We start from the raw sequence: 144,179 nt of genomic DNA on the forward strand, positions 1-144,179 counted from the left end.
TTTCTGGGTGAATTGATAGGGTTTATACAGTACAAGAATTACATACAATGTAAGTCAAATTCAGACCAAAAATGACAAAAAAATTCCTTAAAAATACACCTTTGCATATTTCATCACAATTTGAACAAATCTAAGTTGGGTTATCCTAGGGACCTGTATACCAAATAACAAAGCTGTCTGACCGGCGGTTATGAAGAAGAAGATTTTTTACCAAAAACGCCTTTTTTGGCATTAATTTGCCTATTTTCAACAATATCAAAAAATTAAAAAAAAACAGTTTCTCAAAATTCTATTTTTCATCTACACAACAAATATCAATCAGTAAGTACTGCGGTTCTCAAGATATTTGAGTGGACGGACGCCTCACAAACGGACATACATACATACATACATACATACATACATACAGACTGACGACGGACGCCGGACGGATACCCATCCCAATAGCTTCTATAGACTATAGTCTATAGTAGCTAAAAATGAAAGTATAAATGAAAATGACTTCACAATTAAAGGCTGAAATACGCGCTACTCAATGAAGTATGATGTTTGTGAAATGAAATGAAAATTGACAACACAAGTGTTTTTCTCGGGTAGTACTATTTGAACTATATTCTACAGACTTTTTTTTCCGTACAGTGCAGTATTTGTAAGTGACAAATCTTTGAAATACATTTTTTGCAATGAGCTGGAAATTTGATTTATATCAAGTTAATGTACATAAATATTCCGCTATTTACTGGGAAACATTTATTTTCTCAATCCGCAATCTGCGGACTACGTGCTGAAGTACATTGACTGCTCATGTCAACAATCATTTCTCCCTCTGCAGAGTTTCTGAATACCGTTCAAAACGCTGTACCTCGATCACGCGATAGTGACGCTATGTGGCTTTGCAGTACTGAAAACTTATCATTGAAATGGCCACCTAACCATAACACAAATTGTCAAGATTATCATATGGAAGAAATGACTGCAAAACTAAGACTTATGAATCTCCATCGGAATTGAAACCATTATTATTGTACATGAGTACCAATCGAGAATGCAGGTTGAGTTCTGCAGTAATACACATGCATGGTACTCTACATGCACTGCCAATCGTACGCATTATTATAACCAAAGCCTATCCCGGAATTTGTTTCCCGAACAACACCTTGCCTTTTTAATCTGACACAGAACTAAAAAAATGCTTACAAACAGCGAGCACGTTTCTTGGCGAAGCAAAGTCAAAACACGGCAGAAGTACATGAATTAGGTCACGGCCTTGGACTCTGCGCACGAATCTGATTGGACACTTCAATACATTTGACCCAAAATTATTATTCATGAGAACTTCCATATTAAGGGATCAGGGCGAGTGATAATGCAATGAGGCTAGTATATGGCGATCAAGCAGCGAGAGAAACAATCAATCACCAAGGGTAAAGCTAATTTGCTAAACAATATTTTATCTTGAATAGTGAGTTGAATGACTCATAAAATATCATATTTTTAATGTTCAAAACGAAGTTGAAACCAGAGCTATCCAGCTGTAGCCAACCTGGAATAGCGCATTTAACAGCACCCTCAAACAGTTGATCTCGTCAATCAATCGTTTTCACTTGTCATATGCGGCATTAGCGAAAGCTCTCTCATAGACAACCATGTAATAGAAAAATTAAAACTTTCATAACTCCATTAATATCCAAGCCACACCCACCAAAACCTTTTCAGTTCTTGCCATTTAGATACTAAATCTGTGTACCAAATGTAGTTGACATCACTTCAGCAGTTCTTGAGATATCGGGTATACAGACAGACAGACAGACAGACACACACACGGTTGAGATGTGCCTGACTTATGGCTCTGTACATGAACAAATCGTAACAAAATGGCTGCCATGCAGCCATATTGGATTGTATCACAAAACAAGTCGATGCTGATATGCATGACATAGGTCAATGTCCTTGTACCAACTTTGAATAAAATCGGTTGAGACGTGCCTGATTTATGGCTCTGTACATGAAAAAATTGAAACAAAATTGGCGCCATGCGGCCATATTGGATTACCGTATATCATGAAACAAATTGAAGTGCACATGTATGATATAGGTAAATGTCCTTGTACAAACTTAGAATAAAATCGGTTGAGACGTGCCTGAGTTATGGCTCCGTTCATGAAAAAATACCGTCAATGACAGTGTGCTCACATTCGGTTTGAATTGGTAAATTCTAGAAATATTTAAACCAGAAAAACAAGAATGACAAAAGCAAATAAGGTCTGCAACTTAGGTACTGGAGGTCATCTTTAGGAACATGCATATCAACTTCTATAGCAATGGGACAAGCAGATCCTACATACATAAGCAAATGTCAACAAAAAAATTAGCTAGAGAAGCTTCTCAAAAAGAAAAGGTGGGAGAGTGGGGAAAAAATAAAGAGTGGGGAAAAAATGTACAAGGGATCTGGTAAAAAGTAACGCTACCTCATCAATCTTCTATCCCCTACCCCCTCCTGAATATCAAATGTTCCACCCCTTACATAAGACCAGCTGGCATGGCTGGAAATGTATTTACAACCTTGGGGATGTTTTAATTAATGCTATGAGTGCTATCATTTGAATGTAAACAGCACTTAAATCAGTTACAGATAGTGAAATGCCTTCCACTGTGGGGGGATTACGACATTTGGAATTATCCTGGATCCAAACTTCTCATCAGTTCTTGTGTGTCTTACATGCAAAAGTTGCAAAAGTTGGTTTGCAATGAAAAAATTTACCTCAGCCTTGTTTTCTGGATCAAATTTTACTACAAATTGATATTAAATATGACAAAATTATGTTCACAGCCTTCAATACTCTCTCACAACATATCCTGGGTTGGTGTAGGTCATTTAAGGTCACAAAAGAAAATTACATAAAATATAAAAATTTGGGGGTTTCCCAACACTTTGAGCAGAAAATTTATCTCATAACATCCCTCGGGACTTTTGTACCAAATTACAAAGCTATCAGACAAGTAATTTTGAGAACAAGTTTTCTTGACCAAAAATAACAAAATTGTCTTAAAAATACAAATTTGTATATTTCAGGACAATTTCCACATATCTAACTATTGTCATCTCTGGACATCTGTACACCAAATATAAAAGTTGTCTGTCCAGGGGCTTTAAAAAGAATATATCTTTTAAGATTTTTTGACCAAAAATGACAAAAATTGCCCCAAAACAGTAATATTTCCAATTTTGTCGTAATTTCAACAATTAGAAGGGTAACACCCTTGCAAACATCCAATTCAAATTTGAGAGCAACTGGGCTAGAGGTTTCAGAGAAGAAGAAATTTTACTTAAAATGAGAAAAGTAACCAACAAATTCAGCAAAAATACAAAATTCAAGATATCTTTACGATATTCGTTAAACTGATTTTGATCAACCTTAGGAACCTGAATACCAAATATCAAAGCTTTGAGATTAGGAATTTTTCAATAAAAAAAGTTTTGACCAAAAATTTGGAAAATTGCCCCAAAATTACAAATATTAAAATTTCAATTCAATTTGTATACACTTGACTGAGGTCATGTATACCAACTTTCAAAGCAATTAGATGAGTTGTTTCAGAGAAAAACATATTTTGACTAAAAACTGAAAAAAAATTACCCTAAAAATAGAAACATGCAAATTTCATCCCCAATTTTTAACACCTACTTTAGAATGCCTAAAGGAACCTGCATACCAAGTTTCAACCAAATCTGACCAACGGTTACAGAATTTTAGCAATTTGCAGGGTTTTTCCTTTTTTCCCCTCATTTGCATATTTTTGGCACCGACATGTTCATTTGAACAAATTCACATCTCCACCCCTACAGTAGGTGCACCTGTACACCAAATACTAAGACAGTAGGTGCTACGGTTTAGGAGTTTTTGATGTGGACGGACTAACAGACATACATACATACAGACATGCAAATGGCATGCAAATGAACTGATTAAGCTTATACGATTACCTCACATTGGTATACCAAATGTGAGCTAAAAATCATAACAAAATGGCTGCACGGAGGCCATATTGGTTTGTATCAAAAAAACAAATCAATGCGGATATGCATTACATAGGTCAATGTCCTTGTACCAACTTTGAATAAAATTGGTTGAGACGTGCCTGAGTTATGGCTTTGTACATGAAAAAATCGTGACAAAATGGCCGCCATGCGGCCATATTGGATCGTATCACAAAACAAATCAATGTTGATATGCATGACATAGGTCAATGTCCTTGTACAACTTTGAATAAAATCAGTTGAGATGTGCCTAAGTTATGGTCTGTACTTGAAAAAATCGTAACTATTGGATTGTATGACAAAAACAAATCGACGTGCATATGTAGGACTTATGAAGTAATCCTTGTATCAAGTTTGAATGAAATCGCTCAAGGCATCTTTGAGATATCTGTGTGAACAGACAGACAGACTCACGGATGTACAGACGGAGGCACGGATGGACAGATGGATGCATGGACATGACCAAACCTATAAGTCCCTGGTGTCCGTGACACAGGCATATCTCAGATATCTGCATTCATGAGCCCCTATGCATGGACACAGCATTAATATTAACCCTTTCCTGCCGAGCGCCCTTGTCCGTTATTCTCCCAAGTCAGTAGAAAACCGCCCCATAATATGTGCCTGCAAAAGATTGGCTCTCCTGCATGTTATCCTGCCAGGCATTTTGGCAGAAATCGCCCATTTTCAGGGTAGTTTTAGCCGTACTTATACGTGTTAGACTTCGATAATTTCTACATGCCCGTAGACAGGGGAAGGAGCTCAAGGGTTGCTGCAGAAAAAAATTGAGGTCACCGGCTTTGTTTGCCCCTGGGAGTGCGTCATTTTATTGCCGTTTCATGTTTATTTTTTCGGAAATAAACTCCTTCAGTATTACGTACGTCCGCTAGGCACAAACATCACCTCACTCGTCTGTTAGTCAGAGACCCTGAGGGTCGTGCTAGGGGTGCAGCAGCACCATCAAACCTGTCCTGTTTCCCCAGGGTAGGGTCAATTGAATACGTACCTCCAACGACTTGGCAGTGTAGCACAAAAACTACGTTTTTGCCGTTGTATTAACGACATGGCTGAGCCATTGAAGCACAGCTTTACGTAGTTTTGCCAGCTCAGTTGGGAGTTGGCTTACGAGTGTTACCGTTCATTACTGACTTAATCGAGTGGTCCTCAGTCAGGTACGGGTTTGTACCGACATGGCTTGGGCTGCAGCTAACCAGTGATAACCAGTCACTACCCCCAAGTCTTCAGTTCACTTTTGCGATGCACGGGTGCAACGCAATATGCTTCCATTGTTCTAGCCATCGACGTGTCCACATGTCTGGCAGCCATATTGTACTGCTAGCTGGTTTGCATAACAAAAGCAGTCCCTGCTAAATGCAGGCGGTATCCCCGTACATGTAGCATATTGACCTCATGTCACCTTTTGAATTCTCTGTACGCAAACAGCGTACGTAGTTACCAATGCGTCGGCAAGAGGATACGTTTGCCTGCAAACCAGAGCCAATACTTCGGACGATGGAATAAATAAAAAATCCAAAGCTACGTCCATTGAATGGCACGGCCAAGGCGGTGAAGGACGTTGCCTGGCTTGAACTTGCAGAGCTGAAGCCCAGCTTAGTCGTCCTTTACGTCGGACACCAGTTTGTAATGGTATTTCCGAGTCGTTCATATCCGTTCCATCGGAGGAACAAGTCGAGCCGTCCCGTCAAAAATACGTTCTCATTTTCAGTCACGCACAACTGAATAAGTGACTTTCGTCTCGCACCATCGGCATATCTGCCAAGTCGTTTGCAAGAGGTAGCCTTCTAGATTAGCATTGCCGAGTTGGTCAAGTTCGGCAGCAATCTCTATAGTGCCAGGCAGCCAAGTACGTCCAACTCCGCCAGAAAACGTCACATGCTATCCTGCCAAGTCCGCTAAAAAGCGGTAAAAAAAAACCAGCCCCCTCGGGTGTGGGGGACTGGCGGACAGGTTTCTGCACCTTTCCCTGTCTATCGACTCCCTGCGAACCCTTTCGAGGGAAAAGGCGTTCCTTGTCAGAAAACCTGTCCTCGGATGACCCCTAAACGCACAGGGGATAGCAAAACGTAGTGCCGTCGACTTGGCAGGAAAGGGGGTACCCAAAAAGGGCCGATTTCCACCGGGTTGGGAGAATAACGGTCACCAGTGCTTAGATTCTGGCTACACCGAATTTCAAGCGGATTTTCACCGACTTGGCAGGAAAAGGGTTAATATTAATACCATCCTTGAACCCCTGTGGATCATACCTGGGGACCCTGTGGATGGATATCAAATACAGGAAAGAAAACGGCCGTAACCGAGCCATTTTTGATCGCATCATTACAAAAATCTGCGTGCATATGTGATAGGGATTAATATATGTACCAACTTTCAATGCAAGCGCACCCAGCATCACTTAGAAATTTACGTGAACAAATTCAGAGTCGTGAAATATAGGAAACAAAATGGCCGCCACGCAGCCATTTTTGACCAGATCAAAACAAAATCAATGTGCATATGTATGACATATAGAGTAATCTATGTACCAAGTTTGAATGGAATCGCTCCCAGCATCACTGAGAAATTTGCGTGAACACACGCACAGACATCAAATACAGGAAACAAAATGGCCGCCAGACAGCCATATTGGATCCGATCGTAGAAAAATCGACGTACATATGTATGGTATAGGTAATAATCCTTGTACCAAGTTTGAACGAAATCGCTCCAGGTGTCTCTGAGATATCTGCATGAACGGACAGACATCACCGCATAGACATCACCAAACCTATGCCCGGACGGTGTCCGTGGGGACTAATAACAAACAGAAAGGTTGGTTGTCACTAACAGTTAACTTAAAGGTTTATTTGCCACCAAAATAAGTGTCTGTTCACTAAATTCAAAAACCGGACCTATTGATACCACAGCTTGCTTGTGACTTTCATTGCATGCAGTCTGAACTGAACACGTTTCAGTAACAGTAAAGTCCAATTTTTCATGTCAATTTTTGCTATCAGATTTATGTTCTTAGTGTTATGGACATTCATACGATGCACAAAAACTTCAGTTTGTCTTGTTTTCTCAATCGTACAGAGATTATGTGACACAAAAACCTTATCAGGCTTGGGTAATGAACTTTTGTGAACGTAACTCGATCTCAACTGGCTGACACGCTGTCATATGCAAAATCAGCGTATGGAAGTTAACATGTGATATTGTTTCAACAGCATTTTATTGAAGCAGTTCAAAAAGTATAAAAATTGAACTAAAAAAAATCCCTTCCATGTAAATGTTCTTGCTACACTATACAATGTCTGTTGCCACACCATTAACAGGTGCCGATAACGGGTCAGATGCATTGAAGTACGTGTGACATCCATGATATTTGATATGCCATTCCAGCCAGCTCAGTGCAGTGCATGATAGGTTGCCCCTTCTACGTACAATTGGCAGTGCACAGCACACCAAAGAGGGGGAATTGCACAATCATGCAGCCTAGATGAAATACTGAAAGTACGTTGAAATATTGTAGTATAAATTTCAAAGAAACTGTTAAATACTACAAATGTCACAGTTTTGGGAAGCAAGTTATGACCAACTGAAGGGGTCATTCTCTGACAAGAAAGCATGTAGCTTCTTTTTCTTTCATCATTTCTAATTGGTAAAAATCAACATCCTTTTGTTTTCATAATACAGGTGCAACTTGTCTCCCTACTTTCCATCACTGTATGGCTGAGGACACAATCAGTGGAAAATTTACAATTAATGCTATCTCCTCTATCAATCAAGCACAGTTCTCTTATCCTTTAAAATGGGAATAAAGAAGAAAGGCATACTTAAAAGTACATTTTCAGAATTTTTACAACTAGTCCAGGAATTTGTCTACACATGGTTGACATGGTAGACTTCATAGGGGAATTTATGTTGGTACAAATCATGTATTATGGAAATATGTAGTACTGTGCCTTCCACATACAATTGGTCGTGCATAGCCCACCAAAGAGGGTGAATCACGCAATTGTGCAACCTGGATGAAACACTGCTTTTCATTTAAGGTTTCTTCATTTTCATCAAAATTATCTCAATTGCTTTGTAGTACAGGCAGCAGGAACTACCTCTTCAATGTCTGTCATTCATTGAGTTCTTACTTTTCAATAATAATTCAGCATATATTTTCTGTTTATCCTCATCGTTATCTGTTACTGATTCACTAAGGTCTTTCAATGTTTCTAATGTGGCTTAATTTCAATGAGCTTAAAGATTATTGCTCAGCAGTCTTTCTACTTCAACATTCATTAAGTACTGCAGATTTAACAATTCGTGTAGAGCTCTCAATAGATGCAATATGGGCTAGAAGATCATAATACACTTGCCCTACTTTGTCAGTATACCTCCAATTATGAAAGTAATAATATTAGCATAATTTGTCATCTGAGCTATTTTTAGCTCATCTATTCACACACGTGAGCTTATGTTACAGCGATGTCTGTCTGTGTATCTGTCTGTGTGTCTGTCTGCCTGTCTGTCTGTTGGGCCAATATCTCAAACATGGCTGATCAGATCAGAATCAAATCTAGTACATAGATTAAGTTAGCAAATGGCAAGAACTGATTAGTTTTTGGTGGGTGTGTCTTGCATACTTTTTGCTCATTTGCATAATTAATGATTTTAGAAAAAATGGATATACTTTGAGAATGACTGCACACAATTTGATGAGATTTGCTACAAATGTTGATCATATCAACATATATACCAGCTGTGAAAGGTATTAACGGATGACATTAAATATTATTCCTAATTTGCATATTTCATGAACTTTCCTCATTAGGGATATATATCTCAATTAACTTGACGAAAGTTTACAAAACTTGCTATGTACATTGAAGATACTATGATATAACATTATTGGAAGTTAAAAAGCATTTTTACCTCAGGCAATTCCTAATTTGCATATTTAATGAACTTTTCTAATTAGGGATATATATCTTGATTGACTTAATCATTTCCGTGACAGGTAATTTATAATTTGCCTATCTGATGATGATGTGGTCAACACTGTTCATGATGTTGATAATGAACACTTTCAATGAAATTGCAAATATGTGGCAAAAGTTTTAATGTACACAAAACAGCAAAATATAATGAAACACATGAGCATTTTCAGTTCATATCTGGTTTCTTCTAGTTCTAAGTTTTTGTTCTCTAGTTGACTTATTTGCTCTTCATTTGTTGTGTTTGATTGACTGTTGTTTACATTATAGTACTGACTTTCTTTTCCAATAGCTTTATTCTTCTGTAGATTTTTCTTGTCTTTTAATCCTCTCTGGCTAAAGTTTGAGTCTCTGTCTCTCATTTCTCAAATCATCTATTTCCTTGGCATTATTTTGCAAAGTCTGACTTTGTTCTTCAAGCTCATTCTTCATCTTCTCAATTTTCTCCCTTCTCCTTTTCAGTTTCATATTTATGTTTTTTGGAGTAAGTGTTGACAGCTTTGCCTTGAGACTATTGATTTCATCTAATTTCTGTTTATACTGTGATTTTAACTTATTCCATTGCTTGACCTTCTAGCTCCTAGCTCGCATTTTTCCTCAGTCTATTCCTCCAAGGCCTGTGTAACCCTTTCCCTGCCAGACAGTATCACTTCCCCATCAGCAAAGTCAGTAAAAAGCAGTATTGAGCCAAAATATGATGTATTTTTGCCCACTTGGCTTGGTCTGTTATAGCTTCTTTACTCCAAAAAAAATTTACAGCATCTGTTTTCAACAGCCTTCAAATGTTCAACAGTCCTGTTCTAATCTCTATTCTCTTCGGAGGTGTCCATGCTACTTGACTTGGGTACATGTGTTACAGATTTTGCTAACTTATATCATCATTCTGCTTACAAACTTTCAGTTTATTACTCTTGCAATACAGCCGGGCCTATTCCACTGAATGGAAATCACATCAACAATTTGTTCTGTCCAAAGATTTGATAAATTAGGCCTTTGATCCATGCTACAGTGTATCGCCAAGGTAACCTGTTTCTAGCAAAGAAAGCTCTCAATTCAAGGATGTGTATTATCTCTAAATTTACAGGGACATCTTTACACTCTTGAAAATTACGTGATTTCAAGTCTCCCAAGTTATCTTTCTTGAGCTAAATACTCCTGACTATGTTGACCTGTCCATAGAAGTTTTCTTTCAAAGCTTTATTTTCTTTGCCACATAGCTTTCTGTAAGTATCTTCTATTTTTTGGTGAAATTACTAATCTTTGGTTGATTTCTGGTTCAAATAGCAAAATAATCTCTGGCAAAGTCTGTTGAACATTGATACCTGTCTCCTGCAAACATTGGTGCAAACTTAAGTAAAGATCATTGGTCAGAGAAATGTTATGAACAGTTGTATGTACAAGACTTTTCTTTCTTGCTAACAGCTCTGACAGATTGTCTACTATTTTAAGTGCTATGTCCATTTTTGGACTCTGTACAAATAAAATATCAGAAAATTCATTAATATTGAAGAAATTATCAAAAATTATGATTAATATACATTTTTTGGTCACCATATTGGGATACAATCTTGGCAAAACTCAATTAATTTCATTGTCAGTTCTATTGTGTGTATATTATACATAATAAATATTTAATCTACTGATTGGTTCTCAAACCTCTAGTGGGGAAAAGTCAACATATGAACAAGGAGGAAAACTTTGGTTAAAACTCATACAAACTGATATACTATAGGTAGAATCAGTGCTTGGCACAAATAAAAAAAAATTGAGTAAACAGCAGAAACACACTCATGCAATAGGTCAGTGTCCTCAGCAATGGCAGATCACTAAGGGTAAACAATCCCATTGACAGCTGTCAAAACACCAACTGGATTGACGGATCTGTTTAAACCACCCTATTTTATTCTCAAAGCTGACAAAGCATTCCTTAATTCCTTTAAAGGAACTAGTGTTTTCTGTGAAAAGTGTTGACAGTGCCAGCATAACTGAAGAGAAAACCATCAACAACATACTGCCTATGTGTATGCAAGGGAAAATCAATACGGCACCCATTGTACCAGGTCTTGCCCAGTTACCTTGGATCGTAATTTGAAAAGCCAAACTGGAACTTGTCAATCAAAACTTAATCCAATACCCTAGAAATATTCCTGAAAATGATTGCTTCATGAAACCTACCATTTTCACTAAGAAAATCAGCCTAGGAAAAGTTTGACCTCAATTCATTGGCAATTTATCAATAACCTAATGTACAAAAGACATATAACAGCTTATGTCATTTTCTATTGTTTAAAACTGATTTCAAAGCATATACACTATTGGCTATATGGCTCACATCGAGGCATGTAATAAAAAATACGCGCATCCCACTGGACTAGGCGCGTTGATGTGAAATGCTACATATTTACTGCATTTGGTCGTACCGATTTATCACTACTGAAGACTAAACACTACACTACACTAACCTTGTCGTTTATGGGGTTTGGAATTTGTTCAAACAAGTCGATCGCTTTCCGAAAACATTTCTGGGAGCAGCCATCAACAACTTCCGGTAACGGCGTCTCCCAGAACACGGATGCCCCACGCTTAATGTTTATGGAACGCGATCGACGTGTTTGAACAAATTCCAAACCCTATAAACGACAAGGTTAAGTGTAGTATAGTGCATAGTGTTTTAGTCTTCAGTAGTGATAAATCGGTACAACCAAATGTAGTAAATATGTAGCATTTCACATCACCACGCCTAGTCCAGTGGGATGCGCTTATTTTATTCTCTCCAGGGCCATCGGCATTGTAGCGCTACTGGTGAGCGAAGTCGCAAAAACCAAAAATCACCGATCGCCTAACCGTAGCGCTACGATTTTGCAGCTAATAGGTTCCTACACTTTCTTGTAAGCACGCCCGGGATTTGGAGGAATTTCGGCTATCATAGTACTATAGGTTTGTGTGAAACACGTACCTTTTCTACATCGTCTGGTCCACACGCTTGGTTAGGTCAACGCTGTGATAAGAGGGGTCGTTGTCTGAATAAAGTGCCGTGTGATGCCAGCAAATTTTGGTTCTTCTCTTGCGTCATATCACAGTAATGCTTACGCATGTCGATGATCACACAACAAACGCGTACATGAAGTCACATTTCCCTCGTAAGTTCTATGAGACAACTATTGCTGGTTGGTTGGGAATTAACTCTTCTGCTCACAAACAACGGCTAAACTTAGTTTCCGTAGACATTTTGGGGATAATTTTCCACTCCAAGCGTGAGATACACGTATCGATTGAAGTCCCTATCTCGAAGCGCCACGGTGAAAGCATTTGAAAGGTACGAGGGCTTCACCAGGTGTGAGAATTTGTGTATTAGCATGTCTAAGAAAGTATGCAGGAAATTGTCCGCTCCCTTTTATCACCTCACGGTTCAACTTGATGACGTATCGCGCATTGAATGTTGATAGCAGTCACGTCGTGGCAGCGGCAGGTGTGCTCACGTATATCGGTGCGTATTGACAGCTATGCCAAAAGTCGGGTGGTATAAGGATGTCCCGAGGAATTGCCGTTCCTTCTCGGTGCATTGATGTGAAGAACTTTGTGATGACAGTACAGCGCGCGCGGCGATATGTATTGTTGTCGCTAGAGGGCGCTCCTCCCGGGGGTGCAACACCCCTCTTAAACACTCCGGGGATGTTTTCACGGTGATACCATGAGACAGACAATGATCTGAATGAGTTTGTAGTGGAACGATAGCATAAAAACAAGTAAGATAAGAAGACGACAGATCTTCTCATGAGTTTTCGTGCTCTCTCACAGCCCCTCGCTGGCTACACACTATGGCTAGTGTAGCCTGACTCACAGAGCTGGTGCCCCACAGTAGCGTGTGGTTCCGTCGATACACGGCGTTGGTGACTTAGTCGCTGTGGTACGCATGATAATTCATACCACAGCGGCCATTGCCGTATCGAATCATAAGTGACTGTAGCTTGTGCAGCCTGAGAGGGACTGACTGTTAATTTAAAACTTGCTTTTCTTTTAATTTTTCTCTATTTTTCAATTGACTGTTAGGTCTCACCAAATCCCTGTTTAGTTTTGTTTTGCTCGATCACATTGAAGCAATAAATTGATAGCTTGTAGAAAAACGCTCACCAGAGTTCACCCATACATTCAAATTAGCTTCCTTTGTATTAATCGCTCATATGCTTACCTTTTTCAACTACACCCGATGGAGATTTTCAATAACATGAAAAATCGTCAATTGTACGAATACATCATTAATATTCTTTGGTTAATTACTAATACGCAGTTATTTCTATCGGTGACGTATCCAATATGTGTGCGAAATTTGCAATGTTGGCTGTCGGTGATTGCGGCATTGCAATTGGTCTGTTAGAGCCAGAAAACAGTCACGAAGGAAAACAGGACTTTCGTTTTGTAGCTGATAGAATGATATCATCACGTTGTTAAAAAACAACAAAAGTTTTCGTGATAATCACATTTATATGCAAAGCAAAGTATTCCCACTACTCGCCTGTATAACTTTTGTTTCAGTACGAACGACTAACTTGATCTAAATGTTGATACAACTACTGGAATTGGTTTGGAATTTTTTTTCTAATCTTGCTATATATAAACCATCATCATACTTTATGTCTGCATTGTAGCTGTGTAAACCAACAGCTGCTGATTGTCCTGCCTTTGTTTTATCAGTACTTATACTATCCCTTTAAATTTTACCCAAATACAACTAAATAGTATAATAGCTACTATAAGCTTATTAATATCAAAACTAGAAACAACTTCCAAAACTAATTCCAGAAGTTAGACAACATTTAAATTAACATAATCGTTCGTACTACCATGAAACAGTCGAAACACGATTGATTTACTGCAGAAATTTGTAGAATTTACGCTAAACGGAAACAAATAAATAGAAGAAGAAGAAGAAGAAGTACGAGACAATGCGATTCCGGATCCATCTATCGATCTATCTATCTATCTATCTATCGACCAATTTATCAAATCCATATATATAGATTGATCAATCTATCGATCGATCTATAGATAGATTGATCCATCATTCTGTCGAATTGATACCATCGTTCTTTCTATCGATCTACCCATCAATTTATCAATCGATATATTGATGGATCGATAGATGTATTCGATCTATCGACCATCTATCGAACATCGATCGATCTATCGATGAGTGAGTGATCGATCTACCTATCGATAAATCAATCTATCTATCTATCTATCTATCTATCTATCTATCTATCTATCTATCTATCACTCCCTATGACTCGCTTGATCGGATACCTTATCAGTTGATTGGTACGTTATCGGTTATTTTGATGCGGTATTGTTGACTTTTCTACGTTGTCAGTGATTTTAATCCGTTATCGGTTAGTTACTACGTTATCGGTTGTAATACGGCCGTCACCCTGTAATTCATACAGTGTAGTGTTTTCTGCATTCTCATAAACTCGACAGAAAATGGACTGGCGGCAATTCATTCCACCACCTCCTTAAAGTTTTATGTTAAATTATAAGTGCGGTCGTTGAAACTTTGGTTAAAAAGTCTGCGTCGTTAAAACGCCATTTCCTCGGTCAGTCACGAGCGTATCTTATAACGAAAGAGAGCAAAATACGCAGTGGTTGTAAAAGTGAGTACAAGTTACTTATAGTCCCTTGTGATCTGTAGACATCCCCGAGTGTTGTTTTGTGGTATATCTGCAGATGTTAAATGTGAGTGTCGACTTCAGTACCTGGTACATATTAATGTTAATGGTCAATGAACAGAAGGTGAACTGTCTTATCCTTACAATCCAGCTAATTCTCGATCGGATTCGAACTCATTACCTGTGGCGCAAAGTCACCAGGCAAAGACATGACAGTGAAAACCGTTTCAGCTTTACAGTAACGGCACCAATGATTTTGACGATGACATACAGCTGGATATTGATACACTACCTAATTAGGTTTGTCAGTTTGCTTTCAAATTTACCCTTTTAGTGGTCAACTTTTACAACTTTGCGCCAACATCAGACAGACTAAAACAGCAGGTGACGCAGCAAGATGTCTGTAAACTAATTTACTATGTAGTATGTTTATATCTTTACAGCAGCTATCAGTTTCAATGGTGACACACACACAAACTGGTTGCCAAGTTTTACAAGCTGTTCAAATTCACGGAGAGGTGGTAAAAGAACTACGTTACTGCAAATTTAGACTCGGAGGACAGTGTTCTTTGTAGTTGAATATCAATAAAGTTCATGACTTCAAACAAAATCTAAAACTAACAACACAAATCGATCTGAAAGAATCAGAATGTTTGAGTAGCGATAGCAATGTCTGGAAGTCAGGGCTTTGAGTCAGCAACTTTCTAGTCTAATAAAACTCAGACAACGAGATGTTCTGGTATTGCCAGCCATGGTGGGGCTTTGTATACATACGCTGACATGTAATAAGCAGCTATCAGTTTCACTGGCGTAATGATCTGTACATTTGTACAAACAGACGTTGAACCAGACAAAAAAACGCAACATGGATGGCTCCCGGAAGACACCAGCTGAAGTGAGAGAGAAGATTGTTCAGTTGTATTTAAACGGTCTGTCATTTTCAGAAATGGTAAACGTTGTGGTGGTATTTCAAAGCAAACGGCCAACAACATTGTTTTGCGGTACTTGAAAACTGGCAGTTTCCTGCCAGGCAAATCATCTGGAACATCGGTAAAAAAACTGACTGCAAATGTTCTGGAGCATATTGAATACTACAAAAGTGTAAAACCAAGCATTTATGGGCGTGAGATACGGCAGAATTTACTGGTTCATGGGGTATGTACCGAAGAAACCCTTCCCTCCCTCTCCTCAATTTCAAAGGCGCTTAACAAACACCTCCTGACTTCGTACTGAAGTAGGCCCCGATGTCAGCTCATTGAGAAATGTGGTGTCATTCATTGTTGATAACCAAAGTAAAGTTTGTTCATTTTACACATCACTCTATTATTTTTGAAGTCATGAACTTTATTGATATTCAACTACAAAGAACACTGTCCTCTGAGTCTAAATTTGCAGTAAGGTCATTCTTTTACCACCTCTTCAACTGCTTGTAAAACTTGGCAACCAGTCTGTGTGTGTGTCACCATTGAAACTGATAGCTGGTGTAAAGATATAAACATACTACATAGTAAATTAGTTTACAGACATCTTGCTGCGTCACCTGCTGTTTTAGTCTGTCTGATGTTGGCGCAAAGTTGTGAAAGTTGACCACTAAAAGGGTAAATTGAGAGCAAACTGACAAACCTAATTAGGTAGTGTATCAATATCCAGCTGTATCTCATCGTCAAAATCATTGGTGCCGTTACTGTAACACGTAATCTCCGGTAACACCCTGATGTATTTGTACTGTATTTATATCAGTATATGTCTGTAACTATATCTAAATGTGGATCTCTCTACGTTCTCAGTCTGACTGTCTGACTGTCTGACTGTCTGAATGTATGTATGTATGTATGTATGTATGTATGTATGTATGTATGTATGTATGTATGTATGTATGTATGTATGTCAACCATGTCACCAAATCAGAAGTTGCGAAATGTATATGTACTGAATCCTAGTCGTTCTTCTTTGCATCGCCACGTAACACTAAAGAGCGGTCTGTTTGAGTTGAAAACGCGCCTCGCGGACTTTTTTAAAATGGACTGGACTAGTGCTTCAAGCTCTCGATCAAGCTTGGTAACTTTAGTATATTAATGAAAATTGTTAGTGAGCATTCAAATTTCCATTAAATTATTTCTGTTACAAATGAACTCTATAGTGCGCGTCAAGTCTTTACTGTCTGTGTCTGGTAATTTCTACTAAAACACATTCTCTCTCTCTCTCTCTCTCTCTCTCTCTCTCTCTCTCTCTCTCTCTCTCTCTCTCTCTCTCTCTCTCTCTCTCTCTCTCTCTCCATGTTTGTTGTGTTTAACAGGCTTCGCAACTACGTTTTGCTAATTTAAAATTGTATTCGTTCACGAATACTTCTACAAAATACCACGGAGGTTTTGTGAATGCAGCCTTAGACTAGTTGCCTTCATTTGAACACTGTCAGCTGTCGCATGTCAGATCTGATGTCACAGAGAGAAAGTCCGAAGAAACGACGTGTCCAGCAGTCTATTTTGAAATTTTTCAGGAAACAGGAAGGGTAAGGCCAAAAACAATGGTGCTGTTCCGACAACCCGACCTGCCCTATTTTTTACCTACCGACCCGAGACTTTTTAGAGCTACGTAAATGCGGAAGTAAAAGAAAGAAAGGAAAAACCGTAAAATCACGCGTTCGTTCCCTGGCATTTGATTTTTGCTTGAACGAGGATGTCTTGTATGTTTTTCTTCGTTTTATATGTATGATACGTTTTTTACTGAAAATGTTGTGGTCAGTGTTTGGTCGCCCTGAACCCCTGAATATGTGTACTTGAAAATAAAAATATTTTGGAAAAACATTAGGCAGACATAATGATCCCGACGACAACAACAATAGCAACTGTGCAACAACAACGACAACAACAACAACAACAACAACAACAACAATAATAATAATGATAATAATAATTGATTTTTTTGTTTTGTTTGAAATGTGTCTTTGTTGTGTATCATTAGTTGGGTATACACATACTTTAGATACCAATAGGGCTGAGGGAGAAGTCTCAGAAAAAAAGTGCATTGGCAAGTTAAGCTATGGCAAAGGAAAAAGTCGTCAACTGGTCGTCAGGTCGCATGCATGCGTCGCAGTGACTACGAACGCGTTCCATCTAATATGTTATGGAAGGCTGACCTCTTTTTGGAACATTTGGTGGCCCTTGGGCTGTTTGGTTTGTGTTCGATCAAAATGATCACTCTCAGCTTGGAAGATTTTCGAAGTAGGCCTCTACTTATGCAGCAACATTACCCGAAACATTTTCAAATACGTCCCAAAACTCGGTGTTTAACCGGAGGCGAAATAGCTGATCATGAAGCTCACTCAGAATTCTGGTGTGCCTATAGGAAACGAAGAAATCTGCTTGTTGTTGTTGTTGTTGTTGTTGTTGTTGTTGTTGTTGTTATTGTTTATGTCGATATTAGTCATGTTGTTGTTATTGATCAATGAAACTCAACGAGCATAAATATTGTGTTCACAGTTTCAAACGTAATGTAGAAGTCCTAATCAATACCAGGACACTATCCGGCCCAAAGCAACTCTCTCCCAACGTACACTCTCTACCTGTACTTATAGGTAGAGAGGGTACGTCGGGAGAGAAATTTGAAATTTACTTATTACTAAGTCCTAATCAGAATTGAACAGAACGAAACAAAAAATTCATAATGAACATGTATATAATCATGATAGCCGTAGACGAAAGATGTCAGATTAAAGTCATTGGAATGTGATTATTATAAACTTTGGCCGAAAATACTGAACTCAAAATGTTCTCTTTTCATCACATACCACACATAGACTATATCATTGTTACAGTTTACCTTTGCAATGCGAGCGGATGCGTAGACATAATAATCGCTATATTCAGTGTTTGTTGCTAATTAAATGCAAATCGTAAGCAAATATGTAAATTTACGCAAATTACTGTGAACCCCTCCGCCCCAGTATGTGCGAGATACTATACCAAAAATAGAAAAAAGGCACAAAGGACTGTCGACACTCTATACGTACCCATTTAGCGATTTTCCAAATAATGCAGGCCAGACAGGAAGCTCGACCCCCGACGAATACAAACCAATTTTATTCATACTTGATAAATAGACTAGAGTTGTTGTGATATACAAACAAAGAACGATCTCTATCATCTAAATGTGTTTGGTAAGTTAACCCTATACCAACCAGCCAGACAGTGTAACTTCCCCATTAGCCATGTCAGTGAAAAGCGGTGTTGAGCCAAAACCATAGGTATTTCCACCCATTTGGCTTGGTCTGTTCCACAGCTTTAGTAAATCATGTTTGCAGTGTCTGTGATTGCAGGGGGCCTTCAAATGTTCAATTTTTATTAAAATGCATCTAACGCTAATGGATCTTTACTCCACACTGTTCACAAAATGATAGGTCAAAGTGTATAATTACTCAGGGTTAAAAGTTGTAAAAGCCAGGGGTCAAAAGTCTATATTTTGTCCATAATTTCTTCATCGAAAGTCTACATGAGGTGAAGGAAGGAGGCTAAAATTATTAAAGAGATATACTGAACAGTGTAACGTAATTTCAAATATAATTATAATTTCAAATTAATTATCCCTATCTGCACAAGCGTTTTTTGTTGTCATGGCAATTTACATTCCACAAATTTCACTTATTATGGGAACATCGGTGAATGTTTCCTTGCGTTTAGGTGTCGAATCACGTGACTTGACAGAAATCTTATTTTGTTGTGTACCTCTGAACGAAAGTAACAAAACGTAGTATTCAGTGTGAAATAAGGTTCAACAACCTGCAGAGCGAATGGTGTAAAGTGAGTGCCTTGGATGTTGATTGTTCATACTATGGCGACAATCTTGCATGTTTCCTTTTGTTTTCTATCTCTGTTCTTGCGACCGAAGTCCCTCCATTGGAACTATGCTGAAGTTTTGATCTACCAGTGCCCTAGCAACAAATATTTCCTACAGATCTTTGCGTTTACATTTCATAATGGAAAACGGAATTCGAATACGTCATGGAAAGTCCGAACTTCCCCTGTTGCCTGATAACAACTTGGGACAGGAGCGTCACCATGATAGGTAGACTGCAAGTTGCTAGCGCAACATCATTTTGACTCGGTTATACTGTGTTGATGGTCGTACTATGTATTAAAATTCCCCCGAACGCAGAACGTGTAAAAGTTGCCTACTAAGTTTGACTAGCAATTCAGATTCTTGATACTTCGAAAAAGGAACGAATAGAAAGATAGAATATTATATTTTTTATTTTCGCAATTTACAATTATGATTCATGTCGACAGTCATTTAAGACCAAGGGCGAAAACTGGCAAATGGTCACAGAGAAATTTCATTGTGACATACAGTGACTTCTGACCTCCAACGTGACCGCATCGCACAGTCTTGACAACGTTTTGACTGGAAATGCTTCAGATATAAATGAGAAATGGGCTCGTCTTGAGTAAGATGTGTTGTATGACTTGGATCTGAACAGGTTCGATAACAATCTCTGGACCCTAAATATACCGCAAGTGTTCAAGCCAAGCCTTATTCCTCGTTGATGGTCTCAGCCAATTACAAATGAGTATTCCTGATTACTTTCATCTGATATCAAACTTCGTTAAGCTCTCTCTGATTCGCTGAATTACGATATGTGATCGATCTCACTCCAATCAAGATGCACGTTCCTCGATATGGCGATCGAATATAGCAAGTAATTTTGTGATCTGTTGTCTACAATTATATTACCATGCCCTGTCCATTGCGTTTTAATTGGTCGAGCTGAACCACGTGACTGCCCACAAATACACAGTAATGGTTTGTTTTCATGCCCGTGAATATTAATAATATCGTAAACACAGTAACTTTACAGCTAAAACGTAAATTGTGATTTGTACAAAGATCATAATCAACCAGAACATAAAATGGAGCATTTGTGGGCCAAGTTTAGACGCTTTTTTTCAAAAAAATCTCCGGATTTGCAAAATTTTTGCAGCGCGCGCTCTACTCACTGACAGGTTCTGGGGCCCTGTTGTCGTTCGCACGGGAAATTTTCTTAAATTGTGACGGTTTTTCGGGGTTCGTTGATAATATAATTGAAATAACAGACTCGAGAGAGGAAAGCCAAATGAACGGGGCTCGGCATGCCTCGCCCGTTAATTCTTGGTTTTCCTCTCGCCCTTGCCCACAAATAAACGTTAATGGTCAGCGCGTCGCCCGTTATTTCTCTAATTGTTCACTGTGACTTGAAGCCGATCCTCAATCATGGGGCGTAAAGTACGAATGGAAAACATCTTTAAGGAAATCTCTGTGACAAAGAATGTACTTGGAGGTCTTTTTTTGCCACCCATCCCTTAAACTCTGACAGCCCTCCTGTCATCCGTTGTCTGCACTTTACTAGATGCCCTCGGAAATTGGGTCTATAGTGGTAGCATTGCACTGTTACAGTCGACATCTCTCTAATACTAGACGCTGAAAAAGCATGGTAGGGCGTAGTTATGTAAGTATGCATGTAAGATAATGACAGAAATATATTTTTATCAACGATGTTCATAATTATGAATTTGCTGTGGTTACAATATTGAATAGCGACCATGTGCTGCGGCATTTTGTAATACTGACATGTTTTGTAATAAATTATGCAAAATGTAATAACGGGTATCAGCATTTTGTAATAACTGACGCATTTTGTAATACCGTCTGCAGTATATTTTAATAAACCAGTCTACGCGTTTTGTAACAAGGGTGTCAGCATTTTGTAATAAAAAATTGTCTACGCATAATGTAACAAGGGTATCAGCATTTTGTAATAAATCGCACTTTGTAATAACAGTTAACGCATTTTGTAATAATTTTTAAAACCTTTCCCAGTTTTAAAGCATGAACAGATATTTTATTGACTTTGGAATGGTATTACAAAGTGTGTGTTTACTCGATAAGTACAAAAATTGATCGCTCCCTGACTTCCATTTCAAATTAGAAAGACTTAATTTTAGATAGCTGTCAATCAATATTTTTACTAACTGATCATCTGAGGCAGGCAACTACTAGATTTTGACTGGTTTATTATCATATATTTGAGAGAATCATTGGTTTACACACTCAGTGGATTTATTAAATAGAAGATAACGACATTGTTCCTGATGTATACTGCAGACAACCAGCAATCAACAGGTATAGATACTCAGATAAAATAAAATATAATAACATAAGATAAATTATTATAATCTGCCTTCGCAAACAATAGAATCGAGCTTCCGTAAAAACGGACACGTAACGGGCATGCGATAACCCCTTTACTTTCATATTTGATGATAAACATTGCGTCATTGAATGGCTGACATGGAGGAAACCCCTAGCGCGACGTCTGTCACCGGCAGGCGCCTCCATGTTGTGAGCGAAACTCCATACTGTACTTTGAAAATAACTTCTGATAAAAGAAACAGAATGTATTACGACCGTTTGAAGGTGAAAAATATTATGAGGTAATAACGAAAGTGTTCACCAAGACGGCACTGTACAAATATGGCACGACATCGCTGCTCGGCTCGTACATCGAATGTTGGATGAACGCGCGCTGTAAACCCGCTCACAGTTAAAAAAGCGATGCATAACATGCCTCTAAAGTGCATCGGAAACGATGGGTGCATATATTCTTGATAAAAAAAGGAGATGTATAGTAATAATTATTACAAAAATACCGCAAAGTAAGCACTCAGACATTAATGCATTAATGCAATGACTACATGCATGTGTCTTTATACATTCTTTCCGTTATTTTCGTAATAACCTTAACTATACTGAAGTAATCTAAAGTAAACTAAACTAAACTACACTAAAATAGTCAGAATAGTTTGATGTTTTAGTGATTTGACATGTTTAGCTACTAAAGCGGAAGTATATCTGACCTGTTGAGTATATGTATGTATGTATGTATGTATGTATGTATGTATGTATGTATGTATGTATGTATGTATGTATGTATGTATGTATGTATGTATGTATGTATGTATGTATGTATGTATGTATGTCTGCATCCATGTGGGTAGGGATGGAGGGAGGGAGGGAGGGAGGGAGGAAAGAGTGCCTGAGTATGCCTGTCTATCTATCCATTGGCAGGTATAACCAGTAGCGAGTCAAATTTAGCTTAATCATAGTATTGCAGGGCAGCTTTTCCTAGCTCATTAGCTAGACAAATTTTACCATTGGGCAATAGAGTAGATTCAAAGGAGGAACACAATTGGAAAAGAAACAGATCTGAGAAAACAAAACCATGTCTCAGTAGATATGAATTGTCACCTTTTACATACAAGGAAAAGTGGCAGGTCTGTCGATAGAGCTTTATTTTGTCCTTGTTTATGGGATGATTAAAAAAAGTATCATTCAGTGTTTTAATTGACTGCTTCACGTAAGTGTTTATTTCAGTATATTTTGATAAATATAAGCTGCCAGCATTGACATAATAATTTACGGTAATAAGGCACATTAATATTATTAATGTGCCCCTCCCCTCTTATTACCGTAAATTATCGACAATCAACTTTAGAGAAACACATATCATACGTATAGAAGTTGCATAGAATACTGCAACCTTTCGTACGTTTATTTTCCACTTCAATCGGCCGTTTGATGTCAAATTCACTTTTTCTAACAAAATGTCATGACATCGCGCTTCATATATGTGAAAATGTTACTGGTGAGAACATTTCTTCAGTTAGCGGCAGTCCGATTATGAAGAGTATGATCAATGAGAAAGCAGTTTTCCGTCACAAAAGTGCATCTCGGCCTCAATTTTGACGTGCAATATAAATTTAAAGAACATACTCGGCTGTGCGTGGTAATTTTGTCTGAAATATTCAGTTGCTCTTTATAGAAAATGTGTACGAAACGGCTTGTGATAAACTGCGCAGAGTTAGAACAGTGCTATGAGCAATCACGTATACTTGATCAGTTTTGTAAACATAAATCTGTAGAGAGTTGGCAATCATGATCGACAACTTATATGGGAAAACAGTTTGACCTTGTTTTCCCACGTAAGCTGATGTCTTGAATGAAATATAGAGTCTGAAAAAGTAAATATGACTGATGTACCTAAATCAATTTGAACGTCATACTGACATATGGATTTATGTGCCCAGAAGCGATCCATTTCTGGTTTACAAGTAAAGATACATACAGGAATAACTTTCATGTACACGTATTTGAAAATAAAAATACATTTAGGGGTGACCCTGTTGTCTTGACTGGGCATTATGTGTTGAAAAAAAATTTCAGGGAAAGAGCAGAGTCGTTACCTTAATGTAGTTCCAGCTGCCTGACATTTGGTTTCACAAAAAGTTAAACTGACTTAATATTTGTCCGAACAACGCCCGCTGAGATTGATTTGGTAGAAGTAAGTGGTCACTTGTTCTGAACCGTTCGTAACAGTGTTGAAAGTTGAATTGACTCTTGAAATAAGGAAACCAACGCCAGTGGACGATTATTTTACTAACATTTACACTCATAATTGTTGGACTAATACTGGGAATCAGTTGAACTCAGACCCCCTGATCTGGCGTTATTATGATAACCTAGCACTGGTAGTGAGATATAATATCGACGTCATTATATGCTATTACATTTTTACGTATTCAGAAACCACAAAGCATTTTGAAATACATACAATATCAGCGGATGTTCATAATTATTATAAAATGCGTTAACTAATGTTACAAAACGCTTTTTATTACAAAACGCTGATACTCTTATTACAAATCGCGTAAACAATATTTTATTACAAAAAGCTGATACCCTTATTACAAAATGCGTAGACCATTTTATTACAAAATGCTGATACCCTTATTACATTTTGCGTAAGTTGTTACAAAATGCGTCATATTACAAAATGCTACAGTACAGACCACCTTTAAAGGTTATGATAGAAGAAATACTTTCATGGAAAATGTAATTTTCGGGTCAGTGTACGAAATTAATGTCAGTCCTACAGTCTGAGACCTAACTACTTTCTTCAAGCAATTGCATTACCAACTCATGTACTGGATTAATCCCACCATGCTCACAACCGCTGAGTTTATGGCCCATGTCAATATCTTTGTTCTTTCCAAGACACTAGTATTTGCTCGAATATTATCGCGGAAACCAATTTTCGGTTCAGGGAAAGTGATGACAAGGCTTATTACAGGAAATAAAATTGCTACACATTTAAACGAACACGTACCGTGGCCATCTCTCGCCAATCTCTCGCAAGTGTTTATTCGTGATCTGATTTCACTTTTAGCAAGAATATTATAACTTGAGATGGCTTTAAGTATTCTTGGAAGGCGGGAATATAAAACTGACTGCTGTACGATAATCAGAAGGCACTTTGTGACCGCAAAATTTTCGCGACGAGAAATTTCCGAGGTTTTGACAGGTACAATCTTAAATTTCGCGTCGATTCCTCTCAGTTTAAAACCGATTTTGTAAGTTCTATCTTCTATTCTTCTATGTCTTCAGTTGAGGATGTGTCCTAAATATATTAAAGTTAAAAAAGTTCCTTTATCATCCGTTAATATGTGTTATCCTCGAGTTGAAAGTTGAAGTGAAAAAAAGAAGTTTTTGAACATATTAATATAATATAATATAATATAATATAATATAATATAATATAATATAATATAATATAATATAATATAATATAATATAATATAATATAATATAATATAATATAATATAATATAATATAATATAATATAATATAATATAATATAACAGTGATATATAACAGTGATATATGCATAATATAACAGTGACATATGTGTACAGTTCTGAATGGAATGTAAGCGTCAATTATTTTGTTTACGGTTCTGTTTTATACACCACTGTGTTATGCACTATCGTCGCGTATTTTTGCGTTTTTTTTTTTTATTTTCTCATGAGCAGGAAAAAAGGTTGACGGGGCGGGTCTGAATTGACGCGCGCGAGGACGAGAAATAAACTTTTGTGGATCGTGTTTGATACGTTATACGGTATAGGTTGTAACAGGCCGTCGCCAACTTATTTTCGAGATCAAAATATGTTAGTACAGGGGTGGCAGACATAGAATCTATTCAAGCAAAACAGCTGTTAATTAAACAGCAGGACATTTATTTTCCTCTATTTCCACTTCTATTTTCAAGTGAAATGACATGTGTTGAGAAATATTTCGTCCCCCGAATTCAAACAAAAATCAGGAGACAAAGGGAAAAACACTGTGTATTAAAATAGGACTTTTACGCACAGTTTTCTGCCTACAAATCTCCAATTACAGATATATTTTGTTACATATTTAAATCACCTGCATGCTTGCAGAATGTTATGTTATTGTGTAACTTATTAATTCCGAAGTGAGAAGAAGTTTCTGTTTTAATTTTTAAATGGGCAGTTATATTCCATGGAAACAATCACGTAAATATAAAAGGTCCGCATGTAAAATAATCTATGTATGTCTTGAACCGCTACCTTTAAAAAGTTTGAGTGGAGACAAAACTAAGAATTTTAAACGACTTTTGTCCTACTGACATGACAATAACCTACTTAGTTCGCTGCCGTTTAAATACATAAAAGTGAGCGTCCTCTGAAGAATTAATAACGTAAAGCTCAGAGATGATAGAAAAATCCACAGTTCCAAAAAGTCATACACGGTAGAGACGTGGATAAGTAAACGCAGAAGTCATTTATTTATGTCCTATCTGAACATTAGGCTGCTTTACAACTATCAGACTTTAAATAATAAGTTCTAATATTCTTTTGATTCATACTGTTTGTCAGTTTAACAATTAATGATGCAATCGTCGTCATTTGTCACTAATTACGAGACTCGTGTGCTTTTAATCAAACGCAGTGTATTTATTTTTAGGTGTCTGTGATTTCATTATTGTAGAGACGTACAAAAACTAAAACATATGCACATGAACGTAGTTCACGGTAGTCATTCCTCACAGCATAAGATTATGTCAAACTCCCAGCATAAGATTATGTCAAACTCCCAGCATAAAATTATGTCAAAATCCTGACGAGACTCGTCAAAAGAATCATGTTTCAAATCATTAATAAAGAGGGTAAGGGGCTTATTCATGCTTCAACGGCTTTTAGGAGACTTTGTGTACTGCATCAAAATAGTCTTAGGTGTCGTCCCATTTTTAGAGCTGGCAGGATTCCAACGAAAATAACGTTTTATTCCGACGTTAAATGAGTCCTTCCCACTGCATGGAATATTTAACAATAATGTGACACCCTCTACAGTGATTTGCAATAAAGGGCAATGAACCAGTGGTGTGGCGAGATTGATGAGACTTTGAAAACAACAAATGATTACATAATGGAAGAATGCGCCCCAGGGACAGATTTCGGGCCCTCGACTTTTGAAAAAAATACTATTCTGGTCTACTGTTTGTAGGGGCTCTTGCTGTGAGAATGAGTTACATTTTTCGAAAATTACAGTTTTCCTTCTGGAGTTATCGCAAGGATGGCGGCCATTTTGAATTTCAAACTACACGTAAGTATTAGATAATAAAATTTACCTGGTGACCCCTGATTATAATTCTTGATTTGGAAAGAGAATTGTTGAAGGTTTCTTTTCGGAATATTTGAACGAAAGTTTAAGTATTTCAATTTCGAGGTGCGTACTACCTTAACGGAGGATTAGGCCCGATATGATTGAAAAGTCGATCTGCTTCTATTTGTTGCAAAGGGTTCGTGGCGGAAAGGCTTAGAAAGCGGACTTCTGTGTGCGGAAAACTATGCATGATCTACTCACTCAAAAAATCTCGGAAGGATATTATCAACTCAAATGAAGATCGACCGGTCTATCACATACCCTGGCTGGATAATATGTTTAGTTTCATCTGTTGAGGTTTTTCACAGTTTTAATAAGTGTACAAGTGTGATATTTTCAATGGGACAATAAATCTTAGGGAAAGGCCGTGATGCCCTGGGAGTTAACTTAAATGAACTGACCATTTAATCAAACCTTCGAGTCTTTTGATTTTTACACACAATATCCACATGAAGGGAGGATAGAAAAGGGTGGAATTCTGGAAAATAACGGAGACTCTAACGGACTCAACCAAGCGAAGTCTATAAAATCTGCGACGGTGAAAAATGCGTATCCTTGCTGTTATCACTCTACAGGATCTAATGTTGCCTCTGTTACATTACATGTAATATTGTTCTGATAGCTTTTCAACCATATCACTTGAATAACGTTTGGACAAATGGGCTCTACGCATCTAGCTACTTGCGACTTCTCGATTATAAGCCTCAACCAAGTTGAAATATGTCATTAGAATAAGAATTAATTGTCGAAGCTACAATTTGAAATACAATGGTCTGCTACGAAATGTCATCTCATACGTCCATGTGCCTGTACCTAGCTGTACCGTAAATCGTATACTGCGCAGCCTTGACCTTTGCCCTCTCGATTCCTTGAATCCTCATTTCATTTTCAATGCTTTTATGGTAATAGAAATTCGTAATGCAAACGTATCGGGTAGTCAAAACATATTAACCGACGTCATGTGTTTGTCAGCATCACAAGACCAACGTCCATCACTCGAAACTGTCGTTAATCATCACAAACGATATAAAAAGCCTTGGTAGTTCGCCTATCATACCAGTCACATTTGTATCAGACCACAGCAGTATTGCGATAGCTGTTCACTTGTCCCTGGAGCAGCAACTTTATAGCCGTTGCAGGTAGGCAAAGAGTCTCTAAGTTTATTTGTTTTGCCTTTATAGTGTGAGTGGGCATTTTCAATGTCATAGCAAAGCATAAGATTGCTTAATGATTTTTAACCCAAGTACAGAAATAAAAGCAAGGAAATCAGTCAATGGCGAAACGTAAAAGCTTTACTGTTCGTTATATTCAGGTCTCCATTATGCACACTAAGGTCACAAAGAACTGATTGTTCGAGTCACCAGCGCCATATTCCGTCCGTCCACACACACTGCTGGTCACGTGATCTGTCTGCATTCAATTCTACACTTTCGGTTTTGAATGAATTCAAATACACTCGAACATGTTTGGGTAAAACAGAATGGAAAAATAGAGTTTACATACTGGTGATAGCTTAACAGTGTCGCACCCCCTCACCTTAAAGCGCAGTGGTCGTCGCGCTGCGCGTGCGTGATTTTTTTGTTGATAAACATAAATTTTTGTAAACATAAGTCTTCTCAACTTCAATAGGAGTGAGATGGGAGCAGTCCCCCACTTTGTTAAGGCCATTGTAAGACTCAACATCATGCAATAGTAAATATTAAGATCGAAACGAACTTAAGTGGTGTATTTCTATCTATAAACTCGTGTAGAGCTACGAACATTGGGACACTACACTCGGCACATTATGTCGCTGAGTTTACTGCACGCAGACACAGTGAACAAAAAGGTTTGATCGCGCGCGATCACGCTGGTTATACACAATGCTATGGTACAGTACAGTGAAAATACATGACTAAAATTGTAACACATTGCCTATATATGTAGACCAGCAACAAGCACAATGCCTAACACAAAAACTACACTCAATACCTTGCTGCGAAAACGAGCCCTGCCACTCCTTGACGTGTTCTGCTGGGAGTGGGGGCTGCGATGTGAAGAACTGAAATATCGCACAGGATAGTATTACACATGCACTATGCCGATGCGCACGGAATTTCGAACGGCGCGAATTTGAACGCCAATTTTCGATCTTTACAGAAATAATTTCCATAGACTTGGTCCAAAGTCCATTTAGCATCTATCCATCGGAAGAGGTCTAGGTATTCCTCAAGTTTACCTACTTTTAACGGGTTTTTCCAACTGTAACCGGCGATCGCCTTGAAGTCAGCGCCATCTTGAATTTTAGCTGCATGACCCATGACGTCATGCAAGTCTCGCACGTTCCCGTTCTAGTTTATTTGCATTCAGACGTAAACAGACAACACGTGCGCTCGACCATCGTCTTTCACACTTCGCATTGTCGGCAACGTTGTGCGTATTTTCGCAAAAAAAACCCCGGAAATGTAAATATTGTAAATAAAAGGAAGTATTATAAAAAGAAAAGAAATTGGGAATGAGTTGTGTTTTTGCACTTTTTATATTTCATTTTTTTTAATTTGGAAGGGGGGGGGCTTGACATGCATATTATGAAAGAGTCTTTTGTTTTATAAATAAACATAATTGTATAAAAATAGTTGTATAAAAATAATTGTATAATGCAGGCGCACATTACGACATCTTAAGTCGTTAATCCTCCTAAAATATTTGGTTTCTCAAACATTACCGTACCAAGACCCACTGCAATTTGCTTACCGCCAACACAGGAGTACGGAAGACGCAGTTCTCTGTCTTCTACATACCCTCACCAACACCTTGATACTTCCAATGCATCTGTTCGAATTTTATTTGTTGACTCAAATGCATTTAATACTATTTCACCAAACTTATTAATCAGAAAATTGAAAAATATGTCAGTAAACAGGCAGTTAATTTATTGGGTTGCAGATTTTTTGGTTGGGAGACCACAGTTTGTCAAGGTAATTCAATACGATCGCATGTGCGATTGACAAATACCGGCTCGCCTCAAGGCTTGGTTATATCACCGTCATTATTTACCATATTTACATCTGATTGTTCCACCATACATGCGGACAGTAATGATAAGCTTTACAAATTTACTGACGACAAGTCTTTAATTGGCCTCATTACAGCAGATCAGGACACAATCTATAAGCAAGAAGTGACAGATTGGTTACATGGTGTGATGATAATAACTAAAGCTTGTTTTTGAATGTAAAGAAAACAAAAGAAATGATAATTGATTTCAGGAAAAACAAAATCAGTCCACCTCCGTTAAAATCAAAGGTGAGGAGGTTGGAAGGGTAAATAGTTATAGATATCTTGGGATCCTTCTAACAAACATGGTTTCTTGGGATGACCACGTGAATATGTTAAACCGTAAATGTCAGCAAAGATTGTATTTTCTGCGTAAGTTGCATAGATTTGGTGTATCCGGGAACATTTTGCATATGTTTTACAGATCAACGGTTGAGTCAATCATCTGTTATTGTATTTCTTGCTGGGGCGGTAGTATTTCCTCTTCTAATAAAGTTCAGATAAATCGTATCATCAAAGCTGCTAGGAATATTCTAGGCGTACAATTGTATAGTTTTGATGACTTGTATATGAAATCAGTGAAAAACAAATCTACAACTATATTGTCTGACAAAACGCATCAACTGAATAGTAATTTCACTAAAATGAGGTCTGGTACCAGATACTATTCAATAAAGGTGCCACACAAACAGGTTTAGAAATACTTTTGTACCCTCAGCAGTGAGAATTCTAAACCAATTTTCTAACAGGTGAAAAAAAAAAACAAACTCATTAATGGCTACTGTTAGAATTATTTAAATTGTATTGTTGTTGATCGACAAGTGCTTTGTCTGTTATTTGGAACTGTGCTTTTTAATCTGTGTGATCTCTTTGTATTTTATCTATTGTGGAATATTTCTTTTTAGACTGTGTACACCACAACACATTTCAATTTTTTATATTGGATTAATAAAGGATATAATAATAATAAGTGGTCCTTCATTTGAAATTAGTAAGGAGTTAGGGTGTTGGTTCAGTTCAAGTTCAGAAACATTATGGAGGTCAAATGTATGAACTGTGGAGAAGTCTTTGAGGAGAGAGCAAAAGGTTACAGACGAGTCTCCATTGGAAGGCAGATTCATAAAACAGAAAATGTGAAAGATGTAAAGGAAAATAAGGGCAACTCCACACATCAGCTCTACCAAGTTTGTTTAATATTACGATATGGTAAATAAAAGGATCGTTGCATTTATTTTGTGTTACATGTGATGGAGAACATCATGATCTATAATGTAAAATTTCTCTGGGGAATTTAACATAATTTGCATGATGGATAATAGTTGGACAAGTTTAGTGTCATTCAACAATTTATTTTATTTATTAACTTATTACATATTTTATTCACAATTTTTGAAGTTAAAAGTAATTTGCTTTCTATTCATTCACTTTTTACCACGCGAAAATTCGCATAACGTAGCCGACAGTGCTGAGACAGCAATACTAGTCAGCGCACGTGTTGTTTGTTGATATCTGAATGCAAATGAAGTAGGAACGGGAACTTGCGAGACTTGCATGACGTCATGGGTCAAGCAGCTTTAAATTCAAGATGGCGGTTATTTCAAGGCGATCGTCAGTCTTGCTGCGAAAAATCCATTAGGAAGAGAAAAACTACAATACCGAGTAATTATTGAGCGGGTAGGTTATATGAACACCGGACAAGGTCCTTTTTGAAAATTATGTCACATTTGTGTCTTTGAAAATTTCTGGCGAAGGCCGTATTCTGTGCGATATTTGCGTATTACACATCGTAGCCCTACCACTCCAATGACCAACCTACCCGAGTGGCAGAGGCTACGGATTCGCAGCAACTCAAGACCATGATCGGCAAGCCAGAGCAGGACACGGGGATGTTGTTGGAGACGGTCACCGCGTTGACGTACATGGATATAGAGAATCCGGTCCCACAACGTACCGGCCCGCGACGACTTGGCCCACAACCAACTGTTGATCACCATGCCTTACTTCTCCTAGTATTACGTGGTTAGAAATAGTAAAATGACAGGAAACAATAGACAAAACGAGCGGGTTTTCGCGGCATTTGGGAGGAAACTTGCACGGCTACATCGTGCATCTACGTATCGAGAGATCCTGTGCCCCGGTCCTGTGCACGGTCATGGCAGTGATCCAACCGCTAGCTTGTGCAGGCCTACCGGTGCTGGGCAAACTTCGTTGTTGTACCTCCTGATTGCCGGGTAGGTCTGAATCCTCTTTCAAGAGAGATAACCCCCACATAACAAGAAGACCTATGAAAGGTCCTTCGCTTGACTTGATACCTGTACTAGGAATTCTCGTTTGCACCCCAAACGGGGTAAACTTTGTAGTTGAGTTGGATTCTCCACAGCCGAGTGTAGCGCGCCATATACCCGGTTTGACACGGACGTTCATACAGACCACGGAACGGAACAGATGCAGAGATGCTTCTTGCTGCAGCGGGCATTGCTCTGCGAGCTGTAGATTTCTGTAGTTTGGGTTGTTGTCTTTGTACTCCTGTCAGGCCTCTTGAAATGAAAGCTCTCGCCCTTGCTAGCGATGTCGAAAACTAGAGCCCGGTCGTTGATAGTCTGTTGGCGTATACATGCGTACATGCGTACGTCTAGCTCTATGGCTCGAGCGATAACAGTAGCCGAGCCCCATTCAACTGATTCAAGAAAATCATGAGCAAATGTTATCTCAATCCAGCGTGCAATTATTGTTCAATATTTAGCAGATATTTAACTTAGATTAATTGACCTTTTATTGCGTGTTACATTTGGTTAGTTGGTATGCTTGTGACAGATCAGCCGCCATTTTAACAAGCGGCAATATCGCAAACATTACAGTCAACCCGTAACATGTGCGGCGTTCTTGGATTTGTTTACAACAGAGGGGGACCCCCTCAGGAGATGCGCAGCGCGACGACCACTGCGCTTTAAAGTGATTGTTGTTCTATTTTTGCACCTTGATATAGAAGCACTGTATAAAGGCCTTACATACCGTGACTGAAAACGACATTATCCCTCAGATTCCAATATCCTTCCTCAGATATTAACTCTGGCAATTTGAGGTACATCCTACTTTCCCACTTATCCACTCTGCTACTACGCTTCGCAGATTTAAACATCTGACTTTAAGATTTGAACGTCCGTCTTCAGATTCGATCTACGCTTTACAGATCTTTTCAAATACAACATCGCTCTTGTTCTCTTCTGATTAGACCATAACCTGGTAACCCAAGATACGAAAGGTGTGTGGAGTTACCTTCCCTTTATTGCCAATACTTAACTAAAAAACGCCACCACCAGGATCAGGGATGAGCCTTTTGGTATCCTGGGGGCCTGGACGATTTTTGAATACAAATATGCCAAGAGGCTGCCCTTACAGACATGAAGTAAAATCAAAGCACCGACAGTTACTTTGCCTCACGGGGCCCTATTTTTATGATAACTTTCATTTCGGGGCGCCAAATATTCATAACATCTCTCATTTTCGGCACACCCTTTGGTCACAACATTTTCATAACATCTAATTTGATTTCATTAATGCCCTATTATGAATATTACTTTACTGGAAATCATGCTGTTGGTCAACTTGAACCCAGTTTTTCAATTTAACACATTAAATACATTATGCTTCTGCTACAGTTTCTTATCCATAATTAAGCTTATCCACTTTTGATTGTACCTGTTATCTGATGTCCATGTTTGTTTTTTAAATTATGACCGGGCTTTATCATAACTTGTAAACAAAACAATTTGTTGTATACAAAAAGGTTTCTCATCCCAATATTGAATATTTCGAGCTTAACTCCTCCTTTTTCAATTTTAGACAACTTTAAGCATAAGAATCAGCCTACATAAATGTCTTGATATGCTTATTTTAATGATTTATTTTGTCTTTCAAAGCATGTTATTGAATACACCTGTAAGTATCCAAATAGAAGATGCATTCCAAAATGTATAGCTATACCTTGAATTTGTACCTGTGTATCACATAGTCATTTAAAACATTAGAAATCCCAATAATGTCTGCCTGTACACATGTAGAAGTAGTCTGGCAGAGACCCTGCGATTCGCGTTCTTCCCTGTCAATTAGTTGGAACACGCGTGCGCCCTTCAAAGACGCCTTCTGGACGTTCAGTGCATAATTTAATAAACGATGTTCGGATTTGCCTTATTGCCTTTGTTGCAAAATGTTCTCCTAAATTTTATATCACTTTAAATATTACTCAAAACACTATATACTATAATATTTAAAGCCTTATCACTCCGCTCAATAATATTACCATTGTATTAAGTATTGGAATCGAGATGTGAAAGTTGGTAACTTGAGCGAAATGATCCGACTAAAACCAGGGTGGGTGGGTGGGTGGGCAGTTAGCATCATTATCCACAAATACCGCCTACCCTGAAAAGGCCTCCCATTTCCCACTCCTACAGTGGCGTGGCCAAGGAAAGTCATCTGTTTAGCATATGCGTGTATGTGTATATCTAGACCTTATGCATATTCATTACTAATTTACATATGGCGGAATAATCTCACTTCGTGCTAAGGCTTTGAATAATATAATATTTAAAGCCTTATCACTCCGCTCAATAATATTACCATTGTATTAAGTATTGGAATCGAGATGTGAAAGTTGTCCACGCCAGCTTGATGAAATCCTAATACCTCATTCAAATCTACTCTCCAAACCTTACCAATACTTATATCTTCATACCCACCCTTACTCCAAAACACATACAAAAACAACATGTTAATCATTTCTACTTTAATGTTCGTAAAGTTTGTCTGTACATATATACGTTACACCCCCATACTCAAGGAAAGGCAATTGTAAAATCGGTCAAGGTTTCCGTGTGTTCATAAGCGTTCGAATTTTGTGTATTTTTTAGCATTCCTTCAAGCCAATTATCAGGTCGTTGAACGGAAGACAAGGCTGACAATTTCATGTAATGGTTAGCAGTTGACTTTCTTTTCCATCCGACATGATCCATAACCTCCTGGGTACTTGCACCCCCTAAAGCCATGGAAATGGCACACGCAGACCGTATGCTATGAGGAGTTTCCCCTTCATCAATATTTAAATGTTGAAGGTAGTCTTTTAATCTCTGATACACCACCTGAGAGGACAATGGTTTATTATCTACATTTCCCGCTGGCGTTGTTGGCCTAAAGAGATACCCTGTACGTATATCAATGCCTAGATCACTTGATAGTTTGATGTATTGTTCCAACGCGTTCACTGCACAAAGCGTCTATCCTCGCATCGCTTAATAGCGAACATATTTGTTTCCGCACCCCTCAGAGTCTTTCCAAATGTGTGATTGAAAATCAAACCTGAATTGTCCGGAAAACGCAGAATTTCCTGCGTTTTGACCTGACCAAGATCCCCTGCTCGATCCCCGGAGAAATATAATACTTTAAAAAGGTAATATCTCGGGCGTATAGATATGCATGAATCGCTGATGGAGATGCAACAATTAGATCCATGATAGATCGAATACCATACGTAGCTTAGGCAAGAATAACGGTTTGGCTTGTCTGACTGTAACATGCGCCTTTGCCTGCTCCTCGGATATCTTTTTGATGTACCGCTGCACCATCAGTGCTTTAGTTGGATTTATTATGTTACCAGTGTGAGATTTAATTGCCTGAAAATACGCGGACAATTTCGATACCATATTCTTAACTGTCCTGCCCTCAGCCGTCTTGGACACGCGCATGGCATGTGACCAGTCTGTCCTAAATATGCGCAGTCGATTTGGTGAACCTGAGTCTTAGCGTTATTGTCCTTGAAACCAGAAACCGTACCACATCTTCCGGATTCGCATTACCAACCGGTTTTGGCGAAGGTAACCTTGTCAGAAAGGCTTCAAAATCCTGTATCAGCCTGTCTTTTTGTTTTTCATATGCAGACCTATCTCCGAGTAGCCCATTTATTCTCTGATCAAGAGCCGTGATATCTATGGGTTATCCTTAGTTACACAAGGTGGGTTTATTAATTTGGAGGTACATAACCAACACGCCTGCAATGGGCCTTGGTTCCAAGCACCACAAATCCAGCACACCTGTCAATCAGATAAGAAGCGTACTTCAGCCGGACAATACATGTATGCACATTCACACGACGAAGATAGATATATATTGGTCTAAATACACACAGGCTTTATTATTTATTACATAAATTGTACATGCATATCATTCTTACACATTTTAATTGCAAGACTTCTAATAACTCCAATCAAATGTAATGGCATACAAATCACAGGGTAGAGGATAATCTTTATAACCGTTTCTAGAAGGGGCTTGAATGATACCCATGTCCCCCTTGGCTCCAATGCTCACTATATCATGTGCCACCTGCCTCACCGTAGGCCAATACGACGTCAAAAAGCGCCCTCTAGGTACAATAACAGTAGCTCTGTATCCGCGTTCAAGAATATGCTTAATTACTGCAGGCACCAATGCAAAAGGTGGATAGACGTACATCTTATCAGCATTACCGAAATGATGTTGGAAGAAATTTACTCCCTCACAATCAATCTGATGAAATGGGCATACATATCTGGGTACTTCTTATTAGAATAATCTGCCATTGCGTCTATTTGATGCGGACCAAATTTATCATCAAGCCACTGCCACGTAGTACAAGACAAAGAGGCATCTGACAAAGACATATTTCGTGACGGCGCATCTGCTTCATTATCGCGAGAAGCCACATGAGACATAGTAAGCCTAATATTGCTATGGAAACAGAAATTAACAACTTCTTCAAAATTTCATTCAATTCAACTGCTCTCGCGCCCGGACAACCACTGTTCCAAGCCTGTACCACCGGGAGAGAATCAACCATTGCATCGACACGGCCGTTCTTAATATTATTGTGGAAGGCATGTAACCCCCTATATATGGCCTCAGCCTCTTTCCGGATTATTGGCATATCACTCCATTCCTGTTCCCACATGGACCCCACAGCTATCTTCTCTTTGCCCAAGTGAGCCACAGCACCCCATTTGGAATTGCTAGAATCAGTGTAAATTCTAATAGCCATGTGACTCTCTGTTGGCCAAGCAAAATTCCCTGCTAGTTGGATTATGGTTTCCCACTGTTCAATCTCGTATCTAAGTAGGCCTCGAACCGGGATAAGATTTTTTGAGGTCTTTTGAGCAATACTACAAGCATTTGCCATATGTCGATATATAATCTAGCACAAGGTAATGCCAATGAAAAGGAAATGCACTTTCCCATTATTTTTTGTAACGTCCCTACAGGGATCGCTCTGTGTGACAAGGCGCTTCGTATCAACTCAAGAAATGCAGACTTTTTCTGTTCTGGGATTGCAAAGGAACGTGTTTGAGTGTCCACTACCAACCCGAGCATAGTTAATGATCGAACGGGGTGAAGTACACTTTTATCCAGGGAGATAAAATAGCCTGCCTTTATCGCAATTGAGCATAAAATATACGCTGCTGCTTGAGCCCTCCGGTAACAGTCCCACTTAAACGAAATATCACCCTTTTTTGGCTTTAGTGGACCCCCATGCCTATCATCAATGTATTGTATGCAGGGTACCCCCAAAGACCTGGCGTAATGTGTAATACAATATCCGAGGGTATGGTATACGTATGCCGATAGTTTCCACCCAAATGGTAAAGTGTTATTTACATACCATACCCCAGCCCATTGGAAACCTGCAAAAGTACGGTCGTCATGACAAATAAAAACGTGGTCATAACCGCTTTTATCATCGCATTTAAAATGGAAATCGTTATTTTCTAAATACCTAGAAACTTCTACTAGAGTATCCAATTTAAAATGGGATGGGGGTAGTCCACAGATTTAATATCTCATATCGATACACATTCTAGGTTTACTTGGCTCCACAACAATAGGCATGACAATATGAGGTGGAGGGTCACACCCAACCTTCCCCAAACCGATATAGCCCCTGAATGCAATCTTTCAGAAATCGTTCGAGTTATGAAATTACCAAATTGCTGACATACAGGATTGTTAGCAAATATTCTAGCAGGAGGAAAGTCATGATCATATTTTCTTCCCTTATAGTCACCGTTAAAATTGGTAAAATACTTTCTTAAGCTAACACCGTTATTTATCCATTCAATGATATCAGACTTGTCTGTTACGTGTTCAGTCAATTCAGTCCAATACTCTGTATGCTTGTGAAGTTCGCCAGCAATAAAGTCATTTGGATTTCTAAATGAAAGGTCATCCGGTGAGGCAAACGTCTCCCCTACTGCAACCATAGATGCATCAACCATGTCTAGTTGTCTAGGGGCGCCCCCTAGTGTCGTCCACCCGTAACTCAACGCTGGGACGAATTCCAATTTGCTTCATAATCAATTCCCATGCAGGTGGCACAAACTGAAATGGGAGAGGGTAGACTTCATACAAAACAGAAAATGTTGGTACAGTAGTTCGCGTAAAAGGGGACGCCCCCAGACAGGACCTGCAAATGGCAGGTTGCAAAGCAAAGAGCCCATTTTGGGCCCCCTGTTGGGAGGTAGGGAAACCCCACAGAGAAAGTGACAACACGAGGAGAATTACCTTGTACATAATTTAATATCCATTACTGCAGCACAACTAGTGCTCAAGTTGTACATATCACAAATTGAAATTGCTCATTTATCATTCACATTCTTCGCATCTCTACAATCCCTTGCAAAGTGTCCAAACTTTCCGCATTGAAAGCATTTGTAATTCTTTTTGGAACGGCGTCCGGATGCCGAACCGCCAAACGAATAAGGCACGTAACGCGTGGAATGGCCAGAGTTCTTTAGAAATTTGGAAACTTTAGACGCGATCTCCTCTTGCTCTTTATTCCCGAGGAGTAAGATAATTAGGCGGCCTGCGTCAACACCAAAATCATTTGCCTCAAATTGTGATAACACAGCTCGATATCTCTGTAACTTGGGGTGGCCAACCATCGTGGCTCTGTCAACCAGGACTCTTAGAGCGTTGATAAGCTGAGGTCTGGATACCACAGCTGCACAATGCGCCATTTCCATAACCTTTTGTAAGGCGTCATCCACACTTGCCACACCTGCAGATTCTTCAATCTTTTCCACCTTTTTAAGCAATATCTCCATTTTTTCAGACACCTGAAAGCAATCAGGGAATCTATGAGCTGTACGTTCACAATGGACACGACCTTTTACAGTCACATTGTACACCCGAATTTTTACAGCAATTGTGGCCAACTATGCCATCCGACTTCTGCATATTCTGGCGCCCTCCAATGGCCCTTCCTCACAAACACATAAGCAGCGGAAAACTGCTTTGAAAAAAAAAAAAAAAAAAAAAAACACAAACGAAAGAAAAGGAAAGGTTCAAAATGGAAGTGTATTGGCTCAAAGTGTACATAAATAAAACTAAAAAAGAAAATACATACCCCACGCCACACTATAATTTCTCTCTCCTGTTTTTAGTTTTTTCTCTTTTTTATATCCTCCAAGTCAAAACACAAACGTGCGAGCAATTTTAAGGAACACATGAAAAGTAAATTTGGGGGAAAATGCTAAACGTAAAGGGCACAAACGTAATTTTTTTTTTTTTTTAGCAACAGAGAAGACAAACATACCACTCCAAACTATAGCTCCTTTGAGTGAGCTGATAAAATTGCACAGAAGTACGAGTATAACGCAACTTATGCACATCAAACTGGTTTTAGCACTGTACATAATCGTTCTACGCCTATCATTATAAAAGTCGGGTGTTCATACACAACTCTGGCGCTCCCAGCGCATATTTTATCGGGTGCCCCCTGACGACACTCCAATCCTATATTCCCAATTCCAAACGTCATGTGCTCACATTTAGCACTCTGACTTTCCGCTTCCAAAAGTCCGGTGCTCCAATTTAGCACTCTGACTAACCCCAATGTCAGGTGCCCACAAACTGGCACTCTAACGCGACCATTCTCAAATTACGTACACGAGATAGCGGGTGCCCAAAAATTGGCACTCCGCTCAACTCCCTTCTCCATACCTAACTATATCCCTCTGAAAAACAAAGTAACAGAAACAACCGTACCTGAGCCTGAGCGACGTGGCCATCCCCTGTATTAGCCGTTCCTGCAATATTGGCGTCGCCAGTCTTTTGAACAGGTGGTGGAGCTGCAGCATTCAAAGTCGCAGCAACAGGAGCAGCGGCATTGGTGTTCCTACCACCAGTAGAAGGTTCACTTGGTGTTGTCGAGCCATGAGCTTTTACAAAGCTTGCAGTAGTGGTAGAAAGACTTGGTGACGACGTGGCAGCTACAGTGGAACGTCTAGCCTCCATAGTCAACGTCCTCCAGTGGCGTGGCCAAGAAAGTCATCTGTTTAGCATATGCGTGTATGTGTATATCTAGACCTTATGCATATTCATTACTAATTTACATATGGCGGAATAATCTCACTTCGTGCTAAGGCTTTGAATACTCTTTGTTCCAACAACATACGTGAAGTAACAACACACCCTCAGGTTCGAATGTCGCACGTTTGTTTGTTGTTGTTCCTTGAAATCCAAATCACGTTGAGTACGCAGATTGGAGGTTATAGTTATTCAAGTACATAGTTTCTAATGTTTTCTATACAATTAGTGCTTTCATATCCCTAACATGGTGGCGATTTTTAAACATTTCAGACTTTCTTATCGTATGAGATAAAAGTACACCAACGAACACCGACACGGATTATCGACTAGAAATCCAAGCACTTCGGAAACTGAAAAATGAATCTTTTTGAGAATTTCTAGTGATCAATTATTACTTTCGAGCCAATTTTACAATGTTACAGAAAACTCTGAAAAATATACGCTGTTTTTTAAATACAGTTTAGGCGAATTGTATCATTTATCCCTTATCTGGTTGAGTAACTTCAGCACTGTTCAGAAACGACGCTGAAGCTGACACTGAGTACCGCCATTTTCAGGGTCAGCCTGAAAAGTCAGTTGAATCTGAGGATGAAGATAGCGCCAACTTTGCGCTCGTAATCTGTAGAGCGTGGCTGAAGTCTGAAGAAGGAAATTACAATCTGAAGAGGGATAGTGTCGTTTCGGCCACGATTTTTACATCAGCACTTTAAGCATATCCTACATACCAATAGCCGGACTCTCACATTTCTACAATTCTTTTCTGATCTACCACTTGGGGGGGGGGGGGGGGCTCATTTTAAGGCTCTTGGAAAGAGAAAATTTTCACCGTCTCAGTTTTTTCGAAAATCCAAAATTTAATTTTTCCCCCATACAGTTATCACTGGAATGGCGGCCAATTAGAATTTTAAATATTAAATAAATATAAAATGTTCGGTAATTTGTTTCGCTAGTTCCAAACTCTGCAGGGTGACCCCGATTTTTAGTGTTGATTTGGTTAGAGAATGGTTAAAAGTTTCATTCAGGAAAGTTTGAGCAGAATTTTAAGTCATTCACTTTCAAGGCGCATACTATTTTAACGTCAATGAATGCTACGCTTCATAAAGAGCGATGATAATTATAATTTGCTTTTAGATTAGAAATCAAAATGGCTGCCCATGTGACAACTACAGATGCAAATATAAACTTACGTTTGTTTGAAATATTTTCGATTATGTTCTACATTTTTACTTTCACTGGAAACGCTTTAAAAATTTGCAATTGTCCAGATTACTTGATGTCGTTGATCGATATGCAGACACCACGTCGTACTCTTCGTTCATCGAATAAACTTCTTTTTACTAGACGTGATACAAGGTACACTACTACAAATTATTATTTTTCAGTTGTTTCACCAATATTGTGGAATGAACTCCCTGTTGATACTACTCTACGAGATTGTTTGATTGCGTCTTTTAAACGCCATGAAAACTTGTCTGTTTAGAGATTGTTATGCCACCTATTTGTGATCTGTAAATTTTTACTTTTGTTCAGAGCACTGAAACGTAGTGTAGTGCGCTTTTAATAAACAAATAAATAAATAAATAATAATAATAATAAGAAGAAGAAGACGATGAAAAAGAAGAAGAAGAAGAAGTAGAAGACAGTTTTCACCAAGTTACTTCCCTATTTACTTTGACAGCACTTAAGTTATTTCGAACATATTATTATACCTAATGGATCCTAGGATTCTGAATGAATGTTATTGATGGAAATTTTTCAGAATATGCAATCATATCTTCCTTCTGTACAGTTCCTGTGAGGATCTATACAATCACTGGTTATTGCATCTTATCGTCACCATGAAGTTGGATCTATGTTTCATAACAGTGGCCACAATCTTGATATACAAGTTGAACTTTGTACAATCGTGAGTACCGCCTCGTCTGTTTTAATATTTCACTGTTGTTGTAAATGAAGGTCCGGCCTCAGTTCATAGAAATTCTCAAAATACAAGTTGTTGACAATATAAAACTTTATGTCAGTTCCTAGAACTTTACAGAGTCTGTACGTATTCTTTTGTTTGCTACTTCTTGTGTATGTAAGTTTGTGTGTTTTTATTGAGTACGGTCAATTTTGAATCAACATAATTGCACTAGTTCAGGGAAGTGTTCATAAGGCAATCTGAACAAGAGCTAACGTCAGAGTGTGTCACCTAAAAAGTAACTGTTGATGGACAATGCTGCTCGCTCATAATATTTGTAATCTTTTCTCACAGGGACCCGATAACACACGTGTGCTCCCGTACAGTACTCCGAACTACACAAAGTGCAATACGTAGAACAACATCTGAGAGTTACAAAGTAAAATGCAGATTGTTTGGTTGGTGGCGCTGTACCAGATACAGGTTCGTTATGACGAACAGAATGGTCAAATTAAAACAAATTGTTGTAATTTTTGTTGTTATCAGTCGTTTTCTGATAGAAAATTGAACTTAATATTAACCGTCTGCTCCTCTGGCAGGCTGGAAAGATACCGAAAAGTTTAGATCGTAGATGACTGGTTTTGAGATTGATATCACGAAACAATAAAAAATTTGTAATGTATTTATTTGAAATATGTGGCATTTGTGACATCTCGAACTTGAGAGAGAGTGAGAGTCAGATGGAGTACGAAACTGTAAAATTGACGCATAAGTGATAACTGTATGACATCTGTTTTCAGTGTGGCAATAAATATGACGATACCTATAAATGTAGTATATAGCGAACAAAATATCAATGGACTTATACATTGCGAAGTAATCCTGTACTTATTTACAATTATATGAAAGTTCCTGGAGGATTGGAAAGAACTATTAATTTGATTAATTACTTGTTTTTGCAGGTTAAAATATGCTACTGTGTACAGAACTTTATACACCCAACATACCGAATACGATTGCTGTCCTGGATGGACGAACATGGTGTCGAATGTTTGCTTAACACGTAAGTGTTGTACAGTTGACAACAAGCGACTTATTACTAGATGCGTCATTGTACACGCACAGTTCCTACTATTTCAGTTTGCGTCAAAGTTATCTTTTGTGCAGACTGCGCCCTGTCAGAGCAAACTTACACACGATCTAGATTTTATTAATCTCTTACTTGCTTACTAAGTTGAAAAAGTTGGATCACTTACGCTTCCGTAAATTTCTACCTTAATTCTTAACTGCATGCATCAGGCATGCGCGCATACATACATACATGCTTGTATGCATGTATCCACGTACATAATACATACGTGCATGCATACATACATACATACATACATACATACATACATACATACATACATACATACATACATACGATCTCTACGTTCATACGATCTCTACTAATCAGCTTCGTAACCACTTTTCAGCAATATGCCACAGACAATGCTTAAATGGTGGTACTTGTGTAGCACCGGATACTTGTGAGTGTCCTCCTGGTTACAGCGATACTACGTGCTCTACAGGTGAGTTATATGATTGACATTCTAAAAAACTACCCATCCATTTTTAAAATTTTTAAAACTAAAATCATCCTGGACCAACAGGCTTACCCAAATACAGGATGAGGTACCTATAATAACCCACCGTCCGATGGAGCAATATGGAGTAAAAGTGCCTTCCTCAGGGTGTTGGAGTCTCGAATTCACAATCCTCTGACAGATTGTCCGATACTCTAGACCTACCGGGTCTTGAGCTCACCATCCTTCGAACCTGAATCAGGTACCCTAACCACTGCCCCACTGTGCCTATTGACCATCAGAAGTTGTATTACATGACTCAAGGTATTCTTATGCCGACCTCCTTACACCTATCCTACGTTCGAAAACAAAACCAATAAAACCCATGCAGAATTCCAATTGAGACCCATGCTCAAAATTAGATTGCAAAATCCAAAAGCTGAATCGGCTAAAGGAGAGATGGAATGGGAGGGAGAAGAGGAAGAGACAATTTTTGAGAAAAAGTTGCCTGTACGAAAATGACAAGTAGCCGATTGTTATTTCCTTCTCTTTACTACACTATTGATTAAGGTTTGATTAAGGTTTTGTAAATGATGTCAACCCCTCTATCGACTACACAATAAGCTGACTTTGTTTGACCAGTTAGAGCTCTACTGAAATGTTCCTGACATTCGAAAACACAGTCTCCTTATTATTACAAACCTTAGAAAGTGCTGAGCTTGTTCTGCTAATTCCTCGCTAGTAAGATAAAACTCCTTGCAGGATATAGGCCTAAGCCGAGACCGACGCTTCTGCAGAGGAAGGTTTCATACATTTTGCAATATGAACGATGAACATCTATTCTTTACCCAATTAGATGTGAATGAATGTGACCATGATAATGGAGGATGTGACCAGACATGTGTCAATACGGACGGAAGTTATTATTGCATATGTGGTGCAGGCTTTACCTTGACCCTTGATGGACACCATTGCGTTGGTAAGCTTAATTTTATGCATCTTCCGTACATCTTAAAAAAAAACGCCAAAGGTTCTTACTCGGCGAACGAACCATCCAGTTTGTTGTTGTTGTTGTTGTTGTTGTTGTTGTTGTTGTTGTTTTTGACAAAATAACAAATCTGAGACGACGATGAATTATATGTCATAGTCTACAAAAAAACTTTCTGTAAATGTTTCTGACTTTTCTACAACAAAAAGCGTAAATTACACTTTTGTAAATAAACGATTGTTAAAGGTGGCCATAAGCACTGCCTCCTCGAAGAAATTCTGAATTTCGGAGAAATTTCGGTTGATAATGTTAATCAGTCGCTCCAAAACGACGCCACTTCGGTTAATGATTGGGTAAATTACAATAGGATGATTATCAATGAAGGCAAAACGAAAGACATGCTGATTGGGCCTCTTCATAAAATCAAAAATGCAGATCATGCGATGAATGACAGTATGAGTTCTACTTTTGTTTCCTTTGAGAATATTTTAGATCATTCGTTAGACAATGTTATCGCTTCAAGATTAACGTCGCACTCTGAGTACGAGAGTAGGTTTACTTCGATGGTTGTATAAATTCATGTTATTTCACCTCAGAAAAGTTCTGTATTACGGTTTAATTACATCTGCTATTTACTGCCGTTGTTCAGTTTCAGGAAATACATTAAATGTAAAATATAGAGAAAAGAGCACTGAGAGTTCTTAATGTTGATTTAAATACCTCAAACTGTTCCAGCTTTGCAGCAGCCAATATTTATTTGTTTTGGTGAAAACAACGTATTTTTGTTTCATACCTGTTTAAGCCTGTGACAAATGTCTCATGAATACTGCACCAAATTACCTATCTGAGAAAATTGTTTCATTAAACGATGTTCGTGGCTCCAAGACACGCTCTTATTCTAAACGTAAATCGCTACTTCCGCAATGGTTGAACTCCGGAATAAAAAGGACGCAAGGCGTTCTGTATGTAGACTCAGTTCGCCCGGAAGATCACGTGATGCCGGTACAAACAAAGTCAATTGTGCAAACGCGTACTGAAATGCCCGCATTTCTGTGAGCGTTAGTGCACGTGGTTTTGTTTGTACCAAGTTCCATTTGAATTCCAGGTTACCTATTCCGTTCTGAGACAGAGCAGAGAATGTTTTCTATGCGTGATTCAAGTTCCTGGAATTCGCGCGTGTTCACTGTAACCCTTAATTTTAAAGCTTGGTTTTATTCTGTTTTATTAAGGATAATGTAGATGACGAGCTTTATTGTTTTCAATATTTCCTTCGTGCTTTGTTATTGCAACATTTTGTTTGCTTTTTAAATGTGTTTGATTTTATACAATCCTATTTTCGTTTAATTTTGTCCGTGTAGTTAGGATCTAACGGATGATTAAAGTCTAATTTGGTAATTTTTAATTCGTTTTGAGCCAGTAGATGGGTAATTATTTTATGTGAAATAAATAAAGTGAATTATTCTCGTTTGCTTAAAACTCTTTCCCTCAGATGGCATCAATGAATGTCTTTTGGCGAACGGTGGATGTCAGCAAAACTGCCACAACAAGATTGGAAGTTTTTACTGTTCGTGTTACGATGGATATAACCTGGAAGGGGATGGAACTTCATGTGAAGGTTTGTTTCACTCCAATCAATTCTGTTGACACTTGAACAAAGACGAATTGAGTAATATGTAGGCATTTACCGAGCAACTGCTTTCAACCCCGGGAGAATGAAATGCTGTACTCCCCCAATAATACACACTAGAAAATTATTTTAGTCCTTTCCTGACAATAGTATTTTGATACCGACCAAAGTATATTGCAGTCGTGAAATATTGGCAATGCCAAGTCATCTATGTCCGAGTAAAAGTGTTGAATGATTTGTTGTTATGCAGTCGATCATTATTGGGACAACGACTACGTCCTCGTGCTCCAAAAGTTGTTTGTTAACTTACTCGAAATTGTTGCTCACAAAATTGAGTTTACATTGAGTTTACATTTATTTCGTAGAAAGGGTCTCACTCAAGAATCAAACTCTCTCTCTCTCTCTCTCTCTCTCTCTCTCTCCCTCTCTCTCTCTCTCTCTCTCTCTCTCTCTCTCTCTCTCTCTCTCTCTCTCGCATTAAGTAGAATCAATATAGCGACGCAACTTCTTACATTTAAATGAAAATGTTAACTTGTACGTAAAGCTTTAGATACATATGGGAAAACTACTTGGGCAACAAGGGTGTAAAAGAGCTTCTGGTTTAGAATTGTTTTGGTGCAGTTTGGTTTGAGCAGCAGGTTGCGGATTTTAAAAAAAATTATTCCACATAAGAACACAAAATACAAGACAACAAAATTGTTACAAGTAAGAATGGTTGGCCTCGATGTGACCATCCACACTTACGAACCTATATAGGATTCAAGTAAATGCTTGATCCTGAATTTTTATTCTTGATCCTGAACTTTTTGCTATTAATATAAGTTGTAAGTAATTCTGGCAAGTTAAAAATGGTCGTCATTGTACTCAAACAATCCCTCACATCTCAGATTCTACTTTAACGTATGAATAAAGTATTTCAATAGTGGAGGGGTAATACTATTTCTTACTGTTTTGTCCTTCGTATGATTAAGACAGAAAAAAAGAATTAATAGCACAAAAATATCGCCATTTTCTCAAATGCACGAACAGTGTTTTCTTTTGAATGTGAGAGCACGTAAACATACATTATATTACCATGCCCTGGCTGTCGCCTTTTGATTGGTCGAGCTGAACCACGTGACTGACGACAAATACACAGTAATGGTCTGTTTACATGCCCGTGAATATGAATAATAAGATTAACAAAATCAAAGTATCGTAACTTTACAGCTCAAACGTAAATCATAAACAATCACAAAATAAAATGAAGCACTTGTGGGCCAAGTTGAGATACTTATTATGAAAATATCTCCGGATTTGCCAATTTTTCACAGCGCGCGTGACATTTTGTCGCTTATTGCTCAGTTCGTGGGGCCCAGTTGTCGTTTGCTCCGGAAATGTTCGCAAATTTGAAGGTTTTCTTCGGTTCGTTGATAATATAATGGAAATAACAGATTTCGCTCTGACCATTAACGCTTATTTATGGGCGCGGGCTCAAGGAAAGCCAAATTAACGGGCTCGGCAAGCCTCGCCCGTTAATTTTTGGCTTTCCTCTCGCCCTTGCCCATAAATAAACGTTAATGGTCAGCGCGTCGCCCGTTATTTCTATAATATAAACTGTATTTTTACAAAAATCTTATAGAAACGGGATAAAATAATAATGGCATGAAGGAAATGCGTGAAGTTCACTACCTTTTTTCCCGACTTGCAATTTCGTCCTGAGTAAATGTATAAAGAATTCTATCATGTGATGGGCTGAGGCCTGAGCGTTAGAAAAATAAACTAACATGCTTCCATTAGATGAACATGGTACGAAACTGAACGTGTCGCCAACAGATTGGCCTGTACGATATAATATTTGTATTTATGACACCACATACTGTTATTTCTTAAAGACGTCAATGAATGTTGGAAGGACATAGATAGATGCAACCAAAACTGCCATAATACATTAGGAAGTTACTATTGTACGTGTGACAACGGCTTTCTTCTTCAGAGTGATGGTTTAAGGGAGCGTTCAGTTTTTACGGCCTGGGGGGGGGGGCAGCAAAATCTTGTCGCCGGTGTTCAAAAAAATATAGACCCCCCTGCATTTTTTGTGAAAAAAAGATGACCCCCCCTTTGTCAGACGAAAATAATTGATGACCCCCCCCCCTGAAAAATAACCAAAACCCATATGTCAAATTTACCCGCATGGTTTGGATTTGAACTCTGGTACGCGGCGCACTTTATTTGTGTAGCAGAGATGCCAGTGCACAAACTTCTCAGCCTCATCCATTGAAACGTCTGTTAATAGGCCAAACCCGGAATTCGAATCGACCACGGTACAAACAAAGCCATGTGCGCAAACGCGCATAGACGTACTTGTATTTCCATACGCGTTAGTACACATGTGGGTTTGTTTGTACCGGCATCACGTGATTATTTGGGCGTACTGAGTCTGTAGAACGCATCGCGTCCTTTTTATTCCGGAGTAGAACCATTAGGACGACTGTAAGGCAATTTTTAACTTCATTTCCATAGACAAATCATGTCCATGGACATTGTATAAAGTAAACTTTATTGGAGTGGTTCGCCAAAGGCAGCCCTCCGGTTAAGAGGGTCATGGGCCATTACGTAAAGTCAACTTGATTCTAGTGGGCCACCAAAGGTGGCCCGCCGGTAAAGAGGGTCGATCATGGCTATTGCATAAAGTAGACTTTACTGGACAGGGCCGCTGAAGGCGCACGGCCATTACCATTATTCAGTGCGTGATCCCAGGGGTCCCTCAAAAATGTTTCTAATACAAGCCGCGGCTTCAATTGGGAATTTTACTGTAAGATTGCCGTGGGGTAATCCATAAAGTGAATTTATTGTAGTGGGCCACCGAAGGCGGCCCGCCGGTAAAGAGGGTTGGATCATGGCCATTGCATGAAGTAAACCTAATTGGAGTGGGCCCCAAAGGCGTCTGCCCGTTAAGAGGGTCATGGGTAATACATAATGTATATTTATTGTAGTGGGCCGCCGAAGGCGGCCCGCTGGTAAAGAGGGTCAATCATGGCCATGGCATAAAGTGAACTTTATTGTTGGTATTATGTTATTGTAAATGTGGTGACCCCCCTTTCCTACCAGTGAAAAAGCGATGACCCCCCTTTGCGGATTCCAAATTACGGTGACCCCCCCTGGATTTTGCCGCCCCCCCCGGCCGTAAAAACTGAACGGTCCCTAACATGCCATGGTGAGAATACAGACACTATTGCCAATTCAACGATTCCACTAACAATCTAGAATAATACATCATGCTATGATATCACGTTGAAAGAGATGTCAAGAAAATATAGTTAAGTTGACCTGTTCCGTTCAAAATTTCCATTTTGCAGTCGTCTGCATGAAAAGATAACATGCCTTATGGTACTTTGTTGTGAGTCGTTGATAAATTAATCTTCCCGTATATCGTCAAATGCTTTAATTTTCCTTTCGTTCGAAAACCATACTAAATTGCCTGTTCGATTTAGACATGATGTGATGCTGTTAATAGGCTTACCATATGACTTATTAACACTTTTAATAGCGCAGTGCTTGTAAAGATATTGATATAAGCACAAAAAATGCCATGATGTCAGGCTAGAATACCCATCGTTTGCTTTGAGTAATATCATTCTCCATACTTACTTTTGGTATAAAATCAGATGTTGACGAGTGTCAGCTCGGAAATGGAGGATGTAAACATATTTGTGTCAACACCGAGGCGGCTTATATTTGCCAGTGTCACGCTGGCTATGTAGTCGATTCCATCGATGCTCAGAATTGCATAGGTAAGGAGTATTGTACTTATGTAGTCGATTCCATCGATGCTCAGAATTGCATAGGTAAGGAGTATTGTACTTCTGATGTCATTGCATATCTTAATTTCTCTCTTCAAATTGTAGGCTGCATACTCTTCAGACTGGCAAAGTAGCACAAGCATTGTACATTCACATGAACAAACTGTGTATCCAGTGTACCAGTATTCATGCCGTGACATAGTTGCTTAGTATATACCTTCTTTTCATTCTTCAGATATAGATGAATGTATCGATATCAATCACGGATGCAACCACATCTGTACTAACACCGTAGGTGGCTACACTTGTTCTTGTTTCAAGAATTTCGTCTTGACCTCTGACAATAAAACCTGTGTTGGTAAGTTGGATCTGTTGGATCTTTATAAACGAGCGTTTTGCCAACGTTAATGATACGAGGCAGCGGTATTCGGATCATCGAATACCTTGAAGCCATTTTTGACCAATTTCTTGGCAAGAGCTTCTATCGTGTATTTTAGACTGAATGATGGTAGACCAAATTGTATGTCATGATCTTTCAGACCAAGTCACTGAAATCCTTACCAAAACATCATTTTCAATAATTATCAAACATTTTGAGCAAATCTACTTTGTACGTTACCACTTAAAAACAAAATACCGCCCTAGTCTTAACACAAGTATCTTGAGTCAACTATAACTTCAGTAATTACAAGATTTAACGCCGCCACAAGGTTTTACTAGTGTTTGGAAAGCTATCGGAGTCAACAACGATATAGTCAGACGTATAGTCGAAAAGTAAAACGATCTTCGATTAGTAGGTCTACCTGGAGCCATGAAATGCATCTTTCATACTTTTTTAATTATATTCTTATGAGTTTATCCTTCTCCCACAGTTGTTGATCAGTGTGAAGGACATAACTGCGATCATGCCTGTGTCAGTGTTCCAGGTACACACATTTGTTATTGTGACACAGGTTATTCCCTCCAGCCTGATAGAATGTCGTGTTCTGGTGAGTTACCATCTCGTCTTCCCTTAGTGTAAATCCTCATTCAGTTGTTGAATAAATGTAATTTCAAAGTTTCAAATCAACTTATAAATTCTAATTTCAAAACATTTTCTTACGAATAGATTCAAAAGAGTTTGCTGAAGATCAACATGTCCATGTTAGTAATTCTGTGTGTATTGTCATATCATAGATGACAACGAGTGCACGATGGATAATGGTGGGTGTGATCAGTTATGCCAGAACACCATCGGAAGTTTCATTTGCGATTGCAAGAATGGTTTTATATTAAGCATCGATGGCAAGACCTGCATCGGTAAGTTCTTTGACTCAAATGCCCAGTATGTTCTGCGTAGACAAAATGGAGATATTGAATAGAAGTTTCACCACTATACGCATTACCCATACGTATAATGTCATCTTTCAACTTTCCTTCCTTTTTTAGACTTGGACGAATGTTTAGTTGATAATGGATATTGTTCTCAGGAATGCACAAATGTAGAGGGCAGCTTTGAATGTACGTGTTTTCAGGGTTTCATCAAAGACACGGCAGGTCAATGTGTCGGTAAGTATCAGCTTTAAACACTGTCAAATGATACACAATATGGTTCGTATCCTCAACGTTTTGTACGCCAGAATAAGACATGTCTGGAGGAAAATCATTCTTACAAGACATCAACAAATCGCAGCATTTTATCCAATCACACATTAAGCATTTGTTTGTACTGACCTTCATAACAGATATTGATGAGTGCACTGACGGATCATCGGATTGTGATCAATACTGTACGAATACCGATGGCAGCTTCCAGTGCAGTTGCGAAGCTGGACTTTTTCTCGATTCCAATGGGAAAACCTGCTCAGGTTGGTAATATTCTCACTTTTGAAATCATAATCGTTCCACATTCAGTATTTATTAACTAAATCCGGGACTGAATAAGGACAAGTGAACCTTTTTGCATGTAGACAAACACACGTATTTATTATGCTATTATTTATCTCTTTGCTGCTCAGACTTCGACGCTTGCGCAAGTGGTTCTCATGGCTGCCAACACATTTGTACAAGCGTCCATGGTCAAGTTGTTTGCTCATGTTTTGATGGATATGAGTTGGCCTCCAACGGGCAAAACTGTCAAGGTAATTTTTAATTTAAGTATAGATTATGGCTTATTGAATATTTTAAATAGCCTATGGGCAAGACAAGATTTTTTAATAGATTTATTTCCAACCTGCGTCTTCCATTGATTACCACCACTGAACATAATCAACGTCAGTCACTAAAAGTCGATGACAGAGCTACAGCACACAATTATCAAATAACGATAATTTGACCCCTGCAGTGGGTTAAGTTTTTCGAAAACGAAGGACGTCCAATACTTCTCATATACTATCATACCAACCTTTTCATTACTGTAGAATTTGGGTATGTTTTTTCAGACAAATATGTTGATATCAGGATTCATTGTTTGTCTCAGTGATACAATATTTGTTAATCACCAGCTCCGTGTACCTACAAAGACATTGCTTGAGTATTGAGACAAGTGTTTTACACGTTTTACAGTGATTTGTAATTTTAAAATAAGGGTGGATATTCTAACTTTTCATTTATGTTGTTACACTTCCCTTATTTAAACTGGCCGTCGTAATCTTTATATCTTTTAAGATGTCGACGAATGTTTGTTATCCAATCCATGTGACCAAACCTGTCGAAACTTCATTGGTGGCTACCATTGCAGCTGTGATGTTGGTTATATCCTTTGGGGACGTAACGGTGGACGTTTATCTCTCCGGATCAAGTGCTACTGATTTAACCTGCCATCAGCACTGTCGGTAGACGTGCTGAAAATAAGTTTAGTTCTGAAAATTCTGAAGTGTTTTAGCTTGACTACTACATTATTCCGAAGAGATGTCGCATGGAACAGCAATCAGTGTCCCACAAAAAACAAAATTTCTTAGCCCTCGCATCGTGCACTTACGTACCATAGGGTCTATGTACGTACTAACTGAATAGAATTGGCTTGTTCTTTTCACATATGTTATCGTCGTTGTCGACCACACCGAATTTTCCGTTCCACTATCAAATGAAAAGCGTTCAGGTCATGAAGTCTACCGCATGTACTTTTATATATTAAGCTTGTCCTCACGGATGACCCCTTACATGTGCACGGGGGTAATGATACACAGTGTAACTACTCAAATAATCGTCTCTGATATACCAAAGAGATTTGCTCTGCAGTACCTGTCTCCCATGCAAAGATCACTTGACATTGGATATCCTCGATGGAAACCGAATATCGACTGGCTACTTAGAGTAGAGTGACGTCGAAAGTTCTGAAAGATTAAGACATTAATTCGCAGAGTCTCTGCCATGGTCCCAAATTATTCGGTGATAATCTGAATCGAGAGTATACATTTAATGGGCAATATAGCTGTCGGTCCTCGGAGATGATATACAGCTATCTGATTTAGACGGCCCTGATCAGGCACTGTGTTTACTAACGCTGCGTTCAAGTTCACAAACACGTCTAGAGCAGGCGGGAAAATTGAGGGCACACTGGAAGACTCGAAGATACTGTGAGTCTTAAACGGAATGACTTTAAACAAAATAATGCAGCTGCTTTAATATATCATGATAGACGAAATGTTGACATTAAATAAAATGTGACATAAAAATAAACTTTAACAAAATATATAAAGCTATGTGTATGACTGACATCCCTAGAAACAAAGTCTTTTCTTATGGAGACATCCTGTTAAAGCTCCATAAGCTGTATCTTTAGGCTATTTTTCAGATTTTTTGTCTTGTGGTTTCCCTACACTTTCTGCATTGAATCCCTAAACTCATTTAATGCCAAGTATTTAGCATATCATCACAACCTACATGAGCATAATCTACATTGTTATTGTCGAAAATTGTATTCAAGTCCGGACTAAGTAAACAATAAACAATGATCACTACACACATACAAGCTGTGTTGACAAAAAGAATACTCGAAATTTCAGCATGACAAACGGACTTGGGTCAGACACGGCAGTTGATATACAGAAGCAGAATACTGAAAAACTTGCCACAAGTTACAGCTTATGTCCCTTTAAAATTAGGCGCGGAACAATGGTGGGGCCCGGAGAAAAGGAGAGGGAGGGTAAATAATGCCCAATTACCTTAATATGTGCTAAGCTGTAAGAATTGACTGGATCAGGGGGTATTCTAGTGATTCTACAAAACACCCGCGAAAGCCTTTTGTAAAGAGACTATTACAACCAGTGAGAGTTTAAATATTTTATTTGAGGTGACTTTGATGTCGATTTATTGTCCGTGAATTTTCGTACCATGTTAAACGCATGGGGTGATCTGTTTAAGGACATTCCACCAGACAGAATTAGTCTGTATGACAAAAATAGGTATCAAATGAATAACAGAAATATTTTAACGGAAAATTTGTTTTCTTTCAAGAATTTGTAGAAGCTGGTATATTATACTTGGAATAGTAACGATGGTGAATTGCTGGACTAGGAACTCAGGCGCATAAATGGTGTCGTCCCTCTGTCATCAATACTTAAGAAGTTGCTTTTGCCTGAGGAGTGGGAACCAGCAAACCAACAACGAACAATAGTGGAATAAAATAAAGCTGGCTTTTGGCAAACGATGAATCTATTATCCTGGAACTCTGTACAACGACAATAATGTTTCGGAAAATAAACAATTGAAATGTTTCGGAAAATAAACAAGGTGTACTTTGAAGGTGAACTGAATATTAATGTAACGTTTTGGGAACAGTTTTATGTGCTTCAATTTATTTAATATCACTATTGACCCAAAGCTGAGGGAATTTCATTTGAAAATTTTACACAAAATTTTGTATACATTGCTAGACTTAATAAAATGAGTCTTCCCACAGTTGGAAAGTCTCTAGCTGTTCATACGTTCTGCAAAAAGAGAAGATGAGACATTCCTTCATTTATTATAATAGTATCAACATCATGTTCAAGTACTTTTGGAAGTCTTATTTATGTTATGGGACAAAATCTAGACTTACAAAAATGGCCTGAACCTTGGTAATTTATGTTAGGAGATCCAAAGATTAACAAAACCCCATTTCGCTAAAGTATATGATATGAATATGAATGGATGAGAAACTGTTTGCTGAAAGCAGGTTTTACGATGGTTCAAAACTTGTCGCCAACAGTCATAACTGGGAAGAATTGTCACTGCTGGTGAAAGAATGAACATTGTCAGTTATGCAACTTCCTCTTCGATTCTATTGGACAGGCGTTCTAGGGTCCGAGTTGATAAGAAAGATAATCTTAGGAATTTTGAATTTAAACAGGAGTGTCTAATTCAAGCTCGTTTTAACTCATTTTTAATTTTAAAGCTTAAATATGTCTTATCCATAGTATGTAATGTTTTTTTGTTTGTTCATTTTATGATCTTAAAGGCAGATTTCTTAACGTAAGGACAAACGAAAAGCACTGTATGTGAATTTTGAATCGAAGTGAATTGAAAAGTAATCTCAAAGGTTCGCTGAACATGAGAAAGTGTAGCAGTAGTAAAGAGATATACACAGAATTTATAACGCCCTTGAAGCCTTCTTATCCCTGAAATGCAAAGAATGGATGTTCCATATCAGTCATTTCTCCATAGTTGAAAACGAAAATTGAATCTTTTCAACATCAACCACTGACCAGTGAATGGTTGCCCGTCAATGAGGGAGAATAGTTTGACTAAGGAAAGGAAACGGTCAGAGATTCAATTTTGTCCTGTTCAATTTATAAAGTTCTTATAAAAACAGAGAATAATTAGAATGGGATTAAAATAATAAAATTATAACACGCCACATGCTCCGTGTCGCGATTCACCAGAATATGTCACGTGACGAGAAAATAGATACGTCTAGTCCGCACTGGATCGACAAAAGTGATATCAGAGGGTATTTTTTGAAAAATATTTCCGTAGGGAAATAGCTTTGACCATTTTGAAAAGTGCCCGGTCACATGACCTTAGTTTCGTCTGCAGCTTTCAAACAATGGCGGGTGACTGTACTAAAATGTGTTGTGGGCCCAAGATGAGCGACGAGCCTCTCTCTAAAACAGATTTTCCATTCCAACACCGTAGGAACTTGAACTACTCATCGACGAATAAAGATTCAAGTGCAAACAAGGATGTTGCTAGGTATGCTTAGAATAGTTTTGGAATAAAGTGGCACCATAATGTAACCGCTGTGGAAATATCGCCAAGTAAACTTGTCACAATGGATTGTTGAGATGCAAAATATCAAAACACAATTAAAACTATAACATAATACAACATGAGCGTGTGGTGTGTCATAAAACACCTATAAGCCTGTCTTTATTCGGGCTGTAGCGCCCGTTGATTACCCCTCGTGCCCGTGTGTTACCAGAAACACATGACTATATCCCTCGACACGTGCGTGCGTGCTAATGTTCAATGATAGATTTGAAGGTTGTCGATGTTTTCGTTAGTGTAAGAAAGTTGTTATGTACTACTCAATAGGATTCGAAGGTATAATCTGTAGGTACGATATTCCAACATAAGGGCAGCCATCTTGATTTATATCTTCTTGAGAAGCCAGTTAATGTATAACTTGATAGGATTCGGACTACTACAGGTGTGATCTGCGGGTATGATATTTCAGGGCATGGCTAGTCACTTTGATTTATTTCTTCTCGATAAGTAAGTTGCCACTATTATCGTTTTTATGCAGCACATCGTAGGACTAACTTAAAAGATGTTATCGCTATCATTAAGGATATATTTAAAGAGCTTATGGAAGGGTTTATATGATTAAAAATGAAAATGGAAAAAAAATAAATTTCACTTTGAACGGTGAGGGGATGCAAAAGCGTTTACCTTTCGCAAATGTGCAAACTTGATTTTTCTTGTCTTGTTTAAATAGTTCTACTGCTTAGTTTTACCCATAAATGTTCCCTTGTATCGTATCATAGATAAACGGAAGTCAATAATTGATTGCAGACGGACGATAAGCATTTTGTGAAGGGAACGTGACCCTGGCATCTCGGACATTCAATTTTGTGATCTCAGCGTGCAAGTGCTTGATGGAACGCGAATGGTAATTTATCAGACAAGACGTAGATAATTTATTATAATTAATTACTCTTATAAGGCGACAATATGTCCTAAAGGTCGATGAGGTCATCGTAGACCTCGGAACCATTGAACAGTTACAGTTGAATCGTGGCATCACAAAATATCACTCTCGTTATTATATCACACAAATAAAGTTAGGTACTCTTTGACTGTCTGTTAAACGGTTATAAAGTCGCCCTTATAGAAACAAGTAATCAGCTGTTGGCGATACTTTTTTGACCTAAGACTTGTACAGTTCATTATGGTATAAGACTTGGTAATAATCGAACGCTTATAGTTATATAATAATAATGCGTTTATTGCGTTTAAGGCCTCCGGCCCATATGCAAGTGGAGAACCACACTAACATATATACAGAGCACTCTTAAATTTTGAGTCGTAAATACGAAAATTACAAAAACGCTTATAGTGAAACGATTTATTATGAAATGACAATGAAAAATATGAAATCATCATTTTCTGTGTATTTAATACAACTAACCTAGACTACAAAATTGTTATTGAAAAAAGATAAACTAGACATGTGTAATGTTGTACATAGATCGAATACCACCAACCATAACTGATAATTGAGAACTTTACTGTTCAGCTTTCTGACAAGGTCTGTAACCATTCATTGAAGTTAACGAAAAAAGCTATTTAAGTACACAAATTGCTGTATTTGTACCGTCGATTGGCCTAATTTCTAGTTTCAACCAATTAAATTCCTGTATTTGTACCGTCGATTGGCCTGTAAAATATTTATCCAGGTTTTGCCCTGAGAGCTCTGTTTGCTATCTTTGACTCACTTTGATTATAAACGTATTCTATTTTCTTTAATCACTGCTCGGACATCAAAGAATACAATCAACGAATATGCATTACTACAAGCATGTCTGTTGTAACAACTAATTTTAATCTATATGAAAATCTCAGTTACCTATCATAGGCATTAAACAGTTGAAACAGTAACGATTCTTTATTTTTAGTGTCTGCTTTTGGCCTTTTGTGGTAAGTCACTTATAATTTACAATTTTCATTGGTTTCTACAGGCATCTGAGAAAAAGTTCCATCAACACACAATTATTGTTCCCAAATAAAATCACTGTCCCAAACTTCCAGCCTGTCACCTAGAATGGCAATGTCATAAAATTTATCGTGAGCGTGAAATATTAATTTTCTTTGCGCCAATTTGGAAGATTATGACAGCTACTTCAGCGTGGAGCACCTGAAGTAAAATTTTACAATATTATGGAGGTATTACCATTAATATACCTTCCAATCGAAATGTGAAATGTCTGTGACTGGCTAGAGAAATTGATCGGTAATTATACTGAAGTAAAAACGTTGACCTTAACCAGATTACATTCTTGTATAATCATCGTATAAATATTGAGTCCTGGAGCACCTGAAGTAAAATTTTACAATATTATGGAGGTATTACCATTAATATACCTTCCAATCGAAATGTGAAATGTCTGTGACTGGCTAGAGAAATTGATCGGTAATTATACTGAAGTAAAAACGTTGACCTTAACCAGATTACATCTTGTATAATCATCGTATAAATATTGAGTCCTTGAGCACCTGAAGTAAAATTTTACAATATTATGGAGGTATTACCATTAATATACCTTCCAATCGAAATGTGAAATGTCTGTGACTGGCTAGAGAAATTGATCGGTAATTATACTGAAGTAAAAACGTTGACCTTAACCAGATTACATTCTTGTATAATCATCGTATAAATATTGAGTCCTGTACTTGGCATATGTTTCCCTTGTAGTAAGCGCCCAGCAACCGGAAGGTCAATTCGTACCTGTTCTTTTTGTCAAGTTATCTTCATCTTCACTATTGATAATTAAAAAATATCATTTGGGTTATGTATTGGTTGAGGATATACGACAACGTTTTCAAATAGACATAATTCGAAATAAATTCCTAATAAAGTTTATTTGGATTCATTTACTACAGTACTGCAGCTCTCTCCCATATTCATGATCTGAGCACAGGTGGATAGAGGGACTGTGATCTGAGGGACCACTTTAAAGTGCATATTATGTAGAGATCAAGGTCGTTCCACACGTCTTACTTTCTTCGCTGTCGTGGGACGTTCGGTTTTACCTGAGAAATGAAAAGGGGAAAAAATAGAAACAAGCAAAAGTAAAATAAATCTTGTCACAATTTAGTTGATATTTGGTCATAATTCAAACAAGTTTTCTCATTTATATGTCGTAAATTACTCAGAAATGAAACAAAGCTTCTCCGATAGCTCCCTGCTATCTGAAAGAATTGTTTTAAATGTGTAACATGTCATAATAACATGTATCATAATTTTGCAACATAGAAAGTTAAGCGATAATAGAACAACCGAGGAAAAGTCCTTTAATTTCAAATGTAACGATTCAAAAATGAAACCGAGACATAAGATAGGACTGATGACGATATCATGTAAATGTGTATTTAAGATCAAAAACCCACCGGTATGAAGATGAGAAAATCGCTGTTTCAGTTCGGCAATAAGCCACGGTAAACTGGCCTCTGAGAGAGCTTTCACAATATCAGGTATGAATGTGCCACTGTCGTCAACTGTCAACTCCCACTTCAGGAACATTTGGTAAACTTGCTCATTCTTGTTTCTCGGATTGTTATATTCAATCTCGTCGATTTCATTCTCCTCTAAGCCGAGGATCCTGGCAAGCTTTTTCCATTCATGCGACATCACTTTGCTAGATAGATATTCAAAAGCCTTTCTTCTTTCTGTGAGTAGGTAAATCAAACGGTAAACTTAATTTAGAAAGACAATCAGTAGATATTCTTAGTCACCACTAGTGCTCGTTTCGCTTTCTCATTTCGGCATCGAGAAATTTATCTATTAGGTTCAAACATGAACTCGCATGGTAGGGGCATGTTGAACACCTGTATATCCTACCAGAGAATATTGAAAGTGAATTCAACACTCCATGTACCCTGGTAAGATATGCAACTGCACCACATGCCCCTACCTAGCGAATCCACATTTTGAAGAAAGTTCAATTTCTGATACCAAATGAGAAGGCGTATCGTGTGGTGGTAGTCCTCTAGAATCATGTATTCAACACATTGGTAACTTACCTCTTCGTTCAGGAGGAACTGGTGGTGGGGGAGGTGGTCCCTCCTTCTTCACCTGAGAAGAGCGAGAAGTGTTAAAAATAAAGTTAATACACTACAGTAGTTGAATGTATATGAGATGATGCCCAGTCTTTGCGAAAACAAGTCCGGTAAACTGATAAAAGCGAGTTATTAAGCGCGGAAATATAACGACACAAAATATGAATTTAGTACTTCATCTTCACATGCATTGCTGTGGACAACTTGTAAGCATCTATAGACACCACTGGACGGGAAGCTTTACGAAATGGAGCAATTACCTGCGGTAGAACAAAGGGCAGTTCAGTCACTGGATCAAATGCAGTGTCATTCTGACTGGCTGTCCTGGGGTCTTGTATATAGAAAGACATGAATCCGACAACTTCACCTCTGATCAACGCCTCCTCGTCGTCAGGTTCTACATAAACAAACCAGTGGTTGTCCTGATTCGGATGATATTTTTTCTGCCTTTTCTTATTCTTCATCTGCAAACCGCAGCTTATTTCATTATAAATGGTATCACCACTTCGTATCTGAATATCTTCACTGTACGGGACATCGGACTTATAATGTGGCCGAAAGCCCTGCTTTCTCAGTTTCTTAATACGAGTTTGAAGTGATTGTAGTTTCTGTCCTTTTTGTTCAACCAAATCAAGGAGTAACTTCTTCTTGTCGTCTTTATGCTGCAATAACAGTATCTTGACTCTATGCAAGCCAGTTCTTTTGTATTTTGTGATGGCTCTGCAGTATTCAACTGTTCTGAAGCGATCCTCTGTGCGCACTCGTACTACAGAACATCTGTAAAGAGAGTGATGCTTACTCAATCAAAGTGAGAAATCATCACTTTCTTTATAAACGCATGTGTTCCATGCATATCCACACATATTCGCCGACAATCAAGGGCGAGGATTCAACAGATAAGCCATAACAGCGATAAAAACAGCAATCATTCAAACAAAACAACCAATGAACTTCAAAAATAAACACAAGTATTCTCAACAAATAGCGTCTACTGACGCACTTGGATACGTGACTATTAGTCTTACAAGTCTTACAAGTTAGTTATTTCTATCAAATTTGATCCCACCGTATCACCAGTGCAAACAGTGCAAAAATTAATGTGTAAGACGCTGGGTGTAAGGGGATTCGTCTGTAAGATAGGGAAGGACTTTCTACAACATTAATAGCAGACACCTTACCCGGAAAAGTGCCGTCGCTGAAGTTTCACGACACTACCATCGACTTCAAAGTTAGAGTCGTCTGTTATATCAGTCCACTCGCCGTTATCATACTCATCCTGTACGATGCGTAGCTCTGTGTCGTCGAAAGGAACGCCGGGAAATTGAAATGTCGGTGTTTCTGACGGCAGAGGAATGTTCACAGTCACCGGCTTTTCAAAGCGAAGGCTTTCCTTGTGTTCTCTGTTCACGTACACCATTGGTGCAAATTCTGCATTGATTGACTCATCACTCTCTTCAAAGACGTCGTCAAGTAAATCAGAGTTGCATCGATGAACCTGTGAGTAAAACAAGAGTTCGATTGCAGATCTAGGAGTATGTGTGTTGATGGATCGAGTATCTGGCGCGTTATAAAAAGATTGGATACACAGTATGTCGGCAACACAACGTGCGTTACGCGTTTAACTTGTACACGCATCAGACTCGGTACCGCATGGGTATGGCATAAGACATCGTAGAGTTCAGCCTTCAAGGAAACTTTAGATTATTTCTTTCTTTAGCATCAAAAGAATGAGATTATCGTGAAATGTGTGAATTAGAGAATAAAAATTCTTATTTATCGGTATATAAAAATGACTTCTCTTTTCTGTTTCTAAGAAAAATTAAGTTTTAAATGTAAAAAGTTGAACTTAGTTTTCTCGTCGAGTTCCAACATCTCACCAACATAAGAGGAAGAGAAGCAATAAGTTCGAAAGGTTTTCAAGGTGAAACATCTGTTAAAAAAACACCTTTATTCGAAGAGTTCCCGACTGCCTAACATGAGAAACTAGTTTCAATTTAAGTTACTTCAGTTACCGTAATTACAAACTTCTCCTACCTCCAGTGACAGTTCTTGACTGCATTCCAGCGACTCGGCTTGAATTTCGATGACAACTTGCTTGTCTGTCTCAGATGACACTGTGATATCATCTTTGCCGATACAGAACTCATCACTGTACGGTCTCGAAGTGGCAATGAATAATGACAACTGAGAAATCTGAACTTTAATGTCGCTGTCCTCCTGAAGAACGATCATAAACGCGGGAATCGTTGAGTAAATAACACAACTATAAAAATAATCCAAACAGGTACAAATTGTCTGAACACCACACCGTCTTCCATTTATGTTCAACAGATTATAGGCAAAGATATGTACTATGTATGATTCTTCTCCGCTCTTTCGTGACATTCTCTGTTCTGTACGGTCTCTCTGTTCGTTGCGATTGTTGACACATCGTTCACAACCAACGTCTTAATTCTCATGACAAACCTTATGCTTACCAGTGTTGTCTCCACCTTTTCCCAGTGCTGTCCATCATCACTCTTCATAATCGTGAGAACTCGATCAGAGTCCGCTTCGAGACATTTTCTTTTAAGTAAGACAGGTTTCTCAAACTTGACATCACATGGTGAAAAGTCCAAGATTTCGGATTGGTAAAACTCGTAGTCGCTCAAAGGTGGTTTGGTAGTGTCCTCATTTCCACAAGTGACCCTCACGCGGTGATGTTTCTTGAGGGAACCCGGTGGTAATTCAAGTACATATCCGGATGGCAAATAATAAGTCTTGGTGATCTAAATACAATAGAAATTACTTTTGTGTTATTGTAAAGGATAAGAGAAGCGATCAGAAACAAGAAACAGAACTTAGTATAGTCATATTTTTAATCATTTTTGTGAGTTTGAAAATCTCATAAAGCTTGACTCATAATAGAAAGTGGCCAACAAATTTAGCTACATGTCCTTTTCTGTCTGTATACCTGTATCTCCGTCTCTTTTCTAAGTTTTCAGATTGACTTCCTGATTTGCTGACTGACTGAATGTAAGGTTGTCTGTCTGCCCGTATTCACTGGCCTGGGTATCTGTTTATAGGCACAATGTATCTTTCAGAATCTAATGAAAAGAAGTCACGGTACCTTATTTGTTGCAATAAGTGATATGTTACTCGAGTCTTCAATCACTTCATCGAAATAGGAATCGTCTTCTACTGTCAGTGATTCTGAAAAAAAGGAAATCATGTTTGAAATTAGATTAAAGCGTATAATGTCAAGGACAGGTTTCATCATATTCATACGCTAAACTTTTGAATACAGTCACATTGATTGATTGATTGATAAAGAGGCAATGAACGTCAGTTAAAGGTACTACCAGGCCTAAATCATACTCTAGTATTTGGATCAGGATGATTAATGTATGAAAATTGAAATATTGCTCCGCACCTTCTAACTCGTTCAGGTATGATCTCAACGCCGGAACGCCTTTGTTGCAAACTGCCATTAGTGGTGCTGGTAATGGGTTGTTGGAGACGTGGAATTCTTGAAGCTTTGGCAGGGCGATGTTGAAGAGTAACGGTATATCAGTCACTGCATTGGCAGAGAGGTACAACTTCCTCAAGTTCTTCATCGGTAGGACGTGGTAAATCGACGTGTGTTGGAGTTTATTACGTGAGAGATCTAGTACTTCTAGTCTTGCCAGACGTATTATGTGTTTATGAATTTCTTTTAAACGATTGTGACTGAGATCCAACTCTTTGAGATTCCCCAAACAATACACATCAGCAGTACTGATTGTATTTATCCGATTTTGACCTAAACTCAGCTTTCTTAGGTTACACAATTTGCTTAAACCGGAAGGCAACTCTCGAAGTTTATTGCCATTTGCCAAGAGAATGGTTAAAGTTTGCAAGTTGGTCAAACTTTCTGGAAGGCTTTTGATATCATTTCCACCTATGTCGAGTTTTAACAAGGAAGATAATCTGTCTATGTCTTCTGGTAGCCTTTTAATTTTATTATTGGTAATGCTAAGGTCTTTCAGGTTCTCGAGATAGGTGAAGTCATCCGGTAATTTCTTAAGAATATTGTTTGATATATTCAAAGTCTTAAGTGTCGATAGCTTACAGAATTCTGCTGGGAGAGACTTAAGTTCATTTTGACGCAAGTCAATAGCTTCAATGTTAAGAAGTTTCGTGATATCGGGATTCAATTTGCGAATTTGATTACTTCCTATCCTAAGGCCTCTTAACTTTTCCATTCCGTAGATCACTGCTGGTACGTTACCTAACCGATTGTCGTCGATTTCAAAAATTTCAAGGGCATCTAAGTTTGACAACGTCGGAGGTAGCTCGACAATGTGATTTCGCGATAATCTGAGCTCAGTTAATCCCCAAAAATTCATTAAGCACTCGGGAACCTCGGTCAGGGCATTGTCGCTAATATCTAAGCTTCGTAAATTCACCAATCTTCCCGCGCCTTCCGGAATTGTCTTTAATTTGTTTCCGTCGAGCAGCAAAGTCGTCAAGCCGCCAAGTTGACCGATTTCATCATCGATTGCCGAAATGGAGTTTTTGCCAACATCTAAATACCAGAGACAATTTAGCGAATACACCACCTTAGGAATGGTCGGAAACATGTTGTCACGAAGTATTAACTTTTCAAGGAAGTGTAGTTTAGCTAACTCTTTAGGAAGACTCGTTAGTTTATTATCGTTGAGATCGAGAATAGTCAAGTTGCCACTTCGACAAACATTTGGGGATAACTCCTTCAGAACCATTGAATTGAGATTTTTATGTTTCTCGCTATCGATTTTGTCAACAGCGCCAACGTTCGCCATATTGGATAATCCGGTTTTTTTTCAGAAACGTCTAGACTTCGAAAATATTCCCTACCGCTTTTTTGTATTATGTATATGTCTGTACTAGCTTAACTTTACACTGTTTCCGTCTTTACCAGCTGTGGATCTTCACCATGACTTTAGAGATGACCTCTTTACCTGCCGTTCTGCATAGAAATAGAAGTGATGTTGTCATTTAGAGGAGAGATAAAATGTGTTTGAAAATAAAAGTAAGGCATATTGCAATACAAGGTATTATAATTAAGAACCTTGAAACCAGAATAATACAGGGACGTTCTTACAATATGATAACATTGGTTGGTGACTTGGAAAAAAAAGAAAATCACTGATGTCCGCTGATAACTACTGTTGATTTATTTCAATAATAACATCGGCATAAAGCTTCGGATGCCTACAAAACTTAGTATTTCCTACCCTCAGATAAACAAATAAATACTGTTTTCCACGAAATTCTCACGTTGTCGACTTTTTGTCATCGGCACAAATGTAGGTTACATTTGTGTGTATGGGACATATACATGCCGATCCAATCGCAATCAAAGGAGATTGTTAACTTGCACGAGACTGGCAGTTTGCTGGGAGACTTGTACGATACAAAGGTACGTGTAAAGGTTGAAAAGAGGACAGAATAAATTGGTTTTCAAATTTGCAAATTATAAACATTTGAAATATTTTAAAACATGGTCGCATCGCCTTTACGAAAATAATGAGGCTCATGACAAATCCTCATTGAAGTACATGTCATTTTAAATTGGAAGAAATAATTCAATTGCTCATACATACATACATACATACATACATACATACATACATACATACATACATACATACATACATACATACATACATACATACATACATACATACATACATACATACACTAAGTAAGTCAGTCAGTCAGTCAGTAAGTAAGTAAGTCCGTAAGAAAAAAAGTAAGTATATTACGAGAGCTAAAATTTTGAGCCTCTCACCACGAGGTAAAAATTTCCCTCCAGCCTGTTAGTTTTTTTGTCTGTCCCCACCAGTAATCTCGCCACTTTCCTTCTCCCTACTGTAACGCCCTCCCTTGTAAAGATTTTATCTCGAAGCCAAGGTGTCTTTGGTTCAAGGTCGTACGAGAAAGAGATAGCGTCATGCTTTTAATTAATTAATGGTAAAGATTTTAATGAGAACAATCGTGACGTACATTATATTTCCTGGTGTGATCTGGTTTATTCTTGGGAAACAATCAAAGACTGGCTTAAATTTCCATGTTATGAACATTGTACAATGATGATAATTTTGCAGTCATGTAAGTTTAGAAGTCCTGTCTAACTTGGAAGAGAACGTACGCTGACATATATACGATAAGAATTGAGACATGGAACGTTCTGTTTGCCATCTCGTCATGAAGATCTAAAGTTGTCCTTACATTCAACATCTTAGCGTGTCAGCTTCACTAAAAGCATTAGACCATACGAGTACCATCAACTCGTACCTGACTACGACGAAAATACAAAAATCACCATTGCTCTCTCTTCCACCACAAAAGATGCCCCTGTCCCCTCTTTGGAATGTACCGTGTTTCCTCAAAATTGGAAAACCCAACTTTGCTTTTCCAATTACCCGAGGAGCAATAGCATGGCCAAAAATACATGTATTTTCCTGCTATCGAAATACCCCGGTCCGCTGATATGAAAGAATGGCCCTTTCGTTCCCTACGAAATAGCTTGCAAACACCTTTTTTTCACGAACACGTCTGTTGTCTGCCCGGATAGATATTTAAGGAATGTACACACCTTGACAACGGAAATACAAAACCTGAAACGAAGTGGGTAAAGTGTTAAAATTTCTGCGGGTGTAGCGTAGGACGCGTCGTCTGCGAGAATAGAGAGATCAATTGTACTTGTGTTTGTAAACCTCAAGGTTTGCATTTATAAAGATGTTGCGTCACACATCGCAGACATTGAAAAAGAGACTTTTTATTGTAAATCGCTTTCCGCGTTTTTGTGTTGATCGGCAAACTGTTTTTCTGACAAAAAAGTGCACTTAGCTAGAAGTAACACACGAGTGTCGCCAGGTTTTCTCTCTATAATTAAATGTTTGCTTTACATGTATTATGGACTACTTGAACACAAAACAATGATAATCTCACCGTTGGCAGACTGGCTAACAAGAACCCAGGTGTCCGCCATGTATTTAATACTTAAAATTGAAGGAGACTACAGGTCAAATATTTCCTTGATTGGAGAATCCTGTGTTTTTCCGCGATATATTACAGCAGAGAAGAGTCTGAAATTCATGCAGCGAGGTAAATCACAGGGATATTCTGAAATTCTAACAGCGAGACGAATTCCATACCTGCTACGTCTAACTATATCGAGGCACCTTGTGAGAACAACGAAACATTGTATTTGCAATCGCGTGCTCACAATAGTTTTCAGGTGAACACTGAAACGCTTGAATGGTTTACATTGTATCGTACGGATACTCAACATATCAAAGGGACAGTGTTACTTATGTGTGACCTGTGCCGCTGATAGATGCCGTTTTTAGGTCATGTTTACTATGATCCATAGCAACCATGCGCATTAGTGATCCCCAACATAAGAACATAAATAGGAGGCTTACTCAACATATGTACAAAATGTTGACAGGGCCCTTCCCCGCAATCTGCACCTAGATCTCATTTTTGTAAACAATGGTAGCTCACTCCATTGAAAAGTAAAGGAATTAAATTGGCACCGTGGCCGCGAAAAGCTGACTGGTTAGTTGAAATAATATATACGCCTCGAAAGTGAAAGACTTAAACTTTTGCTCAAACTTTCCTGAATAAAACTTTCAACAATTCTCTTACCAAATCAAAAATAAAAATCAGGGATAACCGCGCAAAGTTTTGAACTAGCGGAAACAAATTACCCAATTGAACATATTGCAAAATTCAAAATGGCCGCCATAAATTTTGAATTTTGAAAAACTAAGAGAGTGACAGATTTTCTTTGTGCAAGACCTTTAAAATGAGCCCTCACAAGTGGTAGATCAGAAACGAATTTTAGAAATTTGAGAGTCCGACTCACTGTGCCCGCGGCGCGTTCAACCTTAATAGGGACTTAATAACGCAGGTACTATGGCGGACAAATAGTAAAACTTGTGAACTTTCGAAATACATGTATACTATTCACATTGTTGTTGTAACAAATAAGTCGATACTGGCAGACTGAATACTGGGAGTGGATTTCTGAGTTGAATTTACATTGAACTCGGTATTAATGGATGAATGTTGTGTTTACTCTTAGCTTTGAAATGGTTGGTGAATATCATGGAGGTACTCCCATGGTGGTATGTATTTTGGTGTATCGACGTACGAGAGTTGTCGTTGAGAAATAAGACACGCCTGCAAACAATGGCACAGTTCTGTTCAAATGTAAGCTGTTTGGAAACCGGAACAACACCGGTCTATTTTTGTTTGTTCGTGGTGTTTTTTTCAATTGTTCGCGGAGTGCTTCTTGTTCATGACCTGACATCAGAAGACACAGAGGTGGTATTGAGCAAGTACGTGCATGTAGTCGGCTACGGCACACTGAGCTATTAACCTTAATGTGTAAGCATTCTTGTCATGCCTTCGCCATTTTGTCATGCGTATTGTTGAGACAAAAAACTTCCAGTGCATATTAACATTCGATGATTCTAAAATTGTTATGACTGTAAATCTGAGTGATATAACAAAATGTAATGAAACTTACCAAAAGTGACGAGGTACGTGATTTTGTTTCTGGTCTTCAGTACATGATGTGACTCTTATCTTCGCCTGTGTTTACTGCATTCAGATTCATGGTACACTTGTTGCCTCTGGCAATTTACTTGTTACGGATGTTCGCAGCACTTGTGGAAGGCAATATTTCGCAAAGTCGAATGTGACCGAAGCCTCATAGTACATTGGTAATTACTTCACGGCTCTCTGTATTGATCTGTACAAAGGAGCGTATGTCACCTGTGTGACTTGCTATGGCGGCGCTGCTATTTGGACGTTGACCTTTGACATAGCCTGCCACGATCCTGCGTGTAGTGACATCGAATCCCTGACGATGTTATTGATAATATTAATGTAATTCTCACATTCAATTCAAGGGGCCTTCCAAACTTGTTCGATAAAACTTCAATTTTTCTTTGGAAGTGTTTTTGTTTGTTACCGCTGTAGATGGAAAGTATGAGCCATGTATCTCTTCTATTTTGTCCTGTGTCAGATGATACCGTGACCGTTACCTGGCCTATCATTGTGCATGTTGCCACAGAGGGATCATTCCAAATTAATGATTTATCAAAGATGTGAAACTGACCAATCTTAGCCTCCAAGGCGGGAACTAGTAACTGGTGATTGGCAGGCTTTGCCCTTAATGACGTCACTTGAAGACAATGCGGCGGCGGTTAATTTCTTAAGTATCATGTTTTAATGCAATTTAAAAACAAATAAAATTACAACATCAATGGTGTGAAAGATTTTTGTAATTAACGATATCTATGTTTGTATTTTGTACCTGAGATTTAATTTATTCAAGCATGTAAAATATAGAAATGGAGAAAAGGTGCATCGACAGTCTGTTGAATATTGACAAATGTGTCAAAAGACAAACTTTACCAATCAAGACTACAGTAAAAAAAGCATACAATGAAGTGAATGGTTGACATGCAAAGTTTTTACCTTATATCGGCTGCCCGTTACATCACAAAAACAAAGAAAGGGGATTACATTACACCAATCCTGAAGGAACTCCACTGGTTCTATTATAATGTCTTACAGAATTCGGTTCAAAATCCTTGCTTCTCACATGTAAATCGATACATGGACTTGCTCCTTCATACATTGCTGAACACCCCTAGCAGATCTTTCAGATCAAGTCTACAAACCACACTTAAAGTTCCTCGAACTCGGTTAAAATCATACGGTGACAGATCCTTCTCAGTGTTTATCAATTCTATGGAACAAACTGCCAGCTCATATTCGATCAGCCCCGGACATTCGCACCTTCATATCTATGCTTAAAGACTCATTTCTTCAAGAGAGCTTACCTGTGACCTAGTGTAAAGCGCCAGTGAACATTGCTGATGGATACTAGGCGCTATATAAATTATTTATCTTATCTTATACCGACGAAATTTGTCATGAGCCCTGGCCCTGTCAACCAAATTATTCTGAGTTTCGTATCAAGTTATAAGCTATATATAATTGTTTTGTTTAAACCACTTGTTCTAGTGACGGCCACGGTTATCCACTAACAGGGAATTTTCACCACGTAACATTCTCGTCAAGAATCGTCTTAATTTTGATGGAATGCAGAGTTCTTACACTAAAGCCACATTAGCGGCATCTTTTTGAAGTTATAAGATGTTTTAAAAACAAATACAATGTATATATATATATAATGCTTACTGAAGTGAGGGCACAGAATATATTTTTCAAGCACTGACGAGGAACGCACAACTAGGATTTTAACAATAATTTTTGAGTTCTAAGTCAAATGTATTCGCCGCAAATACAAGCGCTTGAATCCAATTAATCATATCCATCACCAAGATTTGAAATGGTAACGTTGTCAAATTGGATGGTATTCTTGGTATTAGTAAAATGCTTAGAGACACAGCTAATGAATTGACATCATCCAGTACGTCAATCGAATCCTACGAATCGTAGAATTGCTAATCGGTTTGCTTACTCACAAAGGTTCGTAGACCCAAATTTATCATATATTTATGAACTCTTAAAATGACAAAACTTTGTCGCAACGGCAAGGCTTTACATAGACTTAAAACAAGCACAAGTTCGGATACAAGGTCCGGTTTCTCAATGATAAGATCGCGTTGATTACGTCCCTGACCTTAAATCCGAACAATATACCATAGCTATAGATGTTTCAGCGACAAATGATTTGAAAAGCAGCTACGTATATGTGTTACTGTGGTTCACACAGGGGTCATGCCGTAAACAAAACACCTCTACGTTGTCGATTATAATATTTTCTCAAACGCTAGCAAAATAATGTGTCATTTAAATGCTATGTACAATTTCAAGGTGTAAATTGTGATATAAGAGGCGATGTAAGCGTTACTAAGGGACGGTTGCTATATGTGTTGACGACTCAAAAGTAATGTGCGAAATTCAACAGAAATTCAACAGTGAAACACAGTTCACTTCATAAAAAATGCATCAAGGGATGAAACACACATGTGATTTTGTTAGACGCGTTTTTTAGCCCGCCCTATTTGCTTTTGTAAAGCTCAGGAAACCTTTGCTTCAGTTCGGCAACCAGCCAAGGAAGGCCAGCTTCTTGTAGACCTTTGACGAGGGTCGGAATGCTTTTTGTTTTATCTTTCAGAGTATTTTCCCAACAGAGCAACATTTTATACACCTGTTCTGGTTTATCCCGAGGATATGCATACTCTATCTCATCAATCTCGCATTCGTCTAGGCCCAGGGTTCGTGCCAGATTTTTCCACTCGTGAGACATAGTTTTGCCTGCAAGGCACTGAAACAGCTTTCGTCTCTCTGTAACGATAGCAAAATCAATGTGACAAGGTCTGTTTCAGGAATTGTGTTCATACATGGCTTTGTTTCTCTGTTATTACATGGCGACATTTGATTGAGTCTGTGACTTTAAATTGCACTGATTAATTAAAATGAATGTTATTATTTTCGGTGGCGAGCAGGCATGCACATTTTCTCAAGTCTATTTTCAATTAAAAAGATATTGTTGTGTCTGTCGTACAGTCATTTTAATCCGACAACATTTAAGATTTGCAAGGAACACACACGTACCTCTCAAGTCAAAATGCTGTGTAACTGGTGTCGATGGTCTTCTTGATTTCGGTCTGTTCACCTGCGCACAATGCATGAAAAAAATTCTTAAGTCATCGCATACAAGTTTTCTATTCGAGTGCTATTTTCTGTGAGATTGCTTTCAGTTTAATGCAGTTAACCTGAATTTGCATTCTACTATATGCTTGCTGTCTAATGTTGAAACAAATCATCTGTCTTTTCTACGTTTAAACTTTAATACTTTACGTTCAGATATATTCAATCAAGATGCAGGAAAATGTACTTCAGAAATATGCACAGAAATACACGTCCAAGTATAGTTACAATTTACAAACTAAGGGGATTTTACGATACAAAATGGACGACGATCTTGCACTTCTACCACTTAGATATTTAGATTTAATCATGGAATCACATATATTTTACCTTCGGCAGAACGAATTGAAGTTCAGCAAGCGGCTCCCTTTCATTGTTATCGTCTATTCCCGATGACTCACGATCCCTGTAGAATATCATAAAACCCACCGCTGAACTCTTCAGCCTATCTCCCGCGTCTAATGGTTCGACGTATGCAAACCAATGGTTTTCATGGCCTTGGTAGAAAGCCTTCCGGTTTTTCCGGGTCCTCAGTACAAACCCTTCACTGACTTCGTTGCATATTGTGTCACCGCTCCTTATCCTTACGTCTTCACTGTAAGGGAGATCTGCGTCATAGTAAGGTCGGTAGCCTTTCTTCCTCAGGAGTTTCATACGTTTATACAGAAGCTCTACCTTCTGACCTCTTTGTTCCACAATATCCATCAAGATTTTTTGTTTGTCGCTCGTGTGCTGCAGAAGAAGTATCTTTACTCTTTGATTTCCATCTCGTGTATATTTGGTGATGGCTTTACAGTAACCCGCGGCCTTGTCCTTGTCTTCCCGTTGAACACGCACAGCTGAGTATCTTGTACCGAGAAGAAACAAGAGGGACACATGAAGGACTTCTTAACGAGACGTACGTTGTTGTCAAAGAAGCACACAATTGATGAGATATGTATGCTCTCCCCGAATTGCAACAAACTATACATATTATACGCATACGGTACGCAATCTGGCCACATGGAGTCTTTGAGGGCAGACATTAGTGTACTGGTCGATTTCTGCAGGCCAAAACTCCATCGTGAATTTGTATGTCTCAGGAAATACCCTCCGTATCAGGGAACTATTGACGAATCATGTTGGTAGGACAGTCAGGATGTAGGTGTACATATGGGCATGGCGCATTATCAGTTTGTTCTGTAGACATGTGCATATAAATGCCAGAACATACTAAAAACACGATCGGAACTAATTTGGGATAATTGGGTGGTGAAGTAATGTCGGTTTTATCTGGAAATGTAAGCTCATCTGCTTTTCCTTTTAAGTTATACACTTGTTTTTATGAGTAATTTGTAATATTCGAACATTCGGCTAAAAGGCACCTAACACTTTTGAAATTTGAAAACTGTGATGATCCAATTATCCCAAATTAGTTCCAACCGTGTTTTACGCAATATTGTAAGTTTCCTGATACATTTTCTGAAGAGTCGGCCTAAGGTTATCAAGCATTATTAACGCCAATTATTGACTAAGCATTTTTTCACATTTTACCTTTAATATATCACTTACATATAGTACCCCTTTGTGCCCACACATATTTGAAAATACATTTGGCGAGGAATGTTTAGGTAGCGTAAAGTAGGAATACTTGAGAACCGCCCGACTAAAATAGGAAGGGAACCCCCTATTTCTCTTTATTTACACAAACATCAGAAAAATGACAATCCTTTTCATTTTTAGTAGATCCCCGCCTTAACGTAAGTCCGGAGAAGTATTATTATTTTTCATTATTTTCATCGTTCACACACTTCTTTCTATAGTGTATGCAGCTTTGGAAGGACTATTCTTGTAACCTCCTGCCTCATTGGGGTCGCAAGTCTCGAGCAGTACTCCAGGGCCAACATTATTTACTCTTGAGGATCGGCTTTCTTACCCCGAGAATGTTTCTCTCTCAAGTTTGATGAGTCCATTTTCACAGGTAAACGACGCTTGATTCGTTACATCTTTCCAGTTGCCGTTGTTCTCCTTGTCAGCGAGTATGCGCACTTCGGTGGATTTTAGATCCGGGAACACTATTTGTGACATCTCTGTAGGAAGTGGTATGTTTACTTTGACTGGCTTTCTGAAGTTAACGTGTTTTGTGTCTCCTGTATTGAGGTATACCATCGGAGAGAACGCTGCCTTGATGGAGTTTCCTTTGTCTTCAAACACATCGTTGATTAATGCAGAGTCACAGACATGAACCTATTAAATTACCAACAAATGTATTCTACATCACTCTTACTGATCGGAACCAAATGTTGGAGGGGCCCTCAACCCTTGGGAAGGGAGATACGTTATAATGCGTCATATACTATACTACCTGTCATAAAAATTCGTCCACAAAATGACCCAATCAAAGACAACCTTACGAGGCCACTGTGGGTCAATATTTGGTTAAATGTATGAAGCACATTAGTTAATAGTTTTGTGTGTTATGTATTTTTCGTCCAAGGTTTCCTATACAATCGATGCAGTGACACATTTTTGTGTACGCTTGTTTTTCTTGATGTTTGTTTGATGTTGTTTTTGTTTTTTAGCTCCGAGTCACACGATTAAACTGCCAACATTCAAATAACTGAAAAGAAATGTTTGCATGCAGCTATAGTTTTGGGACTAAACACTGTGATACACTGATCGTAAAATCATTAACAGTTTCTGCGGTGCGTATCACTATCATTTTGCTATTTATCTTACGCTCAAAAAAAGAAGAAAGCGACTAGTCTAGATCTGTGCGCGAGGATGAGGAACGAAACCTTCTCTTTTTGGCTTTGGTGTTGCAGAATTTTAACGTTACAAATTGGAAATACAGATTATGCATGAATGTACATAGGATATCGTTAATATACTAATATGTAGTGTAATGGCTTTGTTTTCACGTACATGCATTCATATGTCAAGAGCCTGTCTGTTTGAATGCATCCATTCAGGTCAGTGCATGTAAATCCATGTGTAGGTATGTTTGAACAAGTACATGTGTTTATTTCTGCGTTACTCCATATACCCTTCCCGTCAGTCCATCCACACACATATATTCAGATAGATTAACATAATAGAGCATGCATTGAAATGTAGAATCAAGGGAGAATGGACACTTGATTTTTCCTACTTTTGATAGCAAACAAAACAAACATAAGTTTGAAATGTCAAAACAATTGTGCAATTGTGATCCTTTAATCAGGTATTGTTTCATATTCACTTAATTTATGACATATAAGCAATTACCTCAAGGGAAAGTGATTTACACTTGTCAACAGCGGCTTCAGGAATGTCAAGGACTACTTGTTTATCTGTCTCCGAAGATATGTTGGCGCCGCCTTCGTCGATTGAAAACATGTCCTTGTGAGGGCGTGTTATGGCAATGAACATCGTCAACCTGCTGACCGACACTGAAAGTTCTTCGCTGTCCTGGTTTGTTTATTGTTGAAGAAATAATCAAGTATGCGGTGAGTTAAAATTGTGTCGCTGCTATATCAGACATCTATTCACTGTAATTCTATATTTGTTTGGTATGCGAGAGTATCATCGCCCACTTGTCTGGCATGTCAAACTCAAAAATTCAAACATTTATGACACAAATTTGAAACTATGATGAAGTATTGTTTACGGAAAACACGCAGATGCAAACGAAAATAAATTGAAAATCCATGAAGTCGTAATTAATATGAGTCAAGACACATTTCCAGGAACAATATAAGTATTGCCATTGGCATTATTGACAAAACTGACCATGAAAGTTGGTAGTTCCTCCCACTGTGTACCGTCATCGCTTATCATTATAACCATGTCCCTATTTATTTGCCATAGTTCACGCTTCCTCGTCAGAAAGACCGGATTGTCGAACATCACTTTGTTGGGCTTGAAACGGATCACATCAGATTGACGGAATTCAAAGTCCTTCAGCGGAGGTCCGATACTGTTATTAGTCTCACAGAATACAGTAAATTGAATTCCCTGTTTTGCAGATCCTGGGGGCACTTTTAGGATGTAACCAGCTGGTAGTGTATATATACGTGTTATCTGTAGCAAAAATAATGTATTAGAAGTGTTAATAGACTTTGTCAACTTGCCCAGCGATTGCGAGTGTTCTTGTAGGGCTTTGACTGTCTGAAGTGTCATTAATACGACAACCTACTTTTCAGCTTTGAATGACTCTAATTTTCAATATTGTCAGCATAAGTGCAAATTTGAAATAAGGTTGATCTAAGCCTTTTGAGTAAAGCAAAAAGAAAATACTGTATAGGCGAACGAAAATCAATTTTATAGTTCTCAAATCAGTTATACCGGAAATTCTTAGAAAGAAAAATAATGCCTTCAATGTATCCGAGATATTAATCTAACATCTAACTTTCTACATCATGAATCATATATCAACATTTTTGTTTGTCTCAACCTGTGCAAACTGTAGACGCGGGACGTTTTGGGAAAGCCAATGCTTACAGGCATTGGCAGTGCATTGTAAATTCAATCGGTTAAGACTACTACTTACAAATATTTAAATCCAGATGGCTTAATATGGTCAGGCGGTCAACTTGACCCTCCATGGTAAGGCCAAAGTAAAATCAGCAACAAGATTTAAATATTCTAGAGAAGTGATTGTGAACGATGCTTTAACAGGCAAGGTATTTATCAAATATTTTACTAGTAAATCAAATTTGAAATGGTTTAGATACCTACCCGTTGACTGGGAATAACAGTGATTTCATTTTCATCCTCAGTGCTATCATAGAAATAAGGATCTTCTTCGATATCATCTAAAATTAAGGAAATATTGGAAATACCTTTTCAACTAGGCATGTAAAAAATCTACAACAAATTTTTGTCATAATAGCCGCTCGTTTTCCTGGATAACGAAGGCATTTAACTTTACGTTATCGGTCATGTAAACAAACACATTTAAAATGATAGTTAATAGATATCTCCTACAAGTAATTGAACAAGGATTGTGTCACTATGCAACATATCTCAAAGTAAACTTAACAACTCAAACATTCGTGGCCTATTGACCTTCATAATGAATTCGCCCACTTATCTATATTAAATAATGTAGCCTTCTCATGCACAGCAGCTATTTTCAACAGTTATGCGAAGACATTCAGGTTAATGTAAAATTAGCCTACAATTGTCAGCATTCATCGCAATGTTATTAACTTCTGCCATGCTCAAACAGAAGAATGAGGATTCATAAACCTTGTGCTGGCTAAAAATACCATCGAATCCTGATATAAAACTGGAGTTTCTGACTTGATAGTACTGCAAATTTTGTATTCAACACTCGATCATCTATTTTGGATTGTACTTATTAATTGTTTGCTGATTGTCGTTAAACTACTATTAAAAAGGGAAGCCAGTCTAAATAAGTTTCAATGCTATTTTTATTCTGCAGTCGGCGGCAGATGAACCCAAGAACAACAGTTTTACTGTTTTGCCTCGATTTCATCAAAATTTGACCACTATGACTAAGCAAAAACTAAATGAGCGGAACCCAAATAGATGAGCGAGTGTTGTTAGCATCTGTCGTACAACTTGGTTCGTGTAATATCATAACATACTACCTTGGCGATTGATAAGGTATGACCTCAGATTAGTTATGCCACATTCACAGGCTGCCATTAGTTCATTTGGTATCGGATTGCTTGTAACATTAAATTCTTCAAGTTCGAAGAGCAACGCTGAATTGCGATGGAATGTCTTTCAAAGCGTTGTTGGTCAGACTAAGTCTTCGAAGCGTCTTCACTTGTAAGATGTCGTCCAACGATGCGTCGGAAAGTTTGTTGTGATCCAAAGTGAGCTCTTCCAGATTTTGGAGATTAGCGATATGATGGGAAATCTTTCGGAGTTTGTTGTGACGTAGAGATAGGCGCGTCAGTGTTTTGAGAAGAATTAAGGTCAACGGCAATTCGCGAAATTTATTTCCATCCAGGTCAATTTCTTCGATTTGCACTAAACTTCCGAAGTCATCGCTTAAACTTTCGAGTCTGTTTTTACGTAAACGTAAGGTTTTCAATGCTTTCAGTTTACCGAAACCATCCGGTAACATTTCAATCGTATTTTGATTGGCTGAGAAGACGATGAGATTTTCCAAACTGATGATACTATTTGGTAAATGCCTGATTTTGTTTTCATCAACGTACAACTCCGTCAGAGCCTGAAGATTACCGATATCTTGTGGTAGGTACGTTAGGTTGGTATCAACGACAGAAAGCATCGTCAAGAATTCTAAGTTTGAAAACGTATCTGGAAGAACACTAAGTTTATTGAAAGACGCATTTAAATACTTCATGGACCATAATCGGTTGAAGTCTTCGGGAAGAGATTCAATGTTGTTTTCTCCCATGTCAAGTTCGAGGAGATTGGACAGGTTGAAAAAATTGGGTAGAATCTCCCGAATTTGATTACAGTGTATGTAAAGCTTGTTAAGACTGACAAGCTGACCTAACACTGCCGGCATTTTAGTTAAATCATTATTGCTTATGTCAAGTATTTCAAGATAGGTTAGGTCACCTATTCGGGATGGCAGATTTCGTAGCTTGTTATTTGACAAGCGGAGCTCACGCAGGCCCTTTACATTGGAGATGCCATCCGGCAGTTCCGACATTCCGTTACCACTTACATTTAGAATGCATAGATTATCACATTCGGCTATATTCTGGGAAATATGTTGTATGAAGTTATTATCGGTCACCAGGGTTTTTAAGAACTTAAGTTCGCCTATTTGCTCGTCAACGACCGACAGCAAGTTATTGCCAATATCGAGATATGTCAAGCGACCCAACGAATATACAACAAGCGGTATTGATTTAAATTTATTGTTCCGAAGTACCAACTTCTCAAGTAGTTTGAGCCTAGACATCTCACACGGAAGAGTGGCTAGCTCATTGAAAGACGATAAATCTAGAACTTTCAAGCTTTCATTTTGGTAGAATTTGAAAGGTAGCTCTTTAAACCCTTTGTAATTGTAACTTGATCTGCGTGATACTTTACTGCGCACATCTCTACGGTCTTCCATGTCGTCGCCGTCAGTGTTCCATTTCAGCGTTGCCATGGGTATCTGGTATAATATTTCTCTGTGCAGTACCTATTCACCTTATCTCGATGATTTCTACAGTTCAGTCTAGTTTTGTAGAACCAGAATGGTGAATTTCTGAAAAGTGAACAACAAAGGACATACTCTCATAAACTTTCTGAATCTTTAACATGATCTTAATCATTTTGAAAGTTAACTGTATCGAGTCATGTTAAGGTAATATGCACCTCGAAAGTGAAAGACTTAAACTTTTGCTCAAACTTTCCTCAGTGAAACTTTCAACCATTCTCTTACCAAAGCAAGAATAAAAATCAGGCGTCACCATGCAAATTTTGGTACTAGAGTGAAAAATAATTTGCGATTTTCGATATTTGAAATCCAAAATGGCCGCCATCCCTGTGTTAACTCTATGGGAAAAATAAAAATTTCGATTTTTGAAAAAAATAAGACCATGAAAACTTTTCTTTCGCCGAGAGGTCTAAAATGAGCCCCACAAGTGGTAGGTCAGAAGAAAATTGATAAAATTGAAGGCCCGGATTTCTGTCCCGAGGTGCGTTCTACCTTAACGCACAGTCCATCCATAATAATACAGAAAACGTTGAGAATGACAGTCGGAATGGTGCGAAACACTATCGTGTCGCCTACGCGCCGCAGTTATATCTCCACTGCCTCTATGTATAGTGTCCGATTCAATTTTGAAAGAAGTACAAGAGTGCAAGCAGATTCCGTGTTCGCGTAAAAATGTATACTACGCAGCATTTTGCTACTATCGACGGCCGCTGTCTTGAACTTGTTCTGCTTCACTCACAATATAGTCTAGCATGCCAAACCTTCGCCTGCGCTTGACTTGAGCCACGAAGCGAATCTAGGCAAATATTCACTGTCACTGTGTCAGGCAATTTTCCACATTCAGGATGCCAGTCCACTATTGGGAAATATACTTTCACTCCAATTATACTTTGTACTTGTACGATTAACCCCCTGATTCCCGTGACGGAATGGCGACTTGGTGAAGAGAATCGTCAAACAGTGAATTATCGTTTATATTTGGCATATATCAGTCGAGTGTAGTTACCAGACTAAGCATTTAAACTTTTGAAGGTATTTTCGACCAGCCGACTTTTTTTTCGGGTCGATGTTTAATTTAGTTGGCTTTGGGCTTCTGGCCGATTTGTCATGTCAAACCCTCCACTCTTATCGAGGTTCGGCCTTCGGCATCACACTTCGATCCTTTGCCTTTGATCGAGTATCCAAGCAACGCTGTTTCACGCTGGCGACGCCATCGAATAAAAAAAAAGCTTGGTCGATAAACGACGTCTTCATGCAAAATATGGAATAATCAACATTAAAAGACGGCACATAACTCTCAAAATGCTTCATAGTGTGAAAAAAGAATAGACTGAAGTAGCAACATAGTATAGCTATTCAAAATTCAATACGAGTTGCGGGTAGCGCTTGACCTGGCGATCACCTGATTTCTGGAAAATTTAGGCGAGCACTTTGAAACCTGTACTACGAACCATTTGTTTCTGATTGAGTTTATGCACAGGTACTTCAAATGTCCATGCATGATTCAAGCACAGAAGCGATAGGTAAAGAAGGACGAAGAGCGAATTTGTTGTCATAGCAACAAAATCAAATGTGATCGGCATTGTATTTGAATAAAATTGTTGATTTTTGAAACAGCATCAAGGATACAAAATGCCGGCCACATTAGGATAACAGGGGCCATATTTTAAAGAACTTATTTTACAACGTCGTTTTCGAATACTGCAATCAAAACTGTACGGGAAAGGCAGTTGCAAAGAAACAACATTATTACTGTATTCGTACAAAATTTCATCAAAATTTCAGATGAGTAATCGGAGTAATGATAAAGCAAGCACGCAAGATTAGGTTGAAGAACAGCTGTCAAATTTCAACATTGTCAAGTTTTAGTTTAGCTTACAATCTATTGAGTTCATATCTTCTACAGACCGTGAGTTGATTAAAAATCATTTCTTTGCGAAGCCGTAGATAGGTAAATATGTAGCGGATACTTGATTAAATGTTTGGTCATGTCATTGAATGCCCCTGCATTATGGAACCAGGTGTCGAGTACCGCGTCATTTTTGTATCACCTGCTAAAGTAAATACGTGGCACGTACAGCACATACAGACACCTCAAATAGAACGAACTTGATTTTGGTTTTCGATCACTTCTAGATGTCTATGTTCCTGGTCGTTCAATCTATGTTATGATTGCGTAACATGGTGGACTTTAAAATAAGCCTTTAATTGACGAATGCATCGTCACGTAAATGCCCTGCATGATTTTTATAGACCGGGTAACTAGAATAACAAGGTGGACGAGATGACAACTCAAATTAAGAACAGAGATAAGTTCATACGACAGGTCAAATCTTCCACACGATCGCTCTGAAAAAATGAGAACTGCCACTTTGATTATTCAAAAATGTTCTTGAATCACAGACAAAATATGAAATCCATTGATCAAACATCGTTTAAAACGTGTTTATTTACAGGACTGAAAAATAGCTATTTGTTAGTATTGATACTGATCTTTATCTCGTCTGAATGCCATTCAATCTTGCTTGGGAAAATTCAAAAATTCACGTCTTTAAGTTTCCATTGCAAATATGTTTCAGTAAACAACATACTCACTTTTGAAAAGACAGGTTTGCGTCATAATCATGCATACAAGGTGGCTGGCTTCTCCATATTCATGTCGTTTCCTGTTCGTATCAACGACCGTTGTGGTAGTTTTATAAATAAGATCAAAGATTGACCTTAAATGTCAGTGTGAGCATGTTGACCCGATAAATCCTTGATCATGCAGCTTTGAAAATGAGATTCAAATGTAAATTCGGCTGAATATAAATATAAAAAGAAACGCATACAAAATCGTTGTTGATTGTTCATTTCATTTCTCTTTCATTATGAGAAATTAGTAAAAACGCCTCTGATAGTTACATTCGAGCCAAGCGCTTGCACAGTGATGTCACGCACAATCATGCGCATGGTTGACATATGACCCTAAAACTGATATTGCCGCTTGCTATTGTAAGAGCTATCCAGACAGCTATACTATTTGTATTATAGGCAGTTTGTTTACAACACTCATGACAACTTTGCATCTCCTGCAGGTAAAAATGGTCTTCCGCGTTCCGCGAATACCAAAATCACTGATCACTTTATCAGTGGATAGTGAATTCTAAACCAACACTATATACATTAGGTGTCGTGCGTGTCACAAGTTGGCCCAGGATAGAACAGGCAGAAATAGATCCAGGCCAAACGAAAAGTAATCGGGAAAATTAATGTGTTTAGGATTGATAACGAATACTCAGAGACAGACAGTATATTAAATGGCCTGAGGCATATATTGTGTGGCGTAAAAATAACCAGAAGAAGCAGAAGAATACCATAAAGCAGCAGAAGAATACCATAAAACAAAAAAAACCTAAAAGAACAAACAAACAAACAAACAAGAAACAATACATTCTCACTATGCTCTTTGATGCTGCATGAAGCTTATACTCTCCAGACTTTGGACTCGATAGTCTGTTTGACGATTCGGAAACTAAGAATCTGCCCGGTCCATAGAACTGAGCAATAGCTGCAACACTCCTTTTATTTATCATAGTTTACAAATAATTCAGGCCACACGAACTTGGCAAGCATGCGACTTCCATATGGCATGATTGAAGGCAACAGTTCAGAACTGATACACTTGTATATTAATAGTATACAGGTCAGTTCTGGTAATATAGATAATAGTTACGGCAGTTACAGCAATGGCAGCGCAGTCAGAAAAGCACATATCTGCCTTAGCCTTTCATTAATACCACAGCCTTGAGGGACGTGCTATTGTCTTGCTGTGCACAAATCTTCAGTTACTGTAGTAAAATCCTTCTTTATAACGTCATATTTGCGAACCTGAAGTTTGTTGATGCCACATCAACTGGCAGTAAGGCTTGCTCTATTAAAATGTATCCAAAGCTACATTCCGCTACTATTTGGGCATGCTAGGATGCCCAATGCCATATCCTGACGTTTTTGTAGGCAAAGCAGGAGTCCCGTGCCTCAAGTGCCTTTGCAACACAGTCAAAAATCAAATGAATACAGATCCTCCCCGGTGGAAAACATTGATTGGTGCATCAGTAGCACCAAAATTCGTTGCAACTTCCGAGCAGCGGAAACACATTTCTACATACATCAGATCTCAGAGACGGGTCACCAGACTTTTAGAAGGGACGGATTGATGGCGGGGAAAAATCGAAAGAGTCACTTTTTTACTTTGTGCAAAATACGACTATCACTCTCGATAGCCGTATCACCAGAAAATGAAAGGGGCAGAAATACAGAAAGCAAGAATGAGAAAGTATGTGCTAAGACAAATTGTACAAATATTAAAATATGTTATGTTTTCGAATTTGAATCACCAATTCTAAAATGGAATGGTCCAACTATTAATATGACATTAGTATCTTCCGCTTGATCGCATTTGAATAGAAATGGAGCTCGTAATTTTCTGTCAGCACGTAGTTTTTAAAGTGTTTTAAAGTTTACAATGTCAGACAAGTAGCTGAACTAATCAACTTTCTTCAACGAGCACACAATATTAAGAGATTGAGGTAGCATCTGTCCTATTAGGCGAAATACAAAATGTATTGTTCGGATTGCATGCTTTTCAAAAATAGCGTAGGTAGTTCAGGATTTTTGTTTAGTTCGCCAGGAATGGTTTTATTTCTGAATTCTTTAATTTTAGTTGTTCAAACCAATGTAGTGGTTGAATACAATGTTTCCTATAACAGTCATTTTCTCAAAAATAGAAAAATAAATATTTAAATTAGCTTGTAAGAAATATTTGTCATTTTATTGTATACTTTACCACGATCGTTGAAATTCGAAAACGATCTTTCAAATATCTGTCGGGGTTCGTCTTTGTTGCTAAGTGTAGTGAACGTTGACAACTTCATTCTCTTATTCTCTTAATCTTTCAAAATAAAATACGTCTCTTCAGCATTTCCTGCGTTGTAAAAAGGGAGCAGAACAGTCCATTAATAATATTTGCTGCTGAACGTCGAATGAGGTATCATGGTAACCATATCAACAACATGAGTGCAGAACAGACAATGAAGTCCTGCTTGTCATGGAATACGTCAGTCACGCCCTGTGCACGTGGAAATTAACAGACTGTCACCATATCGTTTTAGTCATTATATATTCCAATTTTATGGTTATTGTTATAGCCACTTATCCAAATGAATCGTTAATGCGTGGATGAAGAATGTCTCTTCTAGATCTATGGAAATATTTATTTTCAAATTGTTGAAAATTACATTGGGGCTGTTATTGGTATTCTGTAATATCCATGCACTAGATGTGACCGTTGTACCGCGGAAATCTAACTGATAGAAGGCCTGGTAGCAACAATGCTTTAGCTATAAAACCAAATATATACTGATGTATTTAGAGCCTAAAGCTAGCATAGAAACCACTATACCCCAAATTAAAGTCTGTTTGAAACTTTACCATCACATATGTATGCTCATTTCATTTTCAAACTGTAGTTCATAAACACAAAGTAACTAAGGGAGCGTTCAATTAATACGGCCGGGGGTAGGCCGGTAAAATCCTAGGGGTCACATTAAATTTGAAAACTGCAAACGGGGGTCATGTATTTTTCAAACAGCACAGAAGGGGTCACTTGACTTTCATAAGTATCCAGCCCGTCATTAAGCAGTTTCAGTGTTCAAAAATATTCTGGGAAATGAAAATGATTGGCTGCATGATTTCATTCTCTGAAATCATTTCATTTTCAATCTCAATAGAAATGTATGTATTTTCTGTCACATGAACTTCTTGGCTTGGCAACTCTATACAGTCTTGTGCCCTTGTTAATTGTGCTCGCTGAGGGCAATGAACAATTCCTATCAGCCTTTGGCTGAGGTAAGGCAATGGTTAGGCGCGAGCTATATGTTAAAATTAAACTTGGCACACATTGAAAGGTTCCCTTTGTGCTGTTGCACAGCACAACTGTTGATATCTGACCAATTTTCAGGGAAAAGATGTGCAAGACATATATGGATAAATGCACACAAAGGCTGGAAAATAAATGAAAGTTTCAATGAATTGTTTTTATGTCAATTAGCAATAAGAACTCAATATCAAAATAAACCTTTTTGCGTCATAACTCTTAAAATAAGTATTAAATATGTGTATGTACTATATAGTAAATTATCATCAGCCTTCAGGTAGCATTATGGTATTGTGGCCAAAGTATTCCACTAGGGACCATGTCCTCGATCACCCACTTTTACTGTAGCTCACTTTCCTTACCCCATGAACGGTGGGTACCGACGACTTTAAATTGGCTATTTAACCCCTTCATGACCTTATAACCTGGCATTTGGGTGATATGAGGGAATTCCAAATGCAATAATTTCCTCTGAAAAATGCCCCTGTGAAAATGGGCGATTTCCTTTGGAAGGGAAGCCCGGCGGAAATGTGGTTGAATGTTATAGACTTTCCAATCGATCTGGTAGCCGTATATCATCAGAAATACTAGGATGTGTGGTCCAAGAAGGGATCACGGAAATGGCCATGTAGGTATTGGTTCAATTCCTGTTGAGAAGTACATGATATCAACATAATATGTACAAGAACTGAACAAATACTATATACACTTGTCCCAAGTCTGTAGGCATATAAATATCAAACAAAACAGCGTACTGATCACATTAGAAGTGGGCTGTCACATGGATCGTTGGGTGAACGCAATGGCCCACACAAGCCAGTAACTGCTGCCGAGAAAAGCCAAGCGACTACGGGCCAGTCTAAACAAATCCTTGAACATTCATGACAATCTTTCCGGCAAGGGGAACAAAGGACAGAAATCAAAGCATTTACCTGTGATATACTCTGGAGAGAACAGAAAAACATGGAAACTCAGAGAAACGTCATAAATGATTTCGAAACTGTTCAAAATACAGATAGTGACAGTGACGGTGACATATTGGACACAGAGCTTTTTGCCAAGGAACAGAATAATGACGTTGTAATCCATGAAATTCGCAGCAGCACAAGTTAGAAAGATCTTTTTTAACCTTCCGAGACACAGTAGACAGTGTAAATAAGTTCTGGAAAAAAGCGCTTTTCCAGTGATATTATATATATCTATGCATCGGTAATTGCCAGTAATATTATTCGAAATTGGATCAATACGTACTCAAGCAATTTGGGTGGGGTGGGCATAAAATGTTTGTAATCTTAAAAAGGGGGGTTCATCAATTTTGGGGGGCAATGGGTAGAGGGGTTTACCAATTTTGACTGATGCACAAGGAGAATTTGCCGGTCCATCCCCGGCCGTTATAACTGAACGCTCTCTAACAAGTAAAACAGTGTGTGTTTTTCACGGTATAACAGATAACTTTTGCATATTGTTTTTATTTTCTGATGTATGGCAAAAGATTTATACCTGGCGTTGATGGACTTTGAACAAAATCAAGTAAGGTATGCTGGAAAAACCCATATTTCGCACAAATAGTTGCCGTATGGGCATATTCGGCGAATAGAAAAACACATTGACGCGTGTATGCTATAAAATATTGACATTGTGCTGCTACGCTCGAGTGAAATCTGATCTCCCATACCCGTCATGCTATTCAACCTGAAAATGCTCTGACAAAATGGCCAAAAGCTATCTGGAGATTGTTTGTGTAATGGCTGTACTATAAGCATAGAAAGTTTAACAAACAAATAGAAACCAGGCAGCCATATTGGATATTTCATTATAAATTGACCTGCATAATATGCACATTGTTGTTCGATGCATCAGTGTACATTTTCAACAAAATTAGATAAAGAATCACGATGCAAGTTAAAACAACCATGATAAAATGGCCATCAAGTATTCGCATCGGTAAATATTGCGAATAAATGTAAAATGCATGTATACTCATGCAGATGGTCTATGTACCTGTTGTAAATGAAATTGCATTAAAGTGTAATTGAAATTGCATAATGAAAAGTGTGGCTACAGATAAACAGAAGCACAGGGTAGTCTGCTCGAGAGGAATCATGGTGCAATAGGTTGAGTACTGCTTGCTGTGGACACTTGAAAATGATGTTCATGTACCAACTGTTTTGTGGTTTCACAGAATAACCAATAGAAGGTAGATAATGACAAAACTTTTTTCAATGTTATCACGTTTGCCAACGTATAGCTCAGCAACTATACATCTAATATCGAAATGCTATGTGATGATTGATTAGAAAGTCAGATTAAGTCAATCTATGAACTCAGAACTCTATAAATAATTATGTTTCCGTTTACACACCTTAAGAAAAATGGTAGGCGGTCGGGAACTTTTGCTAACATTTTATTCTCAATGGGCCTCGATCCACCAAAAATCAGCAAAATTTAGGAAAATCGTGCTTAACACAGTTTGTGAATTTCAAGCTAAGTTTTAAGTTCTTATCTACTCGGTTTATATAATGATAAAAGCGCTAGGGCAATATCTTTGCGAAATATCCAATCACTCTATGCACTTTACCAATCCTTCTACCGACCTAATTATAAAATGTTATTATGATATAATTTGTTGCTGCAATGCATGACGGTAATCTAGGAGGCTGGTAACAGCCCATACATATCATAAGCAGACATAGTTGGTCAGCTGTATCATAGACAATTTGACGCAAAACCATGATGGCTATTTGATTATTGTGTAATAGGAGGACAGTATATGACAAATTCAGCTACAATATGAGGAATGTTAAGTCGCGAACTGACTTTATAAAAGTTAGAATGTTTTACTTGGTCATTCTGTTTCGAAGTTCAATACAAGGCAAGTAACATATCTCATATTTTCGAGGTTGTTTTGGGAAGACTTGCCGTAAGGTCTTCTACAGTATACGCAGTCAGTTTTGTATGCACATGGAAAGCTTGATACAGTATTCACGATAAGCAAAATGTTGAGGAAGTGTTTTCTTGAGATGCACCAATGTCATAAGTCGTCATGTCCCGGCTTTATTGTGCTAGTGTTTTATGACAGCACTGTAATGACCGGTGTAATAAATCAAATAATATTGTTCCCGAAACTGATAAGAAGAAATTGACTCATCTCTGTTTCAATGCATATGTATATATAAGCGCAACATTTTCGCTTTTTGGTGAAACAGTTGCCAGATAAGCTGAAATTATGACAACGATCGTTTGGTATCGTAGGATAACATTGAATAATAATTCGGACTATGTTTGCTGTTCCCTACAGATTGTGCAGAAGGAGATCGCGTTCATAATGGATCGTGTTACAGTTTTCGGACAAATTCTGTGACATTTGATGAAGCTAAGAACATTTGCCATGTAAGCGGATACTGGCTCGCGACCATAAACTCAATCGATGAGTACAACTTCGTAAAACAATATGTAAAGGATAAATTTACTTGGATAGGTGCGTACAGGGATAGCTTGGACGACCAATGGAAGTGGACAAATGGGGAACCGTGGTTTGACCATGTAAATGGACAACCATGACTACAACACGCAAGTGTGGTATAATATGCACCAATGACGATATTCTACATGACTGGGATTGTAATAGCAAGGAACCCTTTTTGTGTGAGAAAGGTAAGCACGGAGTGGTGTAAAATGTAAATTTTTATTCAGAAGATTATGATAAAAAACGTCATTTTCCAAATATTCAGCAAGAACGTTTATCATATTTGCGATCAATAATATGATTTGGGTATTTTGTTCTGAGCAATGATATTCAAGGCTTCCAAGTCATTCCGCATGTTGTATCTAGACTACTGTTATGCTCATAACACACAACTCAGGCTATTGGAACAAAACATGGCAATGTCAAATTACCTATTATGAGAAATTACCTGTTATGAGAAAAATCCACATTATCACCGTCCTCAGTCAACAGTTTAAAGAGACAATAGCTGTGACTTTTGATTATTTTTCGCTGTTTTTGTGTCGATCTCAATTGACGGTTATTGTTGTACCCAAAAGTGTGATGACAGACCAACTATTTAGCTTGATAACATAGCGTCCATTCGCGTAAAATCCATTTCTATTGTTTACACTTAAATTTCAGTCCGGACCATAATTCACTTGCCATTCATACCAATGAAGTCGACGCCCATAAAGGTTGAGTTGGCAATCTCTGTAACCTCCACAAATGTAATAATCTCCATAAATGTAATATCAACCATAAATGTAATAAAATGCACCCATAAATGTAATATCAACCATAAATGTAACAAAAATCAACCATAAATGTAATAAAAACACCAATCACAATTGTAATAAATGGTAACCATAAATGTAATAAAAAATCACCCATAAATGTAATACTTGTCAACCATAAATGTAATAAATTTAATTTGTCGGTGCAATTGAGTAATTAGCCCTTAAATATTTATCTTTGTAATAAGGAAAGAAACTCCACACATTATTCATATCTAAACTGATTGCGTTTAGTGTGTTTTGTATATTTGAAAGTGCATTTTACGTTTCCCTATTTTGTGTACAAAACTGATTGGCCATGGCGAGACACAGCTGTAATCTGAACGTCAATGCAGTCTGTACTCCAGAGTGGAGGAGACTGTATAACACTACGATCCTTTAACACAGTTTTTTTTTCGAAATTTGCCGTGCTTTCTTAATCAGTCGCCTCAAATTCATCTTCAGTGGATAAAATGTGTGGAATAATCGATAGATTTTCTGTATTCCTATGTTGTCCCACTTGATGTTTGTTCCTTCACTGGGGATGTTAGGATGTCTAATTTTGTTCTACAGTGTTCAAGGTAGTGTTCGTATTGTTTTTACTAGATTTAAATATGGATACTTAACATGTTTTGTGTCGTAAGTTTCCATTATAAGGTTGCATATTTCTCTGTTATTTGTTCTGAGTCATCTGTCATAAACTGTGTGATATCACTGGTTGATGAGTTGTTTTGACGCTTCCTTATTATGTAATAATCAGTGTATAGAGCTACTGTTCCACTTCCATTATGTAACGGTTTTATCGGTACCTCGCTGTTTTCTGATAGTATTCTCAAAGTACTCTATTCTGTGTTTCGGAAAGAAAACCTAGTTTAAGGAAAGTATGCAACATTACACTAGTCTTATTAAAGTTATTATTTACTCAGGGCATTTATAAACAAATGATCACATATGCAAGTTCAAGTTTATTACATTTATGGTTGAGTTTTAATACATTTATGGTTAATTTGTTTATTACATTTGTGGTTACGGGTTGTTACATTAACGGTTGACTGTTTTATTACATTTGTGGTTGATTTTATTACAATTGTGGTTGATATTACATTGTGAAGATTATTACTCTTGTGGGGGTTACAAACTCTGCACTGTGTATCTCAACATGTTTTGTGGAGAAGAACAGAAACGGTAGTTTTAATAGAAAAAAAAAGATTGAATTGCACACATTACAGTTACTAGCCCGTTTCAGCAACAGACAACATCATAATATGTTTTCATTACATACCTCGATGTGAGTGCAAATTAGTGCATTGATTTGAATAGGAACAACCGGGGAGTTAGCAGGCCGGTGAACGATGTAATGACCGGTTCCATGGTTACCTGGTCCAGTTAAGCCCTTCGACGTTTTCGACGTCAAGGTAGACGCTTAACACTAGATGTAAAATATCAATGCGCGCACTGTTATTTTGACTTTCATTAAAATCTGTTTGATGCTGTTCGATAATGGTAAAATTGTTTGAAAAATGCCCTGCATGAAACTAAATGTCGTATAGCATTGACTGTGAATAGGCATGCAATAGTATTGCCTCAATAGATGGGTTTATGTGCCCTCGCAGTAGGAGACAATTCGTCCCAATGGCGTCGGGCGCATTGTCACCTGCTCTCGGGCACCTAAACCTATGTATCTAGGGAATAATATATAATATTCAAGAGACGTCGTTCGGTACTCCTAGTTTGCCGATGTTGATAATCATCTCTAGTCTAATTAAGAATGCTATTTTATTTCATTTTTCTTACCACTAATCATCTCATTAAAAATATTATTTTTATTCTGCGTGGAATTTCATTATTTTCAGTTGAAACTTCGAGAAATATGGGTTTCTGTAATCCCTACATTAATATTATCCTATTTTTATCATATTTCAAGAAATTTAATTTCAAATGCGTCAAAGTCTTACTCTATCATGTTACTTCTGGTAATTTGAGCGATACCTTGAGTTACCGTCAAGTTCCGTCTAGTTCTTTCATAGGTAATTGTAACTAGTGTGCACTCAGATACGACGGTAGGCTAATACCATGCTATTTTGTCTTGTGTGCAATTTTTTACGTTGTTAACTCAATATTTTCAGTCAGTCATATATTATCGTCATGAAATGGTTCTAAATAAAATTAAATCATGGTGCAAATAAAGCTATATGATTGTTCGAGACGCGAAAAGAACCTTGGTATATTCGCGATATACCACGGCTGGCAAACGCGCGAGCTCTCGGCAAGAGCAAAAATCCTCTTTTTGACGTTCCATGCCAGAATTTCAATATATTGTTTTGATATTATAGCAATAAATCACACGCAGCGAAGGTATACCACTCGATTTTGACCAGTCCACTTCATTTATGTACTCGTTATCACTCGTGCATACATGTCGTGAATTGGTCAAAATCTCGTTGTATACCGTCGCTGGGTGTGCTTTATTGCTTGAGTATTCACTTGCTAGAAAGTGCGCAAAGTAACTGTTGTGTTCAGAGAAAGCACGATTGGAAGTAATTTGAGAAAGATTAGGATCTTTCAATGTTCAAATTTATCAAAAGGTTTTGATGCCTCATACGTTACAATGTTACCAATTAACCAAAAACAAGTGAACTGCAAGAAAAAAGTAGATGAACTTAAATTTGATGATTAAACTACATTTTGCACAATATCCAGTTATCCCAAATTATTTTATATTATGTTATATGCGTTGATTTCTTTCCGTAATTGTAAAGTCTTTAATAATACCTTCGTAACGACATTTCGCTTCCATTGAATTTATATTTTTATTCATCAGCACCGTCACAACATTATTTAAAATTTTAGACTACCAATAATTTTAAACATTTTGCTTCTGACTTTCAATAAAGTTTCATTAGGACATTCCGATAATACGAGGAGTTATGTCAAATGAAGACAGGTCAATACCTGACATACGTTTTCGCAACGGGGCTTTGAAATTACAAAGGCACGTTTGCACAAATACTGAAAGTTACGGACCATTGCGGACGAGGGGGAAGGGAATGATTCACGTCATCCCATTTCTCTTCTCTTGTTTTGGGTTCTCTCACTGCATTACGGCAGAATGCGCCCCGGGGACACATATACGGACTTTCAAACTTTTACAATATTTTTCGGGTCTACCACTGATGAAGTAAATAAAGTTTCAGCGGTTTATTGTGAAAACCGAAAATTTAACTTTTCCCCAGGAAATCAACGTGGGGAATGCAATAAGACGGCAGCTAGAGTACCACAGTAGTACCTAAAATGATTGCACATAATTTCTATTCTGATCTGATTTGATATGACATGATATGATATGACATGATATGACATGACATGACATGATATGATACGATACGATATAATATGATATGATGTGATATGATATGATATAACATGATATAATATGATATGATATGATGTGATATAACGTGACATAAAGTGATGTGACATGACGTAACTCAGCGTGGCATGACATGACATAAGATAAGATAACATGACATGATATTTATTACATTTGATATAATTTGTTATCATATACCTATGCCCTGTATCGTGTCTGTACTGAGTTCAGTGATATGATTTATCATGTTGATTTGCATGTCAATGAAGTGATACGCCTTGTTGATTTGCATATGAAAGGAATGATCAGCGCGTCTTTCTTTCGTTCAATTGAATATTTGCATATGAAAAAGTGATACGCCTGTTGATTTACATAACAAAGCCTGATACGGCCTGTTGATTTGCATACCGGACTACTTACATGGTGGTGCCCTAATCAAAACAAACCATGGTGCCCGTCTATGATTTTGACTTTGACTACGATTTCGTGTCCGATCTCCAAAAGTGGCAGGGTTTTGAAGCATAGGGAAATGCGGGGTAACTAAGTAAAACACATGTGTCGATATCGGATTAACCTGCTACTAAAGAGCAGAGCATCACACCGTACGGGCACTGACAGATCGATGACCGATCCAGCTGTTCCGTCCGTGCTGCTAAGCATAGACGTGCAGACGACAAGCAAAAAGTGCTATCGGACATGTCGGAGAACCGGCAAATTCAAAAGCACACAACTTTCAAAAATTTCATGTATTCATGGTAAATGCGTTATGAAAATAATACCAAACACAACACTTGCATGTACCGTACCGATTTGGAAGTAAAATGAACTTCATTTTACACAATTTTCATCATCTGAAATATTTTGTGATTTTCATGAGACACCGGTATAAGACGGTCACTATAACAACAACCTTGCCATTCCACCATGTCTGTCAGCGAAAACCTGCAGGAGCTTTTCAGTCTGTCAGATTTGTTAGCTGCGGAAGAAGTTTTTGACAATTTACCACCCCAACCCGAACAACAACATCAACGGTATGTAGAGTTTACTGAGAGTGACCGGGAGGAGTTCGTCAGTCTACAAAAAAAGAAAATACCGTGCGAAACACCAACACGGCTACCAAACAGTTTCAGCTATGGTTGAATGCTATGAGGCTAAACGAAACCCGCCGAATATGTGACATCCCTCCTGCTGAGCTTGACGACTATCTGGCAGCGTTTTTTTTAGGAACTCGCCAGAAGGACGGCAGCGACTATGAGCCTGATACACTTACCAACTATCAAAGAGGTATCGATCGGTTTTTACAAGACAGCGGCTACGGGTTTTCCATCATACGCGATAAGTTGTTCGAGAAGTCGCGAAAATGCCTCGCAGCCAAAAGAGTAGAACTTAAAAAGCACGGAATGGGAAACAAACCAAACGCAACCGACAGACTGACTGAGGAAGAAGAGAAAATTCTCGTTGACAAGGAAGTTATCGGCCGATCAACCCCTGAAGCTCTCTTCAATGCAGTGTGGACTAACAACACCAAAATGCTCGGTTTCCGCGGCGGGCAAGAAAATCGTCAGCTGAAATGGGGTGATATAATGCTGAAGAAAACCGCCGGCGGCCTAGAATATCTCGAATTCAACGAGCGGGAAACAAAAACGCGATGGGGGCAAGCAGGAAGTTCAACACGACCGTTTAACCCCAAGATATTTGCGACACCCAACGCCATGAACAGCTGCCCGGTCGAGACTTATCGTCAATTCGCTAGCCGTCGTCCCCAAGAAATGAACACTCCGGACAGTCCGTTTTATCTCAGTATCAATTACACCCCCACGACTCATATTTGGTACAAGAAAAATCCAATGGGTCAAAACAAGTTGGCTAATGTTGTCAAAACGATGTGTAATAAAGCGGGAATCTCCGGGAAGAAAACTAATCACAGCATGCGGAAAACGGCCATAACAAATTTGCTCCACGCCGGGATTCCCCCAACTCAAGTGCAGCAGTTGTCTGGACACCGTAACGTTCAGAGCATAAACAACTACGCCGTAGCGTCGCTCGAGCAACAAAATGAGATGTCCAACATACTATCCAACAGTAACAAGGAAGAAACAGCAATGGTTCCATCATCGGGAAATGTGACGGAAGCAAGACAAGCAAATCCACCATTTCAGTTTCACAAGACCATCAACGAAAGCACGTACCAAACCCAGGCAGCAGCCACAGCGGGTATATTCAGCGGGGCGGTTATTTACGGCGGTTCATTCACCATTAATGTTGCCACGTCCACGTTCAAGTCTCCACCACGCAAACGTCGGGCCGTGATATACGATTCTTCGAGTTCTGACAACTCCCAGGACTGTTGATCTTCCGAAACCAGATTTTTCCACTTTCGTTCGTGCACGTATTCATGAGATTTCACACGCTGGACTCAAACATGTGACTGTTGTGTTTCACTGAAGTTGAATTTGAAATTGCCGTGTTTGTTTTTTTCTCGCCAATTTAATGACTCTTCCAGATCAAATATCAGTTTAAAAACATTTTATTCGTGATTTTGTTAAAATTGTCCATCCGATTTTAATTGAAATTTTAACAAAAGTTTTCCGATTGCATGCGTATGTGGAGGATATATCATTGTCAACAATGTCGCTCCCGATGTAGTAATTAATTCGTGAGCTGTTCAGCCCGAGTTCCGTAGTTATTAAAGAAAGTTTGAACTTACATCGATGCAGTGTCTGTGTAGTGAATAAACCATCTAAGATGCTTCATTTCTCTGTGAAGGAAACTTCGTAGATATCCTACATGTTTGGTGACAGAGTTCAAGCATTTCTCCGCTCAACCGTAAAACAATTGTCAATGAGCCAGCTGATTGATTACGTCAGACGCTAGTATATCAATCCGCCTGAGCGAGATGACGCAAACAAATGTAGTCCATCAAGAAAAACCACAGTGAAACGTATCATATTTTAATATACGAGATTTATTCATTCAATAACGTGGGCATAGGTATATGATAAAGAGGTTATCCCTCGATATCACCTCTTGGTGGGGTCGTATTGCTGCTCGTGCGGTTGTGGGCCGCATCACACTCGTCTTCGACTCGTGTGATGCGGCCCACAACCGCACTCGCAGCAATACGACCCCACCAAGAGGTGATATCGAGAGATAACCTCATAATATGATGTTATATGGGATATGATATACATGATATGATATACGATTCGACATGATACGATATGATATGACGCGATTTGATACTGTATGATATTGTAGGGTATTTTTCTAACTGGCGCTGTTACAGCTATGTTGTCCTGATTAAACCAATTTATTTTAATAAAGACCAAAGCTTTATCAAAAGGGCGATAGAAATACAATGTCTATGCATGCGTGTGCTTTTTTCCATTACCTTTGAAAGACATCAATTTAAAATATTTACCAGAAGCTATGCTTCATTTTAATTAGATTACACAGATTCCTCACCTGTGAATGTGACCGAAACTGAAATGTCCACACCTGTGACTGTGACCGTGGCTGAAATGTCAACACCTGTGACTGTGACCGAAACTGAAATGTCCACACCTGTGACTGTGACAGAAACTGAAATGTCCACACCCGTGACTGTGACCGTGACTGAAATGTCCACACCTGAGACTGTGACCGTGACTGAAATGTCGACTTCAGTCATACCTGACACCGGACGCTGTCACATTACACCAAAAGAAGGTATGTCATTAATTAGACTTGATTTTAATGGTGTTGAAATTTTCATGTGTGCAGTAGATGAAGCATCACAAAGCAAAGTTGATACCAATATCATATACGCAAATTACTTACTTCAGTAGATTTTTTCTTATTGCCTTTACATTTATTGTTGAAAATTAATGATTACGACTTGCATCACGGACTTTCAGTAGAATCAAATCGTTTCATGTTTGTTTTATTTCTCTGTATTTGAGTAGAATTTCATCTCTAAGGGACATTATTAACATTACTTGTGAAAATTTCACCGATGTATTTACTTTTAGACTACGTTCACGTCCAATAATCATAGCTCTTTCGACTATCAATAACAAAGCAATCAAAGACGATCGGAACTACTTGGGATTAATGATATGAGAGTAATAATAAAGAAAGCAACAAACAAACAAACATCTATTGATAATAAACCTCTTCAATTTGGTTCATTTTTATAAAAGCGTCGTATGTTTGTAAAACTTATCTTTAGGCTGCCGATTTATCACCACACATTGTGTAGAACTTTGAGGCATAATAAATAATAAATGATGCCAGGGCATATTTATAAGTGGTCCTGACTAACCACAGTGAAAATCGATCGAAATACTTCATTTTTAGTGGGCATATTACAGTATTAAAATTGAGATTAGTACTAGTATTTGAGTAAAAACTATTGACAAGCCTCTATATTAACTTGAAAATATTAATATTGGTCATATGTTTTGAACGACACTGAATTAGATACTGCCATACATCCATTGGTAACATTTGCACAACATCGCAGTTTATTCACAATTATTTTTAAAGAATATGCAAAATATTATATAATATTGTTCATTTTTTGAAAAATAGTGCAAATCCAGTTATCCTCAATTCGATCCAATCTTGTTATCATGTCAAATTACAGGAAAATCGCTGATTGATAAGTACAAGGTGGACTGTTACCAATGGGAACCGTGGGGTCAGAGGTCATCCTGCGCAAACAAAGACACGGATGAATTAGTTTATGAATTGAGGACAATTAATACAAATTCATCAGACTTGATCTATAAACACAAGAAAAGCTCGTTCCCTTTGCTATGGTTACCAAGCGGCGAGAAGGAAAGTGCCTACAATTTAGATCTCGTTGTTTACGTCAGTGATGACTGTGGTCAGATTGGAAGTTTTGGTTTGAATGCAACGGTAAGTATGATGAATAAAATCAGCTTCCATAGCATGACAACTAAAAGTACATCGAGGTAAACTGTTTTAATAAGGGTTCTACGTGTTGGAAAGGGCAACTATAGCTAAATAGCACACGACAGAAGGCCTTAGATTAAAAGTTGGGTTTTTTTTATATTTACACGATATAAGGCTCGTTACTAGATTCTAGAAACAAAGTTTAATTTCAGTTTGTCTAGCAGACTAGTATTCATGAAAAGAAATAATTGCCGCTTAACACTTGAGAACGGGGTATCTTGTATTGACACACACATGAAAGCAAAAGTCCGACAACTAAAGGAACCTTCAGTAATTTCAGGAATAGGGCCAGGGGAATTTTTTGCGCAACTGTACTGTAAAATTGACCCTCCCCTATCCCCTTGTCTAACATGTGACCTTGTCCGACATTCTAAAACTTGACCCTCCCCAATCACCCCAGGAATAACTGAACCAGTACCAGCTAATTTTTATAACATTGGTTTACTTGTTATGTAAGTTAGGGACAGAAATCACAGGGTGGAGAGCTGGCATTTTTGGAGGGAGGGTAGCAATTTATCAGCTTTGCAAGCATTTTTGAAGGGTCATACATTTGCGGGAGAATCACCATACATTTTCGCAACTAAAACAAGGCAAGATGTGGCTGATATAGTGCTTCGCCAAAAATAGCAAATCATAATACATGGGAGTCTATCAGGAAAACTATTGACCATTCCCCCCTCAGAACAAGCTACATCTGTACATTTATGTATGTTTGATAATATATGTAAATGTACTTTGCTTGAAGTGGGAAGTGAAACGTTCATGTGTATACAAGAAATTGGATTTTGGAATTTCCCCGAAAATGTTGATTCACTATATATTGTAGTCTATGAGAGAACTATGAACATTTTCTTTCCAATATAAAACATAAAAGTAACAATATCTGAGCATTTATAGACGTTTGATCATTGATATAGACTTTTCCACCTGTCCCATATGTTTTTGTCACTTGTCTTTCCTCACTTTTAAAGCCCCAATAGCTGTGAATATGTAATAAATATATCTCAAAATATTCTAAGTTTTCCAAGAGTTTTCTTGATTGAATAAGACTCACTGAAGACTGAAAAGTGTCTAACACCGTTGCAGGTGTCAAAAGTGACATGCATATTCAAATGTTTTAACATCGTTTGGATTTCCCCATTTTCAAAAACTAATCATATGACAAAGAAAATAAAGATTACAAAGGCAAAATGTCGGCCATTCAGTGTTGTGTATTCAAGTTAATGCCATCATTCTGTTTTCTCGACTTATCACAATGTGTATGTGCAGGAAATACTGTGTTTTTGTAATTTTTCTATGGAGGTGCCATTTTATTGGTGTGGCACCTGTTTATTATTTAGCCTGTCAAAACGTGCAGCCATGGTCCAAAAAAGTGAGCAGTGATACTTCTATACACGTCCTTCAGTTAGCTAATTTACTCGAACCAAATTTGTTTTGAAAATAAAATCATGAAAACAATGTATAAATTTCGCAGTTATTGGGGCTTTAATTGTTCAAGGTGTTCAATAGGGATATTACTGCATCTTACTTGCTTGTGAAGCTTGTCGATAATATGTATGCATATAAAAAAATCAATGTATTTCGTCGATGATTTCCAATTGAGGAAATATCACATGGACAATCAAAGGTTTTGCCTTAAAATCAGCTTCTCTTAAAAGTGACCCCCAGCAAGATATGTTTATAAAAATGACCCTCCCCCTTGGACAGTTTTCTAAAAAGGTGACCTTCCCCAATTCCCCCGGCCAACCCCTACCTGTAATAACTGAACGCTCCCTAAACGGTCACAATTCTATGCAAGTGAACTTACGTCACTTGTGAACTGAGTGAAGTACGTATTTGCTTTATTCTCACTGTCTATCTGACTGGTTAAAACTAAAGCATATGACCAAATACTTGCCTACCATTTCGTAAAATAAGTGACTTCTTGATGACTTGCTATAATTGTTATCTTTTGCAATGTTTATTGTTCTTTACCTGTTAGGTATATAGCGCAGACACATCGCATGCTGAATTGGAACGGACAAACAGCCTGGTGGAGGATATATTAAATTTAAATGACACTGCAGAGGCGATGGGGGCCCTAAGTATTGTTGCACAATCAGTTGGAAGTACGCCTGAGGTAGGTTACAAAATGTCTTGTGTGTCTCATTAATTTTTTGTATATCAATCTCCGTTATTATCACAGGAGGTTGAGGGCTGGCCTGGTCATACCATTACAAACGGAGAATTATGCAGCCAGTAAATAAAACGGCAACATAATAAATAGAGCAAAATACAGATAACAGACTGTCTGTGACTTACTTTTACATAAATTGAGATACATGAGGAGAAAATATCATGATGTTTATTGTTTCCTTAAATCTATACCAATAATTGTTTGATGTTGAATGTATCCTTTCACACTTGATATCAATATGTTTTTGTTTTCACTCATGCTAAAACTGGCAGTATATCTATCCATCAATACGCATTATTCTATTTTGCGGCTCTCTGCAATACGGCCTAAAATGTTTTATTCGTGCAGCATTATATCATCACACCATACCTCGCTATTAACCGCATTGTGTTTCAGAAACACCTCTAGCCATCTTCATTCTTTAAATGCCGATTTATGTCAACAATCTCTTTTGGAAAACAAGACAAATCATTGACCAGACAAATTGATGACAAGGAATACACTCCAAGTTTAACCACGTCTTTACTGTTAGTTGAACAGATCAGCCAGCGGAGGCGCCAAAATTTATATCTGTTTTGACAGCAGTTCAAGAGCATTCATCTTTCGAAAATCTAGTGATTAATTTGCGAAATCTCACATTATATCAGGTTCTACAGCTTTGATGTTTTCTAAAATGAAGTTTTGTTCCCGTCACATATATTTTGCTTAATTTCGTACGGTCTCACATTTTATTTTCCTTAGAGGTGAGATGCTTTAGTGCAATATCAAAATCATAGGGCCTGTGGATTAAAATTTTATAATTTTCTTCTAACTTTATTACGTTATTTGCATCATCACTATGTGACACTTTTCCCATACACCCATCCATACATTTATATGGATGTAGTATTTACGTCTGTCCATCTGGCCATCCATTCGTCCATCAATCCATCCATCTATCCATCCATACCTGCCTGTTTACCTACCTATATACCTACCTACCCACTTGTTGTCGTACACCCATCCACACATACATCTTTACACACACACACACACACACACACCACACACACACACACACACACACACCTACACACACACAGGCGCGCGCACGTGCACACACATTTGTCTTACACTGAACACCTGTAGAATGACATTGGTCGAAAGTACTGACATTGAATTGAGTTATTAATGTCATCCTGTATATTGACAAGCCTCAAACATGCTGCGATTCGTTACAGGCAAAAGCTGCCCTGGTTAATGCTCTTTCAAATCTGTACTCGAATGAAGAAGATCAGAGTTTAGACATTTTGGAACCGGCATCGCAAATATTGAGAGATATCACATCACGTGATGCATCTGTGGAATTGACACTGGATACAAAGGTAATAACTTTCAAGATGTAAAAGTACAATATTTTAAAATAAGATGATTTTTGCAGAATTTTGATACACTCACCTAAATGAAAATTTCATGGTGCAATTGTTTATGATTTGGTTTACAAACAGAGGTTCAACTACTGTATCTATTTTCTGCATGATGTTGAACATCGGATCATTGTCTATATTGGACTTATACATGTGAACTAGCTGTCCGAAATTTCTGAAGAGTTGGTATTTGAGGATATTTCTCCTCCCTTCCTTTCTTAAATAGTGTACTACTGTCATTATGGGGTTCATCTATAAGTACACAGCTATTCAAATTGTGATCAAGCTGTGATAAAGGATTTTTTGAACAATATTGTCGAAATCGATGATGCTTGGTAAGAGGGTCCGGGGCGGCTTGTACTCGTGACTATGTTGTTTTTCGCATCGTGGATAAAAACTCATTTGTTGATACACTTTGTTCTGTTACATTAAATATCACCATTTTGTAAATAAAATAGTTGTCGCATTTCCAGTAAACTAAATCAACATGTTTGATGAAAACAGCGACATCCTACCACTGCGTATTTATATCCTATGATTACAGAAAAATTCAAATAACCTAATTCTTTCATTGTAATTTTTTGTTAAATATAGGTGGGTTTCATGCTGGTGATATTTACAATGGTAATATTGAACATCGAAATGAAAATTATTGTTTTCATTCTTTATGAGATCATTACTGTAGTGCGAATTTGTTTTTGTGTCGTTTATCAACATTTTCCGAAACGTAGCTATATTAGAGACTACAATTAATTTATAAATATCTAACATTTCTACAGGGTACAGTTGCATCTATGGTTGGCGATACAGTAAAGTCGCTTTCCTTGACAAACACTAACATGACAGATATCAATGTACGTTCTACTCAAAAGGTAATCTCGAGTAAGTAATTGTCCATGTTCCATAACACAACGACACATCATACCAAATATAATACCGGACTTGACAATATGTAGCAAGCAGTAAATCACCAACGACTCCTAACTGGGCCGAGGCTGGTTGGTGGCATAAAACACTTTTTCTCTAGACGTAATGCATCCGTTTAGGGCGGACATTCAACATTTACTGCAACACTTTCTCACATAACTTACAAGTTAAATTAAATATCTTTGACTGACTAGTATTACTCAGTCAAAGATATTCAATTTAAGTGTAAATATAGAATATATGTCGTCCTCCAAATTACAATGAGATTTTGATAAACGATACCATAGGAAACATCAAAACAAAATCACTTACGAATTCTCCTGTAGAGTGCTTTTTTCATGTCGCCTTTCAATCTCGGAAAAACTGGATGTCACTGATAATGCGGCAAATCATTATAACAACCAAATCCTTGAAAAGATGAAATGCGATAGTCTATGCTGTACGTAACATCTTAAAGGGGTTCATTTTTTTCACGCCGACTGTGTTCCTTGACGTAAAGTAGTACTGTATTATTAGAACAAGAACAATTAACTGCTTTGATCCATTATCATTAATAATTTCATTAATTAATGATGTCGCTCTCATTCATTCTGATACGATGATAGACATTTTCACCGCATCGTCAAGTATCTTCGGTTCATTGAGCGCTGGGAAGTCACGACATGAAGAATCAGACAAAGATAAAGTGAGTTCTGAAAGTCATCTAAAACCCTTGGGTTAGCTTTATTTATTTTATGACTCAATGTAAAATGCGATACAGAAATACCTGAAAAATGCATTATTATTCATGAATTTTGTATAATAACATGACCACCTGCAAACTATACAACGCCCCTACGCATCAGGCAAATCACTGGATCGTATTAAATCATCCGGCAATCTAAGTTTCTATCAACTCTTCTTCACATGAAGAACCAAAATACGGGCCTGAACTTTCACGTTTCATGAAGGTAATACAAAATGAGAGTCTTTAAACATTTTGCTGATCATGAAATTAATAATTTCCATTACTTTGCAGGAAAAGACAATCCTTGCAAGTTTATCGAAAGCTGCTGATGTTGCGCTTGACGTTGCCCTGCTGACACTAGATTCTGAAGAGGAAGGTTCTTTTACTTTGGTGACAGAATTCATTGAAGCGACTGTGGAAAAGAGAAATTCATCTTCCCTTCAAAATAAACAAGTAACTTCGAAGTTTGGTGGCTTTACTCTGCCAGAATGTGAACAGAACAATGGAACTCGAATCCGGTTTGTCAAGGTGATTATGCGCCAGATAGTCTTAGTCGAGAAAAATGCTCGCTAGAGTTATATCGAGCCAATTTCTGACTGACTCCGTACGAGCCCGATACATAGCCCCTGGACGCACATACATACCTACGAACGGTTAATTCAGTTATTGTATCTGACACAGACCATATCTAATTTCCTCTACATTAACCTTTTTACGCTTGCTGTTCTTCCATCCGTTATAAAATCTTCCAATTTACCCTTACGTTTCAGTTTCTTTCTTCGATGGTAAATACACACCTGTTTGAGTCTCCGGATGTACTGCAAAGTTCACCAGTCGTTTCCTTGGAGATCAATGACGAAGACGGCGTACCTAGTCCATTAGATGGCATCTACACAATTAATATCGCCAAAACGGATGTCATGGCAGCGCGTAATAACATGACTGCAAGAGCAAGTAAACTTAACATCTCAGAAACCGTACCTCTTGAATTCTCCTTTAATATCATACAGCCTGGTAGTGTAGTATCCATGACACTTGAGTCTACCGAGTCATCAGTTCTGTACGGAGTGTACATCCAAGAAGGTTGGATGGCTAATGAAACCCTGCATGATTATGGATGGACAATTCCTGGCAAGCCGACTCAAACTGTGACGTATAATGCTACGAATATCGGGACCTATTACGTCATGGTTAAACTTGGTATGTTGCTTCATGTAGAAGTACATTGAGGTTTACTAACAAAATATGTGAGATGCCTACGTAACGGAGTTACAGAGTACAATGTGCCCTCTCGCAATATCAATGAGAGAGGCTCAAGGCCCTTTAGCCTTCGACTGCAATATCTATATCCATTATGATCAGGAGTTACTATTCATCAATGTTCAAGTGTGATGTTGCCAGCATATTAAGCATTGACTGTTGTAGTTTAGCTTATTGTTTGGCTGTTAGCATCTTTACTATCTTAAAAACAGAGTACAACTAACGAGACATACTTCAAATTTACAAATTCACTTCATTCCTATTGAGAAGCTCAACACAAAACGACGAGTCAACATGCGTGTGTACAGTTGAAGTTGGTATAATTAAGGAATGTTTGCATTGTGCATGATAGACTGCAATAAATAATCTTCTTGTCACTAATAAACGCTCGTTGTTCTTTTTATAGAGCGTCATCGCACTCACTCTGACGTCAATGGAATTTTAATTTATGTTTCCGTCAATATTTGCCGCTTCTGGAATGACACCAAAGGAAAGTGGGAAACCGAGGGATGTTGGGTAAGAATGGCATTTCTTTCACCATTCCGTAGCTCCGTTTGCACATACGCTTCTTAATTAATGTTGTTCACAACAATAAAAAGAAGATTTTCTATAGAAACTTGTGTGTTCTTATGTTATCGAAGGAAAAGCCATCATGCAGTTCCGATTTCGAAGACTCATTGTCATGATCACGGTCGTATATGTATTGGAATTCACTCACAGAAGGAACCACGGAGAGTGACAAAATGACGACAGCACAATCAAAACCAACGTAGAAAAGGAACATCAGGCATGGTGACGGTGATAACTGAACTGTTCATTATGTCACGCTCTCTCCCGTGTGCGCATATGATCCTTCAGATAATGAATGTTAACTTTTTGTTCTCTATGTAACAAAGTCATTCTCTTACCGGTACATACAAGTTTTCCAAGTGAACATGAAAAAAGGCAGACTATTCTTGATCGACGCATGCGAGAATGAGAAACAAAAGCTTTCTTGTTTTTGCTGTTAAGGTTCTAATTCCCCGGCACCTCTCGAAATTGAAACAGAGCGTGGTCAATTTATAAAAATAATATACAATGTATCAGTGCAATCCTGAAGAATGCGCGGCGATTATTTTCAACGATCCAGAAGAATTTGTGTTATATATATATTTTTTTAATTTTATCATGGCTTTGGGTGGAGATGCTACAATTGGGCAGAATGCCTGGAAGCTAAAATTTGCATCATCACATAATTAATTGATTAAATGTATAATTAATTAGTAATGAGGCAGTATAAACAAAACATCTATCAGGAGTGTCGTAAATCATTCTGCGTTTACTTTGGCAGAGATCTGCCTCTGTCAGTCAGTGTGCATATGTACATGACAACCACACCAACTTTCTGATTCTCCACTTACCTTTATTTTAGTTTCTCTGTTTCCTTGCCTAACTGATTCATTTTCTCAAAATCTTTCCAACTGAATGTTTGTGGCATGCTTTGGGTAGCCTTTGCTACTGTCCGTGCTTAAAATAAAAACCTACGTGTCAGCCTTATTTCTAATTTTATGTTACTTGCAGCCCGACAAATCAGACAATGTAGCAGTTCTGACCTGTAAATGTGATCATTTGCCATCAGTCAAGCCTACGGATTAAACTGGACTTGACGAAGACGCGAACACACTTAGACGAACAACAACTTCGTGGAACGCTTCTCAACAAAATTGTTGTCTTTTGGTGTGTGCTTTAATCATTTATCGAAAGACTAGCATCTGAGCATACAACAAGTTAATCTCTTTCATAGATTGACAGACAGCGCTGTGTCCAGACAATTGAAATGCTTGAAATGTCGAATGCCTTTCAGAGTTATCCTAAACCACCTATTAAGATTTCGAGAGTGTTTATTATCTATATCATTGTATACTTCTACTATATTACCGATTTATGAATATATTGAGTCACATCGGAATATGGATTTTTCAAGAGGTTTTTCATACTTCTAGGGTGTATTTGCATTAGTGAAATGGAGTTATTATGGAAAGACAGCATAGGTTTGAAAGAAACGATGTAGATACAAAAGGGAGATGGGAGATATGTTGATGCATAATATAAGCGCATGTTCTCTAAGCCTCTCCCTCCTTACACTTGTCCATAAATAATGAATTTGTAGATGTCGGTAAGCTTTTAAGAGTGTGGGTTTATTTTTCTCGATGTCTACACAGCTTCTTTAGAATTAAGAAAGTTTCCTTTAAAAATGTTCAATATACATGTATTTTTGTGAATTGATGTATGATTGTACTATGAGTTGGGTAATTTGACAACGATCGGAGAGAAGTTGGGAGATATGATGTAAGCGAGCTTCATAGTTTGTTATATTCAATCCATCAATTGTTTGTAAGTTACATTTTAAAGACATCGTTTATGACGTATGGATTGTGTTGCCGCTTCAAGGAAACTGCACTTCCCGGTTTTTCGCCATATTACTTTTACAGAGTTTGCTAATCCTACTTTTTATTGAGATCATTGAAATCATATGGTTGTAATTATTATCAACATTACTATTACTATAATTATTGTTATAATTGTTGCTGTTATTGTTGTTGTACCGTTATTGTTGACGTCTTAGTTGTTAATGTTAATAACGGTATTGCTGTCATGTACCTTGTATAAAGATGAAAGTGTCCATGAGATGCTTATACAATATTGTTAACAATATAAAAATTATTGTAACCTCAATACACAGTTTTACATTATTTTCACTAAATGTTTTATTTCATCACGAACATTAATTTAAAATATTCCCACCATTTTGCAACGTTAGAAAAACTACTTTTGCGCCATTTCATCGTTATTATTGTTTTGTTCTTGCTGTCGTTGTTGTCGTCATTGTTGTATTGTTTTTCTTCTTGTTGTTGTTTTTCTTATTTAGATTGTACGAGGAGTAAAGTAAATTTCGTCACAGAAACTGATTTATGACATTTTATGCTTACTTTTGTCAATTTAATAAACTACTTTTGCACCATCTTAATCGTCACATTGTTGTAAGAATGGTGTGTCTTTCGGGAATGTGAGAGAATGGAAAATAAGTTCCACTGGTTAAAGCCGCTCTTTAACAACGGCGTTTTTTCAAGATGTTTATTTAATTCCCTGCTACCGAAACTATGAATATATCCTGCTACAAGCCCTAGGTTAAAACTGTCATATAGAGTAACGGTGATGCGCAAGAGTTGGATTTTCGCCTGTTTGATTATTTTAAGTATTGTACCAATGTTTGGGAGACGTTTTCATCGGCTTCGGATTCAGCAAACATAATTTGTTAAAAGTTGGTAAATTCAACACATAAGATTAAAAAAGTTAGACTACGTGTCATAGACATCTCTTTAAAAAGAATTGCTCTTTTTTGCCGAAAATGGGAAAAAATGACAATTACAGACTTCATACTATTGGTCTAACCCCATTTGCACCGGCAAAGAGTTGCAGCTTATGTTAAGCTCATAATGAACCGCTTCAGAAAATACTGGCTCATAAGTCTGAAAAGCTGAATTTGTAGGAAATGCGTATATTTGAGTTTAAATAGTAAATTAACAACATTGATGACATAAAATTCCTACCTGAGCCAACTATTCTGACCCATTCATTAAAAAACATGCTCTATAAGGTATACATTAGATTAACCTAAAGTGGCTCCCTTTCACTATTATCGTCTGTTCCAGGCGACTCACGATCTCTGTAGAATATCATAAAACCCACCGCTAAACTCTTCAGCCTATCTCCTATGGTTCCACGTGTGCAAACCAATGGTTTTCATAGCCTTGGTAGAAAGCCTTCTGGTTTTTCCGGGTCCTCAGTATAAACCCTTCACTGACTTCGTTGCATAATGTTTCATCGCTCCTTATCCTTACGTCTTCACTGTGAGGGAGATCTGCGTGCTCTAGCCTTACTTCCTAAACATTTTCAGACGTTTATACAGAAGCTCTACCCTCTAACCTTTATGTTCCACAATATCCATCAAGATTTTCTGTTTGTCACACGTGTTCTGCAGAAGAAGTATCTTAAATCTTTGATTTCCGACTCGTATGTATTTGGTGATGGTTTTACAGTAACTAGCGGTCTTGCCCGTACTTCATATCAAACACGCGCGACTGGGTATGGACTTAATACCGAGAAGAAATCAGACAAACGAATAAATTTAAAGGACTGTTAATGAAGGTAAAAGCGTGCGTTGTTGTAAAAGAAGCAGACCATTGATTAGATATATGTATGCCCTCGCCGAATTGCACTAAAATATCTATACTTTTTATACATAAGCAAACAATTCACATGGAGAGTGTTTGAGAGCAGACCTTATTATATTAGTCGATTTCTGCTGGCGCAAACTTCATTTTGAACTAATTCAAGTATGATGATGTTATGTATCTTGGAACTGTTGATGGACCATTATCTGCCCGACAGTCAGGATGGAGGACTACCCATGAGTATGGCGCAGTATCCGTTTGTGCATATGCAGGAACATGCTTACACAATATTGTAAGTTTCTTGACACATTTCTTGAAGACTAGGTCACAGAATTGCATTGAAAATTATATTCAAATTTGATGTTATCAACCGTAATTAAAGATAATGGTTGACTAAGCAGTTTTTTCCGCAAACCCATTTGTTCCCTCACATATTTGAAAATCCATTTGAAGAGGACTGTTTAGATGTGAACGACTGCAGGAAATGACGATTCTGCATTATTATCGTCTCCCTCTTTGAAGATGAGTTTTGCCATAGTGTTGTATGAACTTTTGAACTGAATAGTTCAAAAACAATATTCCCCGACATATTTTAAAATTGTATTGAAACCATCAAAACTGACAAAAGAGGGGCCGTTCTATGGTAGAGAAAGCCAGTTGGGTAAGGAATTTGAGGACCCCGGACTAAAAACAGGACAGTGGCCCCACTTTTCCTATTACTCTTTGGTGTTAGAAGAAAACACAACATGTGTAAAAATCGGGAAAGTAACAATATCTTCTTACACGTGCAGGGGTACTTTTGGGACCACCTCATGCATAAACAGGACGTTACATTCCTTTCTTTGTTTATCTTTGTTGATATAATAAATCAGAAACAGCATATGCAAATTTTTTAAAAAAAATATCATTGTCTGACACGTTTTCAGTGCGTGTTTTATGGAAATCATGACAAAATGAGAAAAAATTGCTCACAGCAAAAAAAGTGTAGGGAGCGGGAACTTCAGGATCGCCGAACTCAAAAAGCAGGACGGTAACACCTTTTTCTGTATAGTTTTTATTGTTATAATTTATCATAGCAACATATGAACAAATTCAGAAAACTGGCAATCCTTTAATTTTGAGTAGATACCCACCTTAACATAAGTCCGGAGAAGTGTTATTATTTTTCATTATTTTTATTGTTCGCTCACTTCTCTCTAGAACTGATGCAGCTTTGAAAAAACTGTTTTTAATACCCTGCCTAATTCGGGTCGCAAGTCTCGAGCAGTACTCCAGGGCCATCATCATTGACTCTTTAGGATCGACTCTCTTACCCATAGAATGTTTGTCTGTCAAGTTTGATGAGTCCATTTTCACAGGTAAACGACGCTTGATTCGTTATATCTTTCAAGTTGCCGTTGTTCTCCTTATCAGCGACTATGCGCACTTCGGTGGATTTTAGATCCGGGAACACTATTTGTGACATCTCTGTAAGAAGTGGTATGTTTACTTTGATTGGCTTTCTGAAGCTACGGCGTTTGATGCCTCCTGTATTGAGGTAGACCATCGGAGAGAACACCGCCTTAACGGAGTCTCCTTTGTCTTCAAGCACATCATTGATTGATGCAGAGTCACAGACGTGAATCTAATAAAAAATTAGCAACAAAATTATGCTACATTATGCTACATCACCCTTACTGATCGGAGCCAAATGTTTCGAACGGCCCTCAACCTTTCCAAAGATATTGTCGCATTGGTTACAAACTATGCACAGCTGTTGTAAAATTCTCAAAGTTTCTCAAAGTGTGAGATATAGACAGGTAAAGACATAGCCAAATCAAAGATAACCTTACGAGACCACTTTGGATTAATATATTTAGTTAAATGTAAGAAGCAAATCAATTAATATTTTTGTGTGTTTAAAAAGTTCATTGTGCTATTTTTCGAACGCGGAAAAGAAAAGAAAAGGGAAAGCATTTAGTGTAGGCCTGTGTGCAAGGATAAGAAACGAAACCTTTTCTTTTTGGGCCCTGGTGTTGCAGAACTTTAATGTTACAAATTCAAAAAAGATTAGGCACGCACGAATATAAGATATCGTTAAAATTGCAAGTATGTAGTATCATAACTGTGTTTTCATGTAGATGCATTCATATGTCAAGAGTCTGTCTGTCTGTATGAACGCATGCATTCAGGTCAGTACGTACTTACGATATGTAAATGCATGCGTGTGTGTTGGTTGGTAGGTAGGTAGGTTTGTACCCTGGTAGGTACATTGGTAGGTAGTTAGGAATGTAAGTACCTAGGTAGGTTCATTGGTAGGTAGGTTGGTTGGTTTGAGACAAGGGTGAATTATTGCGTTCATCCAGCTACCTTTCAGCATACATATTTATATCATACACATACATATTCAGATAGATAAACATGCATGAAAATGTAGAATCAAGGGAGAACAAAACCAAACATACGTAAATTTGAAATGTCAAAACAATTGTGATCCTTTAAGCGGGTACCGTTTCACATCCAATCAATGTATTGCAAACACGAAAATACATCAAGGGAGAGTGGTTTACACTCGTCCACAGCAGCTAAAGGAATGTCATGGACAACCTGTATATCTGTCTCCGAAGATTTGGTGGCGCTGCCTTCGTCCATGGAAAACTTATATCCTTGTGAGGGCGTGATATGGCAATAAACATTGTCGAACTGCTGACCGACACTGAAAGTTCGTCGTTGTCCTGGTTTGTTTATTGTTGAAAAAATAATCAAGTATGCGGTGAGTTCAAATTGTGTCGCTGCTATATCAGATATCTATTCACTGTAATTCTGTATTTGTTTGGTATGCAAGAGTATCATCGCCCCCATTTTTCTGTCGAACTCGATCATACGCTTTCAAATTCAAAAATTCAAATATTTGTGACACAAATTTGAAAATGTTAAGAAGTATTGTTTATTGAATAAGCGCAGATGAAAACAAAAAGAGATTGACATCCGTGAAGTCGTAATTATTATAAATAAACACACATTTTCAGGAACAAAAATTTTGATAAAAATTTGGAAATGTAAAGGATCATTGTTTACGGAAAACGCACAGATGAAAATGAAAAGAGTCTGACAATCCATGAAGTCGTAATTATTATAAGGAAACACACAGTTTCAGGAACAATATTATTACTGATCATGTTGCCATTGGCATAAAGGATAGTCCTAACCATGAAAGTTGGTAGTTCCTCCCACTGTGTCCCTATTAATTTGCCATAGTTCACGCTTCATCGTCAGACATTACTCCCTGAAAAGTAAACAACAAAGACATACTCTCATAAACTTTCTTAATCTTTCTTTTTCTTTTATTATTAAAAACTCATAAATGTTTTACATTGACTTATCTACACAAAATTTACGGAGGAAACTGACAAACCTGACATTTCACATAAGGGATATTATGAATTCAAAAATTCTTAGACGTTCTGGATTATTACATATCTCTTTGTCTATTTTGCATCTTAAGGAAAATTCATATTTTAACAGTGCAATTATCGGCACTTTTGTTTCACTCAGCCAATGCTTATGAATGCACCATTTACAATACAATACTTTCCTCATTTTTAAGAAAACGTTGTTTGTTACGCAGTTAAAAATAATATTATGGTCAAGTAGAACGAAATCTCTGCAAAATACCCGTCTTATAATACATTGGACTTTGGCCCAAATTCCCTTAGCTAATGAACAGTGTATGTATTAATGTTCAAGTGAATCAGGTGTAATACACCGCTCACAATTGAGTGAATCTCTGTTCTTCCAATAAAACAAATACTTGTTACATGGCAATAATCTCTGTAGAAGTTTCCATTGAAATTCCCGTAATTTCGTTTCTTTCGTGATTTTATAAATATTTTTCCAGATCATTTCACTGGACTGGTGGGTTACTCCAAGTGACGAGTGCCATTTTCTAAGTTTCTCAACACCTACACGATTCTGTGACATCATATTCAAGTAAAGGACTTTACAAGTCATTTTTTCCATGGCAATCAACTGTTTTCCATTCCAGATACCATCTTTACAATTTCTCGATTATTTATAAAAAAAGTGGAACCTACTACACCATTTCAAAGTCACATTTCTGTTTCTTGTGGTGTTGCAACTCGCACTGTACCATGCATTTAAAACCTTCACATAAAAATCGGGAATTACAGATTCTAAAGCTTTTGGTAGAGAATGCCAGAAAATATTTTGTTGAATAAGATTACATGTCTGAAGTGTATCCATATCTAAATAATACCATGGTATAGCAGTCCATGTGCTGCCTTTGCATGAAACCAGTCTCTTAACCCATACAGCACTTAAAGCTTTAACCTGTTTGTCAAGATTTACACATTTTAGACCTCCTTGTTCATAACCACTTTACAGTATTTCATTTTTGATCTTACGTTTTCTCTTGATAAAGCTTTCAATTAATGTCTAAACTTTACATTTGATGTCTTCAGGTAATCAAATCACTGAGCTTAAAAACAAAATCTGTGAAATTACGAAAACCTTGGTAACAATCACTCTCCCATAGAATGTTAGTCGTCTTCTTTCCCAAAGCTGCGAGGTCTTCTCTAGCTTTTCAATTTTGCAATCCCAGTTAAGGTTTTTACATTTCTCAGTGTCATAGCCAAAATAATCGCCAACTGTTTTTACTGGCTCATTTGTCCAATGGATATTTCCCACTTTCTTCTCACAATCTCTGTTTCTGCCAATCCACATTGCCTTCGTTTTCATATTACTCATTTTCAACCCACTGCACTGCTTGAATTCATTCATAACTCTTAGAACATTACGAATTGATTGACAGTCCTTTACAAACATCGTGGTATCATCAGCCACTAATGAAATCTTGGCCACATTGTTACCATGTAATTGAATACCATTGATCTCCCTGTCTTGTCTTATTTTACATGCAAGTACTTCGATTACAAGTAAAAACAATAACGCCGAGAGTGAACATCCTTGTCTCACTCCTCAGTGTAATGAAAAGTATTCCGAACACCATCCTTTGTAAACAATACGACTAGAAATATTATTGTACATCACCTTAATCCATTGTACAAAGCTTGATCCAAAATTCATCTTCTTAAGTACATTGTACATGAAATTCCAATTCACACTGTCAAACATATCAACAAAAAGAATTGCTTCCCCCAGATTCCGTTTTTTACTATATTCAAGAACATCGGAAATAAGACGTATGTTTTCGCCGATAAAGCGGCCATTCATATAGCCTGTCTGATCTCTGTGAATGATTGCAGGCAAAACACGTTTGAGCCTATTTGATAATGCCTAAGTAGCAATCTTATAATCAATGTTTAAAAGTGACACAGGTCTCCAATTATTCAAATCATTTTCAGCTTCTTTTTTAAACAAACAATGAAACCGTACCTTTTTTCTGTGTAACTGAAAGTTCTCCTGAAGCCCACGCTTCGTTAAGAGAACCAATGACAAATGGTTTTATATCTTCCCAAAATAAACGACAAAACTCTACCGAAAGTCCATCACATCCTGCCATAGACGATAAAGCATGAAAACACTCACGTTCATTTAAAAGACCATCACAATGCTCTCTCTGCAACTCAGTTAATTTTGGTAAAGTAGTGTTCTCTAAAAAATCATCTACTGAGCGTTGGCAGTTTCTTCGCTGATAGATGGTTTCGTAGAATTGCCGTTGTTCTCCCAGGATTCCATCCGTTTTTGTCACACATTTTCCATTTTTTGTCACCAGCTCCTTAATTTCCTTTTTAGTGGCATTTCGTTTCTCTAGCAATAAAAAGTACTTTTGTGTTTCTTTCTCCCTTCTCCTCCATCTGCGCTCCTCAGAGAGTAAGTTGTAGATATTCTCAAGACGTTGTTTGGTTTCACTGTATCTCCGTATATTTTCATCTGACCAATTCATTATCATGTTTCTTTCCTCGTCCTTCAGCTGTTGTTCAAGTTTTGGTATTTCTTCATTGTGATGTTTTGTTGCATACTTTGTAAAGTCCATCGCATACTCTCTTATGTCTTTCTTCATCATGTCCCATTTCACTCTATTATTTTGGAATGCCTTATCACCATATTCCCTGATGACATTCTTGACACCGTTGACAAAGTCTTCATTTTGCAAAAGCCTATTATTTAGTTTCCTTGTACCCGGTCCTCTACTATCAGATTCCGGCTGTAGTTCGAGATAAACGGCCATATGATCGGTATGTATAGCAGGACGGATACCCGACTTCTTCACACCTTTTACGAGGTGCTTCGACATAAAAATATAGTCCAGGCGGCTGTGAACTGGTGACGGAGTCATTCTTCGCCAAGTGTACTGTCTTAGCTCGGAATGAAGATGCCTCCAAACGTCAACAAGTTGAAATTGATGACAAAAACTATGTAACACTTTTATGGAACTATCATATGATTGTTGAGATTTCGCGTAAGAAATTCTATCCAAGTTGTTGTTGAGAACACAATTTAAATCACCTGCAACGATGATATTTTCATAAAAGCATTGGTTGTCAACACAATCACTCAACTTCTTCAGAAAATCTGTCCTTTCTTTGACGGTGTTTGGCGCGTATACACTGCATATTGAAAATTAAAAACCACTTAGGCTGCCGTTTATTATGCAAATTCTTCCAAAGTCATCGTTCCACACTGAATCAATAATGAGGTCAATGTTATGCTGGATCATTATAGCAGTGCCTCTGCTATGATTATCACCTTTCGAGAAAAACACTTTGCCACCCCATTCTTTCTCCCAAGTGTCAATGTCTTTTCCATCTCCATGCAGCTCTTGCAAAATCCCAATGTTCGTTTTCTAATGTTTTAGCCAACGATAAATACAATTCCTTTTCGTTTTATGGCTGAATCCCCTGACATTCAGGGTAGCTAATTTCAGAGTCCTCATTGACGGTAATTAGTTCAGAAGTGTTTCTGCTTTCGTCTTCGTTTTCGTTTCTTCTTGCTATCTTTACCTTTGCCTTGAGTAGAAGTCAACAAGGGAGGCGACTCAGCGGACAGCTCAGAGAAAGTTTCCCTTGATGTGTCATATTGCCGATCGTCGCCTTCAATGTCCGTTTCTTCACTTTTGCTGACATTAGGGGTATTTCTTCTGCTCGATCTGCTTTCACTCAGGAAAGTCAATATCGAGCTCTGTGCTTTAGCGTTCGAAGATTCAGAAGTTCTGTTTAACCGGCTTTGAAGTTTCTCAACTTGATCACCGGCTGCTTTTTCTTAGCTGGATGCTTTTTTGTCGTGTACTATCACGGGCACTATCTTTCATACTTCTCGCTGCACCTGATACCACATCATTGGAACTTGTATATTGTTTTCCCCTTGTGTTCAGGGTAGGCTGAGAAAGTATTTCATCTTTATCATCTCGTTGAGAAACCATACAGTTTCTTGCAATGTGTCCTTCTTGATTACATATTCTGCATTTAAATTGCCTGGTACACGTGTAACCTACATGCCCCTCTTCCAAGCATTTGCCGCAGCGTTGCTGGGTATCTGCTGTAGATTGTTTGTAGATTATCTTAGCAGAAAATGCACCAATTTTAATCAGCGTTGGTAATGGTACCTTTGGTTTTTCGATGTACACAGATCGGTCCCCATTCAGAATATTTGTAAGCTTGCCGTCCAACCTCCATTTCAGGCGTAATATATCTGTTTTCAGCTTACAGCCCAAACTAGTCAGCGTAGCGGCAATAGTGTTATCATCGAGTGATAATGGTAGATCTTTTACCGTTAATTTCAACCAATCTTCATGTAGCTCTCTTCGAAAGGGGTTTCGTCCCCAAAGTTCTACCGACTTACCACGTATTGAAAGTCCATGTTGTAGCAAAATTGTGCGATCAGCATCATGCCTCAGACTTCTAATGCGTTGCAAACCCTCCAAACTGCCAATAGTGACAACTTCGGAAATGGCTGTTATAACTTCCTCACCTCGCAACCATTTAGTACTTTCCCTCGGTACAATATCCCTGTGCTTCAGAAAGACCGGCAGAACTTTCTCTTTGCCATCTTTGTCGTCGGCCTGCAGACTATTGTTCGTAACCACCTGTGCGTAGCGGGCTTTGTCTCTGGCAGCCATGTCTGCGCGAGGAGATGACAAACTAAAACTATCGAAATGTCTTTCTTCTGAGAACAAAATCGCTTCTTGACTTTCAAGCAAGCTAAACCAATCGTTGATAAGGAACGAATCTTTAATTTTGGGTCGAAACCATTGATTTCGACCGAAAAAAATTGAAGAAACTGTGAGCGTGCTGAGAATCTGCTTCCGTAGATGACAGACTAGAGCGCCCTTTCCTAATCTTTAGCGAGATCTTAAATCATTTGAAAGTTAAGCGTATCGAGTCATGTTAACGCACAGTCCCTCCATAATAATACAGAATAAGTTACTTTAACTGCTATTGAGAATGACAGTACGAATGATGCGAAAACACTCCCGTGTCGCCTACGCGCCGCAGTCATATCTCCACTGCCTGTTTGTATCACTATAAGTGACCTACTCGTTTTTTACTGACACAAACGAATTTCTTTAATTTGGATTTACCACTACAATAGTACCCCCTGTTTTTCTTTACCCCAGCGATTTTTTCTGGATGCCCCCCCCCCTCTCTTTTTCAATACGCTAGAATTTTTCCTGGATGTACCCTCCTTGTTTTATTGACCGCGGCGATTATTTTCTGTTTCTACCACAGTATACCCTCTCCGTTTTACCCCTAACGATATTTTTTATCTTGGATGAGCCCCCACCCTTCGTTTTTCAACCCCAGCAAGTCCCTGGCCCTGCATTCATACAAATTATGATATCAAATTAAAGTAATACAGTTTGCCATCTCTTTCAATAAGTATATTTTTAATTTCAAAAGCGAAGTGACGTTACATAAAAAATACAGAGATTCACTGTTCTGAATTCAAAAGAAAACTTTTAATTGAAGTTTTAAATAAAATTCTTGCTTGTACAGATTTTATCGTCATTGTAAACTAGGTTTGACTGATATAGATGAAAATTCAATGTTTGGAAATTTTAGATTCACGTTGCCAGTCCGCCATGGGAATCAAGGGGTTAATTGCACAAGTACAAAGTATATAGTTGGGGGGAAAATGCATCTCCCAATGGTGTACTGGCAACCTGAATTTTGAGAATTGCCAACCAGTGAATTTTCACCTTCTTGTTTCGCCTCATGGCTCAAGTCAAGCGCAGACGCAGATTTGGCATGCTAGACTATATTGTGAGTGAGCAGTACAAGTTCAAGACAGCGGTCGTCGATAGTAGCAAAATACTGCGTACATTTTGTCGCGAACACGGCATCTGCTTGCACTCTTGTACGACTTCTAGTAGGGGGTATTGAGTGGAACTTTGATCGAGTATCCAAGCAAAGCTGCGAGTACATGTGCTTTACGCCGGAGACGCAATCCCGATGTTTTCATGCCAAATATGGAAGGATCAACATTAAAAGACAGCACACAACTTTCAATATGCCTTATAATGTGAAAAACGAACAAGACTGAAGTGAATAACGTATACATACACCCAGAAATCGTTTTAATATCCATAATCAATAAAGAGATGGTCTTTTGTTAAAATTGATAGGCCTACATGGCTAAACTTACACAGATTACTTTCTACAACATTTCTTCTAAACAGACTATCATTTGTAAAAATCAATTATTTAGTAGCTTATGTTGAAAACATTTCACTGACGATTCAGTTATCACGTGCTTTGTGATACGACAGTGTTTGAACCAATCATCATTGCTCAGAGTAAAAATGTCACAACAATATTTTCAGGATTCCGTCTTCTTAAGATGTTTTGATAATATTATCTCAAAATACTATCTCATAGGCAGTAGCTGTACTGACTTCGATAATTTTTACAATATTCTTGTTCAGTTTGTACAACTGCATTCTTGTTCTATTCCCTACAGCATGTTGAACTACCCTGTATGTGACTTGAGAACACAGTCTGTATTTCAGCCGGGCCTCTAATTAATCTATCACCAAGAGTGTTTAAATATACAGCTTGTGTTGTGTTTTTCAGCATGCTGTAGAGAGACAGAGTAAACTGTACATGATACATCGCATAGAAATATTGAAAAAACATATCTACAGAAGCAGCTTCTGCCGTGTTACTTACAAGGCCTACTTGTCGTTGTTATAATGAAAATTAAATGGCATTCATACATTTATTTATTTTCTTTTGAAATTAAAGCCATAAAATGGAAAAAACTTGTTTCAGATTTTGCTTATTTCAAACATTAGAACATTGAAAGCCTACTTCCGTTATTTACAAAATTTCGTACAGGAATTGTCACCTTGTCGTCAAATTTAATCGGAAGTAGAGATAAAGTGATTTTCCTGTTTGGTTTACATTTCGATGACGAGACCTGCTTAAAGGTTAAATAAAAGGAGGTACTTGTAAACTTTAGATTGCTCGTGACAGACCTTAACAAACATGTAGAGTAAAAATTGAAGGGACTTGAAACTGTAAAAGCTTTGCTCAATACTTACAGATCAATAGTGTAAAATGGGGGAAATAACGATTTACAATTAAAAATGGCAGTCATAAAAGATGTGAATTTTCAGAGGACTGACAAAAATGATACCCCGGTCGCCATACATTTTAATTCTGATCATCACAGTATCAGTGATATTTCAGTAATTGGCATCATACAAGTCAATAAACAGGATGACAAACTACGCAAACATTTAGAATCACAAAGGATCAAAAAACTTGACACACTGTCCCCAGCTGCCCTAAATATTCGCCCAAAATTTACAAAGCCTCCAATAGCGCCCCGACATACCAGCTTTTAACTATTTAAAGGGACCCCCCTGGACTTCAGCGCGCCAGTTTCCAGCTCTCGGCGTCAGTCCGGACAGTTTTGACCGTACCCACAGCCTCGAGGTTAGTCTCTCTCCTGTCATTTATGTACATCTACAGATTTTCAGATACATGTAACTCCACATTGCTCGTTTTCCTATAAAATTCAACCATTGTGATTTTTCGTTCGTACTTTTCATAGAAAACACCTGAAGAAGCCGTAAGTTTAGAGTGAAACGTTGTGTTTGAGGTAAAATAAATACGTTTGGAACCTAACAACCAGGTATGGCAGTGTGTGTCAACCTAAGTTTCTTCTATCTACACCCCATTCCACACTCAACTGGGGATCACCTAATTTCCTACAGTATCATATAATATATATATATATATATATATATATATATATATATATATATATATATATATATATATATATATATATATATATATATATATATATATATATATATATATTATATATATATATACCTGTTTGTATCACTATAAGTGACCTGCTCGTTTTTTACTAACACAAATTAATTTCTTTAATTTGGATTTACCACTACATTAGTACCCCCCTGTTTTTCTTTACCCCAGCGATTTTTTCTGGATGTTTCCCCCCCCCCCCCTTCGTTTTTTCAATACGCCAGAATTTTTCCTGGATGTACCCTTCTTGTTTTATTGACCGCGGTGATTATTTTCTGTTTCTACCACAGTATACTCGCAGCTTTGCTTGGATACTCGATCAAAGTTCCACTCAATACCCCCTACTAGAAGTCGTACAAAAGTGCAAGCAGATGCAGTGTTCGCGACAATATGTACGCAGCATTTTGCTACTATCGAAGGCCGCTGTCTTGAACTTGTACTGCTCACTCACAATATAGTCTAGCATGCCAAACCTGCGTCTGCGCTTGACTTGAGCCATAAGGCGAAACAAGAAGGTGAAAATTCACTGGTTGGCAATTCTCAAAATTCAGGTTGCCAGTACACCATTGGAAGATGCATTTTCACCCTAACTATACACTCTGTACTTGTGCAATTAACCCCTTGATTCCCATGGCGGACTGGCAACGTGAATCTAGAATTTCCAAACATTGAATTTTCATCTATATCAGTCAAACCTAGTTTTGCAATGACGATAAAATCTGTACAAGCACGAATTTTATTTAAAACTTCACTTAAAAGTTTTCTTTTGAATTCAGAACAGTGAATCTCTGTATTTTTTATTTAATGTCACTTCGTTTTTGAAATTAAAAATATACTTATTGAAAAAGATGGCAAACTATATTACTTTAATTTGATATCATAATTTGTATGAATTCAGGGCCAGGGACTTGCTTAGTTCCACTAGAACTACGTCCCTGGTCACAGCCAGAAATGATGACACATTTTTTCGGGTGAAATAAATCATTATCATTATCAGATCGTACGTAAAAACGATCTAGTGAACACTATCAACTGCTTTTAAATATTTAGGGGCCCAAGCCTTGCGGCTTGGCCCCTATTGGTTTTACTGGAGTTCAATATTCTTCTTCTTCTTCCTCATCTTCTTCTTCTTCTACTGTCACTTTTTTGTCGCTCTTGATCTCAGAAACTGCTTAATATAAACTTCTCAAACTTGCAGGTCTAATAGGTACTTATGGGTACTAGTGCATATAATCCTTAAAATTTTGATTGGTCACGTGACCTGGCGGCCATATTGGATTTTCCGAAAACCTAAAAATGGCTTTTTCTGCTGACCTAGGGGTCTAGTCAGTTTGAAATTTTTTATATAGCAAGCATGACCGAAGGTCTTTAAAACTGGCAAATAAAATTGCATGCGGTCACGTGACCTTGGCCGCCATATTGGATTTTCGAAAAATACCATTTTAATCTTTAAAAATATTCTCCAGAACCAACAAACCGATTGAGGTGAAACTTTGCTCATGTCATCCTTAGAGTGATCTCTTTCAAGTTTGCGAAAGACGTTTGGATCGGTCATGTGATTTGGCCGCCATATTGGATTTTCGAAAAATACCGATTTAATCTTCAAAAATCTTCTTCTCCAGAACTAAAACACTGATTGAGCTGAAATTTTGCTCATGTCATCCTTAGAGTGATCTCTTTCAAGTTTGCAAAAGACATTTGGATCGGTCACGTGATTTGGCCGCCATATTGGATTTTCGAAAAATACCAATTTAATCTTTAAAAATCTTCTTCTCCAGAAGTAAAACACCGGTTGAGCTGAAATGTTACTCATGTCATCGTTAGGCTGATCTCTTTCAAGTTTGTAAATGACTTTTGGATCGGTCAAGTGATTAACCGCTTGGGCCCCGCCAACGCTGCTTGCAGCTTTAATTGTTTGTGTTCTTCTGTGTTGCTTAGTGCTGAGAACTTCGACAGGGATAAATTAGGCCTACGTCTCTTTAACGTTTCCTTGAATGTCAAACCGAAACAGCACAATATATTAATAAAATTTGCTGCTGAAAGTATCGGTCGAGTTAGATATTATGGTAACCATAACAACAACGTGAGTGCAGAACAGGCCATTAGGTTCCGTTTGTCATGGAATACGCCAGTCAAGCCAAGTGTACGAGGAAGTTAACAGACTGTCACGATATCGTCTTAATTAAAGTTTCCCCTTAATTAATGATCATTGTTATATCCACTCATCCGAATGAATTGTGAATACATACATAAAAATGTCAATATCAGATCCTTACAAATATTTATATTGGTTTAAAATCAAATGGCAACACTTCTTGCAATTCAGTTATATCTATGCGCGATAGAGATTACTGTTGCGTAGTGGAAAGTGAACAGATAGAAGCCCTGATAGCCAAATGCTTTTGCTATAAAACCAAAATTAAGATGTTTTAGGTGAATTCTGATAAAATTGTCATGCTCATAAAAGGGCAGTAAATTAGTTGTAAAATTAATTTCTACGTATATAGTTTTTATTATATAAGAAGATAGATAACAAGTTTCTATTATCTCCTCTACGGGAACATTGAATAAAAGCAATATACAAACATAAAGGAGGGTCAAAGGTCAGGTAATCAAGCAACAGGTCTGGCTGAAGGTGAGCTTAAATACTCCCGAAATAACCGAGATAAATAATACGAGTATCTTACCACGAATTGCGGAAAAGTTGAATAAGCATCTAACTGCCACCGAAGCCAATATTGGCATTTCTCTTGATCAATACAGACTAAACATCGGACTTTTCTGTGGTGATGGCCTAACACGAGGGGACAAAGACAACCAGATATGAACTGAAAATGCTCACGTGTTTCATTATATATTGCAGTTATGTGTAAATTTGAACCTTTGCCACATGTTTGCAACTTCATTGAAAATGTTATCATCAATATAATGAATAATATTCACCGCAGATTAATTCTAAATCAAAGTATATATCTCCAATCAGGAAAGTTCATTAAATATGCAAATAAGGAATTGACTGAAATGTTCTCATTAAATATGCAAATTAGGAATCGGCTGAAGTAAAAATGTTAAATGACTTTCAATAATATCGTATCATAGTATCTTTAATGTACAAAGCAATTCGTCAGCTTTGGTCTAGTCAAGACAGATAAATATCCTTAATAAGGAAAGTTCATTAAATTTGCAAATTAGGAAATGGCTAAAGTAAAAATGCTTAATGACTTTCAATAATGCTGTTTTATAGTATCTTCAATATATGTAGCAAGTTTCATCAACTTCGGTCATGTCAATTCAGATATATATCCCTAATTAGTGAAGTTCATTAAATATGTCAATAAGGAATTGGCTGAGGTAAAACTGCTTAAGGATTTTCAATAATGTTATATCATAGTATCTTCAATGTACATAGCGAGTTTCATCAACTTTGGTCAAGTCAATACAGATATATATATCTAATTAGGAAAGTTTATTAAATATGCAAATAAGGAATTGGCTGAAGTAAAAATGTTTAATGACTTTCATAATGTTATATCATACTATCTTTAATGTACATAGCAAGTTTCATCATTTATAGTCAAGTCAATTCAAATAAATATCCCTCACTTCAAATGTTCATTAAATATGCAAATTAGGAGTTTGATGGAGTAAAAATGCTGTAATGACTTTCAATAGTGTTAAATCAAAGTATCTTCAAATATACATACCAATTTTGTCAATATTATTCAAGTCAAGTCAAATATATATCCCTAATTAGGAAAGTTCATTAAATTATGCAAATTATCTATTACCTTTTATGTCACCCCTTAATATCTTTCACAGCTGATATATCTTGGTGTGATCAACATTTGTAGCAAATCTCATCAAATTGTGTGCAGTCGTTGTTAATATATGTTTTTTTTTCAAAAATCATTAATTATGCAAATGAGCAAAAAGTAAGCAAGCTACACCCACCAAAAACTAATCAGTTCTTGCCATTTTGCTAACTAAATCTTTGTACCAGATTTGATTCTGATCTGATAAGCCGGTTTTGATATATCGAGCACACAAACAGACAGACAGACTGACTGACAGACAGACAGACACACACACACAGACAGACATCGCTGCGACATATGCTCACGTGTGTGAACACGTGAGCTAAAAAACGCCAGCATGCATGATGCAACCTAGGAAAGATGAGCCACGCCATTCGGATATGCTTCTTTGCATTATTGGTAAATCGGTAACGTTGAGGCTAACCCAGGACCTAAAACAACCCGGTCAAACACACAAGAGTGTGTTGTCACAAGAGAAGTTGCTGAAAATATATCGGAGAAATTAAACGACCTTTCGAACGACTCAAAAGAAATCAAGGAGAAATTTGCAAGTTTTGAGACTATCTATCAATCAATCAATCAATCAATCAATCAATCAATCAATCAATATTTTATTCATCCCAAACACTGGGCAATTAAACTGGCGACTGAGAAAATTTACACGCACGAACGAGAAATCTACAAAAGAGAAATAAATAAAAACAAACAACAGACTGACACTGGATAAAGAGCTTGACATCATTTCTTTTCATTTAAAAGCCGCACTGCGGTTTGAACAAAAGAGTGTTTGCGCAGATGTGACCTGCAAGCCGGGGACTGAAAACGCCGATCGGAAGGAAGTACAACAACCTCTCAAGATAAAACGTGGGTTTTACATAATATTATTGAGTGAGCCTTTCGGAGCACCTGTTGGTTGTAAAAACAAACCAAATTTCTCTCAGGAGTACCGATTATGTTGGAGCATATTGAAACGATCTTATCTAATGAGTTTTTATTCTTAATGGACAAATTATGCCTCCAACAAATAGTTAAAAAAGTTAAAACACTTTCAATGAATGTTTTATAAAATAGGGATAAAATATTTCTATCAACTCTAAATGAATCCAGTTTTCTCAGAAAGTATAAGCGCTGCTGACCATTTTTCACTATGGCATCAGTGTTGGAATTCCATTTTAATTCATCATCAAAAATAGAACCCAGGCAAGCATAAATTGATACAATTTCAACTTCTTGATTATGTAGGATGGTCTTCTCCCTTCTTTGTCCACATCTCCTGAAATCAATTACCATTTCTTTTGTTTTCGTGATGTTCAAGTTCAAATACGATTGGTCACACCAGTCAACAAACTCATTGAGGGCGGGGCCATGATGATACTCGGACTCCATTAAAGTGAAAGTAAACTTGACAAGATGATTACCCTAATGCGTTCTTCTACAGGATATAAAGTATAGGAGAAAGGACACAGCCCTGAGGAGACCCAGTTGAAGTATGTGTCAAATTGGACATGCGACCGTTGACAAAAACTGTCGATAATCCAGAGCACTAGTTGGTGACCAATGTTAAAATTCAACAGAAGTTTTTCTGCGAGAATGTACGGTTGAATAGTATTAAAAGCACTTAAAAATATGCAAAGAGTATTCTAGCATGTGCACCTAGCTATTCTAGATGTTTATACAGCGTGTTTAAAATGAAGAGGTTACCATCTTCTACCACTTTTCCAGGACGATTCGCAAACTGAAGAGGGTCGAGTTTGTGTTTTATCTTCGAAACAATAATGAATTTTATAATTTTTTTAGGGTTTTCATAAGGGGTGGACCATTTGATATCCTGGGGGGTCTGGAAGATTTCGAAAAAAAAATTCCCAGCAGATATAAGGGAAAAAAATTCTGCCTTAGATGACTTATGAAAAAAAACCTGGCAAGCTAATGTGGAAGAAAAAAATCTATCACAGTATCAGCAAGAACCATTTGGGATGTAACTTTTTCATTTCCTGGCACCCTTCTTGTCTTTCCAAAAGCCTCTTGAAATTAATTTTCAGTTACATTTGGCTTTTTGAAATGTTCACTGATTCTAGATAAGTGAACACACTCCGTAGATACATGCATATCATCTCTTGTATGTTGACCATAAATATTATTGTTCTCTGGTATTGTTGTGACATGGACAGATTGCACTGACAAGTCAAATGACAGCATTTCAGAAGATTTTAAAACAAAACTGTTATCGTCAAGTATTATAATCCGTGGCACATTTTGGCCAACTAATAAACTGATTTGCATTTTCAAAAAAGAAAATCAAAATGGAACTAATTTTCAATTTTCAAATGGTTTTATCATCTTGATTATTAACTTTCATGCCTATCTCTAAATTTAAAATCTTTGGGCTGAGATTGAAATGTAGGAAACAGGTATGTATACTGTATATGTATAGGTGTGTATACTGAGGATGGCACTTTGCGACCATTCAAATTTCCCTCTGACAAACTATATTTCCCACAATGCACATTTCCGTGTTTTCAATTTCCAGTATTATACCAAATGTCCAATTTTGCCATTTCATTTTGGGCGTGGCCCAGTGTCTTTTCATTACTATGGCTGAAATAACTGTATCGAATTGGAATTAAGGTGTAACATTTATCTCAGTGTGACCAAATATACTGGGGGAGGGTTTGGTTATGATAATTCGCACAAGATGCTTTTAAAAATTAGCGGGAATGAGGGACTGGTCAGTTTCTTCGGCTAGGAGGCCTAGGAGGCCAGTGGATTCATGGAGTCACCCTCTTTTTTACTTTGGTGATGGGGTCACCTATTTTGAAATGCCCAATTGGGGGTCAGTGTGTTTTTAAATTTCGACGCGGGCTCATATTTGCCTAAAATGCATCAAATGCATCGTGCTAGCCATGAATTTCATCATTCAGTTTCATACCCTGTTTTTGACTTTTGGGGTCACCATGTTTTTGAAATGCCTAATATGGGGGGTCAGTGTGTTTTTGAATTTCGACACGGCTCATACTTACATAAAATGCATTGTGCCAGCCACAAATTTCATTATTCAGTTGCATTTTTCGGCGCGCACTTATTTTTCAGAGCCCCGTCCTAGTACAATATCACTGAGACATACATATATCTGAGATATCTGTATGTTTAAAATTTTTCGGCGCGCCCTTCGGGCGCATTTTTTAAAATTTCAAACAATTTTTTTCAGCATGCCCTTCAGCTGCATGACTTTCATATATCAGTTTTATATATATATATATATATATATATATATATATATATATATATATATATATATATATATATATATATATATATATATATATATATATATATATATATCAGAGATATCTTGATGTTTAATATTTTTCGGCGCACCCTTCGGGCGCAGTAAATTAATATATCAGAGATATATGTCAGAAATATCTTGATGTCTGTAAATTGAAAGTCTGTTTTGCAAAGTGTACTAATCATTATAAAATCTGCAGTTCATATGAAAAACATGACAAGTTCCTGACTCTTTTCTGTTTCCTCTATGAGAATTCAGTATTTGAAACCAACATGCACTAATATTTCACAATCACATTTTTCTTACAACAGTTCTGGACATTTGGTTGTGCATAAAAAGAGTGTACATTCACATTCAAAATACAGTGTTCAAACTTTAGAATTGACACTTTTAAGTTCCTATCTTACAACTGACACGACAACAATGTCATTGAAACAGAGAATGACTGAATGTTTAAAATATGCCCCCAAAATTATATATATATATATATATATATATATATATATATATATATATATATATATATATATATATATATATATATATATATATATATGAATTATTTCATTTGTATTCCACTTTTTGCTTTGCCTTTGTCGCGCGCAGGGGGGTCACCCTGTTTTTGAAAGTTCGAAACATCGCTGCATTAAAAATATTCTTTTAAGGAATATTGCAAAAAAAAATTGCCAGGATTCACAAGGGGGAAAAAATACATCCAGTGGAACATGTGGAAAAAAATTAATGCCCCCAAATGGTCCACCCCTAACGAGAGAAGTCAGTGCAAAGGGACGAAAATCATTTAACTGTGTAAGGTTGTTGAACTGGAACTACGTAGAGTGTTTCCAAATGATTGGAATAGTAATAGTGTTGAAATACCCCACTAAGCTGATCAGCAGAGAACTTAAGGGTGCGTCCACAAATGTCATCTAGGCCTGGGCTTTTATTAAAGTTCAGCGATTTAAAGGTTTTGGCAATCATTTCTTGAGTAATGGCAAGGGAATAGTCAGGTGACAAAGACTTTTTATGCTGGTAATACGAAAAGAGAAGTCAAACTTTTCAAAACGAGTGAAGAATTTATTAAAGGCGTATGGTACAGCATCATCATCGATACCTTCAACACCGACCTTTGACCAATTATTGTCGCAGGCCCTGTTGACTGATGCCACGTTTTTAATCCAATGCCATGCTGCTCGAAAATTACCTAAACTGAATTTGGATTCAATTTTGTCCCTATAGTGTAGCTTAGCATGTCTGATCGCGTTTCTAACTTCTCTGTTTGCATTCTTTTTCTCAACTTTACCCAATACTCTTTTCTTTTTGTTAAGAATCGACTTTAGGTCTTTTGTCACCCAGGGTTTGTTATTAGGAAATATTGAAAACTGTTTTGTTGGAATATAAGACTCCACACAGAATGAAATATAAGATGAAACAACATCCGAGTTCATTGAAGTCCGTACAGTCAAAACAATCCTGTAAACAAGCAATACTGTCTGACGACCAGATCTTCACACTTTTCACCACCTTTTGAACCCGCTGTATGACATGTAGACATGTAGACCGGGGCAAGCAGTACGATATTATGATCAGCCGAACCCAGCGGTGGCAATGCGTAGGATTTATAAGCATCTGGCACTGTACCGAAGCATTTATCGATCGTTTATCTCGCCTAGTTGGACGTGCAACATACTGATGAAAGGTTTTCAGACTCTCATTGAGGTCACAGTAGTTAAAATCACCAAGAATGAACCTCGAAGCGTCCGTAGATATCTTTTCCAATTTCTGAATATTTGAAGCAATATGTTTCACAGCTGTTGAAGCATTTTCTCGTGGATGAATGTAGACTAGAGTGAGAAACAGTTGTGGAAATTCTCTTGGCGTGTAGAAGGGCCGGAGTGAGATCGATAACAGCTCAATGTCAGGTGTAAAACATGCCTCACGTACAAACAATTGTTTTACACCATCTCTCGTTTACATAAAAAAACACTCCACCTCCACGATCTTTACCCGTTATCTGTTGATCCCTGTCCAAATGAATCGGTGAGCCAAAACCGTCAATGGCCAGGTCCTTACTCTTGACATCACCATCCAGCCAGGTCTCCGTAAAAGCGAGAACACATGCATTTCGATATTCGATGTTGGCATAAAGTTTGTCAGTTTTCGAGCGAAATGACCGGACATTAGCGAGAAGTAATGTCGGCAATGGCAAACGCCTTTGAATCTCTTTCCTTTCATTTTCTGTCTAATCCCTCCTGTCTTACCCCTTTTCCTTCGTTTGCCTCTTCCTGAGATGTACTGACTACTGTCGTTACTTTTCGACTGTGATGACGTACGATGGAGTTCAGGCGGAGTACTGTTCTGCATAGACGTAGGCACCTGGGCGAATTCACGAAGGCTCAGCAAATACTCACGAGAGTAAACAAAGGAAGATCCGTCATGGGCACGTCCATCCTGAATATTCACACCTCCAATGCGTTGAATTTGTACCAACAGGAGCGCAGAGAGCACCAAAATTAAACAAAATAGGTTGCTATCCATTCCGCAAACACTCCCGACGTAGCACGGCTAAAACTACCCAGAAAAGACGTCAAACTCAACATGAAATTTAAAAGAAACGACGGAACGATGTAGTCACTGTCGCCACTAGTGCAGCGCCACCATGCTTGATGATGCAAGGATGAACAACATAGAAGACACACTTCACAGTCTGGAGGGAAGAGGCAATGAAAACTTTAAAATAATTTATGATATAGAGAAAGATATCGATAAACATGGCTTTAAAAAACTAAAAGAAGAGCTGATACGTACAAAAAAATGTTACATCAACGCAAAGAAAATGAGGACTTCAGAAACAGACCACGCCGTTGCAACTTGCCCTTCTATAGAGTAGCACAAGACAGAGAAAATGAAGACTGGGAGACTTCAGAGACAAAAATAAAGGACATTATTAAATATAAGTTTGATATGTGGGGCATCGAAACTGAAAGGAAGTAATATTTCAATAGATGAAGACTTTGCTCCACGAATGAAAGCCACAAGAAGAATATTATTTGCCTGTCGTCGTAAAATCCTGGAACTGGATAAGTCTGCCAGAGCATGGGTAAAATACGACAAACTGGTCGTGAATTCGGAATCGAAAGGCCGCCAAGTGTTTGCCTACGATGACCTCACTGGAAAAGTCGTTGAAATTTCATCCAGTGAGCACTATCAGACAGAATCCCACTCATCTCGCCCATGGAAGACTGGCCAATGCCCTTTACAGAACGAACATAGAGAACAACAACCTAGTTACACGTCATCGATTTTACAGCCTGTAGATAACACGAACTTGATATCCAATATTACTTGGAATGTTAGAGGACTCAAATACAAATTGCGGGATGACAATTTCATTTTATTTACTAGAAGGTATGATATTATTAGTCGAGTTGAAACTTGGGCAACTGAAAAGGATGCTTTTTTCTTAGAGGGTTATGTTTGTTTTGAAGTAATTCGTTCAAGTCTACCCGGCAGAGGTAGGCCTAGTGGAGGTATTGCATGTTTGAAATGTATTCTTTTTACATATGGGTTTGCAGAAAGTTGGCTCAACCAGGGGTAGGAAATGAAGTTGTATTTTTATCAGTTTAGACAACGTTACAGAGATATTGATGTCCAGAATTGGCATGGTCAGATAAATAGTTCCTTTTTTTAGAAAATTATTTTCACATTTCCATGAAACTATAGTCTTTAAAAGTTTATTTACATCGTTCTGTATATCGTCACATTCATTGAATATTGAAAGAGGGCGACACGAGGGTCTTGTCAAATAACATGGAGTGTGTATTTGTGATAACATGTCTATCATAAATGAATTCCATTTTTTGCTAGTTTGTCCTATGTACACAGAATACAGGACAAAATGCATACCCAATTACTATTTCACCAAATATCGATAAATTCATACAATTATTACAAAGCGAAAATTCTGATATTATCAGAAATTTATGCAGATTTTTTTTTCGGGGGATTGCGTTCAAGTGACTGAGTGAAAACTCCTAAGATACTGTAACAATTGTGTTTTTCTAAGTGTTTACCTTTTGCCGTTTTGATTTCCTTCTCTGTTTTGCTGGTGGCGGCGATGGGCGGATCTGGAAATCGATTATCAGTGCAAATTTATGAAATCACAAGATGCAGGACGCCCAGCCGACAATCTGAGTTACAGCATGCGTACGTCACATGTAGTGCTATTTCAGGTACTATAAGGGATTGTGATAAAATTAGAATGATACTTTCGAAATTATGTGGTTTTAATGTGTTTCTTCCGCAATTTAGAGAAACAAAACAAACAATCGCAGAGGTGTAAAAATAAGATGTTATTGTCGGCAACCCTTTCACTTACATCACGAGACAGCAAAAAGGGTGACTAAATTTTGTATGAAGTCACCTCAATGTGTTTCACGATAGAACGGTCTTTCAACGTGGAGAACGTGGAGAGACTTTGACGATAGTAAGGTCTCTCATTGGTTCACCATTGATACAGAGAAATGGCCAGAAATATCTTTGTTACCTTTTAAAGTGTCTCTAGAATCTAAATTACAAGACTTTCAGTGGAAATTAGTACACAATTTGATTTATACAAACAGAAGACTGTACAGAATGAACCCTCCTCGTACAAAGAGTAGTCTTTGCACCTTTTGTGAACAGGTAGAAGAGACCTTGACGCATTTTTAGCTCCGCTGTCAGCGACGCGGAGCTTATCAAATAGGTTGATTTTCTGTCATCGTCTGTCGTCCGTCGTCGTCCGTCGTCGTCCGTCATCGTTCGTCAACAATTGCCTTCTCCTCTCAAACCACAATTCCAATGGCTTTGAAATTTTATATGCAGTTCACTTGGGGTAACTTCACTTAAGTTTGTTCAAATCGTGGTGACATTTGCATATTTGTATTTTTGGGGCATTTTTGGTGTTTTTGGTAAAAAAATCTCCTTCTCTGAAACCGCTTGTCTGATTGCTTTGAAATTTGATATTCAGGTTACTAAGGGTGACTTCAGTCAGATTTATTCAAATCATGGTGAAATTTGCATATTTGTATTTTTAAGGCAATTTTTGTCATCTTTGGTAAAAAAATCTTTAAAAATCTTCTTCTTCAAAACTACCAGTCAGATAACTTTGATATTTGGTACAAATGTCCCTTGGGATAGTCTTTTTCAGATTTGTTCAAATTGTGCAGAAATATGCTAATGTGCATTTTTAAGGCTATTTTTACCATTTTTGGTCAAAAAATGTATTTCTCAAAAAGTACTGCTCCGATAATTTTGAAATTTGGTATACAGGTTTCTATAGATCAACTAAGTAATATGTTGAATTTTTGATGAAATCTGTAATTTTGTATTTTTGGGGCAATTTTTGCCATTTTTGGTCAAAAAATGTGTATTTCCAAAACAACTCATCTAATAGCTTTGAAATTTGATATTCAGGTTCCTACAGATGAACTTAATGATATTAATTGAAATTAGGATGAAATCTGCAATTTTGTATTTTTAGGGCAATTTTTTCCATTTTTGGTAAAAAAATATGTATCTCCAAAAGTACTCATATGATAGCTTTGAAATTTGGTATACAGGTTCCTACACTAGGCTTCAGATCACCTTAATGATATTTATTGAAATTATGATGAAATCTGCAATTTTGTAATTTTTGGGCAATTTTGCCATTTTTGGTCAAAAAATGTGTTGCTCAAAAAGTACTGGTCTGATAGCTTTGAAATTTGGTATACAGGTTTCTACAGATGAGCTAAGTAATATATTTTGAATTTCTGATGAAATCTGTAATTTTGTTTTTTTGGGGCAATTTTTGTGGTTTCTGGTCAAAAAATGGTTATTTCCAAAACTACTTATCTGATAGCTTTAAAATTTGGTAAACAGGTTTCTATAGATGAACTAAATGATATTTATTGAAATAATGATGAAATCTGCAATTTTTAATTTTTGGGGCAATTTTCCCCATTTTTTGGTTAATAAATGTGTTTCTCAAAAAGTACTGGTCTAACAGCTGTGAAATTTGGTATACAGGTTTCTATAGATGAACAAACTTTGATCTTTTGAAATTTGGATGAAATCTACAATTTTTATTTTTGGGGGCAATTGTTGCCATTTTTGGTCAGAAAATTTTATTCTCAAAGAACTACTCATCAGATAGCTTTTGCATTAAGCTATCAAAGATTTCCACCTTCTTCATCAACATGTGTCAAAAATAGTTATTCTCTACATAAACACAGCGGAGCCGCTAGGTCGCTTGTTGTTGAATGTGAAAGTATCCAGTGTATTTGGAATGGTTTCATTTTGTTACTGGGGTGCTTCGACTGAAGCCCCACAGAAACTATCCGCTATACAAATTTTGCTGGATGACACCTCTTTCTCGGATCTTCTGAATCACCTGTTATTGATAGTAAAGAAAACAATTTTTGACTGTAAAATAAAGAAGATGATCCCTTCTTTAAGATTAGTTAACTTAAATATTAGAACTTCAAAGCAGACTGAACTTTATATTACAAAAAGAAATGAGAGATACAGAAAGTTTTTAGACAAATGGTCGAATTTTGAAGTATGACTTCTCTGTCAGAAGTAGAAGTCTTGTGTATGTGTATGTATTTTCTTTCTTTCTTTCTTTTTTCAACTAAGTCTTCTGTAGTAAAAAGGGAAGAACTCGAAAAAAAATAAAATGTTAAAAAAGGTCATACACTGGCATCTCTCTCTCTCTCTCTCTCTCTCTCTCTCTCTCTGTCTCTCTCTATCTCTCTCTCTCTCTCTCTCTCTCTCTCTCTCTCTCTCTCTCTCTCTCTCTCTCTCTCTGCTGAATTGGTAGCTTAAACTACTGCAAGGTTCGCTAATTTGGCAATGTGAGGCAGACAAATCACTGTCGGTGAGAATTTTTTATTTCTCACCGATGCACTCCTAGGTGAGAATAAAGTATGATAACAAAATCTCACCGGTGAGACTGAAACTTCTCACCAAGCACGGTGAGCATGTACCATACTCATCTCACTGGTGAGAATCAACCAGACTCGCCGTTCATCGGTGAGAATCAACCAGACTCACAATTTACTGGTGAGAATCAAGCAGACTCGCTGTTCACTGGTGAGAATCAGCCAGACTCGCTGTTCACCAGTGAACGGCGAGTCTGATTGATTCTCACCAGTAAATGGTGAGTCTGGTTGATTCTCACCGATGAACGGTGAGTCTTGTTAATTCTCACCAGTGAACAGCGAGTCTGCTTGATTCTCACCAGTAAATGATGAGTATGATACATTCTCACCGTGAAAATAACCATTCTCACCGTGCTTGGTGAGAATTTCGAGTCTCACCGGTGAGAATGTTATCATACTTTATTCTCACCGAGGAGTGCATTTCTCACTGCTCACTGGTGAGAATTAAAAATTCTCACTGACAGCGGTGAGAATAACAAGAGATTTTTACCAATTGCGAGAAAGCGTCACTTTCTCGCTCCAGTCTCTCAATTTTTTCCTATGGTGAATGTACAACAGTGCAGTATGTTCGCCACACCCAAGCCCGGCAGCCTTGGCCACTTGGTTATGCTAGCCGACATGTACAGTAATATCATGTACCGTGATTCGTTACTGAATAATTAAGTCATATAGACATTCAATATATTAAATATGATTATTAGCCGAGCGCCCATGCCGTTGCCAATGGACAATAGCTTCTATTGTCTGTGCTGTGCCAGAGTCTCCAGTCCACGCCGACTTGTCAACTCTTTGGCTCATCGTTTAGTCCATTATCTATTGTCAATTATTCATGAGCTTCACTAGCTATTTGTGAAGCGATTGCAGGCGTGTGTGGGCGTGAATGGTCTTGCCTCGTGCTGTCTAGGCGTGACGGGGACTGACTCAGCGAGCCGAGTTGTTTGAATTTGAAAAGGCCCCTTGATTAATTGATCTAGAGACTGAATGTCGTGAGACGATGCTTGTGTTTGCTATTTCTGTATCATCCATAAATTATTGAGAGTTAATATAGAGTGAAGGCCATCGAAATTTTAGGAATAAATTTAATTTTGCATCTCACAATATATTGTAATGTAGATGATTGGAAAATTGTCGCCCCTTTGCTAACTTCTTTGAAGAAACTGAATTTTTTGAACAACATGACAACGACGCCATATCACCAACTTCAGAATTACCAAAAGCTGTGTTAATCACATGTTCCAAATTTCTCTCTCTCTCTCTCTCTCTCTCTCTCTCTCTCTCTCTCTCTCTCTCTCTCTCTCTCTCTCTCTCTCTCTCTCTCTCTCTCTCTCTTCTGTGTAATTTGAGGAAAAAGAACTGTAAAAATATAATATTGAGACAGTGTACATATACAACATACAGAAAAGAGCACTGAGAGTTTTTCTTAATGTTGATCCAGACCTCAACCGATTCACTCTTTAAAGCAGTCAATGTGTTTCGATTAAACAACGCATCTCGTGTTTCACATATGTTCATAGCCTACAAACATCGTCTTCTAAATACTGTGCCAATGTGCGTCTCTGAGAAAACTGTACCATGAAATGATGTTCATATTTACCAGACACGCTCTGCCTCTTGTCGTACATTGCTTCTCCCTCAATTCCGTACTGAGATAGGGCAGAGAACGTTTACTATGCGTTGATTTCCTGAAATTCGCTACCAAGTGTGTAGCAACAATGTTGAATTTTTAAAAGCTTTCCTAAAATATTTATTAGGGATAATATAGAGAAATAACACTTTTGGTTTCTTAGACTCTTCTATGTTTTCTATTTTTTTAACATTTATATGCTTTTAAATTTTATTGATATTTTACCACTTATTGGCTTTAATTCTGTGTGTATATAATTATGACCCCCGTGGAAGATTGCACCCTTATGGGTAATTCTAACGAGATTTAAGCATATAAATTGATATTCCTTTGATGTGAAATAAATAAATATATCACATAGAGAATAAAGTACCTCTAAAAGCTTTTTCAAAAGGCAAATTGTACCAAAACTGACAGAAATCACCTGTATTTCTCAACCAAATCTCTAAAGAACAGGGCAACACCTTCGATAAAAAGTGCTTATTACACCATAAATATTTAAAAATATAGATGACAAAACTGTTTACTAAAGGTCGCCGTCATCACTGTAAAACTCGTACATCTATGATACCAACATACGAAATATCGATACAACCTGACAAATAATTTTCGATTGTTTGACAACAGGAATTCTATGGACAAAAATCAGAATGTTTAGATACCCAGAAGAATATAAGTGACTGATTCTGCTGCTTGTTTTGCAGTACATACATCCATTCATACATAAATACATACATACATACATACATACATACATACATACATACATACATACATACATACATACATACATACATACATACATACATACATACATACATACATACATACATACATACATACATACATACATACATACATACATACACACACACACACACACATACATACATACATACATACATACATACATACATACATACATACATACATACATACATACGATTAATTTTCCCTACACATTCTTTGTTCCTCTTTCTTTTCAATCACTATGATTACTCTTCCAATCCCTCGTCCGACCTAATCATCGATGTTATTATGTGATAATTTGTTGCCGCAATGCATGACTGTAATCTAGGAGGCTGGTATTAGCCCACACACATGTTAGATAGACACAGTCGGTCAATTGTATTGTACTTGTCAGGTTGACACAGAACCATGATGGCTATTTAATTATTGTCGAATAAGAGGACAGTGTGACAAATTTAGCTACAATATGAGGAATGTTAAATCGTGTACTAACTTTATAAAAGTTAGAATGCTCTACTTAATCATTCTCTTTGGAAGTTCCACACAAGGCAAGTAACACATTTCTTATTTTATAGGTTGTTTTGGGGTAAACTCGCCAGTTTTCAATATTGTATGTATGTGGAAATCTTCATATTTATGCTATGGAAATGAGTCTCATGTTCCGGCTTTATTATGCTGTAAAGGCTACTGATATAATTATTAGAATACTGTAATGACGTGTGTTTCTAATGTGATATTAGTATTACTGTTACCACTTTTGATTAGAAGGAATTGAGTCATCTCTGTTGCAATGCACATGCATATGTAAGCGCCACGTTTTCTCTTCTTATTGATGATGAAATAATTGTAAGATAAGCTGAAATGGTGACAACGAACGTTTGTCATCGTAGGATAACGTGGAACAATAATTCGGACTTTTTGCTGATTCCTACAGATTGCCCAGAAGGAGATGGCGTTCATAATGGATCATGTTACAGTTTTCGGACAAAGTCTGTGACATTCGATGAAGCTAAGAACATTTGCAATGAAAGCGGATACTGGCTCGCGACCATAAACTCAAATGAGGAGTACAACTTCGTAAAACAATATGTAAATAATCCCTATACTTGGATAGGTGCGTACAGGAATAGCTTGGACGACGAGTGGAAATGGACAAATGGAGAACCATGGTTCGGCGATGTGATATGGACAAACGTGGGTACAACACACAAGTGTGGTATAATATGCAGTAATCACAGGAGTCTACACGACTGGGATTGTCATGGTAAGGAACCGTTTTTGTGTGAGAAAGGTAAGCACGGAGTGACGCAAAATGTAAACTTTCAATGAGCTGATTGTGATAAGAAACGTAATTTTCCAAATATTTATAAAAGACTTTATAATATTTGCGACAAATAAAATACTAGGCATTTTTGTTCTTGGCAATGACATTCAAGGCTTCTTATTCATTCGGCATGTTGTAGGGGCTACTGTTCTGTTCGACAATACAGGCTGTAGAAAATGCAATATCATATTGCCTATGTCATACGGATAACTATCGAAAAAATTCACATTATCACAGTGCTCAGTCATCAATTAAAAGGGACAATAGCTGTAACTTTTCAGTTTTTCACTAATTTTGTTTCGTATCTCAATTGATGGTTATTGTTGTAGGCCAAAAGCATGACCATAGACCAACTATTTAATAATAATATAGAAAAAAAGAGTGAAACACCATCAAAAATACGGTTACCGCTCTTTACAACACCAGACAACATCATCATACATTTCATACGTATGAAACACCTTTCGAGAGCTGTCGTATAATGAGTTCGTGATGACAATGTTTCTCATCGGGAGGATATAAAGATTACTTAGATCTCGTGATTGAGTCAATTGTCATCCTACATGCTCGACAATGTTGAATTGTAAAATTCATTGCGTTTAGCTCACTATTTTGGATCATCCGCATGATTCGGCATGCATTTTCTGCCATGCAATATTTATTTTACCAGAGAGATCAGTGACTGTTTTTAAACAATACTTCAACATACTGTGACAGACGAACATGTTTTCAGGCAAAACAATGTGGTAGTCAAAATGGCTTACATTTTTACTAGTGGTTGTCGTAATCTTAAGATTATTTAAGGTAACAAGGCGACAGCCTAAAGATACATTAACAAATGTGCCAAAGAAGCACATGGTATGAGATACGATATGATATGGTATGATATGATATGATATTTATGAAATAAAGCACACCCAGCGACGGTATACCATGAGATTTTGACCAGTTCACGACATATATGCACAAGCTATAGCGAGTGCATATATGAAGTGAACTGGTCAAAATCGAGCGGTATACCGTCGCTGGTTGTGATTTACTGCCATTATACCATAACAGTATATTGAAATTCTGGCGTGGAACGTCAAAAACGGATTTTTGCTCAAGCTGAGAGCTCGCGCGTATGCCAGCCGTGGTATATCGCCGATATACCACGGTTCTTTTTGTGTCTCGACCCATCAGACGGCTGTATTTGCGCAATCAATATACTAGTATGATATAATATATGATATGACATGAATTTATATTTTAGAAAAAAGAGCGATGCTATGCTATGTCAAGAGGGCGAGAGAAATAGAATACCTATGCATGAGCTTTCGTGCACGTGGTTGTTTCGTTTCATTTGAAAGAGATCAAATGAAAATTTCCTAAGATACTTGTAATAGAAGCTATGCTTCATCTTCATTAGATCACACACCTGTGACGGTAACTAAATGTCGACGGTAGTCGGTGACATTTGTCTGTGGATCAAAACCACTGCCAAACAGATTGATACATGGGGAGGGTGCCCATATGTGGGGAAGAATGAACTTACCATTTTTGAAACACCTGACATTACTTCTCGGTTATCTTTACTGGAGTCAATATATATTTTTCTTCCACGGATTTGACTTTGTTGTATGTACCGGTACTTGTTTGCTGTCTATCTGCGCTGTGCTGTGCTCTCTTTGTTTGTTATATCGAGTTTGTCGCTATGTAACTATGATGTAGATTATGGCTTTGTACTGTTGTTCTCATTCAGTCGAACTCGACGCCGGATACTGTCAAGTTACGCCAAAAGAAGGTATGTCATTAGTTGGACATGATTTTGAAGATGTTAGAATTTTCAGGTGAAGTACCACAAAGCAAAAATTGATTGAGCTATCAGTATCATCTTCCATTCGTCTAAATTCATTCAGTGTAACTTATTTATGTAAAACTATGCAAAGACAACCTACAACGTGACCTTACTCATCCTATGATATTATGCAAATTACTTACTTCTATTGATATTTTCCAATCGCCTTTACTTCCAATGTTAAGAATTAATGTTTGCGCATTGCATCACTGATTTTGAGTAGAGCCGAATTATTTCGTGTCTTTCTCATTTCTCTGAAGTTTGCCATCCAACATCAGTAATCGGGTACATTTATCTTTAAGGGATGTTGTTAACAATACTTGTGAAATTTTCACATATGTCAACTTAACTACATTTCCGTAAATTAATCAAAGTTGTTGAGACTTTCTATAACAAGGCAATCACGTACAATATATTACCTTGGGATATTTATATGAGAGTAATAATATGGAAAGCAACAACAAGCAGACATCAATGATTATATCTCTCTTCAATTGAGATTCATTTTTATGAAAGGGTTTTATTTCTGTAAAACTGTTATCTTTAGGCTGCCGTTTTGTCTCAACAAACTCTATAAAAGCTGCAAAATTGAATTGGTCCTCGCTGTTTTATTACTTTGAGGCATTATAAATGATAAATGACGCCAGGGCATATTTGAAATGAACCTGACTAACTTCAGCGAAAAGCAATCGAAAAAATTCAGTTTTGGTGAGCATGTTGCAGTAACAAAAGTGAGATTGGTACTAGTACTTGAGTATAACATATTGACAGGCCTCCATATTAACTTGAAACTATTAATATTGGGCACATGTTATGACAATATTGAATCAGATACTGCATAAATTTACGCGTGACATTTGCACAACATCGCAAATTATTCAAAAACATTTGAATATGCAAAAAATGGTGTAATATATAACACATTTGTTCATTATTTTAAACAATAGTATAAATCCAGTTATCCCAAAGTCGTTCCAATCTTCCTATAATTTCAAATTACAGGAACATCGCTGATTGATAAATACAAGGTGAACTGTTACCAATGGGAACCGTGGGGTCGGAGCTCATCCTGCACAAACAAAGATACTTATGAATTATTTTATGAATTGAGAGCAATTGATACAAATTCATCAGACTTGATCTATAAACACAAGAAGAGCTCGTTCCCGTTGCTATGGTTACCAAGTGGCGACAAGGAAAGTGCCCACAATTTAGATCTCGTAGTTGACGTCAGTGATAAGTGTGGTCAAATTGGAAGATTTGCTTTGAATGCAACAGTAAGTATGACGATTCATCTAATTAGCTTCCGTAGCATGGCAACTAATAGTTTATATCAAGTCAAGTGTTCTTAATAAGGGTTCTGCGTGATGGCAGAGGAAAGTGACGCGTATAAGCGCGAGGCACAAGTCTTAGGCTTAAAGTTGTTTTGTATTTACACGATATAAGGCTCGTCACAGGTAAACAAATATACAAACACGATTCTAGAAACAAATTCTCTTTTCATCGAGTCCAGCACGTGGAAAGAAATAATACCCGTTTCACACTTGAGAATGGAGTATCTGGTACTGACACACACATGACGGCGAAAGTCGGCAACTAAAAGCTAATAATTCAATGGGAGTGAACATAAGTCACTTGTGAACTGAATGAAGTATTTGCTTTGTTCTCACTGTCTATCTCGCTGATTATAACACAAGCATATGACAAAATATTTGTCTACTTTTTGACTGCATCATTGCTTGCGATAATTGTAATCTTTTACAATGTTTATTATTCTTTACCTGTTAGGTATATAGCGCAGACACATCGCATGCTGATTTGGAATGGACAAAGAGCCTGGTGGAGGATATATTGAATTTAAATGACACTGCAGAGGCAATGGGGGCCTTAAGTATTGTCACACAAACAGTTGGAAGTACGCCTGAGGTAGGTTACACAATGTCGTGTTTCCGTTCTGTCCGAAAATCCAACTACATTTTTGTATATCAGTCCCCGTGATTATCACAAGGGGTTGAAGGCTGGTCTGGTCTTATTATTACAAATAGAGTTATATGCAGCTAATAAATAAACGGCAACAGAATAACTGCCGCAAAATATAGGTGACAGACTGTTTGAAACTCACTTTTACGTAAATTGAGATCCATGAGGGGAAAATATCGTGATAAGTTTATTATTTCCTGAAATCTATACCTATAATTGTTTCATGTTGTAACTTTGCACACTGAATACCAATATGTTTTTGTTTTCACATGCTTAAGCTAGCAGTATATTAGTCCATCAATACGCATTACTCTATTTTGTTGCTCTCTTCAATATGGTCATAATTTTTTATGCGTTCTGCATATCTAATCACAACTTACCTTCCAATTAACCACATTTTGTCCTAGAAATACTCTAGCCCTCTTTATTCTATGAATGCAGATTTATGTTAACAAATTCTTTTTGGAGAGCAACAGATCTTGGACAAGACAAATTAATGACACGGAATAAATTCCACGATTAACAACGTATCAGTTTCCATTTCATCTTTACTGCTAGTTGAATAGATAAATCTGGCTGCTTATGGTGGCTTAGGAAACAGCAAACGGAGGCGCCAAAATTACAACTGTTTTGACAACAGTTCAAGAGCATTCATCTTTGGAAAATCTTCTGATTAATTTACGAAATCTCACATTGTATCAGCTTCTACAGCTTGAGTGTTTTCTTGTACTATTTACTTTTGTTGATACAAATAAGCAATTTAGTACTACAATTGATTTTACTTCTAAAAAATTACTGAATAAATGCTTGTGGAGTTTTGTTGTCACGTATATTTTCCTTAATTTCGTACTGCTTCAAATTGTTCTCCCCTTAGAGGCGAAATGCTTTAGTGCAAAATAAAAGTCATAGGGCCTGTGGATGGAAGTTTTAAATATTTTCTCTAACAGTATTATTTTTTCCCATCATGTAACAATTTCCAGCACATCCATTCATTTATATGGATGTTTGTATTTACGTCTGTACTTATCTATCCATCCACCCATTCATCCACCAATTATTCTACGCAACCCTCCGCCGTCTGTTCGTCATCCAATCCATCAATACATCCTTCCATCCATCCACGTAATCACGCTCGCACGCATGCAAGCATGCATGAATACATACATATACATATATACCTTACGCTGGACGCAGTAGGATGGCATTGGTCGAAGACATTGTCATTAACTTAAAATGGAGTTGCACGTAACCAACACTTTCTTCAAAGGGATATTTCTCATCAAAGATTTCAAGGAAACCCCTTCGTATAGTATACTTTCGAAAAGCTGAGAATCTTAAGTTTCGTACCGTAGCAATAGTTTACTCGAAGGATGAAGGGGTGTATATTTGGAGTTGAAAACCTCGGTTTTGATATTTATGATAAATATAAATTTTAGTCAAAAACTTGATGCAATTTTCCAAAACTTGATATTTCACTTTAAACAAGAGTACATGTAGTACAAATCTACTGTTTTATTTTGCATTATCTATTCTTTATTCTAAAATGGCAGAGGTTAAAAGACTTATACTCAAAAAACGTGATTATAATCATGATAAGTAAAATTAAAATGTCCCTAATTCCAAATATGAGAACTTTATTATTAAACAAAATAGTCGTTTTGTTAAATAGTATTTAAAAAACATAATGTAAAAATGTCAGAAAATTTTACCCTTCCAAAGTGGCGTAACATCTTTGAAAATTTTGAAATTGTGAGAAAAGAGAAGCCAGGAAATCTGGTATTTTGCATAAATTTACATACGTTTACACTTCTTTCTCACCAAACTTATGACCTTTGACAAGCTAATAGGTTAACCCAACGAAGATTTTAATCTTGGGATGACAATTACATAAAATTGCACGAATATTTGCAAAAAAGTGATTTTGAGAAAATTAAGCTGTGTTACGTGCAGCTCCATATTATGTCATTGATATCATTGTGTATATTTGACAAGCCTCAAACATACTGCGATTCGTTGCAGGCAAAAGCTGCCCTGGTTAATGCTCTTTCAAAACTGTACTCGAATGAAGAAGATCAGAGTTTAGACATTTTGGAACTGGCATCGCAAATATTGAGAGATATCACATCACGTGATGCATCTGTTGAATTGACACTGGATACAAAGGTAATAACTTCCAACATGCACAAGTACAATAATTTGAAGTAAAATGATTTGTGCAGAATTGTGCTACACTCATTTAAATGAAAATTTCATGGTGCAATATTTTATGATTTGGTTTACAAAACAGAGGTTCAACTGCCGTATTTGATTTTAAGTATTATGTTGGCGTAACATGTTTAATAGCTGACATTTCTTTCGAGATTTTTCTCAGGGTATTTTACCTCACGTCCACTCTTGCGTTGTTAGTGTTATTATAGAGGTTCACCTATACGTACAACCTTATTCAAATTGTATTCAAGCTATGATAAATGCTAATGTTGGCTTAGAGGGTCGGCGGAGATGTTTTTAATGATATTATTTGATAAAATTCACGTTGATACATTTTGA

The 144,179-nt window shown here is 37.6% G+C and overlaps 6 protein-coding genes across 6 annotated transcripts in view; 3 read left to right on the forward strand and 3 right to left on the reverse strand.

The window, feature by feature from the left end:
• The first annotated feature begins 28,222 nt into the window (after positions 1-28,222).
• LOC139144244 (matrilin-2-like) lies at positions 28,223-55,918 on the forward strand. Its single transcript, XM_070714909.1, has 15 exons — positions 28,223-28,382; positions 42,464-42,580; positions 42,929-43,057; positions 43,537-43,637; positions 44,053-44,148; positions 44,999-45,121; positions 46,620-46,745; positions 50,775-50,897; positions 51,412-51,528; positions 51,716-51,838; positions 51,968-52,087; positions 52,264-52,386; positions 52,537-52,659; positions 53,186-53,371; positions 54,977-55,918. Exons 2-14 carry the CDS (start codon positions 42,513-42,515, stop codon positions 53,326-53,328), a joined length of 1,515 nt encoding a protein of 504 aa, XP_070571010.1. The 5' UTR covers positions 28,223-28,382; positions 42,464-42,512; the 3' UTR covers positions 53,329-53,371; positions 54,977-55,918.
• A 2,008-nt stretch (positions 55,919-57,926) lies between these two features.
• On the reverse strand, positions 57,927-69,596 carry LOC139144245 (uncharacterized). Its single transcript, XM_070714910.1, has 11 exons — positions 69,324-69,596; positions 64,191-65,747; positions 63,888-63,970; positions 63,256-63,546; positions 62,813-62,995; positions 61,957-62,273; positions 61,039-61,555; positions 60,743-60,794; positions 60,110-60,388; positions 59,216-59,752; positions 57,927-58,856 (listed from the first exon to the last, which is right to left on the reverse strand). The coding sequence occupies exons 2-10, from the start codon at positions 65,578-65,580 to the stop codon at positions 59,697-59,699; spliced, it is 3,168 nt and encodes a 1,055-aa protein (XP_070571011.1). The 5' UTR covers positions 65,581-65,747; positions 69,324-69,596; the 3' UTR covers positions 57,927-58,856; positions 59,216-59,696.
• Positions 69,597-71,007: 1,411 nt separating this feature from the next.
• LOC139143190 (uncharacterized) lies at positions 71,008-77,668 on the reverse strand. The gene is made up of 8 exons (XM_070713322.1): positions 77,629-77,668; positions 77,186-77,262; positions 76,238-76,528; positions 75,734-75,916; positions 74,403-74,713; positions 72,818-73,334; positions 72,392-72,452; positions 71,008-72,121 (listed from the first exon to the last, which is right to left on the reverse strand). The coding sequence occupies exons 1-8, from the start codon at positions 77,666-77,668 to the stop codon at positions 71,835-71,837; spliced, it is 1,767 nt and encodes a 588-aa protein (XP_070569423.1). The 3' UTR covers positions 71,008-71,834.
• A 401-nt stretch (positions 77,669-78,069) lies between these two features.
• On the reverse strand, positions 78,070-79,646 carry LOC139144246 (leucine-rich repeat protein soc-2 homolog). The gene has a single exon (XM_070714911.1). It carries the CDS (start codon positions 79,551-79,553, stop codon positions 78,162-78,164), a length of 1,392 nt encoding a protein of 463 aa, XP_070571012.1. The 5' UTR covers positions 79,554-79,646; the 3' UTR covers positions 78,070-78,161.
• A 16,990-nt stretch (positions 79,647-96,636) lies between these two features.
• LOC139143191 (uncharacterized) lies at positions 96,637-106,273 on the forward strand. The gene is made up of 10 exons (XM_070713323.1): positions 96,637-96,856; positions 97,776-98,050; positions 100,089-100,226; positions 101,504-101,647; positions 102,469-102,571; positions 103,222-103,301; positions 103,635-103,871; positions 104,114-104,543; positions 105,010-105,119; positions 106,164-106,273. Exons 1-10 carry the CDS (start codon positions 96,637-96,639, stop codon positions 106,236-106,238), a joined length of 1,812 nt encoding a protein of 603 aa, XP_070569424.1. The 3' UTR covers positions 106,239-106,273.
• Positions 106,274-136,855: 30,582 nt separating this feature from the next.
• Positions 136,856-144,179, forward strand: part of LOC139143157 (uncharacterized) — a 12,502-nt gene continuing 5,178 nt past the window's right edge. Inside the window, exons 1-6 of the mRNA XM_070713293.1 lie at positions 136,856-137,039; positions 137,426-137,782; positions 139,557-139,598; positions 140,655-140,929; positions 141,441-141,578; positions 143,652-143,795. Coding sequence (XP_070569394.1) covers positions 136,958-137,039; positions 137,426-137,782; positions 139,557-139,598; positions 140,655-140,929; positions 141,441-141,578; positions 143,652-143,795 — 1,038 coding nt within the window. The 5' untranslated portion in view covers positions 136,856-136,957. The remainder of the gene's footprint in view (positions 137,040-137,425; positions 137,783-139,556; positions 139,599-140,654; positions 140,930-141,440; positions 141,579-143,651; positions 143,796-144,179) is intronic.

The sequence above is a fragment of the Ptychodera flava genome, chromosome 11 (assembly GCF_041260155.1).
Source record: "Ptychodera flava strain L36383 chromosome 11, AS_Pfla_20210202, whole genome shotgun sequence".
Classification (NCBI taxonomy): Eukaryota; Metazoa; Hemichordata; class Enteropneusta; family Ptychoderidae; genus Ptychodera; species Ptychodera flava.

What these genes read in the sequence shown, in the direction of transcription:
- LOC139143191 (XM_070713323.1), top strand. Translation starts at nt 96,637, where the DNA reads ATGTCCACACCTGTGACTGTGACCGTGGCTGAAATGTCAACACCTGTG. An exon ending in AAGAATCAGACAAAGATAAA is followed by an intron (nt 103,302 to 103,634) that starts GTGAGTTCTGAA and finishes ATTACTTTGCAG; the next exon opens with GAAAAGACAATCCTTGCAAG. An exon ending in TTACGTCATGGTTAAACTTG is followed by an intron (nt 104,544 to 105,009) that starts GTATGTTGCTTC and finishes TTCTTTTTATAG; the next exon opens with AGCGTCATCGCACTCACTCT.
- LOC139144245 (XM_070714910.1), bottom strand. Translation starts at nt 65,580, where the DNA reads ATGGCGAACGTTGGCGCTGTTGACAAAATCGATAGCGAGAAACATAAA. An exon ending in ATACCTGAACGAGTTAGAAG is followed by an intron (nt 63,971 to 64,190) that starts GTGCGGAGCAAT and finishes CCTTTTTTTCAG; the next exon opens with AATCACTGACAGTAGAAGAC. An exon ending in AGTTCCTCCTGAACGAAGAG is followed by an intron (nt 60,389 to 60,742) that starts GTAAGTTACCAA and finishes ACCTACTCACAG; the next exon opens with AAAGAAGAAAGGCTTTTGAA.
- LOC139144246 (XM_070714911.1), bottom strand. Translation starts at nt 79,553, where the DNA reads ATGGCAACGCTGAAATGGAACACTGACGGCGACGACATGGAAGACCGT.
- LOC139144244 (XM_070714909.1), top strand. Translation starts at nt 42,513, where the DNA reads ATGAAGTTGGATCTATGTTTCATAACAGTGGCCACAATCTTGATATAC. An exon ending in CGATACTACGTGCTCTACAG is followed by an intron (nt 44,149 to 44,998) that starts GTGAGTTATATG and finishes TTACCCAATTAG; the next exon opens with ATGTGAATGAATGTGACCAT. An exon ending in CGATGGCAAGACCTGCATCG is followed by an intron (nt 51,839 to 51,967) that starts GTAAGTTCTTTG and finishes TTCCTTTTTTAG; the next exon opens with ACTTGGACGAATGTTTAGTT.
- LOC139143190 (XM_070713322.1), bottom strand. Translation starts at nt 77,668, where the DNA reads ATGGCAGAAGTTAATAACATTGCGATGAATGCTGACAATT. An exon ending in TGCGATGAATGCTGACAATT is followed by an intron (nt 77,263 to 77,628) that starts GTAGGCTAATTT and finishes CCTTAATTTTAG; the next exon opens with ATGATATCGAAGAAGATCCT. An exon ending in GTAAATCACTTTCCCTTGAG is followed by an intron (nt 74,714 to 75,733) that starts GTAATTGCTTAT and finishes GTAATTTAATAG; the next exon opens with GTTCATGTCTGTGACTCTGC.